The 123030-nt window shown below is 36.0% G+C and overlaps 2 protein-coding genes and 1 long non-coding RNA gene across 4 annotated transcripts; 1 reads left to right on the forward strand and 2 right to left on the reverse strand.

Moving 5' to 3' along the window:
• Positions 1–5904: 5904 nt before the first annotated feature.
• On the reverse strand, positions 5905–25809 carry EXTL2 (exostosin like glycosyltransferase 2). Its single transcript, XM_058538642.1, has 6 exons — positions 25706–25809; positions 25328–25481; positions 23022–23100; positions 11268–11695; positions 10560–10630; positions 5905–7955 (listed from the first exon to the last, which is right to left on the reverse strand). Exons 3-6 carry the CDS (start codon positions 23024–23026, stop codon positions 7467–7469), a joined length of 993 nt encoding a protein of 330 aa, XP_058394625.1. The 5' UTR covers positions 23027–23100; positions 25328–25481; positions 25706–25809; the 3' UTR covers positions 5905–7466.
• Positions 25810–26557: 748 nt separating this feature from the next.
• SLC30A7 (solute carrier family 30 member 7) lies at positions 26558–107630 on the forward strand. Of its 2 annotated transcripts, XM_058538643.1 has the most exons (11): positions 26559–26803; positions 27022–27123; positions 41070–41183; positions 45328–45415; positions 46425–46551; positions 54335–54478; positions 58078–58128; positions 67805–67940; positions 92746–92836; positions 95822–95971; positions 106279–107630. In XM_058538643.1, the coding sequence occupies exons 1-11, from the start codon at positions 26724–26726 to the stop codon at positions 106324–106326; spliced, it is 1131 nt and encodes a 376-aa protein (XP_058394626.1). In that variant the 5' UTR covers positions 26559–26723; the 3' UTR covers positions 106327–107630. The 2 variants fall into 2 exon arrangements, with proteins under 2 accessions (XP_058394627.1, XP_058394626.1); XM_058538644.1 differs by lacking the exon at positions 41070–41183 and having other exon boundaries at positions 26558–26803.
• On the reverse strand, positions 70358–113995 carry LOC131404212 (uncharacterized). The gene is made up of 3 exons (XR_009219749.1): positions 113290–113995; positions 74239–74282; positions 70358–70466 (listed from the first exon to the last, which is right to left on the reverse strand). It is a non-coding gene; the product is annotated as an uncharacterized LOC131404212 (long non-coding RNA).
• Between the last annotated feature and the right edge of the window lie 9035 nt (positions 113996–123030).

The following is a 123030-nucleotide window of genomic DNA, read 5'->3' on the forward strand; positions in this document are numbered from 1 at the left end:
TCAAGGTCACACCAAGCGGGTTGGCCAGCTAATTCTAGAGCCCGGGGTTCTGCTCTCCTACATTCCCAGTCTAGGCAAAGTATTCCAAGGCAAGGGTTCAGGCTGTTAGCTTCTCTTCTAGCTCTTGTTATTTGACTCAACTATTCATAAATTTTACTAATGACGACATTATTAATACTTTGTATGTGTCTAATTCTTTCACTTTCTTTAAAAGTCTGGTTTATTGAGGTAAAATTTACATAAAATAAAAGTCACCAATTTTAAGTGGATAGTTCTCTGAGTTTTGATAAATGTATATAGTCACATCACCAACACCACAAAAGAGGTCTAGAATATTCCTATCAGCCTCCAGATTTCCCTCATGCCCTTTTGTGGTCAACTCTGTCCTCCCGTGCCCAGGCCCTGGCAACCACTGATCTGTTTTCTATCTCTCTAGTTTTGCCTTTTCCAGAATGTCATTTACATGGAATCATAGCATGTAGCCTTTTGTGTCTGTCTTCTTTCACTTGGCTTACTGATTGAAGATTCAGCCATGTTATCGCATGTTATCAATAGTTTGTTACTTTTTATTGCTGAATAGGATTCTGTTGTATGGATGAACCACAATATGTTTATCCTTTAACTAGTTGATGGAAATTTGAGTTGTTTTCAGCTTCTGATGATTATGAATAAAGTTTCGATAAACATTTGTATACAGGTCTTTGTGTGGATATATATTTTATTTCTCTTGGGTAAATACCCAGGCATGGAAAAGCTAGGTTATATGATAAGTGCGTATTTAACTTTATAAGAAACTGGATTTTGCTTTTTAAACGTAATTTTACACATATTTATTTATTTTATCCTTATTTTAGCCTAATTCTAGTTGTGTCCCATATCTTGTAGAAATCTTTTGTACAAAATACAGCTTTAACTCCAAGTACGACGAAAAAGCAATGAGAAAAAGCAACCCTCTTCAACGCGGGGTCATGAAATAGCGTTTTTAGGGGAACAGAGTATTGCATAAAGGAAATAGGACAGCCTTGGAATCATCTGCAGTCTGTCACTTTGACTTGTTGTAGTGACCTTTATTTATTAGGCAAGCTACCTAGCCTCTCCGAAGGGCAGTTTTTGAATTCTCAAATGTGGGTGATACAGGTGTCCACATTGCAGGGTTGTTATAAATATTACATGGTATAAAATAAGTGAGCTTTCCCCACACAATTGGCACTGCTGTTACCGCCATTAGATTAACAACTTTTGGTAAAAACAAAAGGCTACATTCTGGAAAACAAATGCTATCACACTATAGATATTTCGGGATACATTAGGAATTAATGTGTTTCTTCAGGGGTTGTAAATGTGTCACCAGAGACAAATGAGTTTAGTTTGGCTCTAGTGTCTACGATGTGTGAGTTTTTAAAATACTGCTATTCTTACACTTTACCACAGATAAGCATTTTGTACTTAATTAGGGTCATGTCTTTTATATGTCACTGAGAAATGCTATTGTCACATAAATTATGACGATAATAACAATGTGTTATAACTTATGTAACATGATTTACCTAGGCAAGGGCCCATTTTACCTTAATCACTTTTGAAGGATTGATATTTTTTTATACCTCCACTTAAGAAGATATTCTTAATAAAAAAAAAAAACACTGACAGTAGGCTTTTAACTTTGCTATTTTAAGACTATTTTCACCCGGTTTACTGGCAGGTATTTAATCTGCTAAAAATGTTAGTCAGTTAATTAGGTAGCACTGACATCTGCTGGTAAAACAGTAAATTCCTTATGTGTTTTATAAATTTCAATAAAATCAAATAGTTGATTTTAGTCTTTAAAACTTGTATTTGCATTCTGGTTAAACAAATTAGCGGCTATACCTGATAATTTCTGATTCATAGTTCAATCTGACTCAAGTGGTTTGTTAGCCTGTTGCAACTCAACCTTCTTTGGAATCTTCATAAATGCCAGTGGCAACAGAAGCTTGGTTAAGAAGCAAAATGTCTTTTAAATCATAACCTCTTCCAGTGTTTACCACTGAACCATGACATCATGATCTTCTTCCTCATGTCATCCTCATCATTATGTCTTTTGGTCTGACAACAGGACAACAGCAGTGATGTTTATTAAGTTAATATTCACTTTGAGAAAGCACTTCGAGTGTAGGGAAGTTACTAATCTCCAACAGAGTTAACCTCTAGGGATTATTTCTTCTTATCAGGAAGTATGACACCGCTCCTTTAAAATCTATCAATTCGACACTCTGACTTAGGGTCACAGAATTTTACAACTGGAAAGAAATTTACTAATCATTTAGTTCATCCCACTCGTTTATATATGTGGAAACTAAGACCCAGATAAAGTTACATAACTCATTACCTCGCTGATATGAGAAAAATATTTCCTAATTCTCCCATTCCAAGATTCTTTCCTATATAAATTGTCTTCACTAGCCATTCAAGTTTATTCTTTAAACCAAAAATACTTGAACACACATAAATATACACATGTAAATATGATTAACTGAGAATTTATATTTAGCTCACTTTAACTCAGCCATCCTGACTTTCTCTAACCAGATACGTGTTATTAAAATACACACTGTGGGCCGGCTGTGCACCCGCTCCGCTACTGGCGGCCCGAGTTCGGATCCCGGGCGCGCAACCATGCACCACTTCTCCGGCCATGCTGAGGCCGCATCCCACATACAGCAACTAGAAGGATGTGCAACTATGACATACAACTATCTACTGGGGCTTCGGGGAAGGGGAAAAAAAAAAAAAGGAGGAGGATTGGCAATAGATGTTAGCTCAGAGCCGGTCTTCCTCAGCAAAAAGAGGAGGATTAGCACGGATGTTAGCTCAGGGCTGATCTCCCTCACCAAAATAAAATAAAATAAAATAAAATACACACTGTATTATGTAATATTGCTCTGTAGTGCTTCAGAAATATATATGTATTCATCGGTCCTTCTCAGAAACTGAAGCTCTGATGTCTATTTCTTCAGATGTGAAAATAGTAAGAAGCATGTGCATCAGAAAAAAAAAAAAAAGTCAGTTAAACTTTAATCAGGGAAATTTCTGGCTCTTTGATCAGGTTTGGGGTCACAGAATTATGCACCAGATGTCTTATCAGTAATATGAGCACATTTTCCTCCTTTCACTTTCTGTTCCAATAGGCACTGTTATATTAGATAAAGTTTTAGCAATGCAACTTACTCTGTGGTAAAGTGTGTGCTATATAGATAAATTATCAATCAAATATTCTATAATTTAACGCCAAGCATGTTTTTTCTCAACTTCAGCACTATTGACATTTTGGGATGCTTAACTCTTTGTGGTGGGGGGCTTCAGCATCCTCACTAGATGCCAGTAGCATGCCCCCAAGTGTAACAATCAAATATGTCTCCAGACATCGCCCAATTGCCCCTGGGGGGTGCAAAATCAGCCCAAGTTAAGAACTGCTGCTGTAAATTAAAGCTGCTTCCTTCAGATTTATTATTTTAACCTACTTTAAATATTTCAATCAAGAATTTGACTCTTTTTCTTTTCAAATAAAAGAAATATTGACATATGAAAAGAGGAAGATTCTCAAGAGTCATCTCTAGTTTAGATAAATATTTCATTTAAATATTCCATTCTGAGTTAGAGCTAATAAAGTGGGTTCCTTAAATCGTTTTCAGTACTGGCATATTTATTCTTGCTACTTTTTGTGCTCTAAGGTGTAATTTTGACACAGCTACTAATTCACAACCAAATTTCTTTAACTCTTGGGCAAGCTGCTCTTCCTTTATTTGTAACGGTTTTTTAAAAATTCTTTTATTTTCCTGTACTACAAAGTTCTTTCTACACATTATGCCCTTTGAAATCAAAAGCAACTGGTGAAATTTCAGGGCAGGTTTTTTCATCCCCATCCTGCAGATAAGGAAATTACTGGAGCCAAGACTCAGTGTATGTTTCCAGTGAACCAAATGTTTTTTGCATTTCATCCACAGTAAGTATATTTTTGAAAATATTTGGGTTTTATATTGAGAAAGCTTTCATGAAAGGGAAAAAGGAGGAAGGGAGGGGAGGAGGAAGAGGGGAGAGAGAGAGAGAGAGCAAAGTTGGGAGAACCCTAGCAGAACAATAAAAACTGGTTTATGAAGTAGCATGGGGTAGAGGAGGATCTGAGTTCACCATCTAATCCCTTGTATCATCCAGTGAGATTTGACACGTCCATCACAGCATTATCTTCCACTCCACCCTCCTCCTTCCCACTCCCTCTACCTCCTACCTTCCCCACTGCTACCACCAGTGCATGTAGGTGCACAACATGAACACACACACACACACTTATTCACTCCTGACCTTCGGGTCAAAGTCCTAGGCCTTTCCAAGAGGAACAAGTGTGAGCATTTTTTTGTTGCTTCCAAATTTCTTATTCCTAGGACCAGCAAAGTGTGAGCAATACATTGCCTATACTTAATCCTTGGAGCAAAGAGTTTCTAGAAGCATTTCAAAAGCTTCCTGAAGCTTACACTGCCCTCAAATCTTTTATTTGACAGTTGATTGATTGCCTGTCTTTCAACTTTTTTAACACAGAGTTCTTAACACAGCCTCAGTCTTTCCAAATCCTGCAGCATTCGAGTATTTTGTACATGGAAAAAGAAATAAAAGAAAATTATAACAGCAATATGCAATGTTGGGAAGTCTGATGGGAAACAGGTGCTCTTGGTTGTGATAATAATAGTGTAGCTATGACAATGCTTCTGGAAGCATATAGCAATATATATCAAAAACCCTAAAAACACGTGTACTACTAGATAGATCCAGGTATTGAACTTCCTGGACTTGATTTTAAAGAAATCATTATAGATATGTTCAAAGATGTCTGTTCTAGGCAAAAACACTTACCCAAATGTTGTTATAATAATAAAAAATTATCAAACAGAATGATAATATGATTGATTATATAAATTATGGTTGATCCATCCAATGAAATATCAAATAAACCCTGTTATTAAAATATATGCCTAGAAAAGTTAGGAGGAATAGACACAAAAATGTTTAGCCATTGTTAATGGGGTGGGGGACTTTTAATTTCATCTTTATGCTGTTCCAATACGCCAAAATTGCTAGAATTAATATGTAGTGTTTTAATAAGAAAAAGGATATTTGAAATAAAGAAAATGTGATGAAAATTTCCACGGTTCTCTGCCCATTGTCATGGAGAAACAATTTCCCAAATATCTCATCTGGTGGGTCCAGGGGCCTTTCTAATCGTCAGGTAGTGAGTTGTAGAATTAACTGCACTTATTATCAATGACACACCCCAATAACTTTCATTTATTGATCATTTAAAATGGGCAAGGCATTGTGCTATATTTATACAAGCCATCTCCTTTATTCCTTAAAACAAACTCCTAGGTAGATATTATTCCCAATTTTGCAGATGAGGAAACTGAGGCTCCAAGAGGATAAGTAAATATGAGATCCAAGGATTTGAGCCCAAGTCCTCTACCGGCACACTTAACCTCTAAGCTAAACTGCTTCTCTTATGTAGTTTTAAGACTGAGCATCATCTCTTTTCTGGATCATTTTGAACAAGAATAAGAGGTGTGCAGGGAAGAACAATTTTAGTCGAATTCTAGCCACAATGTGAGTCTTTGTAACATAGATTGAACTTCACTTTGCTTTCATATTTGATCTACAGTCTGAAAAACATGATACAATTAACTTATGTGATACTTAAAACATGTCTAAGAACACAAGACAAGAAAAAAATCTGAGAATATTTTCCCACTGCAAAATTTTCCCATGGAGAATGTAGCTAACGCCTCTGCCTTACTCTGAGCAATATATTAGAATGTTTAGAAATTTGTAAAAATAACGACCACAAAAACACGAATCTGCTTAATTAACATTGAACACCTGGATGGTAAAAGTTTATTTTATTTATCTGCCCAAGAGGCAAAAAAAAAACACTACCAAGGTCAGACAAAATAGATAACTAACTTTACAGATTTTTAGTGAGGTTCCAAGTTCTATTGATTTTATCTGACTGCATTAAGACACATACACATGCCAATGTAAAGAAACAACATATACTCAACTAACTGCACAGAGACTGCATTGTTGTAACATTAACCATGATTATTTTAATCTTTTCATAGCTTTGTAATTGGGAAAATATAATGGCATTATGGGAGAGGAGAGGGAGGAGCAGAGGGAGGAGCAGAGGAGAAGGTGGTAGACAGAGGCCTAATTAAGTATTCCTTGCCACCAGTAGTGAACAAGGATCAAACACAGACACTGTGCGGAGCACAGATATTAATTCACAGAACAGGGAGTGGGCAACTTGACAATGAACTCATGCAGACTCCCTATAGAATTTCCTGCTACGACTCAGTTCTCTTATTTTTTCCTGTATCTCTGTAATTGAAATTTCATCATGATGAATAGTGCCTTATCTTTTTTGGAAAAAAAAAAAAGAAGTTCTGGATGCAAGAGATTGACTTTGTGTAAAATACATACCACTCTTCAACACCCATGAGATAACCTATGCCCTGACAATAAAGATCTTTGGATACTAACATTTTTAACTTCTGCCAGTTCCTACTTTATTCTTTCAGAAGAGTATTTTATATATGTGTCTTAAACTACATGTACTTTATGTAAAAAATAAGAATTAATGTACAATCTTAAGATCAGATTCAGTGACAAAATGCACTGTCTGAATCTTGCAACATATTTACTCCTTGCTGCATGTAAGTTGCATATAAGAAACATAGGCTGCACTTTTTTGTGACCCATGCAGTAAATGTTCACAAAAATCAAGCAAACAACTAGACATCCTTCAGCTACTAAAATTAACCCCCCCAAGTTACAACAGACTTATTAACAAAAATAAAAGCATTGATGGTTGCATCAAAACCATGCTGGGCTTAGTTAGTCCTGGAAAGGGCTGGGTGGAAGGACCACACGGGAAGCACTGGTAGCCACAAATTTTTCACTTGTTCTCATATGAGATTGAGACTATTCTCTCTTCACATGGCTTTTCTCTACCATGGGCTTTTGCTCAAGAGGCATTTTGGACTTCAAATGAAAACAATCATCCTTTAATGAAAAAGCTGAGAAATGCTTCTCTGATCCTGGAAACAGCTTGCTATATAGGTCCTTAAGGCAAATGCCAGGAGTCAAAGAAATTGTAGAACAGTCTCAGGATGTAAACAATAAAATCGCTGACCAAGGCGTTACATCCGTGGATGAAAACTTCTCACAAGAAGACCTATCTGGATAATACTAGCTTTTTGGTTTTTGAAGTTCATGTGAATTTTATATCCTAGAAGCACTGTACATTTTTTCCTTTGTAGAGACTTCTGGAGTGGATAAAAGTTCATGAAGTTGCTTAAAAAAAGAAAACAAACCAACCACAGCACAGATGAGCTACTCAAAAACTGAACAGTTTTGAGGTTTGTTTTTGTTTGTTTTACTTTTCAAATTTTACTTTTGTGGTTGGCATATGGAAAACCAAACTGAGAAATCATAATGTTGGAGTATTTTAAGGGCATACTACCATAGATATTAACAAGCTTATTTATACAGTAAGACCTCTGCAGAAAGTGCTCGGCTCGATGCCACATTCCAGAATAGCCACCGTTGGTTTCTTTTTCTAAATTGACCATGTTTACAGGTTTCACAAATATCCCTGAAGCCTTTCCGATGTGCTTGGCAATGATAAAATTTATGGCGATATCATCACAGTTTTGCGTTTCATCTATCAAAGCATGGACTGCTGCGGGTTGCCTCTGAAAGAGTTCAAGGTATTTCCTACTGAAGAATGAGGCTCCAATCAGCACCATAGAGTACTGGTCACCATTTCCAAAACCTGGTGTTTGCAGTTCAAAACCTCCATAACTGTAGATACCTGACGAAGTGGAGACGTGTTTTCTAGGAACAAATCCTACAACTTGATCAGGAAATTGCTGAAAAGACGGAAAAAGAACAATTAAGTGGGCATTTCTTTAGAGCAGACAAGGTGAAAAAGGCAATGATTTATGACAGAGAGAATTAAGGTGATTTGCCAATTTTATTTTATTCCTGGCTTCTACAGGTCAATTTCATCTAACTTCAGGCAACCTCATAAATCAATGTCCTGGTAAGTTTACAGGTCAAATTCCATCATAACCCAAATCTCTAACAAAATTTCTATGGGGCCAGCCCAGTGGTGCAGCAGTTAAGTGCGCACGCTCCGCTGCGGCGGCCTGGGGTCCAGGGGTTCGGATCCCACGCGCGCACAGACGCACTGCTTGTCAAGCCATGCTGTGGCGGCGTCCCATATAAAGTAGAGGAAGATGGGCATGGATGTTAGCCCAGGGCCAGTCTTCCTCAGGAAAAAGAGAAGGATCGGCAGATATTAGCTCAGGGTTGATCTTCCTCACAAAAAAAAAATTTCTAACCTCAAGAATGTTCTCCTAATTCAAACAATATCTGATACGAATAAATTCTAGTCACCAAAGTCTGGTTCTTCAAAGTTTGCTGCAAGAGAAGTTGGCTGTATGAATGCTATCTATTATAGGAGATAATAAGATATAATGTGATTATTTTGAAAAACTGTTTTAATCTCTTAGGAGTATATAAAATTATGGATCTGAATGTATGATTTTACTCTTTTTCCATGTTGATTTCAACGTTATTGAAAGTCACTGTTGATTTTAAACAATGCTGTATTTTATCCCTTTTCAGCTTGGGTGTTTCCTTTTTAAAAATGTGAGAATATAAATATATATATTCCATATATATAATGATGACATGTGTTAGGATCTCTGAAGAAGAGAGAGTAACAAAGCACTTTATAATATTAAAGCGCGAGTAACCAAAAATAAAACAAAAACTTAGCAAATGAAAGAAAACCAGTGAAACATGAGAAAGAGGTAAGAACTTACAGGATTAAAAGGTTTAGTTCAATCTCATAAATAATTTGAGTTTCACTCATTTACTGAACAGACACTAAATTAGGGACACGGACACACACACACACACACACACACACACACACACACACACACAAATCAGGCTAGGTTAAATCCCATTTCAAAGAGCCCATAGTCCAGAGAGGGTATGATCCAGATATAGGAACAAGGAATTACCATACTTTGAGAAAGTTCTAAATGCAGTTGGGTAAATCTCCTGGGAGCACTGAGGACAGAATGACAACTGTGTAGCTGGGAGGCAAAGGGGAAGGTCAGAGGATGAAGGATCAAGGCTGGGAGGCTTCAGAGAAGATATACCATTTACCCAGTCTAGGAGGATGAAGGAAATTTCACAGATGGCTAGAGGAGGAAAAAGGAAAGCACTAAAAGTGGAGGTAATGGGTGGGTACAATGGCACAGATAAATGTCTACTCTAACCTTGCTCACTTCTATACCCCAAATCACTGCACCCCAAATCACTGTATCAGAGCAGGGCACTGATGGGACTGAACTTCAGGAGCCAGATTATCTTGGGCAATAGATTGAAATTATTCTTGATACTTTTATGGATAAAACCTAAAATCATATTTATCTATCTTTAATTATGGTTTACTTAGATTCTTCTAATTAACCACAGTCGTACTCCCCCCCACCCCTGACATTTTAGGTAAATTGATTTTTTACCGGAAATAGAAATCTCACAGCTGGAGATGAGAACTTTCTGCCTAAGAAGCTTTTATTTACAGGGCTGGAAAAACTGCTGATATGGAAAAAGTTTGTGGATCAGTACACGAGGCATGAAGTTAAAAACTGCAGTTTTGAAAATGCTGATATCTGCAGAGTATTGTGACCACTTACGCTTAATATCTAATGTTGTTATATCCCAAGTAGCTGATTAAGGAGAGTTACTACATGCAAATTAGACCATTTATTGGATAGCACAGTGTTTAATTATTTGACAGGGCTTCAGAGTTTTTGTATGCAGTTCTGGTTTCAGGTAATTGTAGTGCGACTTGTGAAAGCCAGCTATGATTACCACATATTCACTAGGAAAGAGCTGTTTTTATAGACTAGTAAGCAATTTATGCCTGTTTATCCCAGCTAGGGTTTAGGGAAAGAAAAAATCAAAACTGCCACCACAACGGTGCACGTAGAATTATTATTATTATTAATTTCTAAACAATGGTCTCAGAATCAGAATTAAATTTTGTGGATGTCATGAATGCTTCCTTTTAAAGAGCATTATACATAATATTAATACAGAAGTACATTTCTCATTTGAGACACAAGTCTGTGACTTTGCGGAAAATCTCTCTGGATTCTAGTCTTTGCTGTACCATATACAAGACTATTCCTCGTTTTTCTTTGGAAGGCAGTTCTAGCTCCTCTCCCCAATATACCAAATATAAATCAAATACAGATAAAAGATACCATAACTTTCAGGTTGGCTTGACTGAGCACAGGAAATCTTGATTATCCTATAACAAATTCATCTATCTTTTAGATAAATATTATCTACACTGTTTTGGGTGAGTCCCACATTCAACTGTGCTGCCCTGGTTAAACGCTAGATAAGACTGTACAGCAATGATTTCATAAAGGATATAGCAACGTTACCTGCCAAACTGAGAAAGCAAAAACCAGGTCTTGGGCGCTAATTAGCACGTCATCATCTACCATTAACACCGCTGAAATAGAAGGAAAAAAAATTTAAATCCAACAGTTTGGAAATGAAAATAAAACTAGTAAGATACAATGGTGTCTATATAGGTCCTTCAAATGAAGTATTTTCTAACAAAATTAGTAAATAAGAAACGTATTCTTGGAGAGATTTGTCTAGCAGAAAAAGTTTTTATTTGAATTGTAATTGCTTTTATACCTGCCTGAGGGGAAAATTATCATCCATTATCCTAGAAACTAATGAACCTATAAATAAATAAAACCAAAGTTCTTTTAAGCAAATTACAACCTCATGAAATTGCTATGAATAGGAGGAAAAAGGAGGTGGCAAAAAATACATTAAGCATAAGCTAAATGGCATTTTACTCCCTTCTGTAGATGCAATAATATGTAATTACAGCATATCTTCTTTCACAATATTAAGCTCTTTGTCATTGTTGTAAGATGTATGTGATTTCTTCCCTAGCAAACTGCTTCTTGACATCTGGGTAATTGCCCCTTAAGTTTTTCAAAGTGCTTTCTTATGATTAAATTTCCCTAATTTTTCCAGACAAAAACGACAAGTAGAGGCCGGAAATCCACATACACACCCCTAGCTCTGGTTAGCTGCAGCTCTGCCAGGCTAAGAACCCAGCTGCAACTCACCATTGGTTTCCAGTTCAGGAAAGACCTGGAGTCGATTTCTCATCCTGTTTGTTGTCTGTAGTTTGAAGATCACAGGCACAGGGTGAGGCCCTAGAGAATTCCATAACTCATCCGGTCCTTTCTCCCCAATGTTGTTCCACACCACAATCACTTTGTGCAGATGTGGTACTGCCTGATAATGATTTAAAAGTCTCAATAGTAGATCCGTTCTGTTATACGTCTGCATTATGAGAGTAAAGGAATCCAGGGTGGACTTGCCCTGGGATTTTATTTCCCGACGCAAAGCGAGCATCTTGTCTTCTTTTATATTGGGAAGTAAAGTGGTCAAAGCCCCCGCTACCAGCAGTAACACAAGGATGACCACCAAAGAGAAACGAAGCACTCGAATCCCCATCACTCTTCCGGGGAGTTTGCAGATGTGGCAACACCTGGAGTAGAAATGGAAATAAAATATAGAATGTTAGCATTCTTACTAGTCATCATATTTTGTTTTGCTTTTTTTAATGAGGAGAGAGGTTAATCTTACTTTAATTGATTCAAATTCAGTTCTCCCTACCTCTTTGAGAAGGTGATTTGGCCTAAGATAATAAGTACAGGGAACAAGCTTCCCTTCTGGGCCTGCTTGCTTTGCAGTTGCAGACAAAAGATCTACACATCAAAGAAGAAGAATCAAGCAGTGCATTTTAAAATTTGCCTTCAATGGGGCTGGCCCCGTGGCGCAAGCCGTTAAGTGCGCGCGCTCCGCTGTGGCAGCCCGGGGTCGCAGGTTTGGATCCCGGCGCCCACCAACGCACCGCTTGGCAAGCCATACTGTGGCAGCCTCCCATATAAAGTGGAGGAAGATGGGCACGGCACGGAGGTTAGCCCAGGGTCAGTCTTGCTCAGCAAAAAGAGGAGGATTGGCAGATGTTAGCTCAGGGCTGATCTTCCTCACACACACACAAAAAAATTGCCTTCGTTTTACTACTAAAAATTTGGAACTGAGATTACGTTTTCAAATGGGATTTTATTTCTCTTAGTAGTATACTAATGTTTTTAACAGCTTTATTGAGATACCATTGACATATAAAAATCATATATTTAAGGTGTACAACTTAATGTTTTGATGTACATATACTGTGCTATACTAACTTTAACCTTACTTTTTGGTAGCAAACTTTTTTGTAAAGGAAATCATATGCAGAACCCTAAAATACGAAGCAGATAATAGCGGCAGCAGCAGCAGCAGCAGCAGCAAACAATTACAGTGGGTTTAATACTTATTAGGTCCTGTGCTATCTGCTTTGCATGTCATAGTTGTACTTATTCATTCAGTAAACTAAACAAATAGTTACTGAGCATATACTGTGCCAAGTACTGTCTAGGTTCTGTGAATGCAGCAATGAAGAAGATAGACAGGGTGTCTGCTGATAGCAGCAGAGGAGACAGTGGGGAAAGACAGACAACAAAGTAAGCAAACTCAAACATCATTTGGGATAGTGGTAATGAAGAGAATAAATCAGAATGACATGTTAAGCAAGGGCCAGACTATGGGGGATCTTGTCAGCCTGAATAAGGAGTATGGATTTTACTCTGAGATGGGAAGCCGTTGGAGGGTTTTGAACAGGGGAGTCACAGGATCTAGTTTATCATTTACTATTGTTATTCCCATTTAATAGTCTGGATGCTTAGAGGTTCAATAACTTTCTCAAGATTACTAAGCAACTTAAGTCACGGCGTTAGGATTTACATCCAGGAAAATCTGCTGCCAGAGCCTGGCTGTTCATCATTATGGGCTCGGGAGTGTACTGCCTGGATTCAAATCCAGATGGAACTAAGGTAGGGCTCTTGAGCTTCCAAAGCACCCTTTCTCACAGTACACAAAGATCACAAGGTATTGTGATCAGCTATGTCCTCTCCTATTCCTCACCATACCTGAAGGATCTGCCAGAGATGGCTACAGAACAGTAGTGAACAAATAATTGATGAATGTGGCCTGGATATGCATTGGTCGAAATATTTTTGTCTAATCAAAACTCTCAGTCGTATTTGTAAGGAAAGGTTAAATCTCACAAACAGTTTTACAGAGACCTAGAACTCCAATGGCTTCCAATACAGCTTCCTTAACACCTCTGCTGTCTCCTTCTGAGCATTGCTGGCTTTCAATTGTTGCTGTTTTTTCATTCTTCTGCTGTTTCTGCTTCTGATTCCAGACTTGACTTACCCTTCCACAATCCTCCATTAGCTTTTTAGGTACGCCTTTATTTTGTATTTTGGCAGCTGAGACTTCATATACATCTTAGCATGTATCCTAGATCCACTCTGCTACTTTTCAAGTAATAAAGCCAGAAATAAGGAAAAAGAACATTGAAAGAAATTGACTCATGAAAAAAACTGAAAATAAGAATCAGCCAGGAGTTTCTAAACAACATTTTAAAAACGGCTTTAAGAAAAAAACAGGTCTTTTAGAACCAGAAAGAATAAGATATTATTACTCTTAATGACTTTAATTGATCCATAGTCTATCCTTTCTTACTATTTTTGACACAATTTCTCTTCTCAGGCTATACAATAAGCAGATACTCTCATCTATTTCTTAATACAGACCAATACAATAAAGCTAGAAAAGACTTCTTACTGCTAACTCCCAGCTGTGGTATGCTGACTGTACAGAGCTACAGTCAGTGTTCTTTGTATAACACTGCCTCTGTACAGCTTATTTTTGGTTGTCTCCACCTTCCTGGAAAATGCACTCTGTGTGTATATCTAAGCTCTTAATTTCATGCCTTGTGGTTTAAGTTGGGCTTTTGCAGCTGGGCCATTCCACAGGCAATCCTAAACCTGCAGTCTACATCTTCCTAACAGATTAGATTCCACACGAAATCTTACTTTGCTTTCTAAATGATGTCCAATCAACTTTTTGTTTTCCATTGAGGAGACTAAGTGGTGGGGTTAAAGTAACAATCACATTCTCATGATCTTGTTTCATGTTGTGAGGTGTGTTTTGAAATTGTAGAAATAGTTTCTCTCTCTATAGTTCAGCCAGGGCATAGAGAGACCACATAGACCATGCTTAACATCTTCCATTGAAGTTCACAAGAACGGGGAATGGAGAATTCTGAGGGGGCTCGGGGCATACGCTCCACGATGTGACAGTGCGCTGAGGCAGGTGCAAGCAAAGGATGATCTTATTCATAAGGACAAGGCAATGGTCATTGTCATGCAGCAGCTTTCACTTTGCAATAGTCCAGATGTGAAAACTTTGTAGTAACCTTTTCAGAGAGCTTTCAAGGATATTCTCTCCCAGTCTTTCTCTGTAGCCTGTTCTATTAAAAAAAGCAATTTTGTGTTTCCCCTTTTATCATGGCCTCACTCTAAGATATGAATAAAATGAATTATTTTTGAAGTAATCTCAGCTTTACCACGATTATTTTTCAAGGACAGTAATCTGTTTTAGAGTACAATGTTCTCATCATATGCACCCTCCTACTAAAACAACACATGCTCTTAAGGTAGTCAACTGAAGACAAATCAGTATGAATTAAAAATCTTGGTTCAAAGGCCTTGAGAGTCCTTCTAACACTGAATCAAAAGCAAGTCTCACAAAACATATTTTCAGTTCCATGGCTTGTTATAAGCACTCAGAGTAAAAAATGATCTGACAACTGTATTAAAGTATATCCTGATTAAGATCTTTATGTTCATTTTCTACAGCTGAGTAGGAATAGCATATAGTAAAACTTACATAAAAGTGTTTCTAATAAGTCAGACAAAGAGAAATACCGTATGATTAGACTTATATGTGGAATATAAAAACAGAAACAAAAACAAAAAAAAAGCACTAAAACCCAAGCTTATAGATACAGAGAACAAACTGGTGGTTGTCAGAGGTGGGGGGTGTGGGTGGTGGGAGAAATGGGTGAAGGGGGTCAAAAGGTACAAACTTTCAGTTATAAAATAAATAAGTCATGGGGATGAAATGTACAGCATAGTGACTATAGTTAATATTGTATTGCATATTTGAAGTTGTTAAGAAAGTAGGTCTTAAAAGTTCTCATCACAAGAAAAAGCTTTTTTGTAACTCTGTAAGGTGATGGATGTTAACTAGATTCATTGTGCTGATCATTTTGCAATGTATACAAATATTGAATCATTATGTGGTACACCTGAAATTAATACTATTATATGTCAATTATACCTCAATTAAAAGAAATTAAGTGTTTCTAATCTCTAAAGTAGACACTGATAACTTACGCCCTAACAGTTTTAGTCTAGAAAAAGTAATGAAGATTAATTACTATAGCCTACTATAAATATATACTGTCAAAGATACTCATAGGTGACTGTTTCAGTTTTATCTACACTTGTTAGTAGGAGTTTATCCCTGTACCCATCACAGAAATTTCCTCTTTCAGATAGCTTCTAATCCCCTATTTTACCAGTACCAAAAATGTTTCAGGAGATATGAATAATTTATATCTTTAGAAACAAAATGTAAATATTTCATGTAATATTTATTAAATAATGCAGCCCAATACAATTATGTAAAATTTTTAGTCTACACAGAACAGCAAGAAGAACAAGAACTTTACAGACTGTAGTGCAAGTGGCACCTCTGTACTCTGAGGACAGGTGAAGTCTGGAACTCTATTGTAGGCCCATTAGAAACAGCTTCAGAACAGTGTGGGGAGTAAGGATGAACAGTTGGGAGAATAATGATGAACAGTTTAGAGAGTAATGATGACTTCATGGCTATTTAGATTTCATAGTTTATAGCTTTCTTCTGTTCTTTTTCTAGAGAAAGAACCTATCATCTAATGCACAGCTTTGAGCTTTGAACAGGAGATATGAGGAAGAACACATTTGGCTAACCTACACCTTACTTGGAAAGAACCAAAAAGTAAATGTAGGCACCTGCCAGATCTCTTGACCTCAATTCTTGAACCTTCCTCTTAGGTTTTTGTTTTTTCCTTATTTCTTTTTAAAATTATGTCTGTATATATTTACTGGCAGCCTGCTTCATTCCAAAAAGAATCTGACAGCTTGTGGCCTATTCCCTTTCTGCCTTCTCCTATCTATGACTACAGAAGATTAAATATGACTTTGATAAACACAGTAAATGTCAGCTAAACAAAACAAAAATCTTACCTCTTCTTCTGATCATCTGAAAAATCAAAGATCCCCCAATGATATTTTTTTGCAGATATGTTAACTTATTAGCTTTTCATAGGCAGAGGGTATATCCTTTTAGTTATTTTCATATTGTAGTTCTAGCATCTTCTACACCAGGGGTTTTCAACTGGGGATGACTTTGCTCCCTAGGGGACATTTGGCAAAGTCTGGAAACATTGTTGGGACTGGAGAGGAGACGCTATTGCTATCTAGTGGGCAGATGGCAGGGTTGCTGCTAAACATCCTACAACGGACAGGACAACCCCCACAGCACACATTTATCCAGCCTAACATGCTAATAATGCCGAGATTGAGAAACCCTGCACTACATATACTTTATCTAACAAGACATACTTGATCATGACGGGGGAAGGACTGCTAGCCAGGTGGCCTCTGAAAACCTCCCTGCTATTTACTACACTCAAACAGTGAGGGATAAAGCCATGTCTCCAAAACTGCCCCAATATTTACATGCCTTATGGTACAAACACATAAACTCAGAGAGCTAAAAGAGACCTTAGGGCCCTCCTAAGCCAAGTTCCTTGCTTCGTAGATAAAGAACTCAATGTCCGGGCATAAGGAACTTGCTTAAGCTCATGCAGCTAACCAGCAACAGAGCCAGAGCAAGAATCTAGGTCTCCTAATGGCACAGTCCATGACTCTTTCCATGGTGTTAAGATAAATTCTGCAAGGATGTCAAAATATTAGTTCACGAGACTGTCACTAAGGTACTTGTAAGATAATATAAATAGTCATACTTGGTATGTTGAGGTGTTTTTTTTCTTTACAACTTCACTCAGATTTAGTTCACATTCTATAAATTTCACCCTTTTAAAGTATACAGTTCAGGGGCCGGCCCGGTGGCGCAAGCGGTTAAATGCGCGCGCTCCACTGCAGTGGCCCAGGGTTCGCCGGTTCGGATACTGGGCGTGCACTGACGCACTGCTTGGCAAGCCATGCTGTGGCGGCGTCCCGTATAAAGTGGAGGAAGATGGGCACGGATGTTAGCCCAGGGCCAGTCTTCCTCAGCAAAAAAAAGAGGAAGATTGGCAGATGTTAGCACAGGGCTGATCTCCTCACACACACAAAAAATAAATAAATAAATAAATAAAGTATACAGTTCAGTGGCTTTTAGTATATTCATATAATTGTGCAACATCACCACAATCTAATTTTAAAACATTTCAACACCCCAAAAAGAAACCCCAGGGCCATTTTCATTAGCAGTCACTCCCCATTCCCATCTTCCCCAACCTCTACCCCAGCACCAGGCAACTAATCTACTTTCTGTCTCCATAGATTTGTCTATTCTGGACATTTGATATAAATGGAATCATACAATATGTGGCCTTTGTGTCTGGCCTTTTTCAGTTAGCATAATGAGTTCACCCATGTCATAGTACATATCAGCACTTCATTCTTTTTTCTATTGCCAAATGACATTCCATTGTATAGATATACAACATTTTTTTAATCTGTTCATCAGTTCCTAGACATTCAGGTTGTTTCCACATTTTGCTATTATGAATACTGAGGCTGTGAACATTCATGTACAAGCTTTACATGTTTTCATTTCTCTTGGGTATATACCTAGGAGTGGAATTGCTGGGTCATTATATCATAATTTTTAAATATCTGAGAATTGAAGTAGCTTTTGGAAGAGGATTATTTGAAATTTTAAGAAATTTTCTTAAATGTGGAACATACGATAGAGTAAGAAAGTAAATAATATATAGTCTATGAAGCAACAGTTACAAATTCTCTAATGCATGTCTTTAAATGGACCAGGCAATTTGAATTTTCAAAGACCTGCTGTTCAGTTATTTACTACGTCATCTATCAAAGTTCCCTTGAAGGAACACTGTTGAATGAAGAATTCCTTTCTCAGGGCTAGTTCCTTCAGACTGAAAAAGCAATAATTATCCAGACAGAGGCTGAAAACAAATACGCCAGAGCATAGCATGAACAAAGATTAGTTATGTCCTCTGACTCATAAGGTAGAAAAGCAATGGCGTCATACAATGAGAAGCTGTCATTTTCATTTTGATGTCACAGATGGTAGAAGAATGATAACTATTCTGCCATTTCACTATGAGATTTGCCTCACGGTGTAGCTTGTTTTCTCCTTTGGCTCAACTTCCAAAATACGTACTTGTCTAAAAACTGATGATTATAGAATACAGATGCTCAGAAAAGGGCCCTCAGCTGCCAAGAGATAAAAATCATTCCAAGGTGGAACGCAGAGGCTAATTCAGAACCTGGGCTTTTCTTCTACAAACATGCAAGAAAAGTGGAAAGAGATAGCTGTGCAACGGATAAGCAGTTTCTGGCCAGGTTCATGGCATGAAGGTGACAGATATTGTTCACACCGAGGCAAAGGGACACATGGTGCCAAATTCCAAAAGGACTTTGCTCCTATCTACCTACAGCTAGCTTGCTGATCCATGACTCCATGTGTTGGCACCCACTACGTGGCTATTTCCTCTACCTACAGAGCCCTTCCCTCTCTCCACCTGACAAACTCCTACTCTGGCCCCGCCAAGTTTCTTTCAAACACCCCCTCCCCTGTGAATGTTTCTCTCACCCCTCTCTATCCTCACTGCTCTTGGGAACTCGGAACATAGTGCTACCAGACCTTGTTTCCAGATATTATGACTACTGACTGTGCCTCCAGCTCCTTTTTGAGTCTGACTGTATCTTGAGGGCAGTTTCCATTAGTCTTTGTAATCCAGAACACTGCCTGGCCCACTTTTTGAGTAAGTGCTCACAACTCTTTGTGGTTGAATGGAGTGAGGGAATCTATGTTTAAATTGTCTTAAACTTTACAATGGAAAAGAAATGCCCGAAACTTTAACAGAATAAACTCAAATTAAATGTAAATTAGGGCCCAGTTAAGACTAGACAGTACCCAAGAAACCCTTCCTCCATAAACGACCTGGGTTATCACCCATCTGGTGACTAGGAGAGCAAGTCACGAAATGTTGCCTCAAGCACAGGTCACACAAGCCACCTTTCCACCTTTAGTTCTGTGGCCAAGCTACTTGATAAAAAAACGATGTCCTAGAAGTCTGATATTTTTTCACATCTTTTTGAAGATATTCAGTATTAAAATATCTTTGGACATCTCTGTTTCTATGGAAGCTCTTGGAGAATGAGCTGATCTGCCATGGGGGAAAATCATCATTTGTTAGATAATATCATCCTTGTGAATTTACCCAAACTTCTAGAAGGTAATATTAACCGGAAGCTATATTACTTAATCTAGTAGGCAGCATATATGATTTAAACAGACAATAAAGCCTTACCTAGTTGAGAAATGAAAATAGTTTGGGTTCAGAAACTGACAAAAACCTATAGACTTCAGGACGATTGGCAGAAAAAGAACTGGCCCAAGTCAGTTCATTACAGCCCATAGTAAGCCTCTTCCATTAAAATTTTAAGCAGCATAAACCAGAATTCACCCCAATGCAAAATACAGAATGCCAGAAATAGTACCTGAAAGATCACTTTTCTTCATGAGTCTTTTCCAGGTGCTATACAGTATTCTTGGAAGAGTTTTTGCCTTTAGTATTTTCCCCATATTCAGGAAATTGATTCTTTTCACTGTTATTTTAGAAGTGAGATACAGCTTTTCTCATTTTCTGCCAATGCCATCCTCTCCTTCCTAAATGATTTCCCCTCACTTTTCCTCCCATCTGTTCTTATAAGCCTCTTCTTAACTCCCATTACTTTTTTCACAAGTCTAAATACATCAAAATAAGTTAAATTATTATTATTATTTTTGTGTGTGTGAGGAAGATTGGCCCTGAGCTAACATCTGTCAATCCTCCTATTTTTGCTGAGGAAGATTGGCCCTGGGCTAACATCCATGCCCATCTTCCTCTACTTTATATGGGACGCCGCCACAGCATGGCTTGTCAAGCGGTGTGTCGGTGCATGCCCGGGATCCGAACCGGTGAACCCCAGGCCGCCGCAGCGGAGCGCGTGCACTTAACCACTTGCGCCACCGGGCCAGCCCCTAAATTATTTTGTGTTAATAATTTATTTATTTAAGAATAGGAAAGGGAGGATTAGGAATAGATTTATAATAATAATAATAAATAAAAGGGTCCATGTAGTATCACAGATTCAACTTGTGACCTTGCTGTGTTTATGCCCAATTGTACAGTGATATGAGTGGATCATTTAGATGACTACAATCTGGATCTACTGTGACATGGACTGGCTATTAGGGTTAAAGTGATTCATCTTTTCCATTGACAGTATAACTGGCTACTTATATATGATCATTGATAGTCAATTTAAATCCTGTCATTTAGAAGGCTTAGTCCTGCCCTTGCTGCATTTTTAGACTATAGTTCTAAAACAGAATTGCTAAAATATATTGATAAATAGCTACATTTAGTACAATATCACACTTGAATAGATAGATAGATGCTGATGCAAACAGGTCTTTTCTCACTGCAAGCTGTAAGGAAAGAATTTCTGTCCTGGTTACATTAATGATCAAGTCCTCCTGCTGGCAGCCAGGTTGAGTGAGCCATTCCTTCATAGGTAAATCAGGTTAGAGTGAGCTACAAGGGCACCATTTAAAACAGTGATAGCAGACGCTAAGCACCTGTGTCTCCACTTCCCTCCCCAATCCCCGTCCGTTATCCATAGCAAAGGCTGCTCATCGGTCCTGGCATTTTTTTTTCCCCTCCTAAGCCCGCACAAAGCATCATATTCCTTCTTAATACTTCTCCAGGCAGCTACTATCAAGTAACTAGATTCGCTTTATCATCATTGATTTAAGAGGAAATAGCATAAAAATATTATGTCTAAAGTCTTTTTTAAGCACTGCCTCCTTCAATCTAGCCATTTGTTACTGAGGCAAGCAGTGAGGTCCTCTCTACCCTCAAAGGGCACAGGTCTGAATTACGCTAGAAAAAAGTTCCTTCTAGTCTGGCACTTTTCTCAAGGAATTGCTAATTAATTGTAGCTATTATGATGATAATGATGATGGTGATGTTTGGAGATGATCAATCCCATGGACATGTACTAGGGCGGGAGTAGGAACGGCCTTAGTCCTAAGAGGAACATCCATGACTTGTAAGGATCCAAGGAGTCAACGCATCCTGAGAAGAAACCCTAGAAATAGAAAAGCATTTTTAGCTCAGTACAGCGCCATGCAAAATTAGTTCCAGAAATGGGTCAAAAAGAAACCAAGTACATCTCCAAATATATTACTTTTACCATTCCAGGATACTGGAGCTTTTCATTTGAACTTCTTTCTGTTTTAGTCAGAGGAAAATGGATGGGAGGCAAGACTGTTAGGCAATAGATCCCTGGAATATTCTCTGGAACTCTCTCTCTTTTACACAATATTGGTTTTCAGCAATAAACTCACATTCCAAAACTGCTTCTCTAAGAGAAACAGATTTTATACATGTGAATTACGATTTATAAACATTTTTAGATATCAAACCTAACATGGAGGCAATCCCAATTCATATAAGCTTTCTAACTCTACTAGAGGAAGGTAAAAATATCCATGGTAGATATGTCAGTCAACAAACATTATAGGTGCTTACCACGTGCCCAGCACTGTCAGGCACTAGGGATGGTAATGAGCAAGCCACATAGAGCTGAGCAATAGTAATGAAGTTGTCAGACCCCTTTCCCCTTTATGTTACATAATATCTCAAATCAGTAATGTTTCAAATCTTTAGAGTGAAGGGAATTAAAATATATCCACCCCATTTTGTAGATGGGATAGGCGAGATTGGGAATAATAAATGATTTTTCCTGAGCCATAGAAAGATGGGGGGTCAGCACAAACTCCTGACTCTCACACTTGAGCCACTTTGTATTTTCAGCGTCTTTTGCATAGTCTCTATTTTCACCTTTGTTCTAGCCTACAAGAATGTTTCAACCTTATAGGTATTGACTTTTTTCTATAATCTGGACTACTATTTCAATGGATCAGATCTAAAAGAGGCCTTACAGTATTCTCTAACAGATCCTGGCTCAAGTAAGAACTTTTATGTCCAAGGAAAGAAAAACACCTCTATGGAAAAAATAATTTTTCTCAGATAGAAATACTGGTACTTCACCCATGTTCATAGCAGCACTATTCACAACAGCCAAAAGGTAGAAGCAATAGAAATGTCCATCGACAGATGAATGGATAAACAAAATGTGGTACAGACATACAATGGAATATTATTCAGCCTTTAAAAGGAAGGAAATTCTGATACATGCTACAACATGGATGAACGTTGAGGATATTATGCTAAGTGAAATAAGCCAGTCACAAAATGACAAATACTATATACGATTCCACTTACATGAAGTACCTAGAGTAGTCAAATTCATAGAAACAGAGAGTAGAATGGTGGTTGACAGGGGCTTGGAGGAGGGGGAAATGGGGAGTTATTATTTAATAGTTATAGAGTTTCAGTTTTGCAAGATGAAAAATTTCTGGAGATCAGTTCCTCGACAATGTTAATATACTTAACATTACTGAACTGTGCACTTAAAAATGGTTAAGATGGCAAATATTATGTTATGTATATATTACTACAATTTTTAAAAAGCCAAAAAAAAAATACTGGTACTTACCTCATTATGGTAAAGTTTTAATTTTTAAAAAAATTTTCCTTATGGCTTCAGTAATTCATAGGAATAGGCTCTCTTGGCACTATTAAGAGAAATCAAAGAATTTTCTGTGATGTTTTTGTCAATCAGCAGGAAATTTTTAAAAAATGCTTTTAATGCCATTGTCCAAAAGCTTTGAATTATTTTTAAAAATTAAAATTTGCTATTCTATGTTCCAAAAATTACATCTAGGCATGAGGTGAGATAATGTCTTCCTGTGAGGCTAACACTGCTATATTTTTGTTTTCATCTTTCTCTTAAGTATCCAAAAGCAGAATAAACTCAAATCATCCCGATGATGTAATGTGTTTACACATTTGAAACCGGAACCTATATGCCATGGAGCAAAACCTCTGAACACATTAGCAATTTGCACTTGTATTCAACTTCTAAATTTTTAAGTATTTGTAGTTTTATCTACCATCACAACTCATTTTTTCACTAAACGTTCATAGGGCATTCAATTTGAAGCATCTAAAAACTCACAGGTCTAAAATAGGGCTGCAGATTAATGCCAGGGTTGATTACTGAGGAGTGATGGATGGCACCCTTCCTATTCCTTACTGACAGCTGCTGGAACCTGGGCTGGAGATGAGCTGCTGCCGCTTAATTCTCTCTGCTCTCATTTCTCACAATCCTCAATCACATGTCTGAGAAGCTGGGGTTTTTTCCCCCATAAAGTCTGCATAGTTAACTTAATGCAATTAATTAGTAGGAGATGAACTAAACAAATATTAAAAAGTTCAGGCTAGAAATCCATTTATTAGTTTAAAAATGTTCATTACTACATCTCCCTATTTTATAATCTTATAAACCCATTTATCTTGCAATATATGAAGGAATTAAAAAATTGATTGAAGACTTTCAAGATACTGCATTTGTAATGACCACCTGAATAGTGCTGAAGAATCATTTTTGATTTTCCAAAATCATGTTCTTTCATGATACAAGTTATTGAGGGGGCAAAAGAATGGCTTTACATAGATGGAAAGACTCACTGAGTGACAGTTGTCCCTCTTCACTACACAACAACATCCCTGTGCACACCTTAAACATTACACAGTTCTAAAATCCTGATTTGCTCTCTAATTTGCCCTCTCCTCATGCTTTCTTCTTCCCATAAAATTCCTCCAGGGAAAGAACTTTGACTTATCAGGCTTTGTAACCTACGTCCCTTCCCCTGCTCCAGCCCAGCACAAGAGCCTAGCTCATAGTAGACATTCATTAAATGACAACTGAATGAATGAAAGAAACTAACTTTAACTTCAATATGACAACATATAGTGGTTAGCACATACGGGACAAATATTATTTCAAGATGACAAAAGAAGTGAGTCAAACATTTTCCACTCATAGAATTTTTCCTGATTTAAATAGTGTCCAATTTATATTTCCAATAAAATGTCTTTAGTATTGAAGTTGGTAATTATGCCATCCAAGAATAAAAGATGTGGAGTGGCATTGCCACTTTTGAAAGAAGGCCCTCAGGGAAAGAAACATCTCTCTTAATCTTTGGAGGTGGGGAGTGGGGGAATTTGGGAGTCGCAGAAAACCAATATAACTGAAATTAACTTCATTTCTCCAACTTATTTCAAAACTATTTGAAAAAGGGTATTGCAGACTTCTCCATAAACCAGCTGAGCAATTTCTCATTTGTAGCAATATAGGATAAAACGCAGAATTTATTTTTCAAAGGCAGAATACCAAAATACAGGCTCAAATCGCAGCTGACCTTGATGAGTTAAGAGAACGCTGGAAATCATTTGCTGAAATTTGGTTATTTCTATATATCCTCTCTCCCCCTAAGTTACATCATACTGAAATAAAGCAGTTTTGGAGAAAAACCCAATTGCCATGGATATATTTATCTTTAACCTAGTTTGCACCCACTTAACGTTTCCCCAGCAGCGCAGTAGAGTAAAAATCAAAGTCTATGGCTAATATAAAAGCTTCCTAAAAAATATAAGTAGATGCTACTAATTGAAAACATATCTAAGTTTAAGTTAAAATAATGAAATCTACGCCAAGAAAGGCAAAGACAAAATACTCTTTCCAAAACTTAATTTCTGGAATCTAGCTGTTTTAACACAGCAGTTTTAATTAACATGAACATTAAAAAAAATTGTAGAATAAGTAAATTGTATTTTCAAAAATAAAACCACCTAATCACTACCCCACACATGCACAAAGTTCGAAGAACGAGAGCAAAACATGGATATATCCTCACGGTAAAAATTCTTTAACACGCGAGCATTTTGCTATTTCCTCACCTCGAGTGCAGGAGATTGCAGTGGGGCCAGCCGATTTATTTGCTTGCAGCTTGATTATCATAAAACGGAAGGGGCGTCTCGCTTACTCATTTTTTGTTTTTTTTCTAAACCCAGCAGCGTGCATTCGCCCGGCCTCATTCGCTGGATTGATAACCTGGAAAAAAAACCTCCCGCAAAGTGAGCGCCTGAAGCAGGGGACAGTCCCCGGGTGGCCGCCCCTCCCTTTCGGTGACGCTCCACTTCCTGTTAGACTAAATAGCAGTTCCCAAGAAGCTCGGTTTTGTACTTTCTAGCCCACCTCCAAAATCCAGTCCTCCTTTTCCCCATTTCTTCCCCAATGTAACAACTTTTAATCATTCATGTGATGGACCCCCTGACCTTACGCAAGCAGATTCCCGGAGACCCCCGCCAGGCTCGCCTCCCTGCGCTCCGCACGCCCTCGCGTCCCACCGACCAGTCAGTGTCTCCTGCGCTTCCCTGAAACCGGCCGTGAGGTTCTGACAAGAGTTATAGCTGCGGCTGCGGACCCCGGGATGACCTGGAAGTGACGGGGAAGTGTACGAACTCGAGTTTTGGGGTATCAGTGGATTGAGATTGTCGGGGAAGCAATGCCTTTAAGCAAATGTCAATTCCAACACGGTGTCATAGGAGCTCCCTTTAAAGGATTTATTTTTAAATACATTTACCATTCTTTCGGAAGACATTTATTGACTGCCTCCTGCAGGGCAGTACAGAAGAGCCAGGAGCTGTTTTCGAGGGCGGGGTGGCGTGGATCACTAGGATTTGAATGCCCATAGAGTTCACCCAGCAAAACCATCACTTGCGCCTCCTGCAGACTGGCGGCAAGACAACACGCTGCCGCTTAGATTCTTAAACACTGCTACCTAATACACTGGGATTTAATGCTAATAAGGGGAAATGGCGAAAGTGCAGGCGCTGGGCACTAGCGCATCCGGGAATATCAGTGGTAGGCGGTCGGGGTGGGCGTCAGCGGGCTCTCAACCTCCCAGCCAGCCCAATCTGCGCCGTCGCCACCTCAGGACTGTCTTCCTGAATCCAGTTGGCAGGACTCCACCCCAAGTAGGCCCCCTAGACCACCTAGTAGTTGCCATCTCCTTCCACCCCGACAACTCCCACCCCGCCCCCGCCGTAAGCCCCGCCCTCCGCCGAGCAGGCCCCGCCTCCTTCCTTTCCCGTCCCAGGACGCGTTGCGCGGCCCGGGCCGGAAGTCGGCGAGTTCCCCGGTGTGTGTCTGTGTCTGTCTGTGTCTGGAAGCGGCGCGCGGCCCGGGACAAGCGCTGGGGATTCCCATCTGAGGCGTCGCCACTGTCACTACCATCACCCACGGAGCCACTTATAGAGCGGAGTAGACCCGGCCCTTCGCCGGGCAGAGAAGATGTTGCCCCTGTCCATCAAGGACGATGAATACAAACCACCCAAATTCAATCTGTTGCGCAAGATCTCGGGCTGGTTTAGGTGCGTGCTGGTGTGTTTGCGGGAAGCGGGTGTCCGGCAGAAGGGGAGAAGGCCCAGACCTAAGGATGGCCCGAGGTCCAGGGAGGGAGCCTCGGGGGCACTCTCCTTCGCTGTGAGGAAAGGAGCGTGTGGACTGGGAGGTTCTTGAAAGGGGGACCCAGCCTCCGGGTCCCGGCACCCTTCTGACTCTCCTGGCTCTTCCCCACTTGTGTGTCCAGGTCTATCCTGTCGGACAAGACGTCCCGGAACCTGTTTTTCTTCCTGTGCCTGAACCTCTCTTTCGCTTTTGTTGAACTACTCTACGGCATCTGGAGCAACTGGTAACCAAAGGGGAAAAAGATTGGGGCGGAAGCAGGGGGTGGGGGAGACGAAGAACTGTTTGCTTAGTGCCACGTAGCGCCTCACCAGGAGGTTCAGGTCTTGCCTTTGCCACCACCTCTGCTGCTGAGTTGCTTTCTCATATCCATACCAGTCTGGCATGGCTACATGTCTTAAGATCCGGGGCCCATCACGTGCAGCAGTTCTTCAGATTTGGATCCCCGCCTCCTCCCTCTCGCCCCCTACTCCGTCAAAAGAGAGTGACAAGTCCCCTCCTCATTTTGGCAGATGGAGAGAATCTTCCGTCTGTAACTTTAGCTTTACCCACTGTCTTGGAATTGGGAGAAACCTGTTCCCTGCCTCCCTGTGGGAGAATGTTCCTTGCCTTGTGGGGGAGTGGCATTTGGATTTCACCTTTAAAATTCTGAGAGGGAATATCTGAGATGTCCTGCTTAATTTGTTCTTAGGTCTTGGAATGGGGAAGAGGTTTATAAAGGGGATATCCGGAGAAATATTTGTCATTCTCTTCTCTCTTTAATCTTATGCTGAAACTGTCTCATGGTTTCCTGTGGTTTTGACTGCAGTAGAAAATCCCATATGGTTTTCTAAAAGCTTACATTTCTTGAGTTGATGGTTTTTGTTGTCACCTTTGGGTTTTATTTTTCTAAACTGCTTTGGGAAGAGATTAAATCCAGTGTAACACGGTGGAAATCAAATACTATTATTCAGGTATTTGCTGTTGAATAACTTAAGGTCTTGTAAAATTGTTCAATTAACAATAAGATCATCACACTTTTAGGTGTACTGATTCATCTTTAAATCTCATATTCATTTGAGAATCTGATAAAAGCCAACACTCAAAATTTTATATAAAACTTCAGTGTTTTGTTGGGTTCCTTGAAATAGATCTTGGACCCCCGATTAAGAACCTATGCCATCTATGCTTTATTTTCTATTAATTAAATAGACTTAGTCTCTGTCCTTTAAAGTCCATTTTCAGAGACAATTGCTGTCCCTGATCTTTATCTCTATTGAGATTGAACAGTAACATTAGATAATATCCCCACTTTTTGTGACATGTATACTTTTAAATGAAAAAGTGGACTTCTTTTCAATTCAAATATCAATTCAATTTTATCAAAAATACGCAGCAGATTATGAAGGTTATTGCTTTAGTCACCACTTGGGTGTAAAAGGCATATTGAATAAAAATCTCATTATGTGTAATAACCATTTTGAATCCCTTGGGAATCAGATATATGTATCCTGTAATATTAACACCCTTCAATGTATTGTACATGTTAAAAGCACTATATTGTCTTAACTTGTATTGAAATAATCATACTTGATTATAAATATGCAACATTTATAATATATTTTATATTTTTCTCTTCCGAAATTATGCCATGTTGTGGCATATGTGCTGACTGTATCAAGGCTGTATCTTGGTTTGCATATGTACAGTTTTGCTACAGTTACTTTATATTACATTTCACTATGGCCTTCCATTGCATAAATTACTATGTGAAATACCATGTTCAAGGAATTCATATTTGAAGTGCCTAAACCTCCTCTTTCATGAAAAGTTAGATATCTAATAATTCTTTTGATCTGTAGAGAGCTGTTGAGGAAATTACTAAAACCTTTGTTTTCCAAGTCAGTTGTAAATATTCATCAGTACACAAGGAAAATGTCAGTGGTACATGACTTCTTCTGACCTTAGGTGGCTTGTTCTTCTGACCTTAGGCTCTCTTCTCCTCCATTTTACTCTCTTTGATTGTGTTGTTATATCTCCCAAATTTGAAATCTAGCTCTGAACTAGTGTCTATCATACCTAGATCAGTTAGTGGGTATTCATCATGTTAACCTCCATGTCCACAACCACTTATTCCCCAATATTAATTTTTATCAGTGGATTACTTGGGCCTTTTCATAATCTGGTTTTTTATGTCTCATTTAGACGTCATAATTTTTAGTCCCCTTTGTTGACTGATCAACATTTTCTTTATATGACTAGATTATCTCTGTTTCTGAAAGTTCAATTAGATTTTAAGTTCCTTGAGTAAATTTCTCACCGAAACTTATTTTGTTTGTCTTAATCGTTTCTGTGTTCATTTTCATTCTGTAAAAATTAAGTTTCAAGACGTTATGAACATAAAATGTCAAGAATTTTTTTTTCCATTATGGGAATAAATGATGGATAAAACATACTCTCTCGACAAAGGTTCATAGAAACAGTTGATGTAGTTGTGACAAATGTTAAGTAGTTTTATTTCTTGTTCAGAGCCTTCATTTTAAAGGAAGAACTTAATTATAGTTGATTTATATTTTTGATGGTGAGAATGTGTCATCAGTGGTAGAGTAGCTAAGCTCTTTGTGTCTTTTTCCCCTATTAAATATCTAGTGCCTTTTACCTTTCCACCAGAACATAAACTTTATTAAAGTCGGGATCTTTTCTGTCTTATTCAGGCGTCTTAGTACATGGCATTTAGTATACTTAATACATATTTGCTAAATGAAAGAATGAATGAATGAATTAATGAATGTATGGAATTAATCTACCTACCCTAAACATGCTAACTACCCCTGTTGGAGGGAAAAAACCGTCAAACTCCTCCTTTCTCTTATTCTTAGAGTTAGTAGGAAAATGGTAGGAATACCATATGTGATCTTTCCTTCTAGGGTTCTTTTCCTTCTGGCATTTTATTTTCATTTACTCATTTATTGTTGAGTAACTATTAACTCCTCCTTTCTCTTATTCTTAGAGTTAATAGGAAAATGGTGGGAATACCATATGTGATCTTTCCTTCTAGGGTTCTTTTCCTTCTGGCATTTTATTTTCATTTACTTATTTATTGTTGAGTAACTATTTACTCCTGAGGTAATATAGTATAAGAATGTAATTTTGTACCATCTAGGATTAAGTTCTTTTTCAAGTTACAGAAAAAAACCCCAAATAATGATTGCTTAAACAAGATAACACTTTATTTCCAAGATGGCTGTTAGAGTTCCAGCCATCCCTGGTAGCAGAAGGTCCAGAATGGAGAGAAAAAGAGGGAAAAAGTGTGTACAGTGTCTTTTAAGGAGATTTATCTGAACACTAGCACACAACGCTGTCACATATTCGTGGCTAAACCTTTATCACATGGTCATGCCTAATTTCAAATGTCTTTGTTCCAGTCAACCAGGTATTCTGCTGAAAGTCCAGGATTCTTTACTAAGGAAGAAAGGAAAGGGAATATGTGGATACTGTGGCCTCAGGGAGTAGGACTGGCGAGAGAGAGAAGCTAGTCTGACTTCTATAGATGGAAAACTGAGGCCCAGGGAGTTTTTTACTTCTGAGAGTAGCAGCAGAGATAGCTGTAGCCTAGAAGTACCTGGCATCCAAGTTTTTTTCCCACTTCACCATGAGTTTTTTCTAGTATCTTAATATAGTTTGCTTTGTTTTTATGCTCTTCTAGTTTATGTTTACTTCACTGTCTATTAAAAAATTTAATTTCGGTAGTATTTTTTTACCAAAGCTGTTGCAACCATTTTTCCTTTAGACATAGAGGAAGCTCATCTAACTCTAAAGGTAAATGTCTTTGTATTTAGCAAAATAAATATTTGTTCAAGAAATGTTTTAGGCCATCCCGGACATTGGTTTGGTTGTACTTCTATATAATATGTTCTACCAATTCCTTGGTAAAGAAAAATACTTCCATTAATCACATTTTTTTTTTAATAGAATTAAAACTTTTATGTATCTTAGTCTTCTATCAACTTTTCCCTTCTCAAAAGACATTACCTACCAGCTATGATGATGACTTTTGCTTTCCTATGATTTTATTTTTCACCTTAAAAATGTAGATAAATATTCTATTTTGCTGAGAATTTTTTTTTAAGTAAGGGATTTTTTTAAGTAATGGAATGTAGTGGAGTGGTGGGTTTTTCACTGTAACTCTCATTAGTTTAACTATTTATACAAGTGTCAGGATTCTAAGGATTTTCTAATTTCTTGCTAATAAACTGATAGAAGTTTCTTTTCCCCTTTCTATCTCCTGGAAACCTATCTTGATGATTCTCTATTTTCAACTTTGAATTAATGTTTAACAACCACTATAAATATACTGTTAGCTTGGTTACCAATAGGCCTTTTAAAAAAGTTTTATTATGGAAAATTTTAAACATGTGTAAAAGTTTAATGGACCTCATGTCCCCGTCACCCAGCTTTAGCATTTACCAACATGTGGCCTATTTCATTTCACCTGCTATACCTCTCCCCCCATTGGACTGTTTTAACACAGATAACAGGTATAATTTCTTTCATAACTTCTTCAGTATGAGTCTCTATAAGATAGGAGCCCCCCTTTTTTAACATAACCCATGCCATTCTCACCACCTATAAAAATTAATAATTTATTAATATCAAATATCCAGTTAGTGTTCAGATGTCTCTTAAATTCTTTTTATAAAGTTGGCTTTACAAATCAGAATCCAAACAAGATCTAATGCAAACAAGATTTATAGTATTTGGTTGATATGTCTCTTAAGTCTCAATTTATAGGTTCACTTGCTCGTTTTCTTTGTTTTTGTCTCCAATAGACCTAAAATAAAATCCTTTTCATAAGGTTTTTTTGCCAAATGTTCTGTTCGCATTTATTATATTTTGCTTCGGTGATCAAGTTTCTCTTTTATAGCCTAAGAAGTTTTCCTTATTAAAATGTCTTTAGAAAGTAGTCACTTCAAAAAAAGTTTAAAAATACATTTTAGAGAAACAGGCAGTGCTTAAAGACAGGAGACTAAAACAAGTATGCCACTTTTAGCAACTAATTTTTCTTTATCAAGTTACATTTGGTGTGTAAATCATATAACCTTAAATATTCTCTACACTACTTTTATTTTATAAGGAAATTTATGCCATGTAGTTTAAATGATAATTCATAATTAGAAACATTTGCTAATATTGAAGATGAGCAATACAATCGACATTTCTCATGAGCGGTATTTTTATATATGATAGGTGAGCAGCGAACTAGAAGTAGACTGTTTTTCACATGAGTTTACCTAGTAGTTGCAGCTGGGTAATTTTCAAATCATGATACCAGGTTTAAGTGAAAAGATCTCATATTGCAGTGCTTTAAGAGAACATGATGTTCTTCCACCTCAGAAGAGGGAGTAGTTTTTCAGGTAGAATCGTATTTTATGATATACTAAAAATAAATAACATTTTAATGAAAATTAAATTTACTTAAAATTTAAATAAAATTAAAATCTCATTTTGATGAGTATTAAAATCGCCATGCTATTCTAAACCTCTTTAAAAGAGAACTTGATTGCTGTAGTATACAGAAGAGTTTTATCATTTTTTCTGCCATTAAGGCAACATTTGGTGTCCATTGAAAGTATATAAAATAAATTTATTGTGAGAAAGATAGTGTGTATTAATTTGCTGGGGCTGCTGTAACAAAATACCACAAACTGGGTGACTTTTAACAGAAGTTTACTGTCTTGTAGTTCTGGAGGCTAGACGTCTGAGATCAAGGTGTTGGCCGGGTTGGTTCCTTCCGAGGTCTGTGAGGAAGAATCTGTTCCATGCTTCTCCCTTAGCTTCAGTTGCTTTGCTGGCAATCTTTCACGTTCCTTGGCTTGTAGAAGCATCACCTTATCTCTGTGTTATCTTCACTTGATGGTCTCCCAGTGTGCATGTCTGTCTCTGGATTTCCCCTTTTTATAACCACAGCAGTCATATTGGATTAGGGCCCACCTTAATGACCTAATTTTAACCAAGTATGTCTATAATGACCCTGTCTCCAAATAAGGTCACACTCTGAGGTGTTGGAGATGTGAAGTTTCAACTTACGAAGTTTGAGAAGAACACAATTCAACCCATAACAGGTTTTACTAAATATATTGTAGATGAGTAAATCAGTAAATTTTTTTAATTTATATTTATTTAGAATGAATACCCTGCCTTCTTCTAGGCTAATTTATGGCCATTTAAAATACAAGTCTTATATACAATAAAACCCTTAAATTAAGAAATAAAAACATTAAAAACCATGTATAGAGATGAAAAAATAAACCTACTAAATATGTAGACTAATGTAGTTACTGACGTTGACTTTTAAATTTAGTTTTAAAATTCCATAATTTTAAAGACAGGATGGGTAAAAATTCTCATTGTCAGGTTTTACTACAACAACACAAGTAATATCATTTTACCAGAATAGAGAGAGAGTTTTCTGAAACCAAATTTTAAAAGTAACTTACCATATTAGTCCTTTTTCAGAGCATAGAAGACAAAACTCATAAACAGTGTCGTTATTAGTGATTTTAAAGCACAGTACAGAGATATTCTTCAAATGGGTCTTTCATACCTCAAAATATAATAAAGTTAAATTATTATTTTCAGTGGTACATAGCTATTAAGGTCCAAATGTGTAGCTTTGGAGTGATCTATTATCCAAGGAAAAATCTTAAAGTAACAAATCTGTGAATTGCATGAGGAACAAGACCCTTACCTTGTCCTCCTCAGGCATCAATTTTCCTTTATTCATTCATTCTCATTCTGCTTTGAGTTGCGTATCAGATGAGTACAGACAGTACTTAAACTATCTCATGCATCTATATTTGAATAAAATAAACAAGGTTCATGATAAAATTGAAGACATTTTCCAAAATACTTTATAATGATTTGAGAGAGATTTATAAATTATTGTACTTTTTTGTGTGGGTGAATAATGTGCTTTACTTCAGTTTCTAGTTTTATAATTATTCCAAATTATGAGGAAATTTAAAAACTGTGCATTTTCTACTTAGGTGAAGAAGGTTTTTGACTTTTAGTTTTTAGCATTTACAATTGATGAAAGCTCTAGCAGCTAGCCAAACATTAAGAACTATGGGCCATGCTGAGAACAATAGATATTATAAGGTACTAATAATTAATATAGTAACTTAATAATAACAATAGCAATGATAGAAATATAAACATGGCTTTAATGTGGCAAGCACTGTGATAAGTGTTTCACATATAATAACTCAGATCAATTATTGTAACATTTATGACACTTTTTACTATTACCCCATTTAAGGGATGGCTAAATTGAGGTACAAAGTAGTTAAGCAACTTAACAGACACAGAACTAGTAAACGGGGGATTTGGGATTTGAATCCAGGTACTCTGACTTCAGAGGTAGTGCTCTTAACCACTCTGATACTTACTGTTTTTGAAGATTGAGCTACTGATATGCTTAGTTTCAGAGTATTTCTATTGACCTAGCATTGATTTCTTTCCTCAGCTGTGTCCAATCTGCTGATAAGCCAATTGGAAGAATTCTTCATCACTGATACCTTGTTTTTTGTTTCTAGCATTTCCATTTAATCTTTTTTTTTAATATTTTCCATTTCTCTGCTGAAATTCCCCATTGATGCATGCATTTTTGTCCACTTTTTCCATAGATCCTTTGACACATTAATTAGAGTTGTGCTGGTTCCAATATCTGGGCCAATATCTTGGTTTGGTTCTGTTGACTGCTTTATTTCTTCACAATGAATTATTTTTCTTGCTCTTTTTTGTGTCTTGAAATTTTTGATCAAAGGCTGGACATTGTGAATAAAGAGCAGTAGATATTGAGGTAATAGTATTTATGATTAGAAATAGGCATGCCTCTTTTGTCAGCCTATTAGTTGGTTAAGTCTTTTCCTTTTGCTTTTTGTATTCTCCATATGCATGTGTCACAGAAGCTCTCTCTTCGTGCTCATGGCATCCCCCTGTTCCACCCCCTCAAGCTGTAGACTGCTACTGCTTGTTACTCAGTGCTAGGTTTGTGGTGAGGGCAGAGGGGCATTCATTAACTTGACCCAGACTTGGTTTGGGGCAAACCCGATGAGCCTGGGCCTCAGGGGTATGATTTTTTCCAACATTTTTACTCCTCCTCCCATGACAGCCAAACTCTGCCATATATATGTGGATGGTCTTGGGTGCAAGTGATTTCCTCCTCCTTCTCCAGTGGTAGCAGATCATCTGCTTTGTGTTGGTGCAGGATCCTATGCCCAGGAGGATTTCCTGACCCTCCTTAGTGGCTTTTTTTAGTGGTTGATCTAGCATGTATAATATGAATCTTTCACTTGTCACAAATAATATGTCACTTCATGTATCTTGTAAGAATCTTTTTTTTTTTTAATTTTTTATTTTTATTTATTTTTCCCCTAAAGCCCCAGGCGATAGTTGTATGCCATAGTTGCACATCCTTCTAGCTGCTGTATATGGGACGCGGCCTCAGCATGGCCGGAGAAGCAGTGCGTCCGTGCGCGCCCGGGATCTGAACCTGGGCCGCCTGCATCGGAGCGCACGCACTCAACCGCTAAGCCACGGGGCCGGCCCTCTTGTAAAAATCTTGCAGTAATACACTTCCATTTCCTTCTTCTATCCTGTGTGCTATTATTGTCATACATTTCACTTTTACATGTTATAAACCTCATGATACAATGTTTCTACTTTTGCTTTATACCAGAGGTTAGTAAGCTTTTTCCGTAAACAGCAGATAGTAAATATTTTAGGTTTTGAGGGCCATAAGGTCAGTGTCACACTTCTCCACTCTACTGTTGTAGTACAGAAGCAGCTATAGATAATACATAAACAGAAGAGCATAACTGTGTTCCAATAAAACTTTATTTACAAAAATGGGTGGTGGCCCGGATTTGGCCTATGGGTCTAACTTGCTAACCTCAGTTAATTATCTTTTTCAAAAAATATCTTTTAATTGAGATATAATTCATATACTATACAGTTCATCCATTTAAGATGTTCAGTTGAATGGCTTTTAGTATATTCACAGAATTGTAAAACCGTCACAACAATCAATTTTAGAACATGTTTATTACCCCAAAAGGAAACCTTGCACCCTTGTCTCTCATCCTCCAATTTCCTCATCCCCTGACGTGCCCCAATTCTAGGCAATTACTAATCTGCTTTCTTCTCTATGTGTTTGTCTATTTTGGACATTTTGTATAAATGGGATTATATAGTATATGATCCTTTGTGACTGGTTTATTTCACTTAGCATAATGTTTTCAGCAGTGATCCATGTTCTACATATGTCAGTATTTCATTTATTTTTATTGCCAAATAGTATTCCAGCAGTGCATGAGAGTTCCAATTTCTCCACATCCTCACCAACACTCGTTGTTATTGGTCTTTTTGATTATAGCCATCATAGTGGGTGTGAAGTTGTTTCTCATTGTGGTTTTGATTTGTGTTTCCCTGCAATGTAGTTAATGATGTTGAGTATCTTTTCATCTGCTTATTGGCCATTTATATGTCTTCTATGGAGAAATATCTATTCAGATCTTTTTGTTTGTTTAAAAAATTGAGTTATTTATCTTTTTGAAGAGTTTTGAGTTCTTCATGTATTCTGGATACAAGTCCCATATCAGATATATGATTGGCAAATATTTTCTCCCACTTGTGCATTGTCTTTTTACTTTCTTGATAATGTCCTTTGAAGCACAAAAGTTTCAAAATTTCAATAATGTCCAGTCTATGTTATCTGTTTTTTCTTTTGCTGCTTGTGCTGTTGGTGTCGTATATGAGAAACTGTTGCCTAATCCAAGAATGTGAATATTTTAGCTTTTATGTTTAGGTCTTTGATCCATTTGGGGTTAATTTTTGTGTATGGTGTCAAGTAAGTGTCAAAAATCAATTTTTTGCATGTGGATGGATATCCAGTTATATCAACACCATTTGTGAAAACACTGTTCTTTCAACTGTTGAACTGTCTTGACATCCTTGTCAAAAGTCAATTGATCATAAATGTGAGGGTTTATTTCTGGACTCTAAATTCTATTCCATTTATCTATATGTTTATCCTTATGCTAGTACCACACTGTTTTGATTACTTCAGCTCTGTAATAAGTTTTGAAATTGGGGAGTGTGAGTCCTCCAACTTATTTTCTTTTTCAATACTCTTTTGGCTATTCTAAGTACCTTGCTTTTCCATATGAATTTTTTTTTTTTTTAACAACAACAACATAACAAACATTTAGTGGACTTACTCTATGCCAGGTGCTTTACATATAACTCTTTTTTTTTTTATAATTTTATTTATTTATTTTTTTTCCCCAAAGCCCCAGTAGATAGTTGTATGTCATAGCTGCACATCCTTCTAGTTGCTGTATGTGGGACACAGCCTCAGCATGGCCGGAGAAGCGGTATGTTGGTGCGCGCCAGGGATCAAACCCGGGCCGCCAGCAGCGGAGTGCAAGCAATTAACCGCTAAGCCACGGGGCCGGCCCTTTTTTTATAATTTTATTTATTTATTTTTCCATATGAATTTTAAGAGCAGCTTGTCAATTTTTCCAAAGAAGTCAGCTGGGATTTTAATAGGAAGTGAGTTGAATCTGTGGATCAATAGGGAAAGTATTGCCATCTTAATAGTATTGTGTTCTGATCCATAAACATAGATATCTTTCCATTTATTTAGGTCATCTTTAATTTTTTTCAACAATATTTTGTAGATTTCACAGTATAAGTTTTGCACTTTTTATATAAATTTATTCCTAAGTATTTTATTCTTTTTGATGCTATTGTCAATGGAATTTTTTTTAATTTCATTTTTGTTCATCGTTATTGTACAGGAATACAATTCATTTTTTATGTTGATCTTGTATGCTGCAACCTTGCCAAACTCGTTTATTAGTTCTGATAGTTTTTTAGTAGAGTCCTTAAGATTTTGTGTGTACAGGATCATATCATCTGCAAATAAGTTTTACGCCTTCCCTTGCAATCTAGATGCCTTTTATTCCGTTTCCTGCCTAATTGCCTTTGTTAGACCCTCCAGTACAATGTTAGTTAGAAGTGGTGAGAGGGAACATCCTTATCTTGTATCTGATCTTAGGGGAAAGCATTTAGTCTTTGGCTTCTAATGATGCTGATGTTACCTGTGGGGTTTTTGTAGATGCCATTTATTAGTTGAGGAAGTTCCCTCTGTTTCAAGTTTGTTGAGTGTTTTTATCATAAAGGGGATGTTGGATTTTGTCAGATGCTTTTCTGAATATATTGAGATAATCATGTGGTTTTTGTCCTTTATTCTGTTGATATGATGTGTTATATTGATTGATTTTCGTATATTAAACCAACCTTGCATTGTTGGGATAAATCCCACTTGGTCATGGTGTATACTCTTTTTTTATATATTGCTGGATTTGATTTGCTAGTATTTTCTTGAAGATTTTTGCAAGTATGTTTGCAAAAGATATTGGTTTGTAGTTTTTTTTCTTGCAATGTCTTTTGTCTGATTTTCGTATCAGGGTAATACTGGTCTTATGCAACAATTTGGGAATATTCCTTCATCTTCTGTTTTTTGGAAGAGTTTGTAAGGGATTCATATTTATGGTTCTTTAAATGTTTGGTAGGATTTACCAGTGAAGCCATATGGGCCTCAGCTTTTCTTTGTTGCAAGTTTTAAAATTATTGAGTCAGTCTCTTTGCTTGTTATAAATTATTCAGATTTCTTTTGCGTCAGTTTGGCTAGATTGTTTGTTTCTAGGAATTTGTCTATTTCATCTATCTAATTTGTTGGCATGTAATTATTCATAGTATTTCCTTATAATCCTTATTTCTGTGAAGTCAGTGGTAATGTCTCCCTTTCATTCTTGATTAAAGTAATTTGAGTCTTTTCTCTTTTTCCTTGATCAGTCTAGTTAAAGGTTGTGAATTTTGTTTGATAATTTCAAAGAACCAACTTTTGGTTTGTTGATTTTTCCTCTTGTTTTTCTATTCTCAGTGATCTTTTAAAGATATTCTCAGTGATCTTTTAAAGATATTAAAAGTAAGAAATTATTTTTTATATTTATCCCATATTTATCATTTTCAGTGATCTTCATTTCTTTATACAATTCTAAGTTTCCATCTGGTACCATGGTCCTGCTTGAAGAACTTAGTCTTTTAAGAGATCTGCAAGCAGTAAATTCTTTCAGCTTTGGTTGTCTGAAAAAGTCTATTTTGTCTTCATTTTTGAAAGATATTTTGCTAGATAAAGAATTTTAGGTTGACAGTATTTTTTTTTCTTTCAATAGTTTAGAGACATTGCTCCATTGCATTCTGCCTTGAGTAGTTTCTGATGAAAAGTATGCTCTTAATCTTATCTTTGTTCTTCCTTATCCAATTTTTTTTTTCCTGGCTATGTTCAAGACTTGCTCTTTCTCTTTAATGTTCAGCAATTTGTGAGGTGTTTAGGGTTTTTTCCCCTGCATGGCATTCATTAAGCTTTTTGGATATGTGATTTGTTTTCTTTCATTAATTTTGGAAAACTTTCAAATGTTTTCTCTTTAAATACTTTTTCTACCCTATTCTTTCTGTCTTCTGCATTACTGAGAATCCAAATACTTGCATTTTAGTCTGTTTGGTACTCTGACAGGTTTTGGATGCTCTGTTCTGGTTTTTTCTACTCCTTTTCTTCATGTTTTACTTTGGATAATTTCTTTTGACTTAACTGATTCTTTCCGTCTGTGCCCTGTCTGTTCAGAAGCCCATGTATGTTATTCTTTGTCTTCAATATTGTGACTTTTTAAAAAGTTTGTATCATTTCCATTTGATTCTTTTATAGTTTCTATCTCTGTGGAAAGTCCCCATTTGATCATGAGTTTTCTCCAGCTTTATACCACATCTTTTAACATATTAATTATATTTGTTTTAAAGTTCCTATAATAGTCCAATCTCTGGGCCTTTTCTGGTTCTGATTTTGTTGACTGCTTTAACTCGACAATGGGTCGTCTTGTTTTTTTTTTTTTTGATCCTGTTATGTGTCTTATAAATATTTATTGAGTGTTGGATATTATATATAAAAAAATAATAGTATTTATGTTTAAATTAATAGTGTTTGTGCCCAGAAATGTGCATATCTATTTTTCTGTCAGGCCATTAGTGTGTGGGTTTTTTTTTTTTTTTTGTGAGGAAGATCAGCCCTGTGCTAACATCTGCCAATCCTCGTCTTTTTTTGCTGAGGAAGACTGGCCCTGTGCTAACATCCGTGCCCATCTTTCTCCACTTTATATGGGACACCGCCACAGCATGGCTTGCCAAGCGGGGCGTCAGTGCGCCACCGGGCCGGCCCCAGTGTGTGGGTTTTGAACCTATCTGCTCAGTAATTGAGCTGAGTTTTGTGTTTTATTATTGCTAGTTAATTTCAACAAGCCATAGACTTCAAATTTTTCCAGTGGCTTCAGCCACCTTGTGCTTAGTGTGTTATTTGGAGTACTGGAGGCTTTTTTCAGTGTTCTTGCTCCACTCTCAGGTTCCAGCAAGCCCTGCACACCTGTACCACAAGGGAATCTCTCTCTGCTTTTGCTCTGCTCTCAGCTGTAGATTGCTATTGTCTTATACTTTAGTCAAGGCTCTGGTTGGGGGAGTGGGGTATTTGGTTCTCCTGTTGCAGTCTCAGTAGTAGACAGGCTCTTTACACCTGAATGTCAGAGTGGGCGTTATTAATGTTCTTGCCCCTTCTCCCGCCCCTCCCTGCAGCCTTCTATCAGGAGAACGAGCAAGTATCCTGCTCCTCTTCCAATAACAGCTGACCCTTGCTTTGTATCAGTGTAAGATCCTGGGCCCAAGCTGGTTTCACCCTTGCCCTAGTAGCACATGGCTGTTTTTTCTCTCTTACTTTTGGTGGCAGCTGACCTTTGCCAGTGACCAGAGGGTGGACAGATTGCTGCCCCTCGCCCAGCAGCAGATGGCTTTGTTTCTGCCCCTCTTTTAGTAGCAGCTGGGCTTTTCCTTGGACAAGGGGTATGAGAGTTTCTTTCTTAGATGTTTAAAAATTATCCTTAATATCTTTCTATATATCATATTTCAATGTTGTCTTTTTAGAAGATTAGTTCCTAATGAGCTGAGGCTGAATCTTAGATTTTTAGAGAAGGATGACTACTATTTGGTTATTATAATATGCCAATGTCTTTTGTTCTTTTCCAGCTTAGGCTTGATTTCCGACTCTTTTCACATGTTTTTCGATAGCACTGCTATTTTGGCTGGATTGGCAGCGTCTGTTATTTCAAAATGGAGAGATAATGATGCTTTCTCCTATGGGTAAGACTTTTTAAAACCTTTTTGTTGATGTATAAGAAATACAGAAAAATACACAAATCTCAAGCTCAATGAATTTTCCCAAATTGAACACATTTGTGTAACTTGAACCTTTGAAACCCCCTCATGTCTCCTTCTAGTTCCTTCTCACGCACTTCCCCAACTCTGTGGATTAGTTTTACCTGTTTTTGAACAGTATATAATTGGAATCTACAATACGTGCTTTTTTACTGCATCTAAGTTCTTTTGGTTTTGGTAGGGCATCTTGATTTTACCAAAAATTTTTAGGTGAGGTTGTTACAATAGGGGAATTTCTCAACTCTTAACCTATTTTTTTTTGAAGAAGAAGGAAAAAAAGTTTCAGTGATGAAAATGATCATGTTTCTTTCTTCTTTTTTCCTTTGGAGGAATGTTTTGCTGTTAATTTAAATCCTTATTTCCTAATATGGTTTTATATTACTTATCCTCTTTAGCTCTGCTTTTATGTAAAATACTTCTCATACTCTTGCTGAGTTTGGACAATTAGTCAAATATTTGGAGAGTGTTTTTATGCTGAAGGGACTGTATTGGAACATCTGGTCTCACTTCTGAGCCTGGTACTCTTAGAGGCAGAGTTTGCTTTTGCCATCTCTGATTGAGGGAAGTGATGGAGTTTCCATTATTTGTTTTACTGTGCCTGAGTGTTTTCCTTTTTGGGCTCATAGAATATTTTGCAGTGTAATTATATTTATGTGTAAGCAGCACTCAGGACTAACAGAGTCCTTCTCTCTCTCGCTCACCCACTTCTTCCTTCCTCCTCCCCTCGCTCTCTTGTCTTTTTGCCCCTCCCCGCCTCTCCTTTGTGAGTGCTCTCTCCAAGTCTATCCTTTCTTCACGTCTTTCCTATTTTCTTTTCCTTTTCTTGTTCCCACCCTCCTACTCATTTTCTCTCTCTCATCTCTCCTAAACTCCTTTTCTCCCTCTCTTGTTCTTTCTCTCTAGTTACCTGGGCCTGTGCTCATGATCTTCCTCTTTCCTCTTCCTCTCTTTCTCCCCACCCTTATGTCTTTTCTCTTATTCTTTCTTGTCTTATGCTTTCTCCCCCTGCCCTTTACTACTGTATCTCTCAGGGTCTGTCTTATTCTTTCTCTCCCTCTCCCTTAACCTCCTCAGCTCTAGTTCTTTTTTCTCTTCCTTTCCCAGGCTGTCTATCCTTTTTTCACTGATTCTTCTTCCCTGAGAGCCCCCTTTCCTGTGCACTTTCTCATTCTCTCCCTCTCCTGTTCACATCCGCTCTCTTAGGTGCACCGTCTCTTATGCCGCTTGTTCTCTCTTACTGGTGCTCCCTCATTAATTCCTATTTCTCTCCAGCTCTGCTTCTGTTCTTGAGCAAGCACACTCTCTCTCTTTCTTGCACATGTTCTTGTTCTCTTCAGATATTTATTGAGGGCCCACTATGAGTCGAATACTTGCTACTTCTAATGATATAAAGATGAATAAGATATGGCTTCTGCCTTGGAGGAACATGTGGTCTAATGGGGAAACTGTTCTGTAAAAATACCATAACTATACATTGTGACAAGTGCTGAAAAAGAGATATATGAATTTCTGTGACAGAACTTGCTGATTTGGGGTATATCCAAAGAGATATGGTTACTTGTAAAATTATAAAAAGTAAGACAAACACTAATTATACTATTTTTATAGTATAGAGCAAGAGATCCTGTATATCTGTAGATTCAAACAGCTTGAAAGCTCAGAAAAGAACATTTTTCATGGCACTATATAATCAAAAGTTTCTTAAGTATATTTTGAATCATTAAGGAAATATTGTATGTAAAGTTATAATTTTGTGTTGGAAAATTAGTAATTCGTATATATTGTATGTCAAAAATCTAATTAGAATATCTCATTCAGCAATCTTTCTGGATAAACAGTAGGTGACTGTAATAATTCCCTTCAGTTCCTTCATTCTTAGAGTATCTGTTCTTTTCTATTTAGAATGCATAGTCTCCTGCTATTAGATGGTTTTTAGGAATGGCTTTGAATACCTTCAGTGCCATAGCGGGTTTTACTATTCAACTTTAACTAGTTGATATAAGAGAGTGATATTCTTGCTACTTTTTCATTTCTTATCCTATCTTTTCCTTATTTGTTTTTTGTTTTTTCTTTTGAGAAGAGAAAAATTAGGGAATAAAAGCAGATGTAACATTTGAAACTGTTAATAATTGCTATAGTAGTATGTAGCAGCAGTAGTAAAATAGGGGTGTCAGTACCTCAAAATGACACTGAATAGGCTAAGCCTAGGGATGAATCCTAAAACCCCTAATTTAATATGATCACAATAGCAGACTAGCTCTGCAACAGAAGAAACAATAGGAGGAATGTGAGAGGCAGCAAAGACTTTTCAGTATTTCTTTGTATAAAAGTCATCTTTGTGCCTTGTCACACTCCTGTTTGTGAATTAGCAAAGCCAGCATAAAAGCAATATGCCTCCAATAAGTAGATAGATGCATATGTACATGCCTGTATATGCATGTGCATATAGTTGTATCTTTTTTTGCCCTAGCTAAAGATTCCAGATACCATCATACTTAATTAGGCAATATAGCACATTCGTGAATTATATGTTTTAATTCCAAGACTCACTCTGTTCAAGTAAACATAGTCATTTTTAAAGCAAAGTATGTCTAGTTTTCACAAGTTTTTTGTTTTAGTTCTGCAACCAAGTTTGGCAAATATATTAAGCCTAATTAAATCACTTTAGTCCAACAATTTATCAGAATTTATGGAGCACCTATTAAGCTAGGCATTAGGGACAAAAAATGCCTGAAAAACCTTCCTGCCTTTGATCTTGAAATCTAGTGGAACTCAAAGATAAAGGCTTTCAATCAAGCATTAGCTGTGGGACTAGAAGGATGAGTTAAAAGAAAGCACTTTTTATTTTTTGGGCAGTAACCCTGCTGATATATTAGATGAATCCCTAAGTGTGGGTTATGGAAAGCAGGCTGGGAATTATTTGAATTTAATAAACTTTTTCTCCAGAAAAAAAAGGATATGCTTTGACAAATAATACATTAATTTAATTCATTTGTATGTGTTAATAAGGTAGAAATATGCATTATTTCTGAGTGTAGAAATATATGCTGTGTTGGAATGTACTTGACAGGGCAAGCCCCAACGTAACTGGATAGAGTACATTTTAAAGAGTTTGTTTTCTTTACTTTAAAAATATCTTTATAGTAAAAAATTGTATTATCTATAAGTTAACATAGAAATGTAGAAAAAGCAGTATTTTTGATGCTCCTATTATATTATTTAAGGACCAGAGTGATTAACTGCTGTCGGCACCCTTGGAATAATGTTTAAACATGTAAAACTGCCAAGTTAAAGTTGTTTCTAATGACTTTAACTAAGCCAAATATACCTTATGGAAAAATAAAATCTTTCCCCAATGCTTCACACAGGTAGGAAGCAGAAAGCTTCAGAAGTCCGTGGAGAAAAAGAGGTATTTTAAAAATAGTTTAACTAGAATTACGTGAAGCTATAATTGATTCTAAAAATAGGTAATTGAAAAGTTTTTGCTAAATTTATTAATCTTAGCAAAAGAATGATAGAAATGTAAATCTCAAGTTGTCTCTGGGATAATTCAGAAATAATTTTATTTTCCTTCAGATCAAAGCTTCACTTTCCAAAGATTTGAAAGCTGAAAGGTACAAAGCAGAAAGCATAAGGAGTTCTTAAAAAGAAGGAATGAATAAGTTATAAAAACCTATTTTTTCAAGCCCTTTTCTTCTACTTTTTATCTTTGGATCCTTCCTTCTTTGCCCATTTGTCTGGTCCTGTTCTTTCTCCAGTGGCAACTTGAGATTTACATTTCTCTGAAAGGTCTTTCTAAACCTACTTACTCTCAGGTCTTCTGATTGGCTTGTAGAAATCTATGTATTTCATGGCATTCTGCTGTTAAACATAATTTGTAATAATTAAATTCATTTCCTCATTTTTACATTATATGTGCAATAAAACATACCATACTTTAAGTACTGGGACTTTGCTGGCCACTTATAACCATATAATGTGGTTTAGAATCTCTGAACATATGTAAATCTATTATCTGATTTTTAAGAAATAACTTAATAATTCAGTTGTTTACTTTGCTCTTCTTTAGGTATGTTAGAGCGGAAGTTCTGGCTGGCTTTGTCAATGGCCTATTTTTGATCTTCACTGCTTTTTTTATTTTCTCAGAAGGAGTTGAGGTATAGTAGATAATGATTAGAGTCTGTAAATTACATTTGTGTAATGAAAATGTTTATTAAATAAAGATACATATAATAGAACAGTTTTTCACACTATCATTAAGTATTTATTGAAGACAGTCTTGGATTAGATATATTATGTGTGTACAGGAGGAGCTCACAATATAATTGAAAAAATTAAATATATGTGAAGCTACTTGAAATTGAAGACAATTCAGTACTATTGTTTTACAAGCTATGAATGAAGTGTTTACAAGCTATGAATGAATGAAATGAACTGTGAAAAGTAAAGGCATAATATGGGTAGTGAGGTCCTTTGGGAAGAGTGCTTAATATAGAAACAGAGTTTTGCCAGTGAATCTTTTTTTTTTTTTTTTTTTTTTGGTGAGGAAGATCAGCCCTGAGCTAACATCCATGCTAATCCTCCTCTTTTTGCTGAGGAAGACCGGCTCTGAGCTAACATCTATTGCCAATCCTCCTCCTTTTTTTCCCCCAAAGCCCCAGTAGATAGTTGTATGTCGTAGTTGCACATCCTTCTAGTTGCTGTACGTGGGACACGGCCTCAGCGTGGCCGGAGAAGCAGTGCGTGGGTGCGCGCCCGGGATCCGAACCTGGGCCGCCAGTAGCGGAGTGTGCGAACTTAACCGCTAAGCCATGGGGCCGGCCCCGCCAGTGAATCTTTAATATTTGGTGTATTAAATAAAGAGAAAATTTAAAGATTAATGAACTTAAAATGAATGGCCATATTTTAAGGTACCAAAGAAGGATGGGTTTTAGACCAAATCTTCATGCTTTTAACTATTTGTATTTATTTAAAAATAGTAGTTGTTAACCTTTTCTGCAGTATGTGAGCACTGGTTTTGTTTCTGTAAACTGCTTTGGCAGATATTTTTGGAGTGATTTTAATTCTGAAAATAACTAAAAATTTTTAAAAATTGCTTTTTGTTTTTACCAGTTGAGCAATCAGAAATTATATCAATGCAATTTGTTTGTATTATGTGTTTTCTAGAGAGCATTAGCTCCTCCAGATGTACACCATGAGAGACTGCTTCTTGTTTCAATTCTTGGATTTGTGGTAAACCTAATAGGAATATTTGTTTTCAAGCATGGAGGTCATGGACATTCTCATGGCTCTGGTATGACAGTTAGAATGCTTTGTTTCTTTATTTTCTGGTTTCTGTTATAATTATTCATTTTTGAAAATTGATAATTTTTAAAGTTAAACTCTGTATTGGTTTTTAATAACAAAAGTAATATATTAATAGACGCTTATTAATGTCTTTCGGAACCATCTCTCCCACTTCTCCATGCCTCTCCCTCTCAGCACCTTCTTCAAGTTACACGTTATTCGTTTGGTGTGGATCCCTCTAGACCTCTGTAGCTCATGTGTTTAGTATGATACCATTTATATAAAACAAGCAAACATCAAAAACCACAAAACAGATCTAGTTACTAAAAAGTTATTGTGTATGTGGGTATGAAATTTACTATATGTCTTTGAGATCCTTCCATTTGGTATACATCTGTCTAACTTCTCTTGTTAACAGACACGTAAAACTCCATGGTGCGGATACCGTGGTTTATTTAACCAATCTTCTATGGATAGACTTCAAGTCATTTCTAGTTTTTCACTATTCCATATGAACCTTATCCTTGTGAACTCATGCAAGTGTTTCCAGAGCTGTGCTCTCCTGTATGGTAGCCATCAGTCACATGTGGCTATTTAAATTTAAATTATGGTTAATTAAATTTAATATAATTAAAATTTCAATTACTCAGTTACACTAATGACATTTCAAGTACTCAGTAGCCACATAGGGCTACTGTATTTGACAGCAAATATAGAACATTTCCCTCATCACAGAAAGTTTTTTGACTTTCACTGTGCTGGAATATAATTAGAATTGCTGAAACACAAGATATATGGTTTTTAGTTTCCATATACTTTAGCAGATTGCCCTCTAAAACGACTGTCAATCACATTTAGAATAAATGCAAGTGCTAATGTCCTCCCACCCATATCAAAACTTAGTATTATGGGTTTAAAACCATTTTGCTAATATTTTGATAAAAATGATGTTTTATTTGGTATTACTCTGACTAGTAGTGAGGTTGAAAATTTTTCTATATATTTTTAGGCCATTCAAGTTTTTCCTCTTCTGGACTTGTCTGTTCTTTTTTCTTTTTTTTGGCCTGTTTTTCTATTGTCTTATTGTTAATCCATTTCTAAACATTTTTTATATATTTTATATACTAATCCTTTGTTTTATGTGTTGCAAATATCTTTTCCCAATCTATGGCTTGTTTTTAACCTTTTATTTGGGGGGTTTTTAATTTGGTCTAGTTTTTCTGTCTTAACATTTTTTCTGGTATGTTTTCTGCTTTGTTTAGGGAGTTTCCTATTCCTGGGTCATAAACATATTCTCTTATAATTTAATACTGTGAAAATTTTGGTTTGATGGTTTTTTTTCTCATCCATTTTGGTCCTTCATCTGTATGAAATTTATTTCTGTGAGGAAGTGAGTTAGGACTCTTTTATTCTTAGTTTGAATAAGCAGTTTTCCAAGCACCATTTATTAATCTGTCCTTTACCCCATTGATGTAAAAGGACACCTTTACCCTATGTTAAATTGCCTTATAAATCAGGTCTGGTCTGTTTGTCTTTGGCTATCCCACTATCACACTGGAATAATTTTTATGTTTTAATATCTGGTAGGGTAAGTCCCATCTCTTTTTTTTCAAAGTTGTTTGGGTCTGTCTTACTCATTTGGTTTTTTTCATGAGCTTGTCAAATTTTGTGAAAAATCTTTTTGGAATTTTGATTGGGAATGCATTGTCTTTATGTTTAATTGCGGAGAATTGACATTCATATTAAATTTTATGGCCTTTATTAAATTGTCTTAGGTATTTTAATAAAGATCTGTATATTTTTCATTTGGTTCATTTTTAGGTAGTTGAAAGTTTTTATTACTGTTAAGAACAAAAACTATTATTCCTGCTTGTCTTATTGCATAGCCAGGACCTCTAGCACAGTGTTGATTAGAAATACTTATAGCTTATATTCTTGTGTCAACCTGGATAATCACCTGGGTAACTTTTAAAAAAACACTGATGCCCAGGTTTAATCCTAGAATATTTGCATTAGAATCTCTGGAGGAAGAGACCCAAACATCAACATGTTTTAAAGTTCTGCAGTCAACTTTAATGTGCAGTCAAGGTTGAGAACCACTGCTTTAATGAAGAATGCTAGTAAAGTTTTACCATTGGGTCAGATGTTTATGGTCTGTTTCTGATAGAACTGCTTTATCAAGTTAAGAATGTTTCTTTCTATTCCTTGAAATAGAAAGAAAAAATAGAATTTTTTGAAGTAGTCATGTTTTTTCCTCCTTTAGTTAACTTAAAATTAGTTGTTACATAGATAGAGTTTCTCATGAGGAACCATCCTTAAATTTGAGGGCGAAAATGTAATCATTTAGGTCTACAGTTAGGTCTATGAACCATTTTGAGTCAATTTTTGTGTATGGTGTGAGGTATGGGTCCAGTAGCATTTTGTTGTATGTAGATATCCAGTTGTTTCGGCACCATTTGTTAAAAAGATTATTTTTCCCTGCTGAAGTGTCTTGGCACCCTTGTCAAGAATCAGTTGACCATAAATGTCAGAGTTTATTTCTGGGCTCTGAATTCTATTTCATTGATTTGTATGTCTATCCTTATGCCAGTACCATGCTGTCTTGATTAAGGTAGCTTTGAGGTAGGTTTTGAAATCGGAACGTGTGAATTGTCCAATTTCACTTGTGATTTCTTCTTTTTTACGGTTGTTTTGGCTATTCTGGGTCCATTCTTGCATTTCCATGTAAATTTTATGATCAGCCTGTCAATTTCTGCGAAAAAAGGCAGCTGGGATTTTGCTAGGAATTGTATTGAATCTGTAGATCGATTTAGGAAGTATTGTCATCTTAACAATGTTGTCTTCTGATCTGTAAACATGAATGCCTTTCAATTTGTTTATAGCTTCCTTAATATCTTTCAACAATGTTTTGTGGTTATTAGTGGACATTTCTCACACTTCCTTTGTTAACTTTAGTCCTATGTGAGTTTTTTTGCTACCATTGTTAGTGGGATTGTTTTGTTAATTTCATTTTTGGATTGCTCATTGCTAGTGCATAGCGATACAGTTCATTTTTGTCTGTTGATCTTATGTCTTGCCACATTGCTGAAATTGTTCATTATTCTACTAGGTTTTTAGTGTATTCTTTAGACTAATCTATATATAATATCATGTCATCTACAAATAAAGATAGTTTTACTTTTTTCTTTCCAATCTGAATCCCTTTGTTTCTCTTGCTTAGTTGCCTTGGTCAGATCCTCCAGAACAATGTTAAATAGAAGTGGTGAGAATGGATAGTCTTGTCTTTTTCCTGATTTTAGCATGAAAGCATTCAGTATTTCTTCATTAAATATGATGTTAACTATGTTAGCTGTGGGTTTTTCAGAAATGCCCTTTATCAGATTGAGGAAATGCGTTTCTATTCCTGGTTTACTGGGTGTTTTTAGTATGAAAGGGTATTAGATTTTAATTAACCTCTTTTTTCTTCATTTTTTGAGATGATCAGTTGATTTTTATCTTTTATTATATTAATATGGTGTATTACATTGCTTGATTTTCAGATATTAAACCACTTTTGCATTCTTAGGATAAATCCTGTTTGGCTATGGTTTATAATTCTTATAATATATTGCTGGATTCGGTTTGCTATATTTTCTTGAAGACTTTTGTATTCTTAAGGGGTATTGGTCTAGCTTTCTTTTGATTGTGTTGGTATCAGGGTAATACTTCCTTATATAGTGAGTTGGGAAGTGTTGCCTCCTCTTCTTTTTTTTTTGGTAAGGGGTAGTTTGTGAAGTACTGGTACTTTTTGAATGTTTGGCAGAATTGCTAGTGAAGCCATCTGGTCCTAGACTTTTCTTTGTTGGAAGTTTTTTAATTACTTAGTTTTTTTGCTTGTTATAGTTCTATTCAGATTTCTATTTCCTTTTGTGTCAGTTTCAGCAGTTTGTGTGCTTCTAGGAATTTGTCCATTTCATCTAAATTATCTAATTTGTTGACTTATTGTTGGCTATGTCTATTTATAAAAAAGTTTGCCTTTCTTTTCTTTCGTTTTATTTCCATAAAGTCAGCAGTGATGTCCTCTCTTTTCTGATTTTAGTAATTTGTGCCTTCTCTCATTTTTTCTTGGTCAGTCTGGTTAAAGATTTGTTAATTTTGTTGACTTTTTTCAAAGAACCCCCTTTTGGTTTTATTGATTTTTCTCTGCTGTTTTTCCTCTTCTCTGTTTCATTTTATTTCTGCAATAATATGTATTATGTCCTTTCTTTTCCTTGCTTTGGGTTTAGTTTGTTCTTTTTCTGATTTCTTGAGGTGGAAGATTAGATTATTGATTTGAGATCTGTCTTTTCTTTTAGCATAGGCGTATACAGCTATAAATTTTTTTCCTAAGCATTGCTATAGTGTAACCTATAAGTTTTGGTAAGTCATGTTTTCATTTTTGTTCATCTCGAAGTATTTTAAAATTTTCCTTGTGATTGCTTCTTTGACCCATTAGTTATTTAGGAGTACGTTTTTCAATTTTCTCATATTTGTGAATTTCTCCAATTTTCTTCTGTTGTTGATTTCTAATTTAATTCCATTGTGATCAGATGACATACTTTTTATGATTTCAATTTTTTTTTCACTTTATTCAGTCTTGTTTTATGACCTAGCATTTGGTCTATCCTGGAGAATGTTCCATGAGTACTTGAGAAGAATATGTATTCTGCTGTTGTTGGATGGAGTGTGCTATAGATGTCTGTTAGGTCTAATTTTTTCATAGTTGTTCAATCTTCTGTTTCCTTGTTGATCTTCTGCCTAGTTGTCTATCCATTATTAAAAGTAGAGTATTGAAGTCTCCAACCATTATTGTTGAATTATTTTTCCAGTTTTAGTTTTTGCTTTGTGTATTTTGTAGCTATGTTGTTCAGCACGTATATTTTTATTATCATTCTATCTTCCTGACAGATTTAACCTGTTATTATAAGATGTTTTTCTTTTTCTCTCAAAATAATTTTTGACTTACAGTCTGTCATGTCTGATATTATGATAACCATTCCAGCTTTTTTTCTTTTTTTACTGCTTGCATGGTATATATATTATTTTCTATTTTGTGACTTTCATCTTATTTGTGTCTTTGAATCTAAAGTGTATCTCGTGTAGACAGAATATAGCTGGGTCATTTTTTTCTATCCATTTCAACAATCTCTGCCTTTTGATTGGAGCGTTTAAACAGTTTATGTTTCATGTAATTACCACTAAGGTAAGGATTTACATCTGCCAGTTTAATATTTGTTTTCTATATCTTCTGTCCTTTTTGTTACTCTGTTCCTTGATTCCTGTCTTTTAAATTAAACAGATATTTTTTAGTGTACCTTTTGAATTCTCCTGTTGTTTCTTTTACTATATATTTTTGAATTATTTTCTTAATTATTGGCCTGGGGATTACAAGTAGCATCCTAACTTAAAACAATCTAGTTCAGATTAATAGTAACAATAATACACAAAAACTTTGCTTCAGTATACCTCCATTCCTCCAAAGGTGTACTTTCTCCTTTGTACTATTATTGTCAGATTATTATGTTTTTAATGTTATAAACCCATCAATACTGTTTTATAATTATTGCTTTATGCAGTCATCTTTTAAAACATATAGAAGAAACAAGTTACAAATAAAAAAAAGTATGTTTATCCTCTCTTTCTTAATTACTTTTCCTGCTGCTCTTTATTTGTTTGTGTGGATTTGGATTGGATTTTAGTTGAATTTAAAATTTTGGTTGAATCTTTTTCTAACATTTGGTTTTTTCATCTCACTGTCTTTTGGCCTCCATGGTTTTTGTGGAGAAGTCAGCAGTTAATCTTATTCAAGTTCCCTGGTTAATGATAAGTCCTTTGTATTTTGCTGTACAACTTTCAAGATTTCTCTTTGACATTCATCAGTTTGACTATAAAGTCTGTAGTTTTGGCTTTGTTGAGTTTATTCTACTTGGAGTTTCCTGAGCTTCTTGAATGTGTAGGTTAATATTTTTCATCAAATTTGGGGAGTTTCCAGCCATTATTTTTTCAAATATTTTTTTCTGTCTCTTTTTGGGACTCCTGTTACACTTAAGTTGGTACACTTGATGTTTCTATAGGTCTCTAAGCTCTGTTCGTTTTTCTTTATTTCTTTTTTTTCCAACTCCTCGGAGTGGATAATCTCTATTCATCCATTTTCACGTTTGCTATTATTGCAGCTCAAATCTGTGTTGAGCCCTTCTAAAGTAGATATTTTATTTTAGTTATTATATATTTTTTTAACTTCAGAATTTCTGTTTCGTTCTTTTTTATAATTTCTAGCTCTTTATTGATATTCTCTATTGGTAAGTCATCATTGTTATACTTTCATTCTTTATGATTTCATTCTTCATTCTCATGATTTCCTTAAGTTCTTTGAAGATATTTATGATAGCTGATTTAAAGTCTTTGTCTATTAAGTCCAAAATCTGGGTTCTCTTCAGGAACGTTTTCTGTTGGCTGATGTTTTTTCCTGTGTATGTGGCATACTTTCCTCTTTCTTTGCATGTCTTTTAATTTTTTTGTTGAATACTGGACATTTTATATTAAAACAACTCCAGTATCAGATTACTTCATCCTCTCCTCTCAAAGTTAGTTGTTGTTATTTTTCTTGGGAAGTGGACTAATTCATTTCCTGTGGTATGTGGCCATGGAATTCGCAGAGCTGAGCTCTGAGTCCATTGAGAATAGAGATTTTTTCAGGGAATTGCAAGTTTGAACAAAATATTAACTCTGTTCTGGAGGTGTTGCTTTTAACAGCTTCAAAAGAAATCAGATCTCTCCATTGTATGTAGTGCTGCTGGCTTTTGGCTACTTTCAACTGCACTGTGGCAGGAGGTAGAATGGGAATAACCCCAAGTAAAAATATCAAAGACCCTACTGCCTTACTGAGGTCTGGTAGTTTCTCTTGGATAGATGATTGTTAGTTCATTTTGTGATTTTGGTTAATTTACAGAGTTCTGAAATGGTTGATTTTTAGTTGTGTTCCTCATATTTTTGTTTGAGAGGGAAAGCTAGTTTGCCAACATCCCCTCTTCACCATTCTGGAAGTTGATCTTCCCGTTTTCATGATTTTTCATATAATGCGATGCTGGATTTGATTTACTGGTGTTTAAGACTTTTGTGAGTATAAGTGATATTTTTGAATTAGGTAACATCCAGTATTTTTCTGTGCTTTGGAATAGCTTGTATAAGATGTTTTTTTGATGGTGTAGTAGTTTTTAGGTCTGCTATGGAGAGAGGATTCTGCATTATTTTATTTGTTCCTAAGGATTCTACCTGCTTTAATATAATTTTATCGATCCTTTTACCAAACGCGGCAGCCTTCCTACCTCTGCCTCAATGTGACCATATGCATACATCTTGTTTTATCTTTGTTAGTGTGTGTAATAGTACTTGGAATGTTTTGGCCAAGATTTTTGTCTGTGTTTTTCACTGCTTTATCCCTAGTGCCTAGAATGGTATCTATAACAGTGTGTTCCAAATAGGTATTTCTTGAATGAATAAATAACATCTAATCTCTTTAAATATTTCTCACTGCTCACTTATTTTCATCTCCAGTAATGTCTACCACTTCCCTCCATCCTTTCATTTCCTTCCTGTACTCAATAGTAGGAACTCAGTATTGTTTTAATGAATCTATGACACTTTTTACAAGTAAAAGTTTATTGAGTTAATCTGGTTTTAGAGCTAAGTCTTTTCACTAACATCACTATTATTGTAACTATTAAATAATATATTTTTACATACCTGTTGTTGTAACACTCTTTGTTTTTTAGGCCATGGACACAGTCATTCCCTCTTTAATGGTGCTCTGGATCAGGCACATGGCCATGGAGATCACTGCCATAGTCATGAACTGAAACATGGTGCTGCACATAGCCATGATCATGGTCATGGACATGGACACTTTCATTCTCATGGTGAGTACAGCCTAAAGACTTTGAAATGGACAGCCTTCCAAATGAACAGAATTGTGTAGATTACTTTTCCTAGTTGAAATAGTCTGTTAAAAAGATATTGCAGTCAACTTCCTTTCTAAAAGACTAAATGGTTCCCAGGGCTAGTTCCTTTTTAGTGTATAATGAAATTAACTTGTATAAGGCAGTGGATATAGCTTTGTTTCAGTAATTATATCATAATAAAATGCCACTATTTTAAATGAGTGTCAGTGAATGAGGAAAAGTTGCATTCTAGCAAATGAAAATCATGATTTTTTTAAAGTATGATGAAGCCTTTTGTGCTATATCTAGGCTTATAAAAATACAACAGAGGTTTTCAATTTTTCACGTTTTCATTGTAATTTTGTTATCACCTGATGTATTTGTGTCCATGTTCCCTTAGAAATCTTAGTATGCTAACTTACATAGCACTGGGCACTAAATTATAAGACTTACATAGCATTGGGCACTAAATTATAAGATAATTTTCAATTTAATATTTTATTTTAAAATTATATTTTAAATAGTTTATTCATGAAATTTTAGAGTATCGAGTAGTAGACAGAAGTTGCTTAGGTGATACAATTTGATTAATCATTAAATAAATTATATGCTTAAATATTGTCTGTACTTGCGACATAGAATCTTAAAGTTTTAGATTTGAAAATATGAAAGGGGCCTTGGAGACTGAGTATTAACCCCCTAACTTTTCAGTCTCTAAAATTTGCTGTGTTTTTGTAACTATTACACTGGTATGCTTTAAAACCTTGATTTTCTAAGTTTTGCTCACATGCATCTCAAAATAATTTTGAAAACTGTGTATCACAGATTTTTAAGATGATTTCTAAAAAATTTTTGTTTAAATAATTGCAAAGAATATAACTTCTTACACATTGTAGATATTTTAGATTGAAACTTCTATATTACTCTATATTGAATATGTTCGGTGGTCTCTAAATACCTTAGTGGTTTGAGACCCACTATCACCCCTTCAAAAACATATAAACAGTTATAAATTTTACAGTATCCTGTTTCTCCTTGAATTCTTATTTCCATTCCATTTCCTTTCCAGAATGTTTACTAATGGATTATATTTGTGTTAAGTCTTTAATTGATCATCTGTTATAATTCTTGGCAATAAAATATGTATATAAATGTAAACTTTTTATTTCCTAGGAACAGAAGACTTAGCGTTTAAACATTTCTTTTGGATGGAGTTATTGTAATTTTTACTAGTACAAAGTCAGTCAAAATAATTCTGTTTTCAAAATTTTGATACATATATAACCTTAAGAAAGCAACATTTTATTTGAAATATGTACCTTAATGATTGGAGCTCTTTTTCTTTTCTCAATTGGTTTATGGGTAAATAACACTAGCATAAAACAGGTTTTGGCATCAGTTGGGTTCCTATTTTTCATCTTTACAGTGTAAGTACTGAGAAACCTTAAATAGAAGCAATTCTGTTAGAGCACTTTCACTTAGTTCTTTGAACACCTTCAGAATTGCATTCCAAAAATTATATAATGATCTATTATTAAAAATTATTTATAATACTTTATTGTTAAAAATTATTTTTTATGATCTGTTAATTGGAAGTGTCATTAGCTAATCCCTACATTTTATTAAAAGAAAAAAATTGGAAACCATGTTGCTTACAAAAGGATTTGCTAGCCATAGAGGCATTACTTTTCTAATATTACCAGCAACATTTGTAATTGACCCCTTGTTTGTTGCCCTAGAATTTTTCTAATACCCTGGCAATGCACTGTAGTAAGATTCTGGATAGGTGCAAGGTAGCCCTTTTTTGGTCAAGAGAGAGAAGGGTAAGTGGGAAAGAAGAATTGGTATGACATCAGGGCACAAAGAAATCATAGTAACTACTAAATGGAAATGCTAGGCTTTAAACACAGGGGAATCCAACTCCAAAATCTGCTCTTAACTGTTACTCTGCCTTCACTATTATATCAGCCAATCTGAGAATACAAAATTAACAGGGCTGTGATTCCATTTTGCATATAAGAGACAGTATGGTCTCACTGGGAAATACTGTGAGCTTCATATTTATTGGAATGTTGCACTGTGAGTAAAGCTAGCTGTTTTTTTGTTTGTTTGTTTGTTTGTTTTAACTGGTCATATCTGAGTGACTTAAGCAGTAAAGGTTTATATCTTGCTGTTGGGTTGATACGGTCGAGGGTGGGGGCTCTGTTCCTCATGGCAATTCAGGGATCCAGGCTCTTTCCATCAATGGGATTCTTAACCCTTCAAGTCCACCACTGGATTCTCTGCATCTAGCTGGAGATAGAGTATATAGAAAATCATGTGGGACATTCTTATGAGCCTGGAAGTGGTTTAGATATCATATTTTTTTGTTTACAACTCAGTCACATATACCACCTAACTCAAGGGAGCCTGGGAAATATAGTTTAGTTGTTTATCAAAGAGGAAGAAAAAAATGGATCTGTAAGCAACTAGCCAGTCTCTGCTACAGATAAATTTATATCCAGAAGGACTTTTAGGTTTTACATAGATGGGAGTTATGTTGTTTTATATATTATATTATATTAGTATAGCAGAATATATCTTTTAAAATAATTATGTCAAAAATGACTGTCTTTATCTGGACCTACTACCTACAGACAGAAATCTGGTGTCTTGATTAGGAGCTGGATTTTTACAACAGTTACACTTTTGGCTATCAGCAGGATTTTCAAGGTAGCTACATCTTTCTCCCCACACAGCAGTGTCACATCCAGATAGAAATCGTTGTGCAGCCTTGTGCTGTTATACCTCTTCTGGCATTGTTACAGTGCTTTATCAAAGCCGTAGTAATGAGGGTGTGTCAGCTCTGTGGTGCTGTGGGCCCAGAACCATGACCCCAGGCAGGCTCTCTGTTAGTCCTGACCAGAAAGCTTTCAGTCCGCCTGATGATCCCTTTTAATGAATATTGCTAATCTTTTACATTGTTTACCTATATTTTCTGCTTTGATGTTAAAGCTGATTAGTAATCTTCAAGTATTTCAATCTTCAAAGTATTTAAGAATAGAAATTGTAATTTTTTTTCATTTTTTCAACATAAAGGCAAAATGAAAAAATGTTTTTATCTCTTCTGCGTGAAAAGCTTGCCATATCCATCTAGAAGCTGTTGGAAAACTACTGTTTGCCGTAGTTCAGTTTTCCTGGATGCTGTCCTGGCTTCATTTCTGGACTTCTTAATAACTTCAAGCAGTAGTTTTGTTTTTTCTGAATTTTTCAATTGTAAAATTAACGTAGCAAGCTATATAAGGTATGTTATGAATGTTAGAAGATTTTCAGTGTTTTTAACTTACTGTATTTTTTTAAGAGATTGCTTAATATAATAATTTCCTAAATAGTCTGTACCGTTGATGCATTTTGAACTTGCCCATGACTATCTGCATTAAATTACTACATTAAATTTTAAAAATAATTTTGTAGGTCTGATATGGCTGTATATTCATGCATCTTTCACGATACATTTGAATGAAAACTACTCTGAATTGCAAAAATTGAATCAGGAATTGAAGACATGTTTTAAAATAATTTACCTTAACTCTCTACAGATGGTCCCTCCTTAAAAGAAACAACAGGACCCAGCAGACAGATTTTACAAGGTATGAAAAGCAATTTGTATAATTCTCAGTTTTATGAAACTGGTTTCATAGTTTTGAGCTATCTGAAGTTTTCCTTTTAGTAAAATATGTAATATAGAATTGTGTTTAAAATGTTAGCCTTCCTAGTGATTTTTTTCTATATACAATTAGGTATATTAGCAGACATTCTTTTAATTGTCACTTGGCTGTTTTCTCTGATTTAATAAGAAGATTAAAATATTCAGAAACTATACTGCTTAAATATAAATGATACCCCTGTGAATGACTATTGTAACACCATAGTAGTATGTTTGCCTTTGTAAGATTATTAAATAAGTTTTCCGAGAATAATATTCAATATGTGTTTATGTTGAGGAAAAATTTAATGCTAAAAATGTAATACATCCCAACACAAAGAATGTACAACACCAAGTGTGAACCCTAATGTAAACTATGGATTTCGGGTGACAATGATGTCAGTGTAGTTTCATCAGTTGTAACAAAAACTACTTTGGTGAGAGATGTTGACACTGGGAGAGGCTATGCATGAGTTGGGATAGGAGGTATTTTGGAAATCTCTATTTTCACTCAGTTTTGCTATGAACCTAAAACTGCTCTCAAAAATAAAATCTATTATATTTTTTAAGAATGTAGGCAAAATGAGACCTCGGTCATATCCATAGGCATCAAATGATGGTACCTGAGGAGGAGCTTACATATCACGTAAAATGATATATTACAAAATTTTACAAGCCAGAGAAACTCAGTCTTGTCTGTGAACTATGGTAGTTTCTTTTTTGGGATGTAAACCAATCTTTGGCCCTGAATTTCCTTTTAGACTTCATTGTCAAAGTTTCCTAATTCCCAGCTCCCCATCTTCCTGCCTTATTAACTTTTGACTTCAATTTAACTTTCTCAATAACTTGTGATCCAATCTCTACTGCACCTACTTTTCTCTACTATTTCTTGGTATAGCTTTTGCGCTTTATTTTTCCCTGTGAATATGTTCCTCCATACAGAGGAGTTTATTTCAAGAGGCTTAAATGTGTCTTCCAGTCACTAGTTTTTCATTTGCAAAATATATAGAATTGTTTTAGAATGGCATTTGCTGAAATAGCCTGTAATCATGCATATGTAATGCATCTGTGTTCAATGCTATTAATTAGTCTTGATGTTAAGAGTTTATTTTTAGTTTTGGAAATCATCACAAGCCAAGGGAAGAGAGGTTAGATTTGCCTTCCTAATTATCTTTTATACAAACTGTTGTGAAAATTAGTTAATGTTTTCTGAGTACCCATCAATTTATGGTGGCTGAAACAGCTCAGTAGATAGCTGAAGGATAGGGATAACTGCCTGGCATTAAAACTTTTTCACATAGATGCTCAAACACATGAAAACTGAGTGAACTGAATTTTTCATTTGTTTGCTACATCTTCAATATAACCCCAGGCTTTCTAGGTTCTTGGGCAGTTAAAATATCGGTATCCTACCAGGTCTTCTAAGGCTTTCTACTTCTGTATAAGTTAAACATGTCAGTTTAGATTTATTTCTTTAATGATTTTTCTTCTTGACAGTTACTAGAAAGTAAGAAGGGCATAGATAATTGATGACACTTGCTAATAAAACCAGTTGTCAGGTCAGCACATAAGATGCAGCCAGGGACTTTTCAGTCAAAGAAAAATGAAGAACAAAGGATTCTTTTTCCTTGCAGTGTTTAGAGCTATTTTCATTTCTGATCCTATCAAAACACTCATTAAAGAAGATAAAGGTTTAAAATCATGTCAGTTAAAACTTTTGAAGCTTAAGGATCCTCAATCCACTCCAATGTGCATTTTCTCCAGTCTTATTTTTAAAACTTAACATGGTCCCAACGCTTATTAATCTATTTATTTCTTTGCTATTTGTAATGCCCTAGAGAAACAGAATTTTTTTTTTTTTTTATTGATATTTTAATGGTTTCTAACATTGTGAAATTTTGGGTTGTACATTTTTGTTTGTCCATCACCCCATATATGACTCCCTTCACCCCTTGTGCCCACCCCCCACCCCCACTTCCCAGGTAACCACAGTCCAGTTTTCTCTGTCCATGTGTTGGTTTATATTCCACATATGAGTGAGATCATACAGTGTTTGTCTTTCTCTTTCTGGCTTATTTCACTTAACATAATACGCTCCAGGCCCATCCATGTTGTTGCAAATGGGACGATTTTGTCTTTTTTTATGGCTGAGTAGTATTCCATTGTATATATATACCACATTTTCTTAATCCAATCGTCAGTCGAGGGACACTTAGGTTGCTTCCACTTCTTGGCTATGGTGAATAATGCTGCAATGAACATAGGGGTGCATAAGCCTCTTTGGATTGTTGATTTCAGGTGCGTTGGATAGATTCCCAGTAGTGGGATGGCTGGATCATAGGGCATCTCTATTTTTAATTCTTTGAGGAATCTCCATACCGTTTTCCATAGAGGCTGCACCAATTTGCATTCCCACCAGCTGTGTATGAGGGTTCCTGTTTCTCCACATCCTCTCCAACATTTGTTGTTTTTTGTCTTGGTGATTATAGCCATTCTAACGGGCGTGAGGTGGTATCTTAGTGTTGTTTTGATTTGCATTTCCCTGATGATTAGTGATGTTGAGCATCTTTTCATGTGCCTATTGGCCATCTGTATATCTTCCTTGGAGAAGTGTCTGTTCATTTCCTCTGCCCATTTTTTGATCGGGTTGTTTGTTTTTTTGTTGTTCAATTGTGTGAGTTCTTTATATATTATGGAGATCAACCCCTTGTCAGATGTATGTTTTGCAAATATTCTCTCCCAGCTGGTTGGTTGTTTGTTCATCTTGATTCTGGTTTCATTTGTCTTATAAAAGCTCTTTAGTCTGATAAAGTCCCACTTGTTTATTTTTTCTTTAGTTTCCCTAGTCTGGGTAGGCATGTCATCCGAAAAGATTCCTTTAAACCCAATGTCAAATAGTGTGTTGCCTATATTTTCTTCTATGAGTTTTATAGTTTCAGGTCTCACCTTCAGGTCTTTGATCCATTTTGAGTTAATTTTTGTGAATGGCGATAGCACATGGTCCACTTTCATTCTTTTGCATGTGGCTGTCCAGTTTTCCCAACACCATTTATTGAAGAGACTTTCCTTTCTCCATTGCATGTCCTTAGCACCTTTGTTGAAAATTAGCTGTCCGTATATGTGTGGTTTTATTTCTGGGCTTTCAATTCTGTTCCATTGATCTGTGTGTCTGTTTTTGTACCAGTACCATGCTGTTTTGATTACTATTGCTTTGTAGTATGTTTTGAAGTCAGGAATTGTGATGCCTCCTGCTTTGTTCTTTTTCTTTAGGATTTCTTTAGCTATTCGGGGTCTTTTGTTGCCCCATATAAATTTTAGTATTCTTTTTTCTATTTCTGTGAAGAATGTCATTGGGATTCTGATTGGGATTGCATTGAATCTGTAGATTGCTTTAGGTAATATAGACATTTTAACTATGTTTATTCTTCCAATCCACGTGCATGGGATATCTTTCCATTTCTTTATGTCATCGTAGATTTCCCTCAATAATGTCTTGTAGTTCTCATTGTATAGGTCCTTCACCTCCTTGGTAAGATTTATTCCTAGGTATTTTATTCTTTTTGATGCAATTGTAAATGGTATTATCTTTTTGAGCTCTCTTTCTGTTAGTTCATTATTAGCATATAGAAATGCAACTGATTTTTGTAGATTGATTTTGTACCCTGCAACTTTGCTGTAGTTGTTGATTGTTTCTGACAGTTTTCCAACAGATTCTTTAGGGTTTTCTATATATACAATCATGTCATCTGCAAATAGTGAGAGTTTCACTTCTTCGTTACCTATTTGGATTCCTTTTATTCCTTTTTCTTGCCTAATTGCTCTGGCCAAAACCTCCAGTACTATGTTGAACAGGAGTGGTGAGAGTGGGCAGCCCTGCCTCGTTCCTGTTCTCAGAGGAATGGCTTTCAGTCTTTCCCCGTTGAGTATGATGTTAGCTGTGGGTTTGTCATATATGGCCTTTATTATGTTGAGGTACTTTCCTTCTATTCCCATTTTATTGAGAGTTTTTATCATAAATGGATGTTGTATCTTGTCAAATGCCTTCTCTGCGTCTATTGAGACGATCATGTGGTTTTTATTCTTTGTTTTGTTGATGTGATGTATCACGTTGATTGATTTGCGGATGTTGAACCATCCCTGCGTCTCTGGTATAAATCCCACTTGATCATGGTGTATGATCTTTTTAATATATTGTTGTATTCGGTTTGCCAATATTTTGTTGAGGATTTTTGCATGAATGTTCATCAGCGATATTGGCCTGTAATTTTCTTTCTTTGTATTGTCTTTGTCTGGTTTCGGTATCAGGGTGATGTTGGCCTCATAGAATGATTCAGGAAGTGTTCCATCTTCCTCTATTTTTTGGAATAGTTTGAGGAGGATGGGTATTAAATCTTCTTTGAATGTTTGGTAAAATTCACTGGAGAAGCCATCTGGTCCTGGACTTTTATTTTTTGGGAGGTTTTTGATTACTATTTCAATCTCTTTACTTGTGATTGGTCTATTCAGATTCTCCATTTCTTCTTGGTTCAATTTTGGGAGGTTGTATAAGTCTAAGAATTTATCCATTTCTTCTAGATTGTCCAATTTGTTGGCATATAATTTCTCATAGTATTCTCTTATAATCCTCTGTATTTCCATGGTATCCGTTGTAATTTCTCCTCTTTCATTTCTAATTTTATTTACTTGAGCCTTTTCTCTTTTTTTCTTAGTTAGCCTGGCTAAGGGTTTGTCTATTTTGTTTATCTTCTCGAAGAACCAACTCTTTGTTTCATTAATCCTTTCTCCTGTTTTTTTGGTCTCAATATCATTTATTTCTGCTCTGATTTTTATTATTTCTCTCCTTCTGCTGGCTTTGGGCTTTGTTTGTTCTTCTTTTTCTAGTTCTGTTAGGTGTAATTTAAGGTTGCCTATTAGGGCTTTTTCTTGTTTGTTAAGGTGGGCTTGTATCGCTATGAGTTTCCCTCTCAGGACCGCTTTTGCTGCATCCCATATGGTTTGATATGGCATGTTATCATTTTTGTTTGTTTCCAGATAGTTTTTGATTTCTCCTTTAATTTCATCAATGATCCATTGGTTGTTCAGTAGCATGTTGTTTAATCTCCACATTTTTGTCACTTTCCCAGTTTTTTTTTCCTGGTTCATTTCCAGTTTCATAGCCTTATGGTCTGAAAAGATGCTTGTTATGATTTCAATCTTCTTAAATTTATTGAGGCTTGCTTTGTTTCCCAACATATGGTCTATCCTAGAGAATGTTCCATGCGCGCTTGAGAAGAATGTGTAGTCAGCTGTTTTTGGGTGGAGTGCTCTGTATATGTCTACTAGGTCCATCTCGTCCAGTTTTTCATTTAAGTCTAATATTTCTTTATTAACTTTTTGTCTGGATGATCTATCCATTGCTGTAAGTGGGGTGTTAAGATCCCCTACTATTATTGTGTTGTTGTTGATTTCTCCTTTTAGGTTTGTTAATAGTTGTTTTATGTACATTGGTGCTCCTATGTTGGGTGCATATATATTTATAAGTGATATGTCTTCTTGATGGAGTGTCCCTTTTATCATTATATATTTCCCTTCTTTGTCTTTCTTAACCTGTTTTATCTTGAAGTCTACTTTGTCTGATATGATTATGGCAACACCTGCTTTCTTTTGTTTGCCATTAGCTTGGAGTATTGTCTTCCATCCTTTCACTCTGAGCCTGTGCTTGTCTTTAGTGCTAAGATGTGTTTCCTGAAGGCAGCATATTGTTGGGTCTTGCTTTTTAATCCATCCTGCCACTCTGTATCTTTTGATTGGAGAGTTCAATCCATTTACATTTAGGGTAATTATTGAAATATGAGGGTTGAATGTTGCTGTTTTGTCACTTATTTTCTGGTTCTTTTGCATTTCCTTTGTTTCTTGTCCCATTTGTTTTGGACTGCCAATTCAGTTTGGTTGTCCTGTCTTATGATTCTTCTAGTTTTCTCTTTGTTTATCATATGTGGTTTTAATTTGATTATTTGTTTAGTGGTTACCTTGAGGTTTGGGCGAAAAATCTTCTGTATGAGATAGTCCATTATCTGATAGCCTCCTATTTCCTTATACTAAGTCAATTCAGTCACTTTCCTCTTCCCCTTCTAAGTTGCTCTTGTTATACCTTATTCTATCTTGTGTTGTGGCTGTGTGTTTACAGTGATGAGGTTAAATTTATTTTTGGTGAATTTCTTCCTTTGATCTTTGAGTTTAGTATTTAAGTGGTTGCTAACCTATTCCGGTAAAGATCTACTATTTCTCTGATTTTGTCTACCTACTTTTCTCCTTACTCCAAGCTTTGTGTTCCCTTTCTCTTCTTGTTTTCAGGCCTGAGGGCCTTCTTGAGTATTTCTTGTAGTGGCGGTCTCGTGGCCATGAACTCCCTTAGCTTTTGTTTATCTGGGAGAGTTACTATTTCTCCATCATATTTGAAGGATATTTTTGCTGGATAGAGTATTCTTGGCTGAAAGTTTTTGTCTTTTAGTATTTTGAATATATCATTCCAGTCTCTTCTAGCCTGAAAAGTTTCTGTTGAGAAATCCGCTGAGAGCCTGATGGGAGTTCCTTTGTACGTTATTTTTTGTTTTTGTCTAGCTGCCCTTAATATTGTTTCTTTGTCGTTGACCCTGGCTAGCCTTACCACTAGGTGTCGTGGTGAAGGCCTTTGTCTGTTAATATATATAGGCGTCCTGTTGGCTTCGCTTACTGGTATTTCCTGCTCCTTCCCCAGATTTGGGAAATTTTCAGCTATTATTTCCTTGAATAGGCTCTCTGTTCCTCTTTCCCTCTCCTCTCCCTCAGGAATACCTATAATTCTTATGTTACATTTTCTAATAGAGTCCGATATTTCTCGGAGTCTTTCTTCATTTTTTAGTCTTAGTTCTCTCTCTTCTTCCATCTGGAGTATATCTGTATTCCTATCCTCTAAAGTACTAATTCTTTCCTCCATATTGTCAGCTCTGTTCTTTAAAGATTCCAGATTCTCCTTTATCTCCTCCATTGTGTTCTTCATCTCCATCAGCACTGATAGGTTTTTCTTTATGATTTCAATCTCTTTTGTGAAGAAACTCCTAATCTCATTTAATTGTTTGTCTGTGTTGTCTCGTATTTCGTTGAGTGTTTTTATGATAGCTATTTTGAAATCTCTGTCATTTAGTTTATGGATTTCTGTGTCTTCGGGGTTGATTTCTGGGTGCTTGTCATTTTGTTTCTGGTCTGGTGATTTCATATATTTCTGCATTGTGGTTCCTGTGTTGGTTTTGATTTTCCTCATCCTGGAAGTCTCTGGTTGCAATTTCCACCTGCCGCCACTGTCTGGTGGTAAAGGGCTGTGTAGTCTAAGCCCCCTGCGCTCTGCCCCAGTTTTTCTGCTGCGATCCGCAGTTTTGTTTTGTTTTGTTTTGTTTTTTTTCCCCACTGCGATCCACGGGTCCAGTCCAGTTTATTCAGGTCTGCCTCGGACCGCTAGATCTGGTCGAGCTGCAGACTCCGGGTTGCGGGGAGGGGGGAGCTCTCTCTTTTGCCCTCTGGGTCCCTGACATGGGAGGCTTCTCGTTTGCCCCTCTTTATCCGCTCTCTGGGTTGCTCAGATGTTGATGGTAGCCCTGTGGCTCCTCTGAGCCCTCTGTGCGGGAGTTTCCCACTGGCTGAGAGAGCCCGAAGAGCTACAGTTTCCCTCCGAGGGCCGCCCCTCCCCCCTCTCTGGGAGCCGCGCGGACCGGATCGCTGATCTGATGGGGAGGGAGCGGAGTTCTCCTTACCTCTCCCCACTTCCTCCGGGGGCCCAGCACGTTCCGCTCTCAGATGTGCGGCAGTGTGGATCCCTCCGCTCTAGCTTTTCACTGTCTGGGATTCCGTTGTTGGTCTGTGGCTGTTACTTTTGTTGTATCTTGTGGGGGAAGAATTCACGGGAAAGCTCACTCCGCCATGATGCTGACGTCACTCCATGACTTGAATTCGAGAAACAGAATTTTTTTCTATAAGTAAGCTTCTGGCATAATATTATTTTTCTTACAGAAAAAAGCCATTAGCATTTTGAAGAATTGTTATAAAGGTCAATACTCTATTCAAATGAAAAGTATATCAGGTACTGAGGGATGAATTATGTTAGATATAATACTTGACATAAAATTCCTCAGTAGCAGATGAATTGAAGCATATTTTCCTAGCGCACCTTAAGATTCGATTGGACCTGTTAATAGTCTGTTTTTAAATTATTAGAAAGTGTTTTCAAGTTTCAGTAAGTCTGTGTTTTACACCTAACAAATAATAAATGCTTTGCCTTTAATTGTCCAGTGAATACTAAAAAAGAAAAATAAGTATTTCTAAAGTAGACACATGCTTTTTTACATATTAAGTATTCCTTTTCAGGTAGAATAGTTGATGCTATTGAAGAATGTTTTATTTTTAGCAACATATGGTTGAAGTTTGTTCAAGAGACAATGTTTTGTTGTACAGTAAATTTTACCTAAAGATCTAAATGTTAAATGATTTATTGTCTTAGTTAAGTATTTTTAAGAAATAATGTATTTTAAACTTACTTCTTGACATTTTTTAATGGTTTTCCAGTCAAGTATCAATTATTAAATGTTAATATTTAATGCGTTCTGGCTCTGATCCCATGTCTGATCACCAACTAAGACTCGGCACTCAGTTCTGATGGAGGGGTTTTCCCCACATACCCCAAGAAATTCTCCAACACCCAGAAGTCAGAAGTCTGGGGTGGGACTGAAAGTTCCCACCCTCTAATATCACGTGGTTGGTTCTCCTGGCTACCAACCGCCATCCTTAGGTGCCGTCCAGAGTCACCTCATTAACGTTAACAAGAGATACCTTTGTCATTCTCATCACTTAGGAAATTCCAAGGGTTTTTAGGAGCTCTGTGCCGGAAACAGGGACAAAGACCAAACACATATTTCTAATTATAAATCACAGTATCACAATATTCCATCTAGGTTGTTGGACAGTTAGAATATCAGTATCCTACCAATTTAATATTTAATTATTAAAAGTTAAAAATATATTTTAATATTCACATCCCTACTTTCTTTCATATCAAGTTTGAGCTTAGTATGTGATTTTAGGTAACAAAACCTTCAGGATAATTAACAAGTATATCAGAGTTAGAGGAAATTCTAGTCTCAAGTGGTAATAATTTTAATTACCAGCAGAGGGCTGTGTGTGTACATATATTTGTGGTTATAAACAATGTTTTCTTGAAAAGTTCTTTCAGTCTAATGCAGTTTTCTTCTAACAAATTATTAATTAACATCTGGACTCTTTTAACCAGAGTTGAATGTGCTCAAACAATTTTTAAAATCAACTTATTTCTCTACTTCTTCATTCATATTATACCAAAATATTAAGGATCATTAAGAGCAAGTATAATTTATGAATCAGATATTTTAACACTGCTGATTTGAAAAAGGAAAGATTATTTCAATTCCCAAATATACTATTACTTTATTACTAAACAGAGAATCTACATTCGTTCTGATTTTTAAATTGGTATTTAGTTTTTTATATATAAAATCAAGAATATAGTTTTAAGAAATATTTCTGTTTTCAGTTGATCAGAAGATATTATTTTAATTCTGATTATGCTTTGTTTCTAGGTGTATTTTTACATATTCTAGCAGATACACTTGGGAGTATTGGTGTAATTGCCTCTGCCATCATGATGCAAAATTTTGGTCTGATGATAGCAGATCCTATTTGTTCAATTCTGATATCCATGCTTATAGTTGTAAGGTAAGTGTTAGTACTTTCAAGTATTAAAATGAGAGGTGGTAAATGTGCTACTTAAAATACAGATCTAAAATACAAATTATTATTTTGTTGGTTTTCCTTTGGTCTTTAACAAATTCCTACATAGATTATTTCTCTTTTCATCTTCCTATTTTTTCCTCTTTGCCATTTATTTCTTGCCTAGGTTTTGCTATTTCTTTTTGGTAATCTTTTTGGTCTGTAATTCAAATTAGTAGTAATTTTCTTGAATCCAATCTTCTATCTGTAGAGTAGAGCAGTGGAAACATAAAATGTATTAACTATAGTTAGAATCTTATTCCTTTGATGTCTGTATCTTGCACTATCATATGCAAAAGAATATTAAAGTCTCTTCTAGAACTATTTAATTTATAAAGTCATTGCAGAAGTCTTTTAAAAATGCTTATTACTAAGGTCTATTTATGTCTGTCTCCCTAATTCCTAAGGAAGAATCTGTCTCCTAGCTCTTTATCTCTCTATTGCCTACCATAGTGTCAATGTGTTTACAAAAGTGTGTGTATAAATTCTCAATAAATACTTGCTGAATTAGATTGTATAGTTATTATCTCTTAAATTTATCTCACCCTGAGATACTTTTTATTATTGGTTTAATTTTTATCAGAATAATGGAATAATATGTGCCTTTATTTCACAGTCTTACATTATTTAATATATTAGTTAATTATATATATATGTGTGTGTGTGTCTTGATTGGACTGTTTTTGTTTTATTTATCCATATGATTTTATTGTCAGTAAAACTTTCTTTCTAATGAGAATAAAAACCTACTAGAAGGCAGGCCAATGATGATTTTGGCTTGTTGAATAGAATAGACTTAATAAATTACAATGAAATTATAATCTTATAAATTAGTCATAAATACAGATTTTTAAGTTTTTACCTAAAAAACAGGATATACATTTTAAACATGCAGATAATTTTTAAAATTTCTTTAAGTTATTTGTACTAGGAAGGAACTCTGCTACGTAAAAGTCTTTTATAAAGCTTGGAATGCCTCTTTTTCATCTTTGGATATCTTAGAACACTTCCTTGAAAGTTTAGCTTATGTGTTGCATAGTCTATGAAACTTAACTCCTGATAGATTTGGTAACTTCCATCTGTACCTCTTTATTTGTGTGTTCAGTGTTCATTTTATTTTTATTTTTTTGTATTATAATTTTTAGCTGCTTCTAATACTTCTTAGAGTAGGATCTTAATATTCACTATTTTTTTGTATCCACTAATATTATCCTAATTCTCATATCATTTCTTGCTTGGGAGAGGTTGGCCTCTCTGTCTCCCTCTAAACTCTTCTCCACACTGTGGCTAAAGTGATCTTTCTTTAATGAAGATTATGATACATGGAAACATTATCTTGCTTTAAATTCTTCAGTGGCTCCTTCTTACCTTCAGGATAAAGTCTTAACTTCTTAGTAGGGCTTCATGATGTTACCCCTTTATCGCTTCAGTCTTTCTCTCACCCCCTCTCAATTTCTGTTCGGCTCTCCAGCCACAGTAAACTACTTTCAGTTTCCTGAAAAGGTGTTATGAGCTCTCTGGATGCTGGGCTTTGATCATCTTTCCTCTATCCAAAATACTCTTACTCTTAGTGTTCTTCTCCCTTTCCCCTGTCCCCCCACTACCGCCCAAGTAGATACATCACAACTACTCATCCTTCAGATCACATTTCAGTTTAAATGGCACTTCATTCAGGAAGCGTTTCCTGATTCTCCACTTCTCAGGCTGGGTTATACCTGTAGCACCTTTTACTATTCCTCTCATGGCACTTACTTACTACAGTCATGCGTTGCTTAATGACAGGGATATGTTCTGAGAAACACATCATTAGGTGATTTCTTCATTGTGCAAACATCATGGAGTGTACTTACACAAATCTAGGTGGTATAGCCTACTACACACCTAGGCTGTATGGTACTAATCTTATGGGACCACTGTTGTATATGTGGTCTGTTGTTGACTGAAATGTCATTATGTGGTGCATGACTGTATATTGAAATAGCCTATTTTATTTTCTCTCTTTAGCTCTGTGAGGGCAAAGTTTTTTATTGTTGTGAGGTCAGCACCAGATCTGCCAGGCAAAAAGTTGGTATATTTTGGATTTGACTCAAAATAAATTCTTGTTTTTTTCAGCCTCAGAGAATTATTTTCTCTAATCCCAAATAGGGAATTCTTACTTAGTTCTATTCCCATTTAGTTATTCCATAAATATGAGTGAATAAATAAATACACACATACACCCATCCACACACACACAACTTTTTTACTGAAATATAACACATTAAAAAACTGCACAGGGGCTGGCGTGGTGGCGTGGTGGCGTAGTGGTTAAGTTGGTGGTTAAGTGGTTAAGGCCACTCCACTTCAGTGGCCTGGGGTTCGGGGGTTCCGATCCTTGATGCAGACCTACACACCATTCATAAAGCCATGCTGTGGCAGCATCCCACATACAAAATAGAGGAAGACTGGCACAGATGTTGGCTCAGGACCAATCTTCCTCACAAAAAAACAAAAAAAAACAAACAAAAAGAAACTGCATAAATCATTTGCAACAAATTTTTCTTGAATCAACTCTCTCACCAGAGTGGTGAAAAGACAAGATACTTGCTGTTTTATTTTACATTATAGTAGCAAAGAGAAGCAACAACCAAATTAATAAATAAAGCACTCAAATATCAAGTAGTTATTTGTATTGTGCAGAGAGTTAAGATAGGATGATAGTAACTGAATTGCCACTTGAGATTGAGTGATAAAGGGAAGTCTTCTGAAAAGGGGCCATTTAAATTGAGATCTGAATGTCACAAGAGAGCCTGCCAGAGGAAGAACATTCTAGTCTCAGGAATAGCTAGTGTTTTTAAAAGACCTCTAGTGAAAACAGTGTTCGCCAATATGACTGAAGCATAGGGAGTAAGGGGAGAGTGGTTTGAGATCATGTTGGAGAGAGAGGCCTGGGTTAGGAGTTTGGATTTTATTTCAAGTGCAGTGGGAAACCATAGAGAAGTGATATTATTTGATTTGTATTTTTAAAAATCATTTTGGCTGCTGTGTAGGTAATGGATTATAAGGGGAAAGAATGGGAAAAGGCAGACCAGCTAGAAAGGTACTGTGGTGGACCAAATGAGAGGCCATGGCGGCTTGATCTAAGGCACTGATCTAAGAGGTGGAGAGACACAGATAAAATTAGAAAATGCTTTGAGCCTAGAGCTAATAAGATTTGCTCGTGGACATGAATGTTTAGGTCAGGGTTGAGTGAAAGAGGGGAATCAAGAATAATTCCTAGAGTTTTTACATGAGCAACCGAATGGATGAAGGTGTCATTACTGAAAAAGGAAAGACTAGGGGAAGAGTAGTGTGTGTGTGTGTGTGTTTTTGAAGGGCATTGTGGATCAAAAGTTCTGTTTTGGTTGTTACTAAGTTTGAGATCTCTCATTAGACATTTATATGGAGATCTCAGGTAGGTGGTAAGTGTGCAAATATGGAATTTGTGGGAGCACTCAGCTGAATATAAAGGATTGAAAATAGTACACATATAGATTTAAAGTCATGGAGTGGCATTGATCTGGCCTGAAGGCCACAATTCCCACCCCTTCCATTTTCCTAGAAAACATCCTTCTTTTCTGCTGAGCCCAATTTAGCTTCAGGGTCCCTTTCAATATAGCACTCAAGCAGCCATTACCAATCAACTACATTGGCTTTCAAGATAAAACCTGTGTGTCATCCTTGTCTAAGTCCTATTGACTTATTTAAAAAACTTTTTCTTAGTAGTTTACATAAATATATAGTCTCAAATTTATATAATTTGATTATTTTTCATTATTGTTGTTTTAACATTTTAATTATTTGTTCTTTTTCTCAGTTCTGGTAACAAAAGTAGTACATGTTGATTGTAAAAAACTCAAACATTACTGAAATGTACAGCTTATCTATTGAAATGTTCTCATAATCCAACCTCTTGGAGATAAAGCAGAAAACTTAAACATAGCTTAAAATCATGTAATAAATGTTTTGGTGCCCACTCTGTGCTAGACAGTAAACAACATGGGCAAATACCCTACCCTCATGGAGCTTACATAGAATTTTTTTTTTTTGGAGCTTACATTCTAGTAGGAGATAAGAGTCAATAAAGCAGATCAATAAAGCAGACGAACATGCAAATAGATAATGTAATGTCATATGGTGATAAATGCTATGAATCAGGGTAAGGGGGTGCTATTTTAGAAAGTCCTCTGCATAAAGTGACATTTGAACAGAGACCTTAATAGTGAAGGGGCACTATAGAGAGGGGCACGGGACTGTTCAGAGGAAGAGCGTTCCTCGTAGAGGGAACTTCAAGTCAACACAGTGAGACGGGAGCATGCCTGACATGTGTAAGGAGCAGCAAGAAGGGCAGTGTAGCTGGAGTGCAATGTGCAGGACAGAGGGTGGTAAATATGTGTATCTAGAGTTCAGGGAAGAGTGGGGTAGAAGATATAAATTTGGGTGTCATTAGCTCATGTATGGTATTAAAAGCCATGAAATAGGATGAGTTTGCCCAGAGAATGAATATTGATAAAGAGGAGAAGAGGTCTGAGGATGAGCCCCGGGGAGGTGGGGCACAGGAGGCAATTCCAGCAAAGGAGAGTAAAGTGAGTGGCCAGTGAGGCGGGAGGAAAGATGCAAGCATGCATTGTTTTAGGAGCCACATAAAGAAGGTGTTTCAAAGAGGGAAGAGTAATCAACGCTGATAAGTGCTGCTGGGACTGGAAATTGGTAACTTAGACAAGATACCCAAAAGAGTGATGGAAATGAAAGCTTGATCAGAGTAGCTTCAGGAAAGAAAGGGAGGGGAAGAAATGGAGATAGCAACTATAGTCAACTCCTTTTTAAGGCATTTTGCTGTAAAAGGGAGTAGTATGATTGCCTGGCAACAGTGAGGGCACTCTTTGAGGTTTGTGGTCATGAATTTAAAGTGAAAACAACCACCACAGTTGTATTTTTTTCTCTAGTCTTGTTCAGCTACTTGGTAGAAATTATGGAACAGATAAAAAGTTGGATTTAACAGGTTTGGGGTTTTGTCATGTGAATACTGACAGAGTAAGAAAGGAGCAAGGCAGCGATTATAATAGTGGAAATTAAGATTTAAAGGTAATAATAGATACTAAAAAAGAAAAGAGAAGTGATAGAGTTAGTGGATTGGAGTTCTGGGAGAAGTGTTAGAGTGGTAGGATTAGGGGAAGAGATCCGAAGTAGGAAGGGTTGTTCAGATTGTGAGATGCTTGAAATTGAGATCTTCAGGTCTAGGGTCTGATCATAGGGGTGTATCCAGGATAAGATCATCATATAGAGGCCAAGTGTTGGATGGATTGTCCACATGGGTATTTAAATTAAGAGTAATGAAAAGGGTAGAGGTGGAAAGATAATAAGCACAGTGCTAAGCTCTTCAGTGACTGAAGGGGAGCTATCAAGAATTGTAACACTGGTAATCTAGATACTTAAATGTTCATATGGTAATGAAATATTTGCAAGGAGATTACTGAGATGTTTTTCAAATTGTCTGATTAGCCAAAACTGATTTTAGGAAATAGAGAAAACTCTTACAGACTCAACAAAATAGAGTATAAAGTAATTTTCCTTACCCTTAATTTTTATACATATTTGCAATTCATCAAGAGCAAGAGAAATAATAGGAATCTTTGTATATTCTCTGGATCTAAATATTCCCCATTTGGAAACATGCCATAGAAATAGACATCTTTCCCTGCCAGGCTGCCCGGTGTTCCATTTTCACTTTCACAGTGAAAGTAATTTCTTAGAAAAAGACGGTTTTTCTCTCAACATTTTCTAACACAGGCAAAGGGTGATAGAAATTTCTGGTAAAACTGGGTTGTACTGTGATGAATTTTGTTTCTCAATGAAAAGCAGGAGATTGAGTATAACAGTGAGAGTGTCATCTTCTGAAAATATACTTCATAAGAGATTTCAGAGTGGTTTTGCTCCTTTTTTTTTCCCATTAGTAGTTGAATTAGAATGAAAAATGGATTCATAACTTAGAGTGCAGAAATCCAAACAATTAGTTGTAGCTTTGACTCACATTGTGATTTATAAAGTAATGCCCTTTACATAGATAGATCTGTAGCTTGGTTTTCGATTCACTTAAATAAAAGAGGTACCTGTGCATGATGGGAAAAAATATATAAACAGGATGCAGAAATAAGCTTTGTTACTGGTGTGGTGTTTCTGAAGCCTTGCTGGAATTTTTTTTTTAAATCAGGTTTTTGCAACTCACCAGTTACTGTCTTGTGGTGCTTTGTATCTTCTTACCATAGTCATCTGTAAATACAAAGGAAAGCTTTTTAAACAAAAGAAATTGTCCTTTTGCTAGGTGCAAAAGTTTTTTAAATAGTTTAGTTTTTTCTTGTCGTTTGGAAGAAAAAAATAGCTCAACTTTTAGAGGCAAACTAAGGTATAGGCTTTAGAAATGACAGGTAATGGTCATAAATAAAGGATGAAATGGAAAAAATATGTACTAATGAAAACAGAGTTAGAAACTTGATATTCCAAATCACAGATGAACATCGTTGTCCATGAATACAGGATTTGGACCAGATACTGATTTTGATGAATCTTGTTGATTCCTTCATTAAATAGATAAGTATTTGTGGCCTGTATTAAGTAAAAAGTAAGCTTTTTTAAAAAACATATGGTAGATGAAGCTACCATATCTTCAAATAGTCATGTATACAAGAAATTATGGAGATCTTTTTTTCAAAAATGGTTTTGGGTGTTGCCTAACAATTTCCTTTGTGGTTTGTCTTTCAAGTGGTTATAATTTATGAACTAAACTTTTGGAGACTTCCTAAGATTTTAACTTGGTGTTTGTATATGTATCTATAGTGTAAAATTGAACATAAAATTGAACATTATTGCATATAGTTATATTTTTAATCATATGGAAAACCATCATATTGAGAGCATTTATAAATATTGATTAGTCTAACAGCCTTTCTCAACCAGCATTCTAGGATAGAATGCCCTAAGGCATCCATTTGTGTGTATTTATTAACTTCTCACCTACGCCTCTAGAAAAATACTGGCTATGTTTCTATCCTCGGAGGAGTTGAGAAACAGTCACTCGAATCAGTTTGTATGTTCGGTGGTTCAGATTGGGAACCCTGGTTAAGAAAGTCTGGCAGTCGGGCTTAGGAGTATTAGAAGGAGTGGAGCAAGAGTGACAATGTGTTAGTGATCATTAGCCAGTAACTTTAGACAAGAGAAAGTGTTTTTGGCTTAAAAATTGGAAAGAAGAGATTGTTCTTTCGTGTAAAATATATGATTGTATTTCTGTAAAACCCATGAGAATCAATGGAAAAACTATGCCAAATACATAATTTAGTAAAGTTACAGATATAAAATGGATGTACAAAATTAATACCCTTTATGTATAAGCAAAATCCATTTGAATGATATAATTAAAGAGAAAGATGCCTTTTCATTAGCAACAACAAAGACGATCTAGAGATAAAACGTGTTAGGAAAAATGTTAATACTTCTAAAAAACACAAAAGTAGACTTGAACAGAGCCTTTTTTGTCAACTATGATGTTTTTGAAGATCAACATCATAAACGTGTCAGCTCTTATGTTTATTTGTAAATTTAAAACTATTCTAATAAGAATACAAGCAGGTTTTTTTCTGGAGGGGGGCAGTAAAAGTTGATTTTAAAGTTTATAAGGAAAAACAAACAAGCAGGAGGGATAGCCAAGAAGACCCTGGAGAAGAAGACAAAAAATGTAAAGCCTTTATAATTAAAATAGTGAGATGCCTGAAAAAGCAAACAAACTAATGGAGCAGATTAGAGAGTCCAGAAATAGATTTATGTGCAAGTAGAAATTTAGTAAAGATAAAGGCAGCATTTCAAATTAGTGGGGAAAAGATGAACTTTCTAATAACTGGATAACCATTTGGAGAAAGACAAATTTGGAACTGTAGCTCATTCCATATACCCTGATAAATTCCAAATGGATTAGAGCTCTAAAAGTAAAACATGAAACCATGCTAATACTAGGAGATAGCGTGTCTCAATTATGGTACTTGAGAATATTAGAATAATATGGCTCAAATCCTGGAATCAGTAAGAGAAAAGATTGGTTAATTAAGTTACATAAAAAAGAACTTTGGTATAGGGGAAAAAAGCACCATAAGGGAAGTCAGAGGCATAATAAACTGGGATAAATATTTGCCACTTAGGTCATGAAGGGCTAACCTCCCTAATATAGAGAGAACTCCTAACAATAAAAATTCAATTAAAAGACCAACAGCCTGATAGAAAAATGGGCAAAAGTATAAGTTCGTTTAGTTCACAGGAAAAGAAATACAAATGACTTTTAAACATATAAAAGTAGTTCAGCCTTACTCATAAGAAAGAAATGCAAACTAAAACTACATTGAGGCACCACTTCTCACCTGTCAAGTTGATAAATATCCAAAAGTTTGCATAATCTTTTGGCAAGGCTTTAGGTGAAATAGGCACTCTTTATACATTGCTGATAGAAATGAGAATGGTACTATCTCCATGGAGAGAACTTTGATAGCATATAGCATAAATGTGCATTTAACTTTGATTAAATAATCCCACTTCTAGGAAAGTATCCTAAAGAAAACTTGGCAAAAATATAAAAGAATACATTCATAAGGTCATTCTTTGTGGCTTTGTTATAGCCGAAGATTAGAAAGAACACAAATGTTCATCAATAAAGGAGTTCTATGCAAAGGCGGGGGTCGGGGGTGGTGTGTGACGTCAGCAAGATGGCAGAATAGGAAGCCCTAGCCTCACTTTCCTCCATGGAGACAGAGAGTTAACACAACAAGCTGACAAAATACCTGTGAGAAATCCAGAAACTAGTTAAAAGGTTCCTGCACACCAGGCTAGTGGGAAGCCAACCACATGGAGGCTTGGTAGGAAATTTGTGACACTTGCCACTCTCTCTCATTAGAGCCACTCCCACCCACTACCCCCACACAGGGTGGAGTATTTGTGAGGAAACCCCTACTCCCATCTTCTCCCTAGACAGGGAAAGGAACATACCTCATACTGACTTTTAGGGAGGCTGCTCAAGAGACTGGTGTCTTTCTTGCGTGTATCCAAGTGTTGACTGATAGGGGTGCCAGGTTGGGCATCCCTGAGAACAACTGTGCATTAGAATCTGCAGTACCACACACAGACACTAGGTGGAACTCCAGGACCGTGATTTAACAGCTTCTGCAATATCGCAGACAGACAGCAGGGGGGACTCCTGAGTAGAAGCCAGCAAATCTCTTCAAGTAGGAGAGTGCATGCACAAACCGAGAGAGGACACACATACCTAGAAAAGACTTGAAAAAGGTCTCCAGAATCTCTAGCCAGGCTATGTAGAGAAAGCCTCCGTATGTGAAACCAGACCACAAAGTCAGAATAGTTGGCTAAGTCTCCAGATGCCAAAAATCCCAACAACCAAAAATAAGACATACAAAGAAACTAGCCATCTATGATATAGTTAAAGGAACAAATTAGACCTCCAGAAACCAAACGCAACAAAAGGAGACATGAATTTCCAGATAAAAATTGAAAATTACCATCATAAAGATGCCCAGTTGATCAAAAGAAAGCACAGACAACTAAATGAAATCAGGAAAATGATGCATGAACAAAATGAGAAATCAACCAAGAAACAGAAACTATGAAGAAGAGCCAGAAATCCTGGAACTGAAGAATAACAGTAACTGAATTGGAAATCTTACTGGAGAGACTCAACAGCAGATTTGACCAGGAAGAAGAAAGAATCAGTGAACTCAGACTCGAACACAGCACTTTCAAAATTACCGAGGCAGAGGAGCCCCCCACCCAAAAAAAAAGAATGAAAAAAAAATGAAGAGAGCCTGAGGCATTTATGGGCAAGCAGAATAATATATGCATTGCTATGAGAGTCCCAGAAAGAGAGAAGGGGGCAGAGAACCTGTTTGAAGAAACAATGGCCAAAACTTTTCCAAATCTGAGAAGAGAAATGGATATGCAAATTCAAGAAACTTAACTCCAACTAGGATAAATCTAAAGAGACCCAGACATCATAAACTGTCAAAAGTCACATATAAAGTGAGAATCTTAAAAAAAGCAAGAGAAAAGCAACTTGTTATATACAATGAAAAACCACGAAGAAAATATCTACAGAATATACACAAAGGTAAATGAGAAGGGAATCAAAACATTTCACTACAAAAGAATCAATGAAACAGAAAGGAAGACAGCAAGAGAGGGAAAAGGTACAAAAAGCTATAAAGCAGACAGAAAACAATGAACAAAATGGCAATAATAAGTCCTTCCATACCAGTAATTACTTTAAATGTAAATAGATTAAACACACCAATTAAAAGACATAGACTGGCTGAATGGATTAATAAAAACAAGATCTAGCTTTATTCTGCCTACTAGAGATTCACTTTAGTTCTAAGGATTCAGACTAAAAGGGAAAGGGTGAAAAAAGGTATTCCAAGCAAATAGGAACCTAAAGAGATCGGGGTGGACATACTTATATCAGACAAAATAGACTTAAGACAAAAACTATCACAAGAGACAAAGAAGAACATTATATAAGGATAAAAGGGTCAATTCACTAGGAAGATATAATATTTATAAATACATACGCTCCTAACATTAGAGCACCCAAATATATGAAGCAAACATTGACAGAAAGGAAGGGAGAAATAGACAGCAACTCAGTAATATTAGGAGACTTCCATTCCCCACTTTCAGTTATGGATAGAGCAACCAACTAGAAGATCAATAAGGAAAGGGAAGACTTGAACAACACTATAGATCAGTTGGGCCTAACAGAGATATACAGACCAATCCACCCAACAACAGCAGAATACACATTCTTCTCAAGTGCACATGAAACATTCTCCCAGGTAGACTACATGTTAGGTCACAAAAGAAGTCCTAACAAATTTTAGAAGATTGAAACTATACAAAATTTCTTCTCTGACCACAATGGAATGAAACTAGAAATCAGTAGGAGAAGGAAAACATGAAAATCCAAATATATATGAAAAATAAATAACACACTCTTGAACAACCAGTAGGTCAAAGAAGAAATCACAAGTGAATTTAGAAAATACCTGGAGACACATGAAAACAAAAACACAACATACCAAAACTTATGGGATGCACTGAAAGCAGTACTAAGAAGGAACTTCATAGTGATAAATGCCTACATTTGAAAAAAAATCTCAAATCAAAAACCTAATCCACACACTTCAAGGAACTAAAAAAAAGAAGAAACTAAATTGAAAGCAGAAGAAAAGATATGATAAAGGTTGGAGAAGAGATAAATGAAATAGAGAATAGAAAAACAATAGAAAAAATCAACAAAACCCAGAGTTAGTTTTTTGAAAAGATCAACAAAATTGACAAACCCTTAGCTAGACTAACTAAAATAAAAAGAGAGAAAACTCCAATACCTAAAATTAGAAATGAAAAGGGAGACATTACAATGGACATCACAGAAATAAAAAGAATTGTGAGGGACGACTATGAACAATTATATGCCAGCAAATTGGATAACCTGGAAGAAATGGATATATTTCTAGAAACATCCAACATACTAAGGCTGAATCATGAAGAAATAACAAAAATCTGAACAATCTATAACTAGTGAGGAGATTGAAGCAGTAATCAAAAACCTTTCAATAAAGAAAAAACCCAAGACCTGATGGATTCACTGCTGAATTGTACCAAACATGTAAAGAAGAATTAATACCAATCCTTTTCAAACTCTTCCAAAGAATTGGAGAGGAGAGGAGATATCCAGACTCATTCTGTGAGGCAAGTATTACCCTGATACCAAAACCAGACAAAGACACAACAGGAAAAGAAAGCTGTTGACCAATATCCCTGATGAATATTGACACAAAAATCCTAAACAAAATACTAGGTGAACTGAATTCAACAGTATGTTGAAAGGATCATACCTCATGACCAGGTGGAGTTTATACTTGGAATGCAAGGATGGTTCAACATACAAAAATCAATCACTGTTGTAAACCATGAACAAAGTGAAGGAGAAAAAGACTCGATCATCTCAATCAATGCAGGAAGAGCATCTGGCAAAATTCAATACACTTTCATGATAAAAACACTCAACAAACTAAAGAAGGAAACTACCTCAACATAATAAAAGCCATATATGAAAAACCCACAGCTAATACCATATTCAATGGGGAAAGAGTGAAAATTTTTCCTCTAAGATCAAGAACAAGGGAAGGATGCCCAGTTTCACCATTGCTATTCAGCATAGTACTGAAAGTTCTAGCCAGAGCAATCAGACAAGAAAAATAAATGAAAGGCATACAAATTGGAAAAGATGAATTAAAATGATCTCTGTTTGCATATAACATGATCTTATATATAGAAAACCCTAAAGATTCTACACACACACACACACACACACACACGCACACACACACAAAACTGTTAGAACTAATAAAAGAATTCAGCAATGTTGCAGTATACAAAATCAACACTCAAAACTTCGTTGTGTTCCTATGCACTAACAGTGACCAATCCAAAAAGGAAATTTAGAATAAACAATCCCATTTACTAGAGCATCAAAAAGGATAAAATACTTCAGAATAAACTTCACCAAGGAGGTGAAAGACTTGTACACTGAAAACTACAAAACATTGCTAAGGAAATCAAAGAAGATACAAATAAGTGGAAAGGCATGTCATGCTCATGGATTGGAAGGCTTAATATTGTTAAAATGTGTATATAACCCAAAGTGATGTACAGATTCAATGCAGTCCCTATCAAAATCTCAATGGCATTTTTTGCAGAAATGGAAAAAAAATCCTAAAACTTGTATGGAATCTCAAGGGACCACAAATAGCCAAAACAATCTGAAAAAGAAGAACAAAGTTGAAGGCCTCACACTCCCTGATTTCGAGACATACTACAAAGCAACAGTAATTAAGATGGTGTGGTCCTGGCATAAAGATAGATATGTAGACCAATGGAACACAATAGAGGGCCTAGAAACAAACCCTTGCGTATATAGCCAAATGACTTTTGACAAGGCTGCCAAGTCTATAAAATGGGGAAAAGGCAGTCTCTTCAACAAATGGTTTTGGGAAAACTGGATAGCCACATGCAAAAAATAAAGTTGGACCTTTACCTTATACCACATACAAAGATTAACTCAAAGTGGATTAAAGGCCTAAAGTTATGATATAACACTATTAAACTCCTAGACGAAAACATAGGGGAAAAGCTTCAGGACGTTGGATTTGGCAATGATTTCTTGGATATGACCCCAAAAGGACAGGCAACAAAATCAAAAATAGACAAATAGGATTTACCAAACTTAAAAACTTCAGTGTGTCAAAAGAAACAATCAACAGAGTGAAAAGGCAACCTATAGACTGAGAGCAAATAATTGCAAATCATATATCTGATAAGGGCTTAATATTCAGAATATGTAAGGAAGTTCTACAACTCAACAACAAAAACCAAATAACCTGATGAAAAAATAGGGGGGCTGGCCCGGTGGCGCAAGCGGTTGAGTGTGCACGGTCCACTGCGGTGGCCTGGGGTTCGCTGGTTCGGATCCCGGGCGTGCACCCACGCACTGCTTGTCAGGCCATGCTGTGGCAGCATCCCATATAAAGTGGAGGAAGATGGGCACGGATGTTAGCCCAGGGCCAGTCTTCCTCAGCAAAAAAAAAAAGAAGGATTGGCAGTTGTTAGCACAGGGCTGATCTCCTCACAAAAAAAAATAGGCAAAGGCGCTGCACTGCGGCAGCCTGGGGATCGCCAGTTTGGATCCCGGGTGCGCACCAACACACTGCTTGTCAAGCTGTGCTGTGGCGGCGTCCCATATAAAGTGGAGGAAGATAGCCCAGGGCCAGTCTTCCTCAGCAAAAAAAAGAGGAGGATTGGCATTGGCAGGTGTTAGCTCAGGGCCGATCTTCCTCAGCCAAAAAAAAAGAAACAAATTTGCAAAGGATTTGAATAGACATTTCTCCAAAGAAGGTATACAACTGGCCAATATGCACATAAAAAGATGCTCAACATCACTAATTATTAGGGAAATTCAAATCAATATGGCAAGATATCACCTCATACCCATCAGGATAGCCACTATCAAAAGAATAGATAATAAATATTGACAAGGATGTGAAGAATTTGGAACCCTTGTGTACTGTTGATGGGAATATAAAATGGTACAGCCACTATGGAAATAATATAGTATGGATGTTCCTCAGAAACATAAAAATAGTTACCATATGATCTAGCAATCCCACTTCTGGGAAAGTGGGATTCCAGAAGAACTCAGAGCAGGATCTCAAAGAGATATTTGCATACCCTTGTTCATGGCAGGGTTATTCACAATAACCAAGAGGTGATGTCCTCTTGGTTGTCCATCAACAGGTGAATGGATAAAGGAAATGTGGTATGTACATAGAAAGGGATATTATGCAGACTTTAAAAAGAAGGAAATCCCGTCACATGCTACAGCATGGATGAACCTTGAGGACATTATGCCAACCAAAATAAGCCAGTCACAAAAGGACAAATACTATTATGAGTCCACTCATGTGAAATATATAAAATAATCAAAATTATAGAAACAGAAAGTAGAAAGGTGGTTGCCAAGAGCTGGGGGCAAGGGGGAGGAGAAATTAGTGTTGAATGGGTATAGAGTTTCATTGTTGCAATATGAAAAAGTTCTAGAGATATTTTGCTCAACAAGGTTACTTAACACTACTGAACTTAACACTTAAAAATGTTTAAGATAGTAAATTTTATGTTACATGTTTTTTACCATAATAATTAAAAAAAGGGAAGATCTCTGGTAATGTGGTATGATTTTCAAGAATATTATTCAAACAAAATAATACTTGATATGTAGCCAATGATATATGTGTGTTTAGTGTAAGATATGTAAAAGGTAGCACTACTACCTTTTATATAAGAAGGAGAAGAGATATGTATATAATCTGCGTATTTTCTTGTAATTTCCAAAAGAAACACTGGAACAATAAACCAAAAGCAAATATAATAAGTATATTTACCTCTAGGGAGAGGGAAGGGCTTAGAAGTGAGACTTTGAATAAATTTTTTTAATATACTTTTGACTTTGGAATCATCGACATTTTTAGCCTTTGGAAAAATAAAAGTAAATTTTAAAAGGTGGAAAGCATATGAAGTTTTTTCAACTCTTATTCACTTGCTGCCAAAAGAAAAAATATTACTCCCTATTAGTTCTTCAATTTTAATGTTCATTTTTAATTTGTGTGTAATTAATTTGAAACTCTCCACCACTAGGTATAGCCTGTACTTAAGTTACTCTATTCTCTTGCTTAATTAATCCTTTGAAAACATTTCTACTCCTGCCTCAGCCACTAAATATTTTAATGTAGTCAGCATCCAATGTAATGTAGCAGTTAGAAACCTACTTTGAGATATTCAATAAAAAATATATTCTCAGAGTGATATTTTAAAAGTTTAATTTGGGTAAACAAAAAAGGGTCCTTTTTCCTTTGCTTTTTATTTCCTGTGTTAGGTTTGCTTCTCACAAACATGTGACTTCAGAAGTTATCATTGAGGATGGCCTAGAATAAATGGGAACTATGTCTTAAGCTTTGACAGTACCAGTCGGCTCTCAGATGGCAGAAAACTTTCATGTTGTTATTATTGTTCATCTTTTCCTGAGCTTTTAAATTTCTTTTTGTGGTCCAGCCCTCCTATACACTTTGAAGATCAGCTTCTCCTAAAGTCAGAACTCTCGTGTAGGCAAAGGTGCTTTGGGAGCACTAGCAAAGCCACTTTGATGATTTCATTGGAAGAAGTATTGCAGAGTGGTTAAGAGCCAAATGTCTGGATTCAAATCCTGGTTTCACCATTTAGCTGTTGTGACCTTGGGCAAGACACTTAGCCTGTCTATGCCTCAATTTTTAATCTTTAAAGTGGGGATCATAGTAGTACCTACCTCATAATTTGTTATGTGTGAATTTAATGTGTTAAGATGTATCAAGTCTAGAACAGACCTGCCACCTGAGAAGCGTTGCGTTAAGTGTTAATTGCTTGCTTACCTTCCTTCCCAAGAAGAATGCTGTTGGGAAGCAGACACCATCCACTTAAATGGTGTCTCTCTTACAATTGTAACATGCTGTTTTCTCGTGTTAACTGACCCTCATGCATTCATTATCAAATGGGGAAAGAGAGAGAGAGAAAGGAGGGAAAGAATAAAAGAAATACAGTTCATTGGTGTCTGCCTCCATCCATCTTCTTCCTGGATACCGGCTTTCTTCAGAGGAACGCACTCAGCCATCTGGAGGCGAAGCTCTATTACTGTATTGTGAGGAAATGATGAGGTTTGAACGCTACATAGATTGGATCAGTTACAAGTATACCATTATTTAGCTTAAACTAGATAGACACTGTTTAGTTCAGATTCCTCATAGTCTTGTTGAACATAGAGATTAATCAGTACTTTGGTCCCATTCCTCTTGGATTTTTCTTGCTGACCTTACAGCCTTTTTGTTCTGAGCTAAACTTGTGATCACTAAGATTATCTGAATGATAATTAATTTGATTTTGATAGTCTTAATAAATATTTCTTGCTGCCTCACTGGTTTTTCTAAACAAGATCCTGTTCCTTCACTTCTATACTTTTTTAAAACGCAAATTTCCTTAAAGAACTTGATCTCCTGCCTTTGTCCATCCTGTCTAGCTACCGCTTTCAATCTGTTACAGAGGTAGTGGGAAGGTTCCTCCAGGTCTCGTTATCTTTTCAATACAAATGTTACCGTATTTGATATGAATAATATGAGTTTATTCTTGCCCAATCTTCTCTCAAAACTATGTGTATTTTGTGGAGCTTTTTGCCCTCTTATTTCATTGATTCCATTGTCTATTCCCTTTCCCTACCTTTTGAGGGGATATTAGTGTGAATTCGCATTCATTTTTCTTTATCTGCGCCTTTATTCTTCATGGATACATAATAGATCTTTTAATAATTTTTTTTTACTTGTATTACTGTTGTGATTTTAGTTTCTTATTCATGAGGATGAAGAAAAGAGCTTTTATTAAGATAATAAATTACACATCAAGAATTTGGAATGCTGATTGCTCCTGCCTGAGGATAATTCTTGCTCACCTATACTTGAATAGAGGATAAAATACTTTTGCTTCTATTTATTAGAAATTCTTTTTTGAGAGTAACTAAATTGAGAGACTCTTTACTGTTTTACTATTTAGCTATTACTTTGAAGGGTTGAAGGTCACATTAAACAAGGAGTATTCTATATTCTAATAATCTTCCACTAGTATTTGGAATTTTAAAATAGATTATACATTCAGCAGATGTGTATCAGTTGCTTATATTCCAGGCACTATGCTGGGCACTGGGAATAAAAATAATATGACATGATCTCTGACTCTGGAGGACTTAATCATGATGAAATACTGCAGTGTAGTGCAGAGAGCTTTAGCCTTGGAATTGTCACACCCAACTCTCCCTCTCACCAGTGTATAACAACGAACAAATTGTCTTAATCTCTCTGAGATGGTTTTCTCTTCTGTAAAATGAGGGAGTTGGCCTAAATGATCTCTTAAGATCTTGCCTACATCTGACATTCTGTGATTCCAGAGTGGAATGTTTTTCTTAAGGTTACTTAAGGTTGTTGTAAGGATCAAATTAGAAAAATTTTATGAAAGCACTTTAAAAACTATTAAGTCTAACAAAGACATTACTAATTATTTACTAATTTGACATTATTTACTAATGCTTTTGGTCCAAAGACCAGATGCATTAGGTGTTAGAACTAAGTTCCAGAAGTTTAAAGAAAGGGGCGACCTTTTCATGACTTTGGCTACAAGTTCTAGGGGTATTTTAGGCTATCTTATTATTACCATTATTGAGTAAAGTAGGGACTATTCTGTAAATATGCACTGATTTAAACCTTAAGTTTCAGAAACTTGGTATAATTATAAGATAGACCGCAATCCATGTGGTTTTATATTAGGCTTATGAAATTCTGGGTTAACAGGTAATTGTTCATCACTATGGAATAGTTGTATTTCTGCAAATTTGAATGCATGTTTACAGATTGCCATAGGACTACCATGTCTAAACATAGAGTACGTTACAATTTTGGGACAATTTTCTGTGGCTTTTTTGTCCACTAAACATTTTCAAGTGTATGACATATACCAGACCTTCAAATTCATGGGTTCTTTTAAAAAGTATAGCTATCTTTCTCTGTTTGTAGATTATGAGAACCCCTGATAATATGCAGGAGGACTTAGCCCATAAGCTAATTCAAAAAATTGAATCAGTAATTATGTTTTAATTATTATTATTAGATGCTTATTCTCAGATCTAAGTAATAGTTTCAGCTCTCTGAAATTTTTTATTGTTAATCATTATGATTATCACTAGTCTGCTCTTCAAAAGTTTTCATAATGTATACCCTTTTCTTTGGTTTGTTTATAATTACTGCTAGATAATTTTATTTACTGTTGAAATGGTGAGACTCTTTCACCCAAAGCTGCTTCTGAAGTAAGGTTTGAATATCTTTTCATTTGTAAAGTTACTGGCAATGAAAAGTAATAACTAACTGTTGCTTCTTTAATCTGTTAGCATTTAATCTTTCACATTAATTTTATGTTTATGATTGTATGAGTACAAATTTTATTGACCTTCAACTTTTGAAGGATAAAACCATTACCCTGTGTTACTGGTAAACTCATATACCTAATGACTCATTCCTTTTCATATATGCTAGGAAAATGGTGTTTCATTGTTAAAGCTAGAATTGAATTAGTCAACCAGAAGTGAACCTCTAATTGTTTCCAAATGCTTACTTTTGAGGTTTGGATGTAGCTCTAAGTCTTAGCTCAGTCAGGAATTTGCTAAGCTTGTCTTTTTCCCCATATCCTTTCATTATGGCTAGATAGATACATGCTAAAATCTGTTTTATGATTCCCCATTACGATGGTTAATCAGAAAAATATGGACACAAACTCCTGAGCTAAACACAATTTTAAAAGGCAAAAATAGAGTTTCTACAGGTTTCTTTTACATTTTTGTGACCTTTGAAATTATTATAGAAATCAACCTTGGTTCTAAATTGTGTATCACCATGTGATTTAGCAAACACCTTTTCCCCATCACCATTTCATTACCTAGTTATAGCTCCTACAGCTAAAATTGTTATATTGTTTTAAAATTACTGTTGGAGAAAATTAGTGTGGCACATCCATGTGCTCCAGTGAAATGCTTGCTGCTATTGAATGTAAACGTTTTATTAAAATTCTGCCTAAGTAGACAGTCATTCCAAATTATATAGTATGGCAAAATCAGTAAAAACCTCTATTGACTCTTGCTAAAAAATGCACTCTCTTTATATTATTTCCTTATATCAGTTATGATGTCTTTTATTTAGGTATTTTAAAATAAATGTTTGCTTCTAACATTAATTTTATTAAAATGTTTATCTGCATATGGTTCTTAAATTGAGTGTTAAAATGAGTGAACCCTAAATTCCCTGTTAATTAATAGTGTGTTATCTGTGATCATGGAACTTATTCACCAATTCTAGAATCCTCAAATGAAGGGCCACATGTAAAAGTGAATTTTAGGAGAAAAAGAGAAGTGCTGGTTTTTTGGGTTTTGTTTTTTGTTTTTTACAAAGGCAGTGGCAGGGAGTGGCAGACTTTGGGAGGCAACACACATGGAATATGGAATATACACGTAAAAATTTAAACAAAGGTTTGGATAAGTTTGTAGATAGTTGTTCTGGGTGACTTATTAAGAGACTGTATTAAGGGAACATCTTTAATATTTTAAGGCTGATCGCCTCAAGGATTAGTATAGATTGGACTCAACCATCTCTTACTTACTGTGTTTTAACTCTTTGGGGGAAAAATTAGACTAGACCTAGGTATTCTAAAACAATAAATATTTTAAAAGTTGTTTGCAGAAAGATGTTTCACATCTGTTAAGTAATATCATTGCTCACAGTGTGTGCCTTCTGTTGCAGTAGAGTCCATGTTCTCTTCTATTTGTTTTTTCCCTACTTTTCTTTATTTTTAAAGGTGTATTTAAAAGTAAGTTATCAACATACTAATAAAGAAAACTGTTCACCAAAAGTTCATGGAAAATGAAAATGGTTACCAGAATCTACCATTGTTTTGAATTCATATACGCCTTCTTCCAGATGAAGTGTTTGTTGCCTGATTTCTATTAACCTCTCTATAGGCTTTTTCAAAAATTATGAATTCCTTTGAAGTAAGATATTATGTATTATTTATCTTTTTATCTGCAGTACCTAGCACATGGTTGGCACATGGTAGGCATATAATAAATGTTCGTTGACTTGAACTTTTCAAAATTGAATTTGGAGTCAAAAGACCTGGTCTTATTATTCTAGCTCTCCCATTCACTAGCTGTTGTCCTCAGGCAAGTTACTTTGGTGTTCTAGGCCTCCATTTCCACAACTCTAGAGTAGGGTTCTATCTGGTTCTAGAAAAATCTGATGCCAAGCAAAGCATGTAGTAGTGCTTAATAATTGCTTATTTGTATTAATTGCTTTGTAAAATTTATATGCAAAATTACCTAATTAGTGATGGAGTAAATCAGTTTGCCAAGTATATCTCATCTCATTAGGTAATGCTGTTTCTTTTCTTTTTTTTTTTTTTTTTTTTGGTATATAGAAGGAAGTTATATTTTCTTTCATTTCCAAATATATTCTCTCTCTAGTATTTCCTGTAGTTTGACCATTTCTTTCTTATTGAATGACAAATTAACGATGGAAGAAATTGGGCCGGCCCTATGGTGTAGAGTTAAGTTTGCCCACTCTGCTTCTGTGGCCCAGGGTTCACAGGTTCGGATCCTGGGCGCGGACCTATGTATCGCTCGTCAAGCCATGCTGTGGCAACATTCTATATATAAAATAGAGGAAGACTGGCACAGATGTTAGCTCAGGAACCATCTTCCTCAAGCAAAAAGAAGATTGGCAACAGATGTTAGCTCAAGGCCAATTTTCCTCACAAAAAAAAAAAAGATGGAAGAAATTTCCTGGATATTTAATCCAGTCCCTCATATTATAGATGAGAAAACCAGTGCTCTGGAAGGTTATACAATTTGTCCAAAGCTATTTAATGGCAGAATTAGAACGCAAGTATCATGGTTTCCACTTGAGTGCATTTTTCACTTCAGATATCTCCAGGCGTTATTAGCAGTTCCCTGGAATAAAGATTGGAGAAGAAATTATCCAAATAGCTAAATGTAGGAGGCACATGGAAAAAAATTGCTTTTTTCTTTTTATCAAAAAGTTATTCTTGGGGAACCATTTTTATGCTTCATTTTCTGAGAAGGACAATAAGGAAAGTCGGAAAACATAAAAATTGTAAGTTAGGCATATATAAACATCCTGTGACTGATCCTTACTTTTCCCTGAGAAATGAGGATGGAGACAGGAAAGAAAAATGCTGTAATGGCCGAATTGTACCTTGTTAATCTACCATCATGTTTTTCTTTGCTTTTTTTGTAAACCCAGAGTCCTCACTTATTTAATAACATCACAATAGGTAGAAACACACTGCTCTTCAGGTTAGATGAAGGAATAACCAACATTTTTTCACTGTCAAAATCCTTAGCCCCACTTCCAGTTGCTTTCTACCTATTTTTTTCCTCTAATGTTACCATAGGTATCACAGATTTTTTATAGGAGTACAGAGAGGACATTTCAAACACTTTGGAAGACAGTTTGGGAACAGGAAATATACCGGAAAACAGGTGACAACGTGAGATTTTTAAAGAAAGGATAGAAGCAGTTTAGGGACATTCTAGGCAGAGCTTATAGCATGAGTCAAAGCATGAAAGGAAGAAACAGCAGAAAGTTAAGTACAAGTATGTTTATGTTTAGAAAGTTTAAAATGTGCAGCAAAGATGATAGATGAAGCTATATTTTTGGACCAGGTCCAAAAATATACCCTGTTAGAGAGCTTGCACTTAATCTCCTAGGCAGTAGGGAGCTTTCAGTGGAGTTTTTTAATGGAGAAAGGATAGGGTCAGGTACTGCTATTAGATAAATTAGTCTAATAACTTTGTAAAGAATGGTTGTATTAGTTATCTATGCATGCATAACAAATTACACAAAAACCTAGTAGCTAAAGTATCACACATTATTATCTTATAATTTACCTTGGTTCAGGAACCTGGGCATGGCTGACTGGACTCTCTGGCTCAGGATCTCTGACAAGGTGGCAGTCAAGGTGTCAGCCATGACTACAGTCATTCCAGGGCTCATTGAGGGGAGAATCCCCTTCCAAGCTCACTAAAGTGGTTGTTGACAGTATTGAGTTTCTTTTGGGCTGTTGGACTGAGGGTCTCAGTTCTTCTCCAGAGGCATCCCTCAGTTCCTTGTCCTGGGCCTCTCCATAGGACAGCTCACAGCTGTGGCAGCTATGAGCGAGCAAGTGAGAGAGCAAGGCAGCAGAGTGAACAAGAAGGAAGCCAGTCTTGACATCTCCTCGCTTTTGCCATACTCTGTTTATTAGCAGCGAGTCACTAGGTCCAGCTTACACTCAAGGGAAAGGGATTACACAAGAGCGTGAATACTAGGGAGACACAGGTCATCGGGATCCATATTTGAAGCTGCCTATCACAGTGGACTTGAGGGAATAAGACTGGAGGCAAAGGGGCCACTTAGGAGGCTGTTAAATAATCTAAGTAGATATGGAGATTATTGTAGACATGTGTCATAGAATGAAGGAGAGGGGAGGCAGTCAAGGTATATTTAGGATGTTAAATCATGAGAACTTGGCGATTTACAGCATGGAGGTTTTAATGGAGAAGGAGTTAGGGATAACATCTAATTATCGTTGGCTCTTAAACCACTATCTGACTAAAGAATATTTTCACTTGAATGTGACTTAAACTCCTGTCCACATTGAGCTTTTCATCTTTATTGCTGCCATCCCCTCCACTGTTAGGCTTCTCGGCTTGTCCTTGTTGCTTCACTATTTCTTCACTATATCCATTTAGACACCAGTTATTTCTGTCAATATCTTTAATTTTCCTCTTTGTCTCTGTTCCTATTGTTACCCTCCTTATCCAGGTACTTATCACGGTACACTTGAAGTATGGGAACAGTCTTCCTAATTTCTTCCCTGTGGCATTTTCCTTTCTTTAATCTAGATTCCCAAACATCTAATATCTGTATATCTATCATGCATTTAACCCACAAGTATTTATTGTGGGCCTGCTTTGTGACGAGCATTTTAGTAGGCTTCCTTGGGAATATAATATTGAACAAGACAAGTATTGTCTTGTTCCTTTGGGTCTTTATTAATATCTTCTCTTTCCTTTCCATCTGTCAGAAATACCACTAATCCTTTAAGGTAACCTTCAACTTCTACTCTTATGAGACTTTCCTTGAAACATATGTACTTTTATCTCTATCTCCTACAGCTATAATCAGGAGGCGTTTTACTTAGGAAATTTTGAGATTCTACAAGTTTAAAAGAGAGCACTGGCTTAAGCTATTAAGTGTAATGAAGCTACATCTGACCTCCCTCAGTCTACTTCAAGCAGTAGAGTAACGCCTTCCCACCCTGACTCACTGGAATCACCTAGAAAGCTTTTTAAAAATGTAAATACCTCGACCTTCCCTCAAAGATTCTGATGTAGTATGTCAGAAATGACAACAAACAAGACTCTAAGGTGAATTTGATGTGTAGTGAGTTTAAAAAACTATTGCATTTGGGGCCGGCTCCGTGGCTTAGCAGTTACGTGCGCACTCTCCACTACTGGCGGCCCGGGTTCGGATCCTGGGCACACACCGACGCACCGCTTCTCCGGCCATGCTGAGGCCGTGTCCCACATACAGCAACTAGAGGGATGTGCAACTATGACATACAACTATCTACTGGGGCTTTGGGGACAAAAAGGAGGAGGATTGGCAATAGATGTTAGCTCAGAGCCGGTCTTGCTCAGCAAAAAGAGGAGGATTAGCATGGATGTTAAGATCAGCAGGGCTGATCTTCCTAACAACAACAACAACAAAAACTATTGCATTAAAGTCACCCTCACCATTACAGTATTAATTATTTTGTGTACATTTGATCATCTAAATAGCCTAAAGAAGTAATTTCCAAATACAGATTGAGGTCTAGCTACATCAATACATACAGACTTTTGGGCCCTATCATTAGAGATGCTGATTCACTAGAGCTATGGCTATATCCAGGCTGCTATATTTTTTAAATAACGAAATAAGACTGATATATAATCAAGTTTGAAAAATATTGGACAAATGGACTAATATACTACATTAATTTTTTTTGTATTTTCGTTAAACTACTAGTCAGAAAAATGCATGTAAATATTTGGTAAATGTTAAGGACCAGTTGGCCATGACAGGCTTTATAGATTACCTTGGAAGATTCTGGCCATTTGAAGTCATATCTTAAATAACAGTTGAATGACTGCTGTGTTTAGATTTTTAGATGCTCCAATACATTTCAGTAGGATAAGTTTAGTGTTTCATACATTAATACATTTTATCTAGCTCTTTTACTTTAGGTAATAACTTATTGATCACATGAAGAATTTGGAACAAAGACTGTATTCTTTTTCCTCATATTCTGATAAATCTTATATTCTACTATAGGGAGGTATATTATTACTTTCTTACAGGATGAGATTGTCAGAATGTGGCTTTAATAAATTTGTTGTCTGCCTTTTCTTTAGTGTTATTCCTCTTTTAAGAGAGTCTGTCGGAGTATTAATGCAGAGAACTCCTCCCCTCTTGGAAAATACTCTGCCTCAGTGCTATCAGAGGGTAAGTTTCAAAGCTTCCAAACCATTGGATTTTATGTTGTCTCCAAGGCGTTAGGATTTTTAACTTTGACAAATATGGATAGCATATGTGTATAATTTAGTATTTCTTCCAAGACTGAATGCTGACCATGAATGCCATTTATACAAACCAGAATAAAATCATTGGAAAATATTGAACTTCACTAAAGCAAGTGTGGTAAGAATTGTCCTCGTCTAGAAATTGAGCAGTTCTTCTAAGATATAGATATGAATAGCAAATGATGTCAACATTTATTCAACACATATTTTTTGAGCTCCTGCTTTGTGCCAGATATTCTTCAAAGGTGCTAGGGATGTAATGGTAAACAAGATAGACAGTGTCTTTGTTCTCAAAGCGCTTACAGTCTAGTGGGGAAACACAGGCACTAAACGATATATCAATAAATAAGAAAACATCAGTGAAATTACTATAATAGAAATTAAACAAAGTGATGTAGTAGACATGGATGGCTACATTAGATTCACTGAGGAAGTCATATTCAAGGAAATTGAAACTTTGGTGACAAAAAGGAGCCCGCCACATGAAAATCCTGGAGAAGAGTGTTCCAGGCAAAGGAACGCTATTTATGCTAATGTAAAAGTTCTGTGGCTGGAACTAATTTAGTGTGTTTTAAAAACAGAAGAAAAGGCTATTGTGACTAAAGCATAATAAATAAAAGGAAGAGTGTCTGGAAAGGTTGGAGAGAACGGCAGCGGCCAGATCATATAGAGGTTTTGGTCTTACTAAGAGGTTTAGATTTAACTCTTCCAGATATGTACAGAGGGCAGTGATTTGGACATCTTTGTCTTTTTCCTGGTCTTCAAGGGAATACATCTAACGTTTCTTCCTTAAATATTTTCTATACATTTTTGGTAGATAGCTTTTATTAAGTTAAAGAAGTATCCTTCTAATCATTTTTTTCCCTAATCATAAATAGGTGTTGAATTTTAGTAAATCATTGTAATGCTTCTATTGAAATGACTGATTTTTCTCCTTTACTTCATTACTTGAAGAATAACAGTAATAGGTTTTCTGATGTTTTTATTATTTCCCTCTTGGCATAAACCTGACTTAGTGGTGATATGTTATTTTTTAATACACTGTTGGATTTTGTTTATTTAATTCATAAGAGAAATTAGCTTATGATTTACTATCTTTATCTGGTTGGAGGTCAAGATTCTTACTAATATGAGGTAGCATCTCTTATCTATTTTCTGGAAAAACTAAGACAGAGGTTATATGTTCCTTGAAAGTTTGCCCTCTGGGACTGGGGCTTTATGAAAGAGAACTTTTATTATCTTATCAAATTTTAATGGTTCTTTCACATTTTCTTTTATTTTCTTGTATTATGGCATTTTCTGTATTTTCAGAAATTTATCCATTTTGTCTAGTTTTTCAAAATTGTTTTTATTCATTTAATATATGTTATATATAATATATACTATAATAATATATAATAATGCATATATTATATATATGTGTGTGTGTGTGTATATATACATATATATATATACACACACACACTATTTACTGGGCGCTTACTTGGGCCAGGCACTCCTTTAGATGCTGAGGATACAAAACATAAAAAACAAAAATAAACTTCTGTCCTTATTGAGCTTATATTCTGCTGGAAGAGACAGTCAGTAAACAATATAAAAAAATATAAATAAATAATGTATTGTGTGATATTGTGTGCCAAAAAGTAAAAAAAAGCAGAGAAATGTAAAAATGAAAACATTGTAATTTTAGATAGATAACAGGAGAAGGGCTTACTGAAAAGATGACGTTTGAGTCAAGACCCAAACACAGTGGACTATGTAGAAATCTGGAAGGAAGGACACTCCAGGCAGAGGGAAGAGCAAATACCCCAAGACAGGAGTGTGCCTGACTTGCACAGAATGGTGAGGAGGCTGGTATAGTGGAGGGAGAGGGAGTAAGGAAAGGAGGAGTAGGAGATGAGGTAAATAAGGCACAAGGGGACCACATGACATGGGTCCGTGTAAGTCATTGTGAAAGCGCTGGTTTTCCCCCAGAGAAGACGAGAAACCATCGGAGGATTTTGAACAGTTTGAAGTCTAGTTGCTGCTGGCTTCAACTAGGCTGATAGCAGTAGAGATGGTGAGAAGTGCTTGGATTCAACTTAGTTGTATTATTTTGTATATTTACGTATTGATCCATTCAAATAATATTCATAGTATTCCCTTTTACAGTTTTTAAAATTTGTTGTTTTTAGTTGTTCTCCTTTTTCATTTTGTATTCTATTTAATTGCATATTTTATTTTTTTCCCCTTCATCAGAGTTTGTCTTGCCGCTGGTTTCACCCTAAGGCTGTGGAAACCTATGGAGCCATTAGAAAAACTTAGAGACATTCCTCCCTTTTTTGTTGTCACATGATTCAGGAAAGGGTGTATGTTGTCATTTAGTTCTTTCGGGCATGGGGATGCAAAGGTCCTGTAGTTTCTGACAATTGCACAGTGAAGAATTCTCCCGTTCAAAATATGCCCCATTAAGAAACACTGACTCTAGCTCATTAATATTTTCAAAGAACTAGTTTTTTGATATTGTGAATTCTGTCAGTTTCTAAATCTCTGGGTTATTGATTTCTGTCCTTCATTTCCTTCCTTCTTATTTCTTTGACATTACTTTGTTGTTCTTTTTCTAGTTTCTTAGCTCATTTGTATTTATACTTGTTCTCTGATCATGAATTTGAAAATGTAAATTTCCCTCCAGGCACTTTCAGCTGTGTCCTAAAAATTTTAATATGTGTTCATTCATATTTCCCAAACACCTGTGATGGTACCTGGCACATAATGAGTATTCAATAGGTTTTGTTAATTAATTCAAATATCCCTCATCCCGCTTTCTATAGGGTAGAATCTATGTTTACTGATATGTTACAGAATAATTTAAGTGGGAGGGAGCCCTTATACTTGATTAGGATGTTAATATTTGCCCTTTATATTTTAGGTGCAGCAGTTGCAAGGAGTTTACAGTTTACAAGAACAGCACTTCTGGACCTTATGTTCTGACGTTTATGTTGGGACCTTGAAATTAGTAGTAGCACCTGATGCTGATGCCAGGTGGATTTTAAGCCAAACACATAATATTTTTACTCAGGTATGACTTTTTTACTAACTTCTTAAGGATCTTAGACTTTATTGTATCAATTAGTTTAAAAAATATTTACTATTTAGCATATTAAATATGTATATTTATGTGTGTCTATATGTGTGTGTGTGTGTATATATGTATATATATATACATACACTATGAGGTAAGCATAAAAGTACTTTTCTTCAACCACAAAGTCAAATTTGAGAATCCTTATTTTAGTTAATAGTCTTAAGAAAGATAGTCCTATTTACTCATCATCGTACTGATTTGAATTCCTTTAAGAAAAAATAGCTTCTCCTTTACTATACACTCTTTATAAGACACATTAGATGCTGTTTGAAGCCAAGAATTCTAAAACAGCATTTGGAATGAGAATAATGCCTTTTCAGTGGTTTTAGCTAAAAACAGTCTATGTTAATGTTTTTTGTGTGATAGCAAAGCCATAGTTATTTCTGTATGATTTTATAGCTTAATATGCTGTTGAGTTTCTCTTAATACTGTATTTGGAATCAGGAATTAGTCAGTGCATGCCTACAACCAAATTTTTTCAGTTAATGCTTATGCCATCATGAGTTGACGTACTTGTGTGACTGATAATCAAAGTAAGAGCAATTACTATGTCATTCTGTATAAATTGAGAGAATAAGAACATCATGTCAAGAACATCTAAGGAGAGCGAGAGAACACATTCTTTTTTTGGTGTAGTTTGCTGAAAATATTTGATGAAAAATCTAGATGTCGACACTGCTGCCAAAATTATCTAACACATAGATCTAATAAGGAAACCGGTTCCATGCCTTAAAAATCTGTGCTTAAAAAGTGACATGTGCCTCCTGGTGTGATGCAGTGGGAAGTACACAACATGACCTTTGTGGGTACTCTTGCCAGAAATGGTTAACATGAATCTAATCATTAGCAAACAGCCAGACAAGCTTAGCTTGTGGAAACTTCTGTAAGACTGTTAGCCTGGATTCTTAAAAAGTGTCAATATCATGAAAGGAAAAAAAAACCCAAAGCAGTGCAGGATTATTCCAGATTAGAAGAGACTTCATAATTAAATGCAATACGTGATTCTTGATTAAATCTTGAATTGGGAAAAAACATCCACAAAGGAAATTATTGGGTATTCAGGAAATTTGTATGTGGACTGCATAACAGTTATATAATTGTGTAAATGTTAAATTTCTTGGGTGTGATAATAGTACTGTGGTCATAGAAGAATGTTCTTATCCTTGGGAGATAACGTGCTGAAGGATTTAGTGGCCAAGTATCAGGATATCTAATTATTTTTCAAATGTTTCAGCAAAAGTAAAAAGATTACAAATAAATATACATGTAGAGAAATAAAGCAAATGGGGCAAAATGTTAGCAATTGGTGAATATAGGTGATGGGTAAATAGGTATTTATTGTACTATTCTTTTGACTGTAAAATTTTTCAAAGTAAAAAGTTAAAAAATAAAAACTTTGGTGGCTTCTTATTGCCACCAGGATAAAACCAAACTTTCTAGCATGGCGCAATTAATTTTTCAAGCCTCTCTCCTGCTGTTCATTGCCATGTATTTTATACTCCAACCCCACTAGACTATTTACTTTTCTGCATAGGACAAAAATCCTACTCTAATGTAAGGTCCAATTCAATTGTTACTTTCACTCTGAAGCCTTAAAGATCCCTCAAAGCAGCATTACTTTATCCTGTGATAAACGTATCACACTATAAGTATTTGTCTGCAAATTCCCACCGAGTGTCGTGATTTTGCATTCCCAATGCTTAGGAGAATATACGTGTGTAATAAAGTTTTTGACTAAACAAATTCTTAAAACTGTATTTGACCAAAACCATCTTTACATATGCTAAGTATGGAAAAATATTGTTGAGTTCCCATTGGTCTTTTTAGCCATAAGCACAAAAGGATGGTAATGCTATATATATAGAGAGAGAGAGAGACAGACAGATAGACAGACATCACATCTTCAGACATGGACAATAGAACATAATATGCAGTTTTGTTAAATTCAAGACCTTAGCATAAATTAAACAATGTCTCCTCTCTAACAAAGAGAAATGTATAGTTATGTTCCTTTGGGAATAATTAATGAAATAATCTTTTATGTAGGTGACAGCAAGACTTACCCTACTACAAAACAGTGTGCTGGAACCACTTATTTACTCCAGAATTTTAAGAACTAGGTCTTTTTTTGTTTTTATTTATTTATTTATTTATTTATTTATTTTTATTTTTTGTGAGGAGATCAGCCCTGTGCTAACATCTGACAATCCTCCTCTTTTTTTGCCGAGGAAGACCGGCCCTGGGCTAACATCCGTGCCTATCTTACTCCACTTTATATGGGACGCTGCCACAGCATGGCTTGCCAAGCAGTGCGTCGGTGTGCGCCCAGGATCCAAACCCGCGAACCCTGGGCCGCCGCAGCGGAGCACGCGCGCTTAACCGCTTGTGCCACTGGGCCGGCCCCGAGCTAGGTCTTTTTTTAAACAGAAACTAAAATAAGTTGGCATCATTATGACTTTCATAACGAAGCATGCAAGACCTTGACAGTATGTCTGAATCCTTCTCACATCTCCTCCCCATTTCAGAGGCAAAAGGAGAATGTGGCTAGCAATAACCTTGCTTTTCACTACCATTTCTAGATCATTATTCTCTCCTTGAACCTCTGTTTTCTCCTAGTTATACTATGTCCTTCCACCCTCATAGTGTGAGCTTCTATTGACCTCTCCTAAGACTTTGGTACTTAACCACAGTTTTCCCTCTGAGAAGGAATGCAATTTCTAGGTTTAAAAATGTGCAAGCAGCTGTGTCTGTGCCAGGAACTGTTGAAGTTGTAATTGAAGAACGTGGAGGGAGGTTCTTCTGGTAACCTTAGAAATCTTGGCTTTTAAAATGGCTGAAGTTGAAAGTTTTTTCAGCTGTTTCTTTGGTTTTGGAAACTATATTTGGGTTTTAAAAATTTTAAGCTCCCTGGGGCCGGCCCGGTGGCACAAGCGGTTAAGTGTGCGCACTGCACTGCGGCAGCCCGGGGTTCGCCGGTTCGGATCCCGGGCACGCACCAACGTACCGCTTGTCAGGCCATGCTGTGGCAGCGTCCCATATAAAGTGGAGGAAGATGGGCACGGATGTTAGCCCAGGTCCAGTCTTCCTCAGCAAAAAAGAGGAGGATTGGCAGATGTTAGCACAGGGCTGATCTCCTCACAAAAAAAAAAAAAATTTTTTTAAGCTCTGAAAAATATTTTAAGCCTTTTTATCTGCTAAGGTCAAGCCAACTTGATTTCAGTCCTTGCAGAGACCAGGAACTCTTCAAGGCTTGCAGTGAAGAGGGTTCAACACATTTTTTCCCCGGGAGGGAGAGTGGAGTCACCCTACTAATGACTTTCATTCCATACATTTAGTGATTTTAAAGTTGTTTTGTGATCATTGTTTTAGTTCTGACGTATGCAAAATTGAAAGGTTTTATTAATATGTTTTCCTTTTCTACTTATACCCTAGTAATGCATATTCATATGCTATGAGTATATCCCAGGATTTGCAGTAACATTTTCATTTTGTTGGGATGGAAAATTTTTTTCTCTGCCTTTCTATATCTTTTGGCTGGTTTATTAATTCAGTTGACATGAAACAGATTAACAGGAGAATACAAATTTAATGTTGTACGTATGGGAACCCCATAAAAATATGAGACCCAAGGCAGTTGAGGCTTATATGCCATCCTGAGCTAAGGAATGGGATAGGGCCTGGGGCTTCAAAGGGGAGAAGGGTAATTCACAAGACTATGAGAAGAGCAGATGTTTGGTAATTAGCGCCATCCAGATAGGCATTCAGATAACAGTTATTTTTGGTAATAGCTCTCTCTGAGCCAGGATGCCTATCTAAACTCTTTTGGGTAGTTGAGGGAGAGATAAAAGTTTTTCTTGAGACTGCTGAGTCTTGATTGCTTTCAGCTCAAAATAATCCACATGCCAAAGTGGCATATTTTGGGGCCACATATTCTGCTGGTCCTCAATTTCATGAAATGGAATTTAAAATTTTTTTACATTATTTTTTACTTTAAATTACATCTTATTCATAGATTTTACTTATCAAAATTAAAAAAAAATCAAATTATTCCATTTTTGAGAAAAAAAATCACACTAATGCTTTAGGTATATTTCTTGTAGAAAGACTTGAAATACTGGTAGCCTTAGATCAGAAAAATCAAAAGAAGGGTTTTCTCAGTAATAAGTTTTCCTTTTTGGTTTTATGACATTTTTAGGTATCTTTCTTATTGCTGATCTTAAATCAGAATTTAAGTAATAGTTTTCTTTGTTGTTTTTTTTTTAATTTTTTGTTTATTGTAGTAACATTGGTTTATAACATTGTATAAATTTCAGGTGTACATCAGTATACTTCTATTTCTGCATAGATTACATCATGTTCACCACTCAAATACTAATTACAACCCATCCCCACACACATGTGCCGAATTATCCCTTTCGGCCCCCTCCCTCCCTCCTTCCCCTCTGGTAACCACCAATCCAATCTCTGTCTCTATGTGTTTGTTTGTTGTTATTATCTACTTCTCAATAAGTGAGATCATACAGTATTTGACCTTCTCCCTCTGACTTATTTCACTTTGCATAATACCCTCAATGTCCATCCATGTTGTCACAAATGGCTGGATTTCATCATTTCTTATGGCTGAGTAGTGTTCCATTGTGTATATATACCACATCTTCCTTATCCATTTGTCACCTCATGCCCGTCAAAATGGCTATAATTCACAAGACAGGAAACAACATGTGTTGGAGAGGATGTGGAGAGAAGGGAACTCTCATACACTGCTGGTGGGAGTGCAAACTGGTGCAGCCACTATGGAAAACAGTATGGAGATTCCTCAAAAAATTAAGGATAGAACTACCATATGATCCAGCTATTCCACTGCTGGGTATTTATCCAAAGAACTTGAAAACACCAATGTGTAAAGATACATGCACCCCTGTGTTCATCGCAGCATTATTCACAATAGCCAAGACTTAGAAGCAACTTAAGTAATAGTTTTGGTTAAAAAGTTGTTCTTGTTAAAATTTATGTGAAGATAACTTTAAACTGAAAAGACTAACATCAGAAGTTTGAGAATTATAACTTTCTATTTTATTTATAAAACTATAAGTTTTATTTAGAACTGTATATTAGGCATGTCCTTTTTATTCTCATTTTCCATAGTTATTAATTAATCTTTAATGGCTAAAGCAGTTGGCTTGCTATGCACAAATATAGGGTAACACAACTGAATTGGTGGAAGTCTCTTCAGTACTTAGATTCCTTTGGAATTGTTAGTTAAATGATAATCCAGTTTCTAAACTTCACTGTTCTCTGTTGGCGTACAAAAAGTCCCCTCTCCTTTTCTTCCCTTGCACTAACTTTTTAAAAATGGGTTATCATTTGGGAATCGATGAAATAGAAAACTTACTTTTTATGTCTAGTATATGAACAGGAAGAGAAAGTGGGATACTGGATTAGGAAGGCAATTTAACATTTTGTTTCTTTTTTTTAACTGGCTGATTATAATGTGTTAATTTTTTTAATACATTTTTGTTTTGTTAGAAATAATGTTTGAAGAAAAATCTAGAATATGTTTGGGGTTCATTACCTCGTCAGTTCCACAAAGCACAAAAAACAGTGAAGCCTAACGCATACTGTTTACTCCGGGATAGAACTTCTACCTTGACTTCTTCCATCTTTTCTACTCTTCTGCCTGTTTCTGTTATGTCTATTCAGTCCTAAACCCCCAGTTTCCTGCTTTAGCTTTTTGTGTTCTATTCTCTAGCCCCAAAATACAAGTTAACACTGATACCCAGAAGGAACCAAACAGTCTCTTCACAAGCCCAAACCAGAGTTCCCCAAGTTTCAGAAACTTGCACCTCCTCCGCTCTCCTGCCTTCCGAATCCCTTCCTGTCTCTGACCACACACCTCAGCCAACCTTGTTATGTCTGCTGGAGGCTGAGAGTAGGGAGGAGGAGAAGCTATCTGCCCCTGTCCAGGTGGCCAGCTGTTTTCCCACCCTTTCCATTTGTTTTGCTGGTTGTAGAGGGTTTTAATCTTTTATAAGTGTTGATTTTGCTTGCCAGCTCTGCAACTTTTCCTCATCCGACTTCCCGTCTTCTTACTTCATCACATGTACTTGATGTCCACGCGAACGCAGCCTCCTGAGCTGGTTGAAGTGAACAGCTGGTTGATATGAGGCCAACAAATCCCTAGATTTGTTGTTTTTAATTGACTCACAAGGTTTAAGTGTTCATTGGTTGGTTGATAGTGGTGGAAATAATAACAGCAGCAGCAGCTAGCATTTATGGAGAGCCCACCGTGTGCCAAGCACTGTGATATCCTCACAAGACAGGTGGTATTACTCTCAATTTACAGAAAAAGGAATCCAGACCCAGGTTATTGTTCTTGACTTGTAATTTTGTCATATTCACTCACTATTTCACTAATTCTGAGATGATTTAGTTTTCACGTGTAAGCGTAAAGCAGTTTTTCAAGATTTCATTTTAAAGGGATAAATATTAATATTATATATTCAGTCAAAAACTGAAGTAGAAAATTTCTGTAGTTTTTGAGAATTGGTGGAGAATACAAACAAACCAATAATTTTCTATAGCCATATTCCTGTTTATTTTTCACTTCTGATTTGTTTTCCTTTCCACAACAATGAATATTATTGAGGATATTCTAAGTGTATGGCACTAGGTTAACATTTATTTTCTTAGGAGCACATGTGTAAAAATAGCTGTCTTTTCAGTTTAAAAAAGGGTTGACTGAATTATGGTGTATACATTATTCTCAGGATATGACACAATGAGTATTATATGTTTTTTACTTTTTAAGGACAACCCCCAGCCAGCCTCTGATTCGTAGTGTCATCCCAGTGGTAGAATATTTGGTGGAACTGAGGCCTGTTTTGATCTGCTGGATCATTGGTCATGACTTTGTGGTGTGAATAAACTTTATAGAAAACCTAGTTTGTATTCAGGGACTAGGCAACTTACTATATAGGATTCTTTGGAAATTCCGCTTGTCTCCCTACTTTGAAGGAAATTCAGAAAGGAAAATGGGAAGCTGGAAAACTGAAAGCTGTCCTCCTCAGGACAGATGGATGAAGCAAAATGACTTTTTCTGTTAGACTGAGCTTTTGTGTAAAGCTGTAGCCCCTCAGGGGAAAGATATCAGCTTGAGAATTTAACTCATGATTATGCAAAGATCAATTTACCTAGCCTCTTTGTTTCTCCTCTTTCTTTTTATTGCCTTGGGCTACCTCATTTCTTATTACCATCTTCACTGTATTAGGGCTGGGTGTTAGGAAAGTGGCAGAGATAATAACAGGAGGCAAACTTATTTTTGCCCATTTTGCTTTCATGAACAATTTTGTTAAAAGAGAAAAGAAATTAAGCCAGTTTATTTAGGCAATAGTTGTTTTCTCTTCAGGTTAGATATACAAGAATTTTGCAGAAGAGTTCCTAAGTATAGTTATTTCAGGAGCCATCTGGGTTGAGTAAATCAAATATAGTTGTAATAAATCATAATAATTTGCGTTTATAGCATATGAAATCCTTTCTCATATATTCACACATGATTCTTACAATAGTGCCTGGTATGTAGCAAGGGTTTATTAAATATTTGTCAAATATTGGATGGATATATAAGAATTCTGTGAGATAAGTAGGGTTGATATTTATCAACACTTTTAAAATGAGAAAAAGTGAGATCTGGTTTTAATTTTTAGCTCAAATCATACCGATATTAAGTTCTTTTTTCTGCCACAAACCTCTTTAAGGAGAAAGTGCTATTAAATGTATTTTCAGAGAGCTTGAACTTTACCACAGCAAGGATTTTTTTTTTTTAATGAAGCAAAAATTCTAAAACGTTTTCTGTGCTGGTAAGCTTCTAGGGTCTCTTCCAGCTTTGTATTCCGTTAGAGTATCTCCTGACTTCTCTTACGCATTCATTAGTTTTGTGCAGAGCCTCCAAACTGAATGCTACAAAAAAGGCCATGCTAGAAAGTAATGCTTTGAGGAGCCCAGAAATTACTGTAAGAAGGTAGTGTTAATATTTTATCCCCCACTCTGGTTTTTTCCTTTCTCTTAAATATTCTAATTTACCTTTCATTCTATGGTACTGACAAGAAAGTGCTTATTGTAACTGTATGCTTTAATTTTAAAAATCATTTTTATTTGAAAGATAGAAATTAGTAGAATTTCAGTTCATCCAGCAAATATTAATTGATCACTTCCTGTGTCCTGGGCACTACTTGAGGTTCTGGGAGTCAGCAGTGAAAAAACAGACAAAATCCTTTATCTTAGAAACATTGCATTATAATGGGAGAGCCGCAATCAACACAGCAACACAGCAAATAGGGAAGTTTTATATCAAAGGTGATAAGGGTTATGGGTAAGGGAGAGCAGGGCGGGGAGATCAGCAGTGCTGAGGCATTTCCCATCTCTTGCGCCAAGCTTTGTTGTTTTCCATAGCTCTTATATAATCATCTGACATACTATATTTACTTGCTTTTGTTTATCATCTCCCCTCCTCCCTAGCTCCCCATTGCATATAAACTCCGTGAGGGCAAGGATATTTTTTATCTGTTTTGTTCACTGTTGTATTCCCAGGGGACAGAACAGTGCCTGGAATACAATAGATGCACAGAAGATATTTGTTAGATGAATGAATTGAATGCATTTCATATAGTGTGATCAGGGTAGGCTTCACTGACATCTGAGTAGAGATGAGACAAGAGAGGGAGTATGTCATGTGGCTGTCTCCAGGAACATTGTTCCAGGCAGAAGGGCCAGTGTGGCTGGAGCAGAGTGAACAAAGGGGGAGGAGTAATCAGGCTCCAGGTCATGGGAGGGCTTTGTAGGCCATTGTAAGGATAAGGAAGATAAGCAGTTGTGGGGTTTGAGTGATGGAGTGACGTCACTGTAGTTGCTCTGCTGGAAATAGACCAAAGGAGGGTAAAGGTAGAAGCATGAAAACAAGATCAGCAGCCACTGCAAAATCTAGACAAGAGATGATAGTGGCTCGGGCCAGGGTGGTAGCGATGGAGGTGATGTAAAGGGGTCAAATTTTGGGTTTGTGTTATTTTGAAGGTAAGGCAAAGAGGTTTTGCTAATGGGTTGGATGTGAGGGAAAGAAAGGTCTTTAAGTTGCAACACTAGGGATGGAATTGAGCTGTAGAAGACATAGAATCAACAGGTTCAAGGGGAGGAACAGTGTTCAATTTGGCTGTGTTGTAATGCCTGTCAGATATCCAAGTAGAACTGTCAAGTAGGTGGTGGATGGGTTCCAGTCCAGAAATACAAATGTGGGAGGTGTGAGCATAGAGATGGTACTGCAAGTCTGGATACTAGATGAGATCATCTAGAGAACAAGTGTGGAAAAAGAAGGGATCTGAGGACTGAGCCCTTGGGGATTTCAGTGTTTCGCGTTCAAAGATAGGAGGAAGAACCAGCAAAGGAAATTGAGAAAGATTGATAAGTGAGGTAAAAGGGCAACCAGTGAGTATTCTCTGGAAACCAAGAGGGAGAAAAAGTGTTTCAGTAGGAGGAAGTGATCACCTTTGTCCTTGCTGATAGATTACATGCTAAGATGAGGACTGAGAATGGAGCCTGCTCTGAGCAACTTAGAGGTGACCTTGACAAACAGCTTTGCAAAGTAGTAGGCGGCAGAAGCCATTTGGTTGAAATGGGTTCAAGAGAGAAAAGGAATTGTAGACAGCAAATATAGAAAAATTGATAATACAGGAGAGATGGGGGCAGTTTTGAGAGCAGTGTCCTTGAGAAGCAAGATCATATCCAAAATTGAAGAGAGGAGTTGGAGTGTAAAGTAATTAAATAACCAATAGTAAATAAATAACCAATAGATGGTTATACTTATTTACTAATCGTTTATCACAGGAAGATTTAGATTGGATTGATTTATGATTTTAACTAGTCAGGCACTGTGGTGTTCTCTAGCAGGATAATGGTAGATGGGTAACCTCATTTTTCCAAAATTCACTTGGACAGAGCATGTAATTAGTAGTCTGGCTTTCTTTTGGAGAGGTAAAGGAGAATCTTTTTTGCAACTTACAAATATACTTGTTTCTAAAATAAAATTACTGGCACTTGATGATGAAAAATGAATTATTTCCCAGAGGTAGAAGAGAAAAATAATTCATTCTGTTAAAAAAAAATGATATTTTTTTCTACAACTTTTCTGAAATATATAGTCTATTGTTGGCTTGTTTGATTGTCTAATTTTTTTGTTTGTTTTAAATTTTCAGGCTGGAGTGAGACAACTTTATGTACAGATTGACTTTGCGGCCATGTAATGAATGAAAAGAAACTATACATTTTTGGGGACCTAAGTTTTCTGGTACTGTACAATCCCAAACATTGTACCTAGCTTATTAAAAGAGAGAAATCGTCACTACAGCTCCCAAGCACCAAGTAGACCTAGTAGAGTCAGCCGTTTGTGCTCTGCAGGGAGTTCACAGCTAAGGGATCAGAATTCAGAGGATCTCTCCTGGACTTTTGGTCTTGTCTTTTGTGCTCTTCCTTCCAAACTATTTTGATTTCTGAGGCTTCTAGTTTTGTTCCGGGGTGGTGTTTTTCGTTTATTTGTTTCTTTTTTTTCATTTCCAATGCCCTCACTCCTACCCCTCATCCTAGCCAGTAAGAAATTCAGATTGTGGGCCTCCCGTCATCTGGAATGTCTTCACTGAAGCTGCTGGAAACCACTCTTTCATTCCCACAAAACCAGTGTTATTTAAAAAAAAAAAAGAAATGGAAATCTGTTTTATATGTAATGTCACAATTGTTGACGTTCTTCGGTATAATCATATGTTTGTAAAATTGTTTGTACCTTGCAAACTTATGAACCAAACCATATTGGGTTTTCAAAGTGCCTTTGTATCAGAAAATGTATTTGCCAGCATAGAAACATACTCTCAAAGGTCATGTATGTTTTTTTTTAATGGGTATTCTGTAATCTGTACAAAATAAGACTCTTTGTTAGTCATGTATACAGATTTTGTCTTTTTGTGTACTTCCCAGCATAGGTTTAGATATATGAAAATTTTCCTTTTATTGCTTTATCTCATCAAAAAATAAAAGGTGTTATTTTGCTTTTTAAATCAAATTCAATTATCACATTAAATTATTTTGTGGGCTATGTTTTCAAAACTTCGCAAATGTATCTGTTATATAGACGAATGTTTTGATTTACTTGAAACATCTGCTAAGTTCCAAATTTCTATAAAAGCTACTGTGTTGTCTATGATAAACTTTCCTGTATCTTCCTTGCCATTTTTATGAATTTTATTAATGAAAGAAACAGGCAATGTAGAATGAAGGCAGAAATGCTTGTGACAATATTATTTTGCATTTTTATTCTTTAAATGCCACCTCATACAATTTGTTTTCCTGTGCAAGCATTACATAAATACAATTGCCTTCAGAAATCCTAGAGCAGCATTTTCTTGAGTTTGAACTATTGAAGGTACGGAGCAAATGTAGTAAGATAGAAGTCTTCCTAACACAGGTATCTTGGAAGTTAATAAATGAGTTGATTTCTAGGTTCTTGTGTATTTGAAAAATAAAATTGCAATTTGAGATAAGTGCTTAAACACTCAAATATTCTTTGTGTTTTATGAAGAAATATTGATCTGGATAGGCATTTTCCCATTGTACTTTATTTCATCACAATGTATATTCCCTTTTAAGTTTAAAACATTGAAATTGTTGGGGAGAAAATCCTGCAGGATGAAAACGGTTGTTTCAGATGTAGATCAAAAATAAGCATCTTTTCACTGATGTGGCAGAAATTGCTGTTGCTTTTGTCTAAGTTTTAGAGTGTCTTTTTCTCTGTTTCTGACCTACAATTAGTGGACTATACTGTATTAGGAAAAGTAGACTACTTGCTTCATGCTTTTCTGAACTGCTGCAGATTGCCATGAACTGTCGACAGTCTCCTTTTTTAAGTAGTATTTTCAAAACGTTTTTTCTCACTACTAGGCAGTTCTGAAGCTAAGAATTCCTGCAGTAGAATGTGTTCAACTGAAACAATTGTTGAGATGTTTTAGGAGGGAAAGTATAAGAGAAAATGATAATGGTACTGCTCTTTCGTGATAAGTGCAAGTAGTCATTTGGAAGTTTGCATCCACTACCAAGCCTGAGGGAAGCCTGAGACCGTCTGTGAGTTTTGCCTGTTATGGGAAATAACAGATCTGGATGAAGGCAGGAACTTTAGATGTGTGCCTTTAAAAGTTAATTATGTGTAATTGTACTGATATTTCACATACGGAGATAATATTTGCACTGGCTTATAAAATTTCCCAGTGCGTTTTGAAGATCGAATTTTGCCTTTCACTGAAGTTTTTGTCAAAATATGCATCACGTTATTTAACTGTATTCTCAATACACTAATGTATGAGTATGTTTTTTCTTTGATAAGGCAGAGCATAGAGTATTAGACCAATATGAAACTCTACTTTTGCACCTGTTATGAGAGATTGCCTGGTCATATCATTTAGCAGATTGGCATTAACATTTATGGTTTAATTAAATGTCCTTAAACCTGTGTGTGCAGCAGTAAAAATTTAGTATGAGAAAGCAACTTTTTTCTCTTAGGAAATACTTTGTCTTATCAGTGTTCTTGGCACTGATGTTTGGCCAAATTAGATAATTTCACTGAGAAATACTACCTGGTTATTGTTATAAAATAAATTTAGGATGTCCCTATTGTTGGGCTCACTCTCGGGGGAAAACAATCGCTAAGTATCTGAGTATAAATTTGCTAATATTTTAAAAACCAAAATATTCTCTAGAGAACAAATTTGTATTTCTCAAAGTTTACCTTGCCAAGTAAACTTCTCCAAACAGAAATATACCTATACTAGTTTTGTGTTTTTAAATCTAGATTATATTAATCAAGATGAAGGGCTTAACTTATGTACGACTTCCTTATTTTGCTGACTCCCTGCACCTTTGTGAAGGACAGTATCTCGTTTATCTGTAGCTCAGTGTTCCTCACCCTGGCATTCCCACACCGGCTTCTGCAGAGGCATAGGAAAGTAGGAACAGATGTTATTGGCGTTGTGATTTCCCTTGTATCCGGAATGCTTCAGCATTCTTCAAAGCCTCCGCATATACACCAGTAACCAAAATACTGTGACTTTTGTTCACCTTTGCAAAGTAGCCAAATCATTGACTCCAAATGCAGTTGGTTGATCGGAGTTCTATAATGTTTTTTCCTACTATGGAATAATCAGTTTTATAGAGATTATTAATATGGTAGCATCCTCTTATACGATGCTGGGATTTAAGAACAAAAATATTGCATTGCTTAACATGGAATTTTACATCTAAGGGGATTGTCCTTAGAAGCAGTCTTGTTCTTCTTTTTTTTTTTTTTTGTGAGGAAGATCAGCCCTGAGCTAACATGCATGCCAATCCTCCTCTTTTTGCTGAGGAAGACTAGCCCTGGGCTAACATCTGTGCCCATCTTCCTCCACTTTATGTGGGATGCCGCCACAGCATGGCCTGACAAGCGGTGCGTCAGTGCGCGCCCGGGATCCGAACCCCGGCGGCCAGCAGCGGAGCGCGTGCACTTAACCGCTATGCCACGGGCTGGCCCCCCAGAAGCAGTCTTGTTCTACCTCTCATTTTACAGATGAGAAAATTGAAACCCAGAAAAGCTGCCATTTATTCAGGGTCACAGAGATAATTAGTGGCAAAGCCAAGACTAGCATCCGGGTCTTCTGACTCCAAGTCAAGAGTGTTTTCTCCTCTACTGTGCTGCCTCTCAAGTGTAATATTTGCCTTTCTGTAAATGCAACAAAAAGCATTTGTAAATAAAGAACATCTGACCTCCATTTTTGGTACATTAAGGCACTTTATAAATGGAGTTTTATTGTCTTATTTTTCATATCTAATTTTAGAATATTATTTCCATAGTCTTTATGGAAGATATAATTAATTTTTTTACCCTTTTTTACTTTTTTACTCTTGTGAAAACAGTTCCTGATTTTTAAAAAAATGATGACATCTGTGCATTGGATACTTTTAACTTGTGAGTGAATTTTTCTGTTAATTGCCAAGGCTAAATCCAGTTTAAGGATTGCTTAGTTTCTTTCTTTTGTTTATATTCTATGAACTGGTACATTTTAGAAACCAGGCTAATTCACAGGTCACACCATTTCAGTCTTGCTACTTTAATTTTCAGTCACTGGAGAGCTTTTGCATTTTTAACATTATTCTCAGAGCCACACAAAATTGGGCATTAAATGTTGTATAGAACAAAACAAATCTTTTAATTCAATAGGGGAAGTCTTATCAGAATCCCATATGCTAAACTGCTACTTTCTACTCTTTATAAAAGCACTACCTTGAGAAAGTTAACATTTTTTTCTTTCTGTCACCATCTTTGAAACAAAATTATTTTCCAATTCATAAGAACTTTGGCAAAAAGGAAATTATTTAATTCTTTGAAGAACATGCATTAAAAGTTTTATTAACGGAAGAAGATTATTTCAAGACATGATCCCCCAGAAGCATTAGTGAACCAGATCTCTGCCACAGAATCAAGACAGACTTAAATACAAAGAAAATTTATGTAGCAAAAAACTATTTGCAGAGAAGTATGGTTCTAAAGGCCAAATGGATGTTAGTCTTTTTGATGAGGGCATCTTTGGTTTGTTTCACCATTTCCTAACTACAAATTATAGAGGAAAAAAGGATGGGATTTGACCTTTATTTAGTATTTACGTGTCAGGCTCTTTGTGTGGCCTTTTTCATGCTATCACATTTAAAATCCTCACATTTATATAAAGAAAAATTTTTGCATGATTTTATGATTGACAGAGCATTTTCAAGTGTATTTTCTCTTCTGATTCTCCTAACATCCTTGAGAGGAAGGAATTCTTAACCCCATTTTACAAATGAGGAAGCTGTTGCAGAGAATTGAAATGACTCGCCTGGAGGATAGCCAATGGGAGAGCACTGACTCAATCCAGTGCTTTTTCTGATTTATGTATGTCATTCTACAATGATTTAAAGATCCAAGAAGTTTTGGCAGATCTAAACAGACTCTTCTGTAAGATCAGTGAACAATCACCATGACAAAATTGATAGACGGGAATAGTTGTTACATATACATTGTTTAGACTCATTCCTTCTTTCGTAGCTCTCTTATGCTTACTTCCTACCTCTGCCATTGAACTTAATCTGTGCAGGCTAAAAAGAGCATCAGAACTCTTAAGCACTTTTAAGACCTTTTTTTAAAAAAAAAAAAAAAAGTTAAAAGTTTTGACACTCACAAAGTAAGCTGCTTAAAAGGGACTGGCTCAAAAGATAGTCAGTACCAGTGTGAGTAAAGAGAAACTGAACTCCTGGCCAAGAGACGTTAACTTAGTTATTAGGGAATTGTGTTCCAAGAAGTACAAATAATTTTGTGCTGAATGAGAGGGATACATAGGATTTGACTTACAGCATTACACTTTACAGACATCTTTTCAAAGGGAAGAACTCTATTTCATAATTAGTTGTAATCTATGCTTAAATTTAATAATAATATATAACTTTGAACACTTCCCAGAGCTTTGAAAATTTAGTATTTGTAATTTTGATCATGATGTTGGAAAGTCTGTGAAAAAGAAGAATGTCTTTGTCTCATCCATCCTATTATTCCCAAACTTAGCATGAATTTACACTTAAATGCTCAGTAAATGTTTGGTTAACTAATGAGTAAATATTGTTGATAGTAGTGGATACAAAAGTAAGGGTCTGGGACAGGTAAAACCAATAATTTACTGTCTATTACAGAAGACATCTCAGCTTCTCTTTGGCATTTTTGCACAAATAAGTGACTTTGTATTCACTTTGGCCATTTTCTTTCAAGTAGCCCTGTGAGCTACTCATTCATTTTAATACCTGAACAATGGAAGTATAGGGATGTTATCTATTTTGCATGGTTGTTCAACAAGAATTTGGCAGAACTAGGATTGTGGAACCTGGGTCACTTGAATTTTTCTATTTGGTATAGCCAAATGAGAAACCACATTGTCCCCTTGGTTTTATGAAAAATTGCCATATTCATATTACTTTAAGGACCTGTGTATAACATGTCTTCTGTTTCATTTATCCTCAGATGTATTATCATGCAAAATTCTTTCAGAGGTATATCTTGAAGGTGCTTCTATAAAAACAACACAACACATATTCATTAAGTGATTTAAGTATTCCTAGGATAGTTTTTATCTTTTTTCTCTTTTTCCCCTCTAAATACTAAATTTTAGTAGAGCTCCTCTATATTTCTTCACTTATTTTTCATCTGTTTTCATTGTTGCTGCCACTGTAAAACCTCTCCTTTTTACTAGAGGAAAAAAACCTTTATTTTGAATTTTAGCATTAGAATTTTATGTATCACATGTCATGAATCAATTAGGTTCAGTGAAGAGTCTACTTCGAACTAGACGTATTCTGTCAAGAGTTTGCCAGATAATCCCATTGCTTCCTCTAATAGCAGCAGATTCAGTGATATTTCTGCCCAAGTGATATTTTGCCCCAACTTTGTGAGTTTGGTCAATAAAGAAAATGAGTCTTTATGTCAGAAATACTGTGAATGAAAAATTGCCAAATCCCTTTTTATTTTATTCTAAACATCCCTACAAACACTTTACCTCCCTGTCTCGAATGGTTTCTAAACATATGGCCAAGTTTGAATTTGGATTTGATTCCTTTGGTGAAGATTATGTCATCAAAACATTTCTAAACACATGTTTGAGTACAAGGCTAGGTTGGAATATCAAATTTCAAAGACTATGTTGTAATTTTGTTTGAATATGCTAAAGGGAGCAATTATGATTTTCCTAAGTACAAGTCCATAATGTATATTTCATTTTTTCTACTTGAAGACTTTCATGTATATATTTTGTTTAACCACAGATGTATTTAAAAAGAATAATAATTGTATCAAAATTCTACCAATAAAATTTCTCTTTAAAAACCTTGACCTGAATTGTGTCTATCAGTTTGATGAACTGAAAAGAACACTGTGAACCTAACAGTTACTGGAATAGATTTTAGATGACTTAAGGAATGAAAGGGAAAGGAGAATGATTCTCAGGACCAGGAAATAGCAAAACTCATCAGGAGAGAGGAGGTGCTAGGAGACTGGAAATGTCTTAACATTGTGAAAATCTTCATTGTGGCGCTTATTCATTATTTGACCTGATAAACATCTCTCAAAGCATTTATTTCCCGATATTTCCATTAACCCCAAATTGTTCTCTCACCTCATTCTCTGTGGATGATCAGGGTTTAGAGGAATGAAGACCGAAAACATCTCACATGAGCCTTCATTATTCTTCCAATTTTTTCCCCTGTAATCAGTAGCAAATCTTTTTAAAAATAACTTCTCCACAAAACCCCACATCCCACTCATCTCACCTTCTCAAACATATTCTTATCATAGCAACCTCTTTACTGTCTCTCTCTGCCACACAATAAAGGCTTTATTCTCAGTGTGTCTGTTGTCAGATATCTTATATGTGTCTATATGTGCCCCTTCCACTTCCTTTCTAACCATTTCATAGCTCCTAGTCACATGGCTTCACTCCTCCCTATTTGTGGAGTTTTTCAAAAGGCCATCAGTGGCTTGCTTCTTGTCACATCCGTGGCAGAACTACCAGCATCTTAAATTCAACAAAGAGAAAAAAATACATTTATCTTTCCCACTCAAATCTCTTCTCAACTACCAATTTCTGTCAGAATTCCTTACAGAATCCTTAGAAATCTAAACATTGCCTTTGCCACCTCCATTTCCTGAAACCCTATCACAAAGTCATTCTCTTCATTCCTTTGAAATCTTTTAAATTCACCTTTTCCATCCCCACTGTCCTATTCCAGTACTTCATTGATGACTGCATGCAGTCACTTTGAGGAACTGTCTGGCTTCCCATCTAGTCCATGGCCAGCTCTAGCCACTTCCATTTCAGGCCCACCCACGCCTACTGCCCACCACAGAACAATTGTGGACTTAGGCAGGAAGTACAAGGAATTTCTGCTGAATCAGACTCTTGCCCAGGCCTTTTTAAAACATTTCCCCTACCTGGTTTCCTAATTACCCTCTGCTGGCCCTTCTGCATACTGGACTTTGACCTGCTAGATCTGGAGCACCTGCCAGGGACTCCCTGCCTTTCCTGTGTTCTCTGGAATTAGCCTCTGCCCTAATCCAAGTCTACAGTGGCCTATCAACACCCCCGTGGAATAGCCTCTTCTGTTTACACAGGTTTAGGCAACATATTTACCACAATATTTCAGTACCCAATCTTTCTTTATGTAGAGTTTTTGCTTCCTTCCCCCAGAAGCCACCCTGTATTATACTGACAGAGTAAGCTTCCCAGTTTCCACTTTCAGTCCTCCAGCTCAGGAATCTTGAGCGGCTCCCTAAATGCTCATCAAATACAAATTGCTCTGAACAACTTTAGAAACTCATAATGCTTTTCCTTCCCTCTTATTCAATCTCATCACCCATGATATGGCAGTAAGCACACTTTTCATTATTCTAGACCAGAGAAACAGCAAAGACAGGGAAGAGTAAGCAGGTCCAACAGATGTACATAGAATGACAGCAATTTAGTACTTTTCACTTTGTAGAAAACCAAAAACAAAACAGCACTTCAATGGGATTCTAGCTCATTCAAACAATCTTGTCAGCTCATCCAGTTCTACTTCCAGGCTTAAAAAAAATCTGCCATGAAGTTCAGGCTTAGTACATGCTACCAACATGTAAATGGCCAATTCAACTTTATCTGATAAATTCCTATAACCAAGAGGAGTAACAATGGTAACAGTAAGATAATACTCAGTGGCATTGAGTCTAGCACAGTTTGGACAATTAAAGTTTATTGAAAAAATGGATAAATTTTGCTTTTTTTTTTTAATTTAAATCTTGTGGGGTTTTTTTTTTTGATTTTTGTTTTTTTGGAAAGATTCACCCTGAGCTAACATCTGTTGCCAACCTTCCTCTTTTCTTTTTTTTTCCCCTCCCAAAAGTTGTATATTATAGTTGTAAATCCTAGTTCTTCTATGTGAGCTGCTGCAACAGCATGGCTACTGACAGACAGGTGGTGTGGTTCCACGCCCGGGGAACCGAACCCAGGCCGCCAAAGCAGAGTATGCCAAATTTTAACCACTAGGCCATCAGGGCTGGCTCTGAATTTTGCTTTTAATATGAAGTTAAGCTCCTCTTTGAAAAATGGTTATGTATGGATTGTTAAAGTGAACTGTACTCGTTTTGTAAGATAGCCATTGCTAAAGCCAAAGGATTAAAAACAATAATACAAAAAACAAAAGCATTCCTCAAAGTATTTCCTGAATGTACACACATAATAGTATTTTAAAAGGGTGACACTGTATAAGTAAGCAGGAAATTCAGATTCACATCTAAGCATAGGTAGTTTCACAGCAATTAGAACTCTGCCATTTGCCTTGGACTTTTGAAAATATTGTAACCACTTCTAAAATTATAAATAAAATAAAATCTGTCTGATTAGCTATCACTGTTTTCCCACCCTGGACATTGTTAGGTCAGACTGTTGTTCAACTTCACGAGTTTATCTGTCCTGTATGTGCATCATACTACTTCCCCTTGAGCAAGAATTTGTATACAGGTCATACTGATTTCTACAGAACTTAAAAACAAGACAAAGTTACTACACTTGACGTTATATTAGTTGGAGCAAAGATGTCCCGTTGGCTTCCAAAGACTTCCCTCAGGTAATCCTACAGTGGTGGCAAGCAGCTATGGAAGCCCATAAGAACTACAACAGAGAGAGAAGAATTTTTCTTTTTGGTAGAGCTATGATTTCAAAAGGGTAGAGCAAACCTCCATTGCTTTTTTTCCTCTCTGTCCCCTCTCCAGATGGATCAGGATGTAGGCCCAGTCATGAAGGTATGAGATACAGAACAACAAAGTAAAATAATTAGAACTCCAAGTTTCTGGCAAAAGCATTGAAAAGGGGAGACTAGGGAACCAGGACATAGTGAGGAGATTGTGGAGAGAGAGGACCTCTGGAAAGCAACCTCATCAAGTTGTTTATGAACCCCAAGGATCACTCTCAAATCACTAATGCTTGGATCTGTTCCTATTTAGCATACCAAAAGACCTTCAGAACTAAACTATCCAATGGACTAGGTCCTATACTGGGTGGCAGAAATCTCAGATAGATCCAAAGAGAACTGCAGTCCTTGAAAACTGAACTGACATTGGAACCATAGCCCACAGAAGGTGGATTGGTAATTGCATCCTGAACCTAACCACGTTGATAGCCTGTTAAAATGAGAAGACTGCCATTCTCCATAGAATCTAAACAAGACCCAGAATCTCATGACATTCAAAATATCCAGGCTACAATCCAAAATTTCTTGGCAAAGTGCCACAAAAATTTCAAAGAAAAACAATCAACAGATACCAAGGCTGAGATGACATCCGTGTTGGAATTATTGGACAAAGACCTTAAAGCAGCTATTATAAAAATGCTTGAACAAGTAATCACAAATAATCTTGCAACAAATGTTACAACAGAAAATAGAAGATATAAAAAAAGAACCATATGGAAATTTTAGAACAGCAACTAAAAAAAAAAAAACAAAAAAAACCCCATACAGAATGAACTCAACAGCAGAATGGAGAAGACAGAGGAAAGAGTCAATGAACTTGAAGGTAGATCAATAAAAATTATCTACTCTGAATAACAGAGAAAATAGAAAAAGAAAATGAACAGAGCTCAGGGACCTGTGGGACAATAAGAAATGTCTTAACATTTATGTTATCAGAGTCCCAGAAAGAGAGGACACTCTGCAAACAGTGCTGAAGCATAATGTGCTGAAAAAATTTTGAAGAAATAACGGTTGAAAACTTCCCAAATTTAGTGACATAAACCTACAGATTCAAGAAGTTGAGCAAACCCCAGAAAGGATAACCCCCCAAATATCCACACCTAGACACATCATCATTGAAAAATTACAATCAAAATCTCACAGGCTTTATTATAGATGTCAACAAGCTCATTCTAACATTTATATGGAAAGGCAAAGAACTGGAATAGATAAAACAATTTTGAAAAAAGAAGAACGAAATTAGAGGAATCACACTGTTTTAAAGATTTACCATAGCTAAAGTAATCAGGACAATGTGTGGTATCATAGAAGGGAAAGAGACAGATCAACAGAACAGCAAAGAGTCTAGCACATAGATCCACACAAATATGGCCAATGGATTTTTGACAATGGTGCAGAAACACTTCAATGGAGATAGATACTGTTTTTAACAAATAGTGTGGAGCAACTGAACATCTATATCCAAAAAAAATGAACCTTCACCTGAAACTTACATTTCTTAAAAAAATTAAGTCAAAATGTATCATAGATCTAAATGTAAACTGCAAAACTATAAAAAGTTTAGAAGAAAACAGGATAAAATCCATGTGTCCTTGAGTTTGGTGATGGGTTCTTAAACATGGTAACAGAAACATGATCCATACAAGAAAAAAATGATAAACTGGATTTCATCAAAATGAAAAACTTTTGCTCTGCCAAAGACATACTTCAGGGAACAGAAGGACAAGCTACAGATCGGGAGAAAATATTTGCAAATAACATATCTGACAAAGAACTTGTGTCCAGAATATATAAAGAATGCTCAAAACTTAACCATAAGAAAACAAACAATCCAAATAAAAAGTAGGCAAAAGACACGAACACGTTTCATTAAATAGGATACTAAAAATGGTAAATAAGCACATGAAAAAATGTTCAACATCATTAGCCATTAGGAAAATGCAAATTAAAATTATTATGAGATACCACAACACACCTATCAGAATAGCTAAATTATAAAATACTGCCAAGGTGCTGGCTCTGTGGTGTAGCAGTTAAGTGCACACGCTCCACTGTGGCAGCCCGGGGTTCACAGGTTTGGATCCCGGGCCCGGACAGATGCACCACTTGTCAAGCCATGCTGTGGCGGCGTCCCATTTAAAAAGTAGAGGAAGATGGGCACAGATGTTAGCCCAGGGCCAATCTTCCTCAGCAAAAAGAGGAGGATTGCCATTGGATGTTAACTCAGGGCTAATTTTTCTCACCAAAAACAAAAACAAAACAAAACTTCCAGTATGAAGTGCTGGCAAAGATACAGAGCAACAGGAACACTTTTACAATGCTTGTGGGAATGCAAAATAACACAGCCACTCTGGAAATCATTTTGGCAGTTTCTTATAAAATTAAATATACATTTACCATATGACTCAGCAATTCCAGTCCTGGGTACCTACTCTAGAGAAATAAAAATTTATGTTCACACAAAAACTTGTATGTGAATGTTTCAACAACTCTATACATAATGGCCAAAAAGTGGAAACAACCCAAATATCTCTCAAATAGTGCATGGATAAACAAACTGTAGTAAATCTACACAAAAGAACACTACTTAGCAATAAAAAGAAATGAAATTTTGATACATGCAATAACTTGGATGAATCTTAAAAGCCTTATGCCGAAAGAAGCCAGTCTTATATGACAGTCTCAAAAAGACAAAACTATAAAGATCAGATCAACAGTTGCCAGGAGTTATGGCTAGGTAGAGGGGTGAATATTAAAGGAATAGTGGGAAGGACTTTTTTTGGGTGATGGAACCATTCAATGTCTACATTATGAGAGTGGTTATACTGTATGATAGTTAAAAGAGCATTAAAAAATTATAGTATAAAAGAGCTAAAAACTACTAATCAAACAAACGTACATAGTGTTTACATGTTTCTACTTTAACTGCTAAACACTGGGATGTCATGATAGTAGACCCAAAACAATTGTTCATCCTTTTTCTGCTGATGAATACATATTTTTCATTTAAAATGAAATTTTACAATTTCATTTAAATTAAGGTTAAATTACATACAGAATAGGTTGCCAGATTTACCAAACAAAAATAAAGGAACCCAACTAAATTTCAATCTCAAATAATTTTGGTTGTTTTAGTATAAATGTGTCCCAAATATTGAGTGGGAAATATTTGTACTAAAAAAAACTTATTCATTGTTTATCTGAAATTCAATTTAACTGAGTATTCTACTTTACCCTGCAATCCTAATACAGAAAAATGCACAGATCTTAAATTTATAAAATCAAATGAATTTTGGTAATGTTTATACCCATACAGCCAACACCCCAATCAAGACACAGAACATTTTCATTACGCTAGGTTCTCTTTTGTCCCCTTTCAGTCAATCTTCAGTCTCTCTGTAGGCAACCATTGTTTTCTTTTGATTAGTTTTGTCTGTTGCTAAACTTCATCTAAATGGAATTGTACAGTACTCTTTTGTGTCTGGCTTCTTTCAAAACATAATGTTTTTGAAATTAACTCATGTTGTATGAGTCAATAGTTCATTCTCTTTTACTGCTAAGTAATATTCCATTGTAGAACATACCACAACTTTTCAATCTATTCTCCTGTTAATAGACACATGGCTTGGTTCCAACTTGGGGAATGAATAAATGAATGAATAAATATATAAAGTTATGAACATTCATGTACAACTTTTTTGGTTGATGTTTTTACTTCTCTTGGGTAAATACCTAGGACTGGTTTTGCTAGTTCATGGGGTAGTTGTATGTTTAATTTATAAGCAACTGCAAACTATTCTCCAAAGTAGTTGTGCCAATTTTTATTCCTACAAATAACATGAGTTTTAGTTACTCCATATTCTTGCAACTTTTATTGTTGTTAGCCTTTAAAATTTTTGACATTCTACTGGATTTTTCTTTACTGTTTGTCCATTTTCTATTTCACTGATTTCTCCTCTTACATTCTGTACTTCCTTTCTTCTACTCACTTAGTATTTAATATGCTCTTCTTTTTCTAGCTTTCTAAGAATGAAACAGATCATTGATTTTAAAACTTTCTTCTTTTCTAACAGACTTCTAAAGCCATAAATTTCTCTCTAAGCACTGCTTTATCTGTATCCCCAAAATTTGTACATTTTATGTTTTCATTCAGTTAAAAATAAATGTATTGTTTTATTTCCAAATATTTGGGACTTTTCTAGATAGCTTTTTGTTAGTGATTTTTAATTTAATTCCATTGTGGTCAATGGCCAAGCATATGGTCTACTTTGGTGAATGTTTCATAAGTGCTTGACAGTAATGTCTATCCTACCATTGTTGGGTGTAGTGATTTATCAATATCACTTTGATCCAAATGGTTGGTGGTGTTTTCAGTATTTTTACTGATGGTTTGTCTACTTCCATCAGTTGTTAAGATACACAACTTTGTGGATTTTTCTATATCTCTAGTTCTGTCAATTTTTGCCTCATGTATTTTGAAGCTGGTTTTCAATGCATACACATTTAGGATTGATGTCTTCTTGATGAACTTCCCCTTTTTTCTTTATGAAAAGTCCTTCACCTCCAGTATATTACTTCTTTTGAAGTCTATTTTGTCTTATGTTAATATAGCCACTTGTTTTCTTATGATTACTGTTTGTATGGTCTATTTTTTCCACATTCTTTCACTTTCATCCTGTGTCTTTATTTAAAGTTTAATTCTTGTAGACAACATACAGTTGGGCTTTTTCAAAAATCTAGTCCTTTTGATTGGAGTATTTAGTTGGTTTACATTTAAGTAATTATTGGTTTGGTTGAATCTAGGTCTACCTTTTTGCTATTTGTTTTCTACTTGTCCTGTGTTTTTTGACCTATATGTCCTTCTTTCCTTCCTTCTTTTGGTTAATCATATACCTTCCAGTATTCAGTTTTTTTTTTTTTGAGGCAGATTGGCCCTGTGCTAACATCTGTTGCCAAGCTTCCTCTTTTTCTCCCCAAAGCCCCAGTACATAGTTGTGTGACATAGCTATAGAGTTGTGGCTCTTCTATGTGGGACGCCGCCTCAGCATGGCTTGATGAGCAGTGAGTAGGTCTGCTCCCAGGATCTGAACTGGTGAAACCCAGGCCGCTGAAGCAGAATGCGCGAACTTAACCACTACGCCACTGGGCCGGCTCCTCAGAATTCGATTTTTTTTTTTTTTAAGATTTTTATTTATTTTTTCCCCCCAAAGCCCCAGCAGATAGTTGTATGTCATAGCTGCACATCCTTCTAGTTGCTGTATGTGGGACGCGGCCTCAGCATGGCCGGAGAAGCGGTGCGTCAGTGCGCGCCCGGGATCCGAACCCGGGTCGCCAGCAGCGGAGGCGCACACTTAACCGCTAAGCCACGGGGCTGGCCCTCAATTTTAATTCCTCTAAATTTTTACTTCTGCCTTGCAATTGTATAATTCCCTTTAACCCCTGCAACTTGTGCTATTGCTGGCATATATTTTACATCTAAATATATGCCAGAATACCATGTTAAATTGTCAGTCGTCTTTTAAAACCATGAAGTGAAGAAAAAAATCGATAGTCTTTTATACTCACATACTTAGTATTTCATTCCTTCTATCTGATATCATTTACCTGCAGCCTAAAAAACCTCCCTCGGCTTTCCTTGTAGTGCAGGTCTGCTAGTAACAAATTCTGTTTTTATGAAGATTGCTTTATTTGGCCTTCATTTTTGAAGGATATTTTTACTGGATATAGAATTCTGGATTGATCTGATTTTGTTTTGCTTTTTCATTCCAGTACTTTAAAGATGTCTTTCCATTGTCTTATGACTGCCATTGTTTCTGATGAGAAGTAGTCAACATTTATAGTTCCCCACTATGTAGTGGGTTCTCTTGGTGGCTTTTACGGTTTTGTCTGGTTTTCGTCAGTTTTAACTACGATGCGTGAGGTGTGGTTTTCTATGTATTTATTATGCTTGGCATTCACAAAACTTATTGGATCTGTGTGATGATAGTTTCACCAAATTTGGGAATTTTGGCCTTTATTTACTCATATTGTTTTTCTGCCCTATTTTCTTTTTCTTCTGGGAATCCAATTGCATATACGCTAAACTGCTTGGTACTGCCCCAAATGGCATTGGGGCTCTGTGCTTTTTTTCTTCCCTTTGATCTTTCTTTACTCCTCAGATAATTTCTATTCATCTGTCATCTGCACTCTGCTGTTAAGTCCAATCATTTGGGCTTTTTGGTTTGTTTGTTTCCATTTCTCTGCTGAGAGTATGCATCTATATTCATTCATTCCAACCACCTTTCCTCTTCATCCTTGAACACAGTTCTCATAGCTGCTTCAAACTCCTTGTCTGTAAATTCCAATTTCTGGGTTATGTTAGGATCTTTCTATTGTGTGTGTGTGTTTTTACCATAAGTCATAGTTTCCTGTCTCTTTGCATGCCTCATAATATTTTATTATATTCTAGTCATTGTTGATATGTTAGAAACCTATTTTGTTATCATGCTCTGAAAGTGTTAATAAGCTTTGTTCTAGCAGGCAGTTAAATTATTGGCTAATCATCTTGATTTTATGGAGGCTTGATTTTACATTATATTAAAGGTTTTGTCCTTTGTTTTAGCACAAATCCTTAGTCCCGGGCAGAGTCTTTATTACTAATTCATGGCCATTCTAGGGATTTGATGGAAAGCGCAAGATGCTTATCAAGCCTTCTAACTTGTCAGAACTCAAACTCAAAACTCAGTCTTCCCTTGTAATACAGAGCAACAATCTCTGCTCAGCTTTTCCAGCCCTCCAGCTATAGCTTTCTACCAGGTCCTTGGAGTCTTCCCTGCACATGCACAGTTAAGGAGTTAGCCAAAGATTTAAGAGGAGATTATATGTAGATTGGAAGGCTCCTCCCTCAGTGCCACCTTCATTTCTAGGATTTCCTCATTCAGTTTACAGCTCCTCTAGCAGACCCCAATTCCTCTAACATCTCAAGCCAGTAAGACTGCAACTTTCTCTTATGTTCTAGCTACCCTCACCAGACAGACTGGGAATGCCCTGAAGGGAAAAATCATCTAAGAATAGTTCTCAGCCTGCTTTTGGTCACTCCCCAGTGCCTTTAGACAGTTATTTACTATGTTTTGTCCAGAGTTTATAATTGGGAG

This window comes from Diceros bicornis, chromosome 4 (genome assembly GCF_020826845.1).
Source record: "Diceros bicornis minor isolate mBicDic1 chromosome 4, mDicBic1.mat.cur, whole genome shotgun sequence".
Taxonomy (NCBI): Eukaryota; Metazoa; Chordata; class Mammalia; order Perissodactyla; family Rhinocerotidae; genus Diceros; species Diceros bicornis.

Excerpts from the sequence above, each read along its gene's own strand:
- SLC30A7 (XM_058538643.1), top strand. The coding sequence starts at position 26,724 with ATGTTGCCCCTGTCCATCAAGGACGATGAATACAAACCACCCAAATTC. Across the intron at positions 45,416-46,424 it reads TTTTCTCAGAAGGAGTTGAG|AGAGCATTAGCTCCTCCAGA; the intron begins GTATAGTAGATA and ends TGTGTTTTCTAG. Across the intron at positions 54,479-58,077 it reads TGGACACTTTCATTCTCATG|ATGGTCCCTCCTTAAAAGAA; the intron begins GTGAGTACAGCC and ends AACTCTCTACAG.
- EXTL2 (XM_058538642.1), bottom strand. Across the intron at positions 10,631-11,267 it reads TCCTGAACTGGAAACCAATG|CGGTGTTAATGGTAGATGAT; the intron begins GTGAGTTGCAGC and ends CTTCTATTTCAG. Across the intron at positions 7,956-10,559 it reads TTGCTTTCTCAGTTTGGCAG|CAATTTCCTGATCAAGTTGT; the intron begins GTAACGTTGCTA and ends CCGTCTTTTCAG.